The following is a 144,179-nucleotide window of genomic DNA, read 5'->3' as shown; positions in this document are numbered from 1 at the left end:
ACAATGTTGCCAAGGAGATTGGATAGTACCACATGGGCTGCACTGAAAAACTAAATTGTCCATTATTTAGAAACAGAAGTACATGTCCAGTTTTGAGTTCATCAGGGAGGAAATTTGTCCTTTATTCCAGTGAAAATTACAAATAGTCTGTAAAATGTCAATGGCATTAATGAATGACAGTACGCTTTACATAACATTTAATGCCAAACTTTTTTGCCGTCCTGTCACCAATATAATGAGAGCGACGTAATGGTATAACCACTTATCATGGCAAAGAATGTGGGTTCCATCCCAGGCTCTAACAATATCATTTTTTTGTCTGTTATTTTGTTTTAAATATAAATGACTGAACAATGTATTTCCAATGTATTCATATTACTCCAAAACATGCAACTAACTAAATTAATCCCTAGAGATGGAGTGACCACAGCTGCCCGGGCGGCCAATGGGATTTTTTTTTTTTTTTTATGGTGACAGGAATTCTTGGTGGCACCCCTGCTCCTCATGAGAGTCCACGCTTTAGCTGTGTGCATGCAGCATGCTAGCAGCTCCACCTCTCCCCCACATAGACAAAGCAACTGTATGACTGACAAGAGTCCCTCTGAAAACCATTGATCGTGTCTAAATGTCTATTGTCTATGAGTGAATTCTCTTTTGATCTGGTGACACCATACAACTTGGTTAAAAATAAGTATTTGGACCTTGGTTTTGGATGTTTAATCTTACTTAGATTTCAGTTTTTCAGTACATTTGATTCATTTGAATGATTCTTGTGCTGATCCAAATGGTGCTTCTGTGCTCTACTTAGTGCCATGTTATTTTGAATCATGCTCCTAACAATGCTTAGACTCTCTCCCATAGAGACTGATAGTGTTTAATTTACAACGGTGTGCCTAAGTAGGTGTTGTGGATGTATACTTTATGCAAGCACGTATAAATATTTAAACAGTAAAACTGTTGTGCATGATGATACAAATCAGCTAAATATTCATAACTTATAAATATTCTAACTCGCTTTTCACCAGCCTTAGAATGACTCTTGTGCATGTATGTACAGTACGTATTGTAAACGGGTATGTTGTTTCTGGTGATATTATGTTGTCTGACATCTGCAATCAAGAAGGCTGTCGACCCAAGAAGACATTACGACCTCACAATCAAGAGAAAATTATACATACTAGATTCTATTGAAGCATCAGCAGACATCTTTTGAGTATCTTCACAAAAAGACAATTTTTTCATGAAATAAAAGAAAGTGAATCCTATTGTGAAGCTTCACCCATCGAGTGCCGTGGTTGTAAATGAGATGGTTGCCTCCTGAGTGAGATAACTAAGCTTTTTAGTGTTGTGTTTGCTTCCATTTGAGAGCATTAGAATAATATATGTGGGTGTTCCATGCAGTTTAATGGCACAAGAAATTAAGATGTTCACCAATGTTCTTACATTTATTCACACACGTAAGAGAAGCTCTGCAGCTCTGCTGCCGTCTCGTTTCACATATTGTACTCATGTGTTCAATAAAAAAATCGATTGTTGGTGATTGGGTTTTAGATATGTGTAGGACCAAGGTGCAGACCTCTATTGATTTTCAATAGTCTTGTCCTAATGAATGTTTTCTCTTGGTTCTTGTTGATGATGCAACAATCTTTTGCACTTAAAAGGTATAAGCATATTAATTTGTGGGTAAAAGCACTGTGTTCTCATTGTGGCCATCATCTAAGATAAGAAGTGCTTACGTTTTCACAATCAGTAGCTGGGTAAAGGTAAGCACATCCGCTGTCTGATTCTTTGTCCAGCTCAGCTTTCAGGAACGTTAGACACATGAATTATTCAAAACTCCTCATTAACATTAAAGATTTGTTTGTAATCAACATGAGCATTCGTCCACATGGATTGTCTTGGAATTGGAGCCTATCCCAGCTGGCATCAGGTGTAGGTGAGCTGGACCCTCGACTTATAGTCATGTCTATTAACACTAGCAGTAGTTTAACTGCTCTTATTAATGCATGCTTTTAGCAAGTGCGAGGAAACCTGGGAGGTCATATGGTGTATAAGGCTCACACACAAAATTTAGATGAAAAAACAAATTTGATTATATATAAGCCGCACCGGTGTACAAGCCGCACATGTCCATGTCATAAAATGACATACTGTGACACGCACGAGTCCGTGAGGACCAAGCAGCTCTTTATTTGACAGGAGCCAATTATCCATCCATCTTCTATGCCACCTCACGAGGGTCGCGGGTATGCTGGAGCCTATCCCAGCTGACTTAGGGCGAGAGGCGGGGTACACCCTGGACTTGTTGCCAGCCAATTGCAGTACACATGCAGACAAACAACCATCTCACAATTTAGAGTTGACAATTAACCTAACATGCGGGGAGGAAACCGGAGTACCTGGAGAAAACCCACGCAAACAGAGGGAGAACATGCAAACTCCACACAGAGATGCCCAACGGAGATACAAACCCAGATCTTCCCGATCTCCTGACTGTGTGGCCAACATGCTAACCACTAGGCCACGACTAGCTATGGAAAAGCTCACGACGAGCTTGCCAAGCAATTGGAAATTGCAGGAAATTTCTCAATATAACAATATAACATTACTCAATATAACAGTGTGATCCACGGTGTCATCTTACAAACAACATTAAACTCATCACAAAACAATTTAACACTCAAAAGGTACCTAGGAAATATACATTACATGTACCAATACGAGTTTAAAATAACAAACTGCAGAAGAGCAGTTCATTTGAGGACAAGCAATATAGATGGATGGCGCTACAATGCCGCCTCTGTCCACCAGATGGAGCCAGAGGAGCCCAGAGGACAGAGCCCAGAGGGAGGCTGGTGTCATTGCAGCACCCCAGTGAATGAATTGCACAGATGCAATGCCTGATGGGAAAACTTTAAAATGTTTTTTTTTTTTCATTTAAAGTTGTATTGGTACATGTTTGTATATTTCTGAGGTATACTTTTGAAGTATTAAGTTGTGTGATGAATTTAAGATTCTCAGTAAGATGACACCGTAAGTCAGCAGACTGTTATGTTGTTATACTGTTATACATACTGACCTCCTGCGAGTTCCAGTGGGTGTCAGTGCACTGACATCTCGTGATTGGCTCCTGCCAAAAAAAAAGCTACTGTTTCCTCACTGACTCACAAGTGGAACAGTATTTAAACAATTAGTAATAGTTCTGAAGTAAAGGAGATGTAACGAGATTAGAAGTTAACCATAGATTAGCCGCACTGCTGTATAAACTGCTGTTAGTTTAAGAAAGTTTAAGAAAAAAAGTAGCGGTTTATACACCGGAATTTATGGTAATTCCCTTGACATGACGTTCAAATTTTAAGACTGAAAACTCCTTTTTTCTTTACTTTTAGCAATATATATCTCACATTTGACATTATTGCTTGTGGAAATGTTGCACAATGCACTCAACTTCGGACCAATCTTGATAAGATAACCAATGAAGGAAAACAGTTGTTTGATGTAGTCAAGGTCCAATCCAGTTGGTACATGTTCTTTGTTAGAGGTTTACAGGGTGCTTTTGTCAGTAGATTTTAAAACTGTGACTGTCAAGTGACTTGATTTGAAATGCATTTATGTTCAATTTAGTTTATTTACAGTGGTGTGAAAAAGTGTTTGCCCCCTTCCTGATTCCTTATTTTTTTGCATGGTTGTCACGCTTAAATGTTTCAGATTATCAAACAAATTTAAATAATAGTAAATGACAACACAACTGAACACAAAATGCAGTTTTTACATGAAACGTTTCACTATTAAGGGAGAAAAAAATCTACATGGTTAGCAACAACTGCAATCAAATGTTTGCGACAACTTACAATGAATCTCTTACAGCGCTGTGGAGGAATTTTGGCCCACTCATCTTTGCAGAATTGTTGTAATTCAGCCACATTGGAGGGTTTTCCAGCATGAACCGCCTTTTTAAGGTCATGCCACAGCATCTCAATAGGATTCAGGTCAGGACTTTGACTAGGCCACTCCAAAGTATTTGTTTTGTTTTTCTTCAGCCATTCTGAGGTGGACTTGCTGGTGTGTTTTGGATCAGTTGCAGTTCTTTGGATGTTGGTGTGTGGTCTTTTGTGACCTCTGGGATGAGTCCTCGCTGCGCTCATGGGGTAATTTTGGTTGGCCGACCACTCCTGTTTCGCCATTTGTGGATAATGGCTCTCACTGTGGTTCGCTGGAGTCCCAAAGCTTTATAACCTTTTCCAGACTGATAGATCGCAATTAATCTCAGTTAAGTTGTTTTAACAGGGGGGCACTTTTTCACACAGCACCAAGTTGGTTTGGATTTTTTTTCTCCGTTAATAATAAAGTATAGTAATAAGTTGATTTAAAAACTGCATTTTGTGTTCAGTTGTGTTGTTACTGACTAATATTTAAATTTGTTTGATGACCTGAAAGCGTGAACTTTGAGAGTGTTTAAACAAGAGAGAAATGTGACAAAATGTTAATGCCTGTTTAAGAAAAGTATATAATGTGTATTGTGAGGGGGATTACACCCTTAGTGTTCATACATAAGGTTGTCCACAAGTGGACTTGGCACCAGGACATCCTAGGCCGCAGGTCTATGATCGACTTAGTACTCGTATCTTAAGACCAGCGTTCGCATGTACTGGACAGGCGGGTGAAGAAAGGGGCTGAGCTGTCAACTGATCGCAACCGTTTTCAACTCTCACCTCCGGCACAATTTAGCCTGCATCCCTGGGAAGGACGAGGATATCGAGTCCAAATGGGCCGTATTCCATGCCTCCAATGCTGAGGCAGCCGATCGGACCTGCGGCCGCAAGGTGGTCGGTGCCAGTTGTGTAGGCAAGCCCCGAACCTGAAGGTGGACACTGGAGGTCAGGGCTGCCGTCAAGCTGAAGAAGGAGTCCTATCGAGCATGGATGTCTTGTGGGGCTCCTGAAGCAGCTGACGGGTACCGGTAGGCCAAGTGGCAAACACCCGAGACAAACACCCGTGTGTGGGAGGAGTTCGGTCAGGCTATGGAGCACGAGTTTCTCGCAACACCAGCACTACACCCTTGCAAGGGTACTGGAGGGTACTTGGGAGTTTGCCCAATTGGTCTACATGTGCTTTGTGGACTTGGAAAAGGCATTCAACCGTGTCCCTCGCGGTGTCCTGTGAGTGGTGGCTCCGGCAGTATGGGATTGGTGGCACGCTATTACGTGCCATTCGGTCCGTGTACAACCGGAGCAGGAGTCTGGTCAGCATTTCCAGCAGTAAGTCGAGCCTGTTTCCGGTGCAGGAAAGGCTGCCCTTTTTCACCGATTTTGCTCAAAATTTTCATTGACAGAATTTGTAGGTACAGCCAAGGTATTGAGGGAGTCCAGTTTGTCTCTGCTATTCGCAGACGACGTGGTCCTGATTTGCCTCATCAAGCTGTGACCTTCAGCGTTTATTGTTCAGCGCACACTTAGCACAAAGCTGAAAACCACTTAACAAAATAATTTCATAACCACTGTCAAAGTACCGTCCTATTTTGTTTGGAGAATTTGATGACACAGCATCAGGAGCAACTGGGGGTTCAGTATCTTGCCCAAGGATACTTTGACATGATCACAAGAGGACGGAGGAGTAAACCTTCCCAGCAGAAAGGTTGCGGGTAGAGTGGCTGTCGGACAACAACCACTCCACCACCTGAGCCACGCCGCCCCCTATATTGTGTATTGTACATTCATACAATACACAGTAGTTATAGTTATATATTGTTGTGCAAGTCTGGTTGCCACTTTCAACAATTTAAATATCCCTTTGCGTGGACGACACTGCCACTGGCAACAGTTTTAATGACTTCATTATATTAGAATCATCTCTATACCAAGTGAAACATTTAATCACCCTGCCACTTATAAACAAAAATACAGATTCATGTCCCCAAACCAAACAGCACAGGAATGCACACCATGCCTTAACACGCAATAGCCATTTAACAGACACGTTTTTAAATTAAGAGAGCCTTGAGCAACACAAATTCAACTAGGAATGCAAACCCTCTGACATTCCCCCAAATGTGCATGTTTATTAAAGTCATTTAACATTTCAATTCCAATGCTTCCCCGAGGTGCCAATCATGTAACAAGCTGCATGTAATAGTGTTAAATGGTGATGATGTAACTCCGTGTTCCCCACTGGGAGCATTTCCGCACATATTCAACATCCTCATGAGGCAGTAAGCGATGGGAGCTGCAGGCTTTGATTGCACTTATCAGTCAGCATGTGTTCCTAGTCCATCTCCATTTAGCATCCATCACCTTGCTGTTATTTTGTTGGGCAGTGAGTATAGGAGGTCTATTTGCACAGCAGCAGTGCAGATTTTGCATGAGGCACTTGATGGTCCAAGTGTTGTCAACATGGTGCAATAAGTCATTAACTGTGCAGCGTAATCTCAGTTATGTCTCTCTACAGATACAATGCAGATGGTCTGTATTCTCTCAAGAGCTGCTATTGAGCTGGAGCATCCAATCCCAGAAATTATCCCTTCAATTTTTTCAGGGCATATTTATTCCATTCTGGCAGCTGAGTTGAAATTCACACATAAAGGTGGTTGTGTAAAAAAAAAAATATGAAAGAGCTTCAGCATGGCAGACACATATTAGGAGCTCAGCAAGGAAAGGAAGAATACAGGTCAATGTGTCAAGGGATTTTGCCAAAGAATCACATATCTGTGCAATGTGATGCAATAAGCAGCGCTTCTGTCTGTGCTAAGGACAAGCTTTCAGTGCTGATATTCTCAGATGGGGGTGAGAGCCTGCATTAGCAAAGAAGCTGCCTCTAAAAAATAACTTGCACACATACATTTCAGAGCAATTTTGAATACACGGAAGGAGAAAATCTTAATTGGTTTGCATCTTCAATGAAGAACATTTAGTTTGCATTCAAGACGGTCTAAATAGATGCTTATTTTTTTCTTTACGTTGATGCCCGTTTTAACTGTAACTGATTGTTTGCAGGCAATCAAAATGGATGTCTTTTTGAAAAGCAGATATTGTATGACAGAATGTAATATTTAATAAGGTTCATGCCTTGCCTAGTTCAGTACTTCAGTACTTCAGGCTGACTCACTAAAGTCCTCAGGATACAGACTCCGGTTTGGATCCAGACCCAGTTTTGTTTCTGTGAGTACCAAGAGTCATTATGAAATTATTTTTGACGAATTATTTTTCAGCCTGCACAACTCTTAGGGCAGTTATGTTTTAAACTTCACAGTGGCAAGTATCAAAACGTATGCACCAAGTATGCAACAATCACCTGCATTTTAACTGATCTCACATGACACAACTCAGCAGGTCAAATAATGCATTTGGAGCAACTTTTCTTTAATATTTAAAGTACACTCCTATTCGAAATTTTAAGGCCATTGAAAAATGCCAAGGGAGAATTTTGCTGCAGGTGGTGAAGATCCACAGAGGTCATCCACTGTCTGGAACTGATGTCCATTTTTTGTAAACTTCCCTTGCCATCCATCCCTAAATGTTCTCAGTTGGATTTAGATTAGGGGAAAACACAGGATGGTCCAAAAGAGTGACGTTATACCCATGGAAGTAGTCCTTTGTCAGGCGAGCACTGTGAACTGCAGCATTGTCCTCTTGAAAAACCCAGTCATTACCACACAGACGAGGGCCTTCAGTCATGAGGGATCTGCTGTTTGATGCAAATGGATAATTTTTGGTGGAGACAAGGCCCTTTGAGATGTTTTTTGTTCTTAAAACCCTTATTTTGCACATGCCATCTCATGGTTATTGAACTGCACTCGGCACCAGTAACAACCTTCATTTTGGCCGGGAATCGTCCTGTGTCTTGACAGACAGATCATCCGGCTCAGGGCGGGTGACACTTTTTTGGGTCTACCACTTCACTTTTTTGTTTCATAACCCTCAGGACCTTTGAAAAAGTTTAAATGACCTATAAAAATGAAATGTCTTACTGCGTCCAACCTCTGCAGCAATGGCACGCTGTGAGAGACGCGTTCAAAGAGAGAAAGCTTTTTTGCCTTTGTCATCAAGAATTCATGACAGTGTGAATACCTCACTGAAAATCACACTGAATCTAAATTTTCCCATGATTTTGGCTTTTAAAGGCTGTGGTGTTAAATTTTGATCATCTGATGAACAGCCTATTTCACTTTAATGCTTGTTTGCAAGAAATTGCTTATTCAAAATATTTGCTGTCTCACTTCAGTTTCTTTTTTCATTTTGAAGCTCTACTTAGAACCTTCTCGAGATCCAACAGTGCAAATGGTAAATTCTAGCAATTTTTCAACTGGTCTTTAAATCATGATCAGGAGTGTATTTATTTTACTGTTCATTCCATTGCCAGACTCTTTAGAATGCCTTGCTCAAAGTACGTTATATTCACATGACTTTATTTAGCATTATTTTGAATAATGTTTTATTAGCCCTTACAATCAATAAATCGAGTGCTGAAATACTAGAGAATCATTTTATAGCATGCTGTGTGAGGTAACATGTCTGAATATTGAAGTGCCATTGTAAGCACTAGCGTTTCTAGCTTAAATGGCGCCTTGTGCAAGACCCCCTTTCTCTTTTCCATGATGTGTGGTCGACACATAATGATCGGCCCCAACTGTCGACACCCAGTAATGGCTAAAGTATCTCATATTGACTCACAATTTGCTCGTTTTTGTTATTTAACATTTTTGTTGTGAGATAGTTGATGAGGAAATCACGTGGGCTACCCAGCACATCTTGTGTTTTTTTGATCGCACTAGAAGTGAGATGGTGGTTCGAGTTGATGACCCTCTGTCCTTTTCAATGTTGAGTGTTTGCTAAGCTGCTATTAGAAAATAACACTGCTTTTAGCAAGTTGAAGTTTCCTGTGCGATTTAAGTTTGCCGCAATATGTTTGAAGCTATTGGCCTATGTTTGAGCCTCGCTTTGGTTTTATCAACTTCATGTGAGCAGCATTGAGGGTGCGGGTGTATGTAGAGGTCGCCAAATGAATCCTGTTAATCAAATATAAAAATGTTTTCCCCCGATGCTTCTCATGTGGCCCATATCAAAAAGTGATTGTAAGTGATGCTTGGGAAAGGGATTTGAATAATTAAATAATTCACACATTCTCATATTTAAAGGAAGTATCCAACACCAGCAGCACCGATTGTGGAGCAGCACCTCTGCAACCTGCATGAAAAAATGATACAAATGTGAAACAGATGCACTCAGAAGCAGCAGAATCGCTTAATAATTCTTAGATCTCTAATTGAAATTTAAAAAGTAGTTGTTTTTCTTATAATGATTACTGAATCAAGTGATAACACATTAGTGACTTTTCTTATTCTCTGGTGTGCAGGGCCATTGTGAGATGTCACTAGGGGGCATTGTTATACCACAGGAGGCAAGACCTGCACCAGTAAACCATATATTTATTTCAATGGCGCCTGCATTTTCTGCACCATTTTTCAATTTTCTGATATATTTTCTGTCGTTGAAAGACAATTGTCCAAATGTCAATGCAAAGAAGCACTAGGATTTGGCAGAAAAACATTAATACATTGCTGCTGCTACTGCAATGTAAGCGCTTAAATAAAAACAATTATTTTGCCGCATGTAACATAGGTGTACCTGCTCTGTAACTAAAATGTGATGCAGAATGGACACATCAGTCACAAGCTCAATATGGAAGGGGTGAAGTTTCCAGGTCAGTGGAGCACAGTGGCTCTAATGAGTGACAATGTGTGATTTCCAAGCACCATATCCCAAAGGAGGTAAAGGTTAAAAGTTTAAGTCAAAGTGTTCACGGCAGGTTCAAGGGGAATTTGGAATGTGTGCTTCTTATGTGCAGCCTTGAAATGAAGTGTGAACCTTGTCAGAACAACTTGACATCAAGTGTCTTTGTTAGGGCTGGTGAATGTTGAAGTGGGACAGGCGTGTGTGTGTGTGCGTGTGTGTGTGTGTGTAATCAATAAGAGGATTTAATGTTACACAAACATTTTACATCCCTGGATGAATTATAGATGAGCAAGTGAGACAACAAGCCTGGGTTAGACAGTAGATTGATAATGATATTACTGATAAATACATACAGCCCAAAGTATTGTATTCATAGCATATAACACATACAAGGATTTAGTCAGCAACAACAATGCATAGTTTTCTGCGGAATTAAGGCAAATGTTGAAAAATATCCTTTCAAGCTATGTTGTCAAATGTTATTTTAAAGCAGGGGCCACCAACGTTTTTCCGTGTGAGAGCTACTTTTACAAAATGAAAATGGCCAAGAGCTACTCATTTTTGTAACATTTATTTTCAGAGCTTATTTTAAACCCAAACAAAGCGAATATGCTTGTTTTACCAGAACATTAACAAAATGCTGGTGTCCACAACTCACATTTTATATTTCAGAATGCATTTCTTTCTACTGTTCTTTCATTATTAACTGAAAACCTGAATGAAAAGCAGGCTTGCGGGGACCTCATGTGGTCGTGGAGGGCTACCTGGTGCCCGCGGGCACCACGTTGGTGACCCCTGTTTTAAAGGGTCCTTGCAGTTATGCCTTTATCCAGATTTGCACCAAACTTTAATTGGTTATTTCTTGGCTTCTGCTCCACCCCTCCATAAGGTTTTATTGACAATATTGAAGGAACAAACATTCATTTAAAACACTTTTGTGGACGTAATCATGGTTGGATATTATTTAAAAAGGTTACAGGTGTCATTAAAAAACTGTCAAGGCTGTTATTTATTGCCATAGCCACACTCCATGAAATGATTTTTAAGGATAAAACAGGACTGCTGTCTTTGTGTTCATCCCTGAGAACCACTTATCACTCTCAACTTGCACTTCACATTCCTGCACGTGACTAAGTACTACGGTGGCAGCAGAATGCTTCATTTCAAGAGGCGCACATGCACGCGTGCACACACACACGCGTGAGCACAAACACATACACAGACACACACAGATTTTTTTGTTGTCTGTGTTGGTAAGCATTAGGAGCATATGTACACTACAGGATTTGTTATATTCTACAAATATCACCACATATGTTGATATTGATGTATTGCAGTTTTGATTCTCACTGCCAGAGAACTATAAATTAAATAATATGATTATTATTGTGGTTTTACTTTGTACTTTTGTAGAACTGACCAACATCATATGAGAGCTGCTTCAAATATTCTAATTCTATAGTTACCTTATTTACCTACACGAGAGGAGCAAAATGTTAATATTTACAAAAATTTTAATTTTAAAAAGTGTAACTCTTACAAAACTTTCACAAAAGACAAAGTTTGTTGAGAGAAAATGACAACAGAGGCAAAGTCAGCTCCCCTTTACATATCCAGAAAAGACAATTACATGCATGAAGACGCAGTGATCGTCATTTGCAGTCAATCAACACATAGTTATGCAGGAGAAGAATTCTATGGTTTGCACTATGAATGGAGATTGGCATGCATATGGAGATACTTCTGAACGTCTTGTATGGGCACATATTTCACATATTTCCCTAAAGCCTACAGTTGCATGCCTCTCATAGTAAAGAATAGTGGTCACACACCCGCACATGCAGTCTTCAAGCGTACGTGTCTTTTGACCTCTGTCACTTCCAAAATAGAGGAATGACCTTGTTGAGACTTGAGGCACAGTTGCAGTTGGACTCACTTTTAGCTGCCACTCAGTGAAGATGTTGGGCTCTTGCAAACAAAGACGGAAAAACACAGATGTGATGATTGGAAAACAGAATTGGACCGCAGATTCTTCAAAACGCTCATATTTTGGACACTCTTGAAGAAAGGAAGAGGAAATCTAAATTGGTAGGGGACTCTTGTCATCACTGCTGCTTCCTGAATGAGCGGCAACATTTGTTTGCATGCTTTTGTTTACATTTTAAAGTAGCGCGACCATAAAGTTGCGCCTATCTAATCATCAAACCACTCAATGCTGCGACATTTTCTTTTCTTTTTATGTTTTTTTGTGATGTCACCAGAAAAGTGATGGCAAAGATGATAAGGAAAGGGTCTTGCTGCTCCGTATGCAAAAAAGAAACCAGATGTAACCAGATACCATATATTACTTAAACACATACTGACGAAGCACAATAATAATAATAATGACAATAATGAATATTCATTGATTCTACACCGGTTGTCCTCAGTAGGGTCGCAGGGGTATGCTGGAGCCTAGCCAGCTGACTTTCAGTCCTGCTATTGAAAAAGTGCCATCAATATTGAGAGGCAGGTCTTTCTCAAACTGCTGCACTCCCTCATTACATTCACCCTTTCAGCTGAATGTACAGTAAACATAGAATCCTTTTAAGGCCTCAAGGCCTTAAAATGTAATAATTTTAACTTGCTCACACTTTTCCATTCCATTCCATTGTCTTCCACTTATCCGGGTCAGGGTCACAGGGAGAGCAGTCTCAGTAAGGCAGTTCAGACTTCCCGGTGCCCGGCCACCTCTTCCATTTCCACCGGGTGGACACCAAAGGGTTCCCAGGTCATGAGACAATATTGTAATCCTCCGGCATGTCCTAGGTCTGCCCCAGGGTCTTCTTCCGGCTGGGTATGCCCGGAACACCTGACGAGGGAAGCGTCCGGGAGGCATCCGGAGTAAATGCCCGAGCCACCTCAACTGGCTCTTCTCGATGTGAAGGAGCAGCAGTTCTACTCTGAGCTCCTCGGCGGAAACTCATTTCAGCCGCTTGTACCTGCGACCTTGTTCTTTCAGTCATGAGCCAAAGCTCATGACCATAGGTGAGGGTGGGAACATAGATTGACCGGTAAATTGAGAGCTCTGCCTTCCAGTTCAGCTCTCTCTTCACCACGACGGTCCGTTACAGTGACTGCATTACTGCAGACGCTGCGCCGATCCATCTGTCGACCTTGCGCTCCATCCTTCTCTCACTTGTGAACAAGATCCTGAGATACTTGAACTCCTCCACCTGGGGCAAGACCTCGCTCCCAACCCTGAGGGTGCAATCCACCCTTTTCCGACAGAGAACCATGGCCTCGAATTTGGAGGTGTTGAGTCTCATTCCAAAAGTTTCACACTCAGCTGCGAACCACTCCAATAAATGCTGAAGGTCACAGCCTGATGAGGCCATCAGGACAACATCGTCTACAAATTGCAAAGAGGAGATCTCCAAACTGGACACTCTCCACGCCTTGGCTATGCCTAGAAATTCTGTCCATGAAAGTTATGAACTGAATCGGTGACAAAGGTGACAACGTTTACCGGAAACAGGCTCGACTTACTGCTGGCAATGCAAACCAGGCTCCTGCTCCAGTTGTACAAGGACCAAATGGCACGTAGTAGTACGCCACCAATCCCGTACTCCTGGAGCACCCCCCACAGGGCACCGCAAGGGACACAGTCGAATGCCTTTTCCAAGTCTACAAAGCACGATTTCAGGACTTGCTGCCACGACTGGCACCGACCACTTTGCGGCCATAGCTCCGATCGACTGCCTCAGCAATGGAGGCACAGAATATGGCCCATTCGGACTCGATATCCTCATCCTCCCCAGGGATGCAGGCAAAGCTCTGTTGGGGGTGAGCGTTGAAGACTTGACAAACATGAAACTCTGGCAGCCGTTCCCAGCAAACCCTCACTACACATTTGGGTCTCACAGGTCTGTCCGGCATCCTCCCCCACCATCTAATCCAACTCATCACCAGGTGGTGATCAGTTGACAGCTCAGCCCCTCTCTTCACTCGTGTGTCCAGAACATGCGGCTGTAGCTCTGATGATACAACTACAAAGTCGATCAAAGTCGACCTGCGGCCTAGGGTGTCTTGGTGCCAAATGCACTTGTGGACATCCTTTTTTTCAAACATGGTGTTTGTTATGGACAAACTGTGGTTTGCACAGAAGTCCAATAATATCACACCGCACGGGTTTAGATCAGTGCATTTCTGTTGGTGCCAACATGGGCGTTTAAATCTCCCAGTAGAACTACGGAGTCACCAGCTGGGGTGCTCTCCTGCACCCCTCTGATAGACTCAAATGAGGCTGGGTACTCTGAACTGCCGTTTGGCATGTACCCACAAACAACAGTCAGGCCCCTTTCCCCATCCCGAAAACATAGGGAAATGACCCTCATTCACTGGGGATGACTCCAACACGAAGGCACAGATTAATAAGCCCACACCAACTCGCCGCCTCTCTCCTGCAGCAACTCCATAGTACAACAAGGTCCAATCCCTCTCGGGGTTTTGGTTCAGGAACCCAAACTGTGGGTCGAGGTGTATCGGACTCTGTCTAGTCAAAATGTCTCAACCTCTCACACAGGCTCAAGCTCCTTCTCGACCAGAAAATCAACGTTCCGTGTCCCAAGAACCAGATTTGGCCGCCAAAGACCAGGTCACCCAGGAACCCGCCCTCGACCGCCACCCAAATCACTGCACCCGACCCTTATGCTTGCCCCTGCAGGTGGTGGGTCTGCGGGAGGAACATCCCGTGTGGCTTTTTCGTACGGGTCTTCACACAAGATAATTATTTTGTCTAAACAAAATACTATATTTACGATAGCCACATATCTACTATATCTTGCCAGAAGCCAGAAGATAATTTTTTTTCAAATTGCGAGAGCCAGTTAGTATGTTAAAAAAAGTAATACTGTATGTATACCACCCTTTGGGGCATGAGGGGCTTCATATTTAGCAGCTCGTGGGATATTAAGAGGCAGAAGCAGCAAATTCATCACATATTTTTACCCCATGAATGCACCAATGTTCACAGCTGTGGCCCAAGTGTTAATTGTAATGGTGCGATGTTCACCAGGTTATACTATGTTGATTTGTGTGACCTGTCAGAATAACTTTATTTAAAAATGGTAATTTGTTCTATTTTCCAGTCCTTATTAATGCTCATTTTAGCTCTATAGCATATACTGTAAATATATTAGTTTAGCCAATCAGATAGAAAAATAGTAACTAGGAAAATAGGACGTGGAACTTTCTATCATTGTTGCCTTTGACCCAGCTTGACTGAAATGTGATAATTGGCGAATGTTGGGACGCTCACTCCATGTGGTCATGTTTGGGCCAGGTTGTTATGTTAGGAAATGTGTTACATGAGAATGGGGTCAGGCTACAAATCCAGCACGTACTATGAGTGGTTGTCTATTGCAGTGTGATTCTACACCGGTTGAATCAAGAAATATAGAAAGTTGCTACAGATGGTGTTTTTAGGACAACAAAAACAAAAGTAGTTTGACGTTTAACCTCAGCCACCTCAAGAATCTTTTATGAAATATCATCGATATTCAGCAGGCCTCTTTGAGCAAAAGAGCTCAAAAGGAACATGCACCAATTTCACCTTTGACCCTAGCTACATCAGCCGTCTTCTATGTAATAGCCATTGAAATCAATGTTTCTTGCCTAGAGACACTGAAAAGAAAATACAACTTGAAGATCAGTTGAAAATTGCATTGGGCAGATCGCCTCACCTGTCAAGGTCATTGTTCGATAAGAATCAACCTTTGATCTTGGCTACATGCATGCATGAATGGGTTTGGTGTAGAACAGGAGTTTCAGACCAAATCTTGGCACCGACTAACATTTTTCAGCATATTCCTAAAAGCAGCATATAAATATATACACCATGAAAAGGCACTTTGACCAGTGTTTTGCAGTAAGCAGACCTGCCAACATTTTTCATGCATGACACTCATTTTGACCCTTGAATACGCTTGTATGCTTCGCTGCTCTCCACGTACGCATTTTATTGCATTTCGCCAGTTTCAGTTTCGAGTTCAGTTTCTGCACGTAGCAGGATGCACACCTCAAAAAAATCCTCGAGCTGCGGTGACACAGACTTAAAGCATTTTTTAGAGACACGCTGAGAAACAGAACCCGGAATGCACCATGCAACACTGTTTGTGAGGGATAGTTGAAAGAAGGTATGTACTGTTTGTCTGTGAGCTACCTTTATTGTCTTTAGTTATGACATACTGTAGGTCTTTTGAAAAAGATAAAAACAGCCCATCCCTTAACCCGCATAAGGCGGGTTTATCCAGCATGTGTCGCCACATGTCAGGCATGTGGTCTCCACCTATACATAGGAAAAGCAGATAATTGCTTCTGTAATTGCATAATTGGAGGCTGCAGGAGTCTGACTATCTACTCTGTTTTTAAAAAACATGTGCAGTATGTATTATTCAGTATCACCTCACAACATTGTATGTATCATTTGTTTTCCGTGGATGAGAATGGATTTGAACTGTTGGACTGACAAAATAGAGCACATTTTGCTGAGCATCTGAGTAATTCATTGTTATCCATTAGGGTCATAAGAGCCTTACCAGGCAGGGGGTGAGATTCTTTGCCTCTTAATCAGCGATGTGCTGAAAAGCTCCATGCCATCCACTAACATTAAGTCAACAACATTAAGCTACCTCTGCATGAATGAATATAAAACACATAACCCTCAACTGTCTGGATCGCATCTAACGTCTGCCACTTTCAAGGTGGCTTGCACATGAGGACATGTTTGTCCTTTGAAGGGATTAGTCAACTGTGGTATCCATGCTTGTTGCTCAATGGAATATGTCTGTAGTGCTTCTTAAAAGTGTGTGACCAAGCTTCTGCTACAGTTTGGAAAATGTTGATATAGTTTGCGTTAAGAGAGTGGACTAATAATCACATTTTACATATCAATGCTGTTGCTGAAAGAATTCATGTGGGTTAGCTGTTTAAGATCTGTTTGAGCAGATAATCTGACAACTCTGCATACATGAATATTTTTAGTGCTTCTTCCTGGGAATGCAAGAGAGCAGCTGTCAGAAACACAGTATCGGAATTCACATTGTCGTGTGTTTAAATGATGTTTTAATGTTACCAGCCTAAATGCATCTCTTTGAACGAGATGCTTAGAGTAGAAAATCAAGGTGTATGATAATGGTATATGTACAGTACAGGCCAAGAGTTTCATTCAATATGTTTGCTTTATTTTCATGACTAGATTCTCACTGAAGGCCTCATAACTATGAATGAACACATGTGGAATTATGTACTGAACAAAAAAGTGTGGAATAACTCAAAATATATATTATATTTTAGATTCCTCAAAATAGCTCAATGTAGTTTTTTTTTGATAGCGCTGCAAACTCTTGGTGTTTGCTCAATGAGCTTCATGAGGTAGACACCTGAAATGGTTTTGCCTTCACAGATGTACCTGGTCAGGGTTACTTAGTGGAATTTCTTGCCTTATTCATGGGGTTAGAGCCATAGGGTTATGTTGTGTGTGTCCAAACGTTTGGCCTGTTCTGTGTTCTGTCCTCTTTTGGAGTTTTTTTTCAATGTTAATACAGGTTGTTCATTAAGAGGAAAAAGTTGAAAATAATTCAAGTTTGTAGAAAAATTGTCTTCAAATACTTCTTAGTCCCATCTATTTATTTTTTTAGGAACTTGAAAACAATTGTATTCTTACCTTTTATCTGTATATGAAGTACATGTAGCCTTTCCTTCTCCAGGAAAATTTATAATACTTTGTTGCAAAGGTCTGATCACCTCCTGGTGAGTTTGGGGATATAATCCTCCATCAATTTTTACTTAAGAAAATGTTTTAAAAATGACTGACAGACAATACATTAAGAATACAGTTGAATGGACACATATTCATATTCCTTTTATGTTATTATTTTTTTCTTGTATTTTTCATCATGACTAGCGTCACTGGCTGAGGCTCTGCCTCATCTGCCTCCCCTGACTGCACGGCACTGAACAAATCTTAAATCAACTGGTCTCACCATGTACCATATTTTATGATTTTATGATATTATAAGTTGCTCCGGAGTGTAAGTCGCATCAGTCAGACAATGTGTCACGAAGAGGAAAAAAACATGTACAGTCGTCCCTTGTTTATTGCGGTTAATTGGTTCCAGACCTGACCATGATAAGTACATTTCCATGAAGTAGGATTCAATGTTAATAAAGGGAATATTTTCATAGTTATATCATAGAAAGCCCATTTATGACCTTCTAAATGCAGTTTTTTTTTACCATTATTAGAGCCTTCTAGACATGAAATAACAACCCTATAGTCACCTTTACACTGGTATTACCTAATATTGTAGACATGATATAGGTTAATCAGATAGAATAACTCACACATTAGCATTGGGAAAGTTGCTTGTTATTGTAGTATCTCGAACGTAATATGGTCAGATCGCATGACATTAAAAAAAATATTGACGCCAGTCAATCGTCACTATGACATATAGGTATGCACTAGTACTACATTTGCGACTCTTATGAGCAGGATACGAGATCACTGCAGGGACACAAGAGACGGCCGCCGCTTTAAGCATAGTAAGTTACGGAGCTAACTAGTTAGCCTCCAATTTATTTATTCTAAACTTAATAAAGGGTTTTAAACAGAGTGGGGAAAAAGGACAAAGTAAGAACCAAAAACTTACCACTTCCACTTTGCATCCGTGGCTGAGTCCATGCAGTGTAAGTTAAGTAATGTAATATAAGCTCATTAATGTAACGTTACTGACGCCCAGTGACCAGTGTACAATATGACAAATGACTTGTCTCATTATTTTTTCACTAATAATAGTCAATGCTTAAGTCGCAGGACCAGCCAAACTGCAAAAAGTGGGACTTATTTTTTCGGAAAATACGATATGTCATATTTTAAAAAATTAATAGATACATTTACATGTTGTGGACCTTGTAGTCTGTGGAAGTGCGGAGGGAACCCCAGAGAAGCCCACATGTGCACAGTGCATTTATGACCACGTTGAGGAGAAACTGTGGAGGAACATGATAAATTAACCAGCTCAACATGACCCTGAACAGGATAAGCGATACAAAATTAATGATTGAATGAATAAAACTTGTCCTTCATGACCCACAAAGAACAACGAGCTGGCAGCTGAGAATCCCTGCTTTAGATGACTATTTGATAAAGAGGGCCAGGCGGCAGTGCCATCTTATTTTCTGCATTCTTGTCTGCTGTGATTGTGCATCAACTCTCTTCTTCTATACCATGAAAGGACCTAGAACAATCGGATGCTTGCTTCCAGTTGACTGGTTTAATGATGTTAAAAGATCACTATGAGAGAAAGTAAAAACGGTGCTGGTGTGTCTATTTGGTGGGGCAATTTATTGCACTCTTCCGAGGACAGCCAGTGCACAGTTGGAATGCTTGTGAAATAGTTGCAGGAGTCACTGACACAAGAATTCAATGCCGTTAACACAGTGGTTTTAAAATAGAGGGGTCGCTGTGACAAGATGATTGTGTCATCACTCTGTCTATCTTGTCTGCCTCTCTAAAAAATTCTTTATACTGTAGATCAAAATCAAACTGTCTCCCGCCAAGGGATTGAGATTCATCCTGTGGATTTCTTTAACAAACTCTCAGTAAGTCTATTTAGTAGCATTCCTGTTGCCATGGAATCTGGCTTCCAGCCTTTCGGCTCAACTGGTTCTTAACGGCCAAGGGCAAAGTTCACGACCGGTGTAGCCGACAACTGTTTGGTGAAGTCAGCGTGTCACACAGGGGGGCACAAATAACTTGAGCAACTGAGGTGACTCTTGACAAAGTTGTCATGTGCTTTTTGGGGAGGTCATATATGCCTCCCTCCAACATGCACTGCACTTTTTGGAGCTTTTTAAAAATGTATCATGCATTGTTTGATCCATGAGGTTAATTAATGATTACATATCATAAAATATGCATGCAACTGTTGTGTTGTACCATTAGGTGACTCATTCTCTTTGGGGTGGCATCTACATGAAAGTACCAATTTGGATCAAGCTCTGACCTGATGGAGTGGAGTTATTACAAGGTTTCCTGGTATATACTGCATATGCTATATTGATACATAAATAGCTTATTATTTACGCACATTTTGACCACAATTAGTTTGAAAACAATTTAAAATATCATTAAAATGTTTCACTGCGCTCACTTTATTTTGAAAAACATGCACAGGAATCGCCTCTTTGCCATGTTGGCACTTGCTCATGTCGTGGCACTCTATGCGGCACTAGCGTCTTATGTTGATCGTGCAAATAAAAAACTAGTCTGTAAAATGTGTAGACAATTGACGACAGCTTGTCAAATGCAAAGCCTATCTATATCAGCGTGTGTGATCGCTCATGTTTCAATCTCAATCAACTTTCTGGCATCTTTTACCCATTTGCACTGCCTCTCTGGTGGTAGCGAGCGAGATCACGGGCGAGGTAGAAGTAGCTATCCCATCCACGCTAACTTGTTTTTTTAAAGTGTCACTTAACAATCTTGCTCTCTTGTGATCATTATAATACTTATGGCTTGTCTTCAAAATACTAGTTGTGTGTCTGAGACGTTCAACAAACACGTAGTGTGTCCACTTTTAGACAATGATGATATCACACTCCAACAGGTAGCTTGTATGTTAGCAGTAGCTCACCAGCTAATGTTGAGTAGCTCACAAAAGAATATTTGCTTAACATCTTAGTAGTTTTATAAGTGTTCTATTCAAACATGACACCTGTATTTAATGACAAATGAGCACATTAAGTAGAGATGTACTTTGTAAATAAACTACAATTAAATGTTGGCAGTCACATAAAATAGCTCACCTAACCTTTTTCTTTTTGTCAAAGTAGATTTAATAATGCTGCAGTTGGATACACCTGTGCTATCATAACCCTGGACTCTCAAATTATACTCTTTATACACGCCACATTTCTATAACAAAATATCTACATTATTTTATTTTGTTAATTGTGTTACTTTGAACTAAAAAATATATTACTGAACAATTAATTTCCCATGTATTAGTTTTACTCTAAAGCAAGCATCAAAATTTTGTTTTGTGTCAAATAATACAAAATGTTGTGACGCGACGGAGCGCCGCGGCCATCTTGTTTACATGTGTTCCACAACGGAAGAAGATACGAGCATCTTCATCACATGCACACGAATGGAGAGGCGACAGTCCGCAGGGACACGGCGGGAGACAAATATAACACCAAGCAATTTGTGAGGTCTGATTTTTTTGAGGAGACATTTTTATGATGCAAATGTACTACTCTTTTGAACGCTTATTGTTTTGAGAAGCCAAACTCTTGACTAAAATGATCCAGCAACTAAGCAGAACTACATTCCTCGTCATAGAAATCTGACCAGAACTGGACTCGCGGGACCAAATGGGGGGGTAAGTCAATGTTGATATAGTCCACTGCTGATGGCGATGTCACACAACTTCATGTCAAAAAATCCGAACTATCCCTTTAAGATTAATCAAATCACAACGCATTCACTGCATAAGACTTCAAATAGCGGCGTCACAATACACTCAGTAATAAATAATGACGGCAGTTGTAGCTGCTACGACTAATAATTTATGTTGCTGTGTTGTTATTTAAAGACACATGTAAAATAGACTACAAGTTACACTAAATTTGCTTTAACACTAAAAGAACTACAGTTCCCATGATGATGAGAATGCCATTACAGGAAGCCGTGAATTAGAGTCTATTTTGGCTATTTCAGCTTCTGCTTGGACATTAGTACCATGGCAGCTGCTGACCTCAGATGAAAAAAAAACAAACAGCCGCACCCGAGTGACGCAGGGAACACCGGGGTAGGTTGGATTGCCTTCTGCAAAGCACTTAATGTGTGGTTCCAATCCTGCCTCACGCATTGCCACCTCCATATGACGTGTTTTATCATGCACAGTAGCAATTTTATACAATAGTCTGATGACTAAACAAACGGCAGATGGCAATGTGGAGATGTTGCTCGTGGGCATCCCTCATGACTGAAGGCCCTCTTCTACTGTATGTGGTAGACTGGGTTTTTCAACAGCACAATGCTGCATTTTACCTTGTCCACGCGACAAAGGTCACTCTTTTGGACCATCTTGTGTGGTCCCCTCATCTAAATCCGATTGAGAACATTTGGTGATGGATGGCAAGGGAAGTTTACAAAAATGGACATCAGTTCCAGACAGTGGATGCCCTCCATGAAGCCATCTTCACCACCTGGAGCAGCACTCCCACTAGCCTCCTGGAAACACTGGCATCAAGCATGCTCAAAGCAATTTTTGAGGTGATGAACAAGAATGGCACAATTACTGAGCCACTGAGTCTTTTTTTGAACATTTTAATTCTATTTTAGTGGGTTTCTGTTTTTTTGGGGCTATGATTTTAAAATTTTTATGAGCTGATGAACTGCCTATTTCAGTTTAATTGTTGTCTGCAATAAATTGCTTACTCAAACTATTTTTGTCTCACTCCCATTTCCTCTTTTTGCATTTCGAAGCTCTACTTTGAACTTCCTTAAGATCCAACAGTGCAAAATTCTTAAATTCTTGCAATTTTTCAACTGGTCTTAAAATGTTTATCAGGAGGGCATCTTGGGGCTTGACAGAATTAAACTGTCAGCCCTCCGGTCCAAAGTTAAGTGCTTACATACGGAGCAACGGTACAGTTTTCACATTCAATTCAAATGAGAGGCTACATTTGCAGCCTTGTAAGCGAGGAACAAAGCTTACTGGCACTTGGCTCATCACACATTCATCAAGACACTTCTTTTTGAACAGTAGCCTCACTGTTAGGGATCCTTTTTCAGTAAAAACCCTCACTTTGAGACAGAAACACAGAAATAAGCCCATCAACATGTTGACAGTGACAACACGTCCTTTTAGTCAGCCTATGAAGAAAACACCCACTCAGCATACTGTCACCTCCTGAAGATTTCTATGTGGATCACTACACAGTTTTGTTTTGCTCCTAGGAACCAGTGGAATAAGAAGAACTACAGGTGGTCTTATTGAACCTCAGGACATGTGACTGTAAAAGAACTCAGAATACCATTCAGGCCTAATCATAAAAAAGCTTTTCATTACTGATAAGAGAAAATAATTTGGCTGTGACGTTATGGTTGCCGTGTTCATACATGTTCCCCTTGCTAAAGCTTGGCTGATCGACCGCAAGTCCCCAACGGAGCGTGTGAAGCAAAAAAACATGTCTCGGCTTGTACAGTATGTTCATGCTTTGTTTTTCACTATCACTATTTTATGTGTATGTCTTTCATTTTGAATGATTTACATCTGATAAGTAAAATGTTGAGTAAATTAGTAAGACATGTAAATGTTTTTCGCTCACAAAACTACGGAAAATTCTCTGTTAGATAGCATAAGTTCACATTTCAAGAGTCTGGTTGATGGTTGCTATCAGTAAAGTGAAGTGTTAGTTTTAAATTCCATTGTATGAAGTTCATCACATGTAGGTTACATAAAGTCATGCTCCATCCAAAAGGATTTTGGACCCAAGAACTCAGAACAGGTCTTTTCAACTCATCTGGGCCTGTATTTGTGTCTAACGGGCAGCACACTGAATGCCTCTTCTTTCCCACTGCTGGAATTTGATTCATATGTTAATAAGACAGATTCCCATGGATTTCTCTCTCCTGTGCGAAAGATATTTTCCACAGATCTACCCCCATCTCTCCTGCTGTCTGTGTTGATGTCTCCTGTTCTGCAGCTTTCTTTGTTGTCAAGAACAATGCTGAGCGTAACTACAGACATATTTTCTGAGATAGTGTGCTGTGATACCTTTTACTGCAGGTGTGGATATAAATCTCAGGTCATTTAGGGGTTCTGGTGAACCATAAATCTCCATGCTTGTATGAGATATTTTCTTAAAATAAAGACAAGGTAAGCGAGTGTGAAAGAATATTGTTTTTTTTATTGACCAGTACTCGAGGTCTCACTATGTTTTAAAGACAGGGGAGGCTTAGACCTCAAGCAGTGTGCCAACTAGAGCACGGTTATAAACGAGTATCCGTTACAGATGATGCATTTTTGCCAAATAGGAGCATGAAACAAGTACATCTTGTCATTATCCGTAATCGTGATGAAAGAAAATCACAAATCTTGTTTCGTTACATACGCAGTGCATTTGACAAGACAGGGCTGTAAACGGCTCGTGCTACATCGGTCACTGACGGTGCTTTTTTTTTTTTTTCATCTGCTTACTTCTAATTTGGCTGGTGATATAAAGTAAGCTGGAAAACTTTGCTTGTAGTACTGGACATACACAGTACACATATAGCTGAATAATAAACAATAAATATTGCATCTTCTGATCAAGCCATGCCAATGTCACATAATGTACCAATTTAAGCCCCACCCATTTGTGGTTAAACCACCGCCACTTTCAGTCGATGCCCCGCCCACTCCGAATACAGATACGGATACAGATAGTGGTGTAATCTCTCATCCCTACTCTCATCCCCTTTACAGCACCCTGGAAAGTCTGAAGAGTAACCACAGCAACAGACCTCTGCAGCCTAGTTGGCTAAAGGAGCGCTACAGTCCTTTCTGCCAGAGGCTACATGTGATACCCTCACATGTTGCCTCCAGAATTTTGGAGTCTCTTTTATTGTTTTAATTGTTTGAAGATTTACAGTTTGTTTTTTTTTATATGGGTGCTTTTACATGTGTGTGTGTACGTTTTCTAAGCTAAGACAAGTTTATCTATTGCTCATTACATCCACTCTGCATAAAGACATTCAGTAAAATGTAAAACAAGAAGTAAACAAGAAGTTGTTAGCAGAATAGGCTACAAGGTACCTCTAATGCCAAACAACATGCTTATTAAGGTCGTCAGCCATTATTTTGTTGACAATAGTCTGGAATGACAAGAGGTCAGACCTTGGAATTTACAAGTGGGACATTTCATACTTCCCATCAGTCTGCAATGCAGAATATCAAACCTGAACTGTTGACCTTCTTGAAAGGTGAAGACCTTAAGGTGAGATGCAGTCACAACTTGAGCAAACACTTTTTGACTGTGACATGTGAATGTGTGTTAAGTGTTCAGGCTTAGCTATGTTTGTTACACTCAGAACAGTAATGGTGGAACACAGCTGTAGTGATGTCTGTGAAGATAACTCTTCTTCAGTAAAGTGTACTTTTACTGCACTGTTACTGTGTATAATTAATTAGCAAAATTTTCACATTCATACACATTTTCTTATACATATATACACTCATGATCAAAATCTTAAGACCAGTTGTAAAATTGCTAGAATTTGCATTTTGCACATTTGGATCTAAATGAGGTTTTAAGTAGAGCTACAATATGCAAAAACAAGAAGGGGGAGTGAGACAAAAACATTTGGAACTTGTAATTCAAACCAAAAAAACCCAAAACTGAAATACCTTGTTTATCACCTGATCAAAAGTTTAATACCACAGGCTATAAAAGCCAAAATCTGCTCCAAATTTTCATTTTCTGTCAGGCATTCACACTGTCATGCCCTCCTGATGGCTAAAGCTAAGAAGCTTTCTCCTTTTGGACGTGGTTAGTTTGTCAAGCTGCATAAGCAAGGTCTCTCGCAGCGTGCCATTGCTGCTGAGGTTGGGATGCAGTAAGACAGTCATTCTAAATGGAGGAAGCATCAAACATGGGACATTGAAAGGTGGAAAAAAGTTTTATTCTCTGATGAGAAAAATGTAACCTTGACGGTCCAGATGGCTTCCAATGTTACTGGCATGACAAGGAGATCCCACCTGAGATGTTTTCTACCCGGCACAGTGGAGGGCGTCCATCATGATCTGGGGTGCTTTTTCATTCAGTGGAACACTGGAGCTTCAGGTGATGCAGGGTCGTCAAACGGTGGCTGCTTACTTGCAGATGTTGCAGCGGGCATCCCTCATGACTGGGGGCCCTCGTCTGTGTGGTAACAGCTGGGTTTTTCAACAGGACAACGCTGCAGTTCACAATGCTCGCTTGACCAAGGACTTCTTCAGGGAAAATAACATCACTCTTTTGGACCGTCCTGCATGTTCCCCTCATTTAAATCCCATAGAGAACATTTGGGGATGGATGGCAAGGGAAGTTTATAAAAATGGCCATCGGTTCCAGACAGTTGATGCCCTTCATGAAGCCATCTTCACCACTTGGAGCAATGTTCCCACTAGCCTCCTGGAAACACTCGCATCAAACATGCCCAAACCAATTTTTGAAGTGATTAACAAGAACGGTGGAGCTACTCATTACTGAGTTCTACTGAGAACATTTTTTGTTCTGGTTTGAAGAGTTTTTTGTTATTTTTTGAGCGATGGTCTTAAACTTTTGATCAGCTGATAAACAAGAACAATGATAAACTCAATAAATTACTTTTTCAAAGTGCTTTTTGTCTCACTCCCCCTTCTTGCTGATGCATATTGTAGCTCTACTTAAAACCTCAATAAGATCCAGATGTGCAAAATGTAAATTCGAGCAATTTTTCAACTGGTCTTAAGATTTTGATCAGGAGTGTATCTGTGTATATATTAGGGCTGTCAAATGATTAAAAAAAATTAATCAGATTAAGTTCATTAATCATGATTAATCACTATTAGCAACTATGTGTGAAATTTGCCCATTCTCCTGAAGACCATTTCATGAAGAGAAAGATCAATGACAGGACAGGATTATATATATTTGTATGTATTAACAGCTCCAAATGAACTGAATATGTCAATCAAGCTAAAAGATACCAAACAAGTCTAAAAATCTATTTGTCGAACACTAGTCTCTTTAATAGTAGAACATTTGAATCACACTTTAAACCGTGTTATTATGAGCAATGAGGGGTTGTGTTCAAAGACATCACGTACTGTAATTTAAAGTAGATTACATTTTTTCTGTGTAATTTCCATCATACTTAAATGTAGCAAATTGTACATCTGAATGAACCCTTTAGGCGCCAGAGTATTTCAAGAAAATATTCCATTTTGATATTACTATTTCAAACAGTTGTAGCTTGAAAATGGTTAGAGATAAAGGCAAACTGTAAATTAGGAAAAATCATCAGTATGACCCAAAGTTTGTGATGGGAGTCAATTCACTCATCTAATTTGCATATCATGATGTCACCGGGATCAGAAATTGTCATATCCCTGTCGCCACGATACCCAAGAAGCTCATCAAAGTGTCAAATCCACTCGTGATACTCTTCCTAATCTCTCACGCAAACGTAGCCATCATCATCAAATCATAGTTTATTTGTATAGCACTTTACAACATCCCAATGGTGCCCAATGTGCTTCACAAGAGCAAAAAACAGGTTATGGCAAATAAGAACAGGGTAAGATCGAATAAGATCGAATAAAAGCAACTAAAACAAAATAAAAAATACGGGCACAGAATCACAACTAGAGCACATACTTGTATAATCATCATGTGTCATACGCCAGTCTGAATAAATGAGTTTTTAAAAGAGATTTAAAAACTGACAACTCTGTAGTAGATCGGAGTGTAGATGGAAGGGAGTTCCAAAGTGTGGGGGCAAACGCAGCAAAAGCTCGATCCCCCAATTTTTTGTATTTCATCCTTGGGACTTCTAATGTTGTGTGTTGAGAACAGTGCAGGGTCCTGGAGTGGTGACGGACAGTTAAAAACTCAACCAAGTATGCTGGAGCAAGGCCATTAAAGGCCTTGAACACAAATAAAAGGACTTTAAAATTTATTCTAGACTGTACCAGGAGCCAATGGAGAGAACGGAGAACAGGAGTGATATGGGTGTATTTTGGAGGATTAGTAAGGAGGCGAGCAGCTGCGTTTTGTACCAACTGGAGCCTGCGGAGGAGGGACTGATTTACTCCAGTGCAGAGGGCATTACAATAATCAAGCCTCGAGCTGATGAAAGCATGAATCGCTTTTTCAAGATCTGTCCTTGATAAAAAGGGCTTCACTTTTGCCAAGAGCTAACAGAACTAATTTGCTTATCAAACTTTAGACTGTTGTCAAAAAACACACCAAGGTTTTTAACGGCAGGAGCAAAAAGAGGGGTCGGGGAGTTAAAATTGGGTTCACTGTGTGGTGAATCGGGCGTAAAAACAATATACTCCGTTTTTCTTTAATTTAAATGAAGGAAATTCTGAGACAGCCATTGTTTGATGTCATGAAGGCAGCTATGGAGGGGATCTAGTGCGTTCTTGTCACTGAGCATTACTGGTAGGTAGAGCTGTACGTCATCGGCATAAAAATGAAAATGGATATAGTGTCTGAAGATGATTGGTCCTATATAAGGTAAATAAGGTAGGCCCAAGGATGGGACCCTGGGGCACACCAGAAGAGAGGGGAGCGGTTGTAGAGGAGAGGTTATTACTGAAAAAGTTCTGTTGGTGAGATATGACATGAACCATTTAAGCACAGAGCCACGTAAGCCAACACAGTGTTCGAGACGGGAGATGAGGACTGAGTGGTCCACAGTATCAAAAGCAGCTGTAAGGTCTAAAAGCACCAGCACAACAGAGTTTTTAGCGTCAAGGGCTGTGAGGGTGTCATTGTGTACTTTCAATAACGCAGATTCTGTGCTGTGACGGCTTCTAAAGCCAGATTGAAATTTGTTAGCAATATTATGACAGATATGACTAGAGTTGTGAGAAGACAAGTTTCTCCATGACCTTGGACAGGAATATATATATACAGGTATACTGTATATTAGGGTTGTCCGATATTGGCTTTTTTGCAGATAACCAATATTGTCCAACTAATAATAATAATCATAATAATAATACATTTTATTTGTATCGCACTTTACAGTTTGGCAATCTCAAGTAAAACATTTAGTTTTTAAACAAAGCAGGAGTATAGTTTTAAAATCCAAATTTAAAATTAGACGAATACACAATGTTTAAAAAAATGCTTTTTCAAAAAGATGGGATTTTAGGTCTCTTTAAAAAACCTCTACAGTCTGTTGCGGCCCTGAGGTGGTCAGGGAGGGCATTCCACACCCTTGGGGCCGCAGAGGAGAAGGCCCAGTCGCCCATGGTGCAAAGCTTTGTTCTGGGGACTTGAAGGGTGTTTTTGGCTGTAGACTGGAGAGTGCGTAAGTAAGTCTGGGGGGTGAGGAGTTCCTTGTGGTATTGGGGGGCATGTATGTGAATGCACTGATGGGTGAGGAGGGAACCTTGTATTCAATTGTGGGATAGGAAGCCAGTGAAGAAATTTCAAAACATGAGTCATGATCATATTTGCGGATCCCCATCAGGATCCTGGCAGCGCTGTTCTGGATGTATCGTAGTTTCTGTATGCTCTTGCCGGGGATCCTGATGAGAAGCGCATTGCAGTAATCCAGCCTGGAGGAAACAAAGGAGTGGACGAGCTTTCCTGCATCTGCCAGGGTAAGTAGTGGATGAAGTTTGGCAATGCTCCTGAGGTGGTGGAAGGAGGTCTTACAGAGATATTTGATGTGCGTGTCAAAGGTGACTCAAGGATAAATTTTAACACCCAAATTGGTGACGGATGTGGAAAGGGGAATGTTTTGGACAGAAAAAGTGATACAGGTGATGGTGGATGAGCAGAGCTGATGTGATGTACCAATTAGTATGGCTACTGTTTTGGAATTATTTAGCTGAAGAAAATTAAGCTTCATCCACGCCTCTATCTCCTCGAGACAGGCGGTCAGTGTGGATGTTGACGGGGAAGATGTGGGGGTTGTTCTGAAATATAATTGTGTCATCGGAATAGCAGTGGTAGGATATCCTATGCTTGCTGATGAGATTCCCAAGGGGCGGCAGATAGAGGGTGAGAGGGTGAAGATTGTGGGGCTCAGCACTGAGACCTGAGGGACACCACAGGTGACATTGTGGGTGTGTGACCTTGCAGTCCTGTGGGTGAGAAATGAGGTGATATGAGGTATGTACGGCACCAGAGGGTCCAGTGGTGTATTTCAGATGGTGACGGAGGACGTTATGGTCAGCTGTGTCAAAGGCAGCTGTTTGGTTCAGGAGGATGTGTAGGGATGGGGAACAGGTATCTGATGTCATCAGGAGGTAATTTGTGACCCTGACCAAAGCTGTTTCTGTGCTATGGCCAGGGCGGAAACCAGAATAATTTTTTTCAAAAAGGTTGTTATGTTTGAGGTGATCCCGAAGTTGTACTGCAACTATTTTTTCCAGAACCTTGGACAGAAATGGAAGATGGGAAATTGGCCTGTAGATGGAGAGAACATCTGGATCCAGGGTGGGTTTTTTCAGTAGTGGTCTGATGACAGCAGTTTTTAATGCAGATAGAATGTGGCCGGCCAGGAGGGAATGATATATGATATGGGTGATGAATGGAGAGATGGCAGAGATGTTGGCGTTCAGGAGGGCTGAGGGAAAAGGATCCAGAACACAGGTGATCGGCTTTATTTTGCTGATGACCTCCTTCTGTGTCACATCACAGAGTGGGAGAGTGAAGGGGGTTTGAGGAGGTGATTTATTGTTGAGAAAAGTTGTTTAGAGTTGCCAGCGCTGTTGTTAATAATGGAGGAATAAAAACTTGATCGTGCAGACTTCAGAGCTTCTGCATATGCCTTCTTATGTTCTCTATATGCCAGCTTGTGAACAGTAAGTCCAGAGGCCTTGAGCCGTCACTCAATGGCATGCCCAGCAGTCTTCATCTTTCACAGAGACTGACATAGATCTTAAGGGGGTGTGGAGGTCCAGAAGACTTCTTAGGGATTTGCTGTAAGAATCCACTAAGTCAGCACCAAAGAGGAGGTCAGTAAAGTTGGAGGGAAGAAGTTGAAGGTCCATCCGTTTTGATGTTTTTCCAGTTTCTGAAGTGGATCTGCAGCTTGTGCTTGGTGTGGGGTGAAGGGAAAGGTAGCTCCATTGACACAACCTTGTAGTCAGACACGCCAAGATCGTAAACCTGTAGGTTGGTGGTGGCAGTGGAATTAGAAATGACTAAATCGAGTGTGTGTCCCCTGGAGTGGGTGGGAAAATCAATATGTTGTTGCAGGTTGCAGGAGTCCAGTAGCTGACGGAAGTCGGCAGCAGAGTGGCAGCAGAGGGGGTGTCGACATGAATATTTAAATTGCCCAGGATTATGGTATTAACAGAGGTGGTACAGAGCGTTGTGAAGAGATCAGACATTTCCAGGATAAAAGCAGTATTGTATTTGGGAGGCCGGTACATGAGGAGAACAGTCATGGGAAAGGGGGGCTTACATTTAAATGCAAGACACTCGCAGAAGGTTGTTATGGGAAGTGAGATGGGGGATAGCTACAGGCCTGTCGGTGGATGACAGCTAGGCCACCACCGTGGTCAGTGCTGCAAGCTGCCTCTCGGTAACTATAACCAGGGGAAAGGCTTCATTAAGTCTGGTGCCACGTTTCTGTTGGGCACATAAAGTCCAGTGCTTTCTCCCTAATGTGTTATTCAATTACTGTGGTTTTATTTTTTAATGGATTGAATGTTAAAACGTTTGAATTTGATCAGTGACTGTGGGGAGGATCTGTGCACAGGTCCGAGAACCTTGAAATCCACTCTGTGCGAATTGTTATCCATTTCAGGATTTTTGTATGTGGGGATCTCGCTGTGTTTTCCATACTGGAGTGTGTAGATCTTGCTGTGTTTCCAGTGGCGATAGTGGCTGAAGTGACAGCCCTGTGACGACGCATCAGTCGTGTGATAGGTGACCAGAAAGACGGGATGTTTGCAGTGGAGCAGCTTGGGTGGTGATGGTAGATACATTTTCGAACAGAGCCTCTGTGAATGTAATGAGGATGGAGAAGAAGTCCAACTTCATTGACGATGGGGATGTTAAGTACAGGAGTAGTTGCAGGTTTTAGTCGGCGGAGTTGCGAAATAGAATAGCTAAAAGCCATGCTGACCGAGGAAGGATGCTACCTAGCTTCGGTAGCTGCTACCCAGATAGCTCTCGGTGGGGCTCCGTGTCAAGTTTGCGGAGGGGTGTTGAAAAGGAGAAACGCTGCAGCTGGAGGTCATTTTGTAACAGGTTTCTAGCTAACTCTTTAAAAAAAGTTGTGCTGTAAAAAAGAGTAGCAGTAGATGGCAGGCTAAGATGAAAGTCAAGCGGCTAGCAAGGAAGTAGAGATTCAAGCCTTCGGTACCTTCTATTATCATGGGAAACGTGAATTCACTAACCAGTAAGATCGACCAGCTGGCAAGAACGTCAAGACCTTCAGGAAGTGCAGCTTTTTTGTGCTTCACTGAGTAGCTAACAGCTACCATCCCAGATGCTAATGTGGGGAGCTAGCCGACTTCAGAGCAGTCAGAGCGAACAGGAACACAAGAGCCTGTGGAAGAAAGTGGGCTTGTACTGTATGTGAGCAAACTGTGGTGTCATCCTGGCCATTATTGTTTTTTTTTTTATTACTTTTTTTTAAAACATTGTTTGTTGGAGGATTACCTGCTAGTATATGACAATGAAAGGTATTGTATTGTGCAATTGCCAATGACTGGCTTGGCATGTACATTACAGCTTTTTCATTGAATGAACAAGGATCATTTTGACGATGTTGTCAGCTTTACATTAAAAAAAATGCAGTGGAAAAAAACTTTATTGTTGCCAAAACGTCATTTTTTTATTTCAGGTCTAATTCCATACAAGCACTTATTGATGCTTTCCCAAGCCAAGCCATTAAGCAAGTGGACTTTACAGCTTGGACTTTCTAGCACAAAAATAACTGCAGAGAGCCAATGCCAAAACGGTAAAAATGTCTGTAAGAGTTGCCAACAGGTGTGGTTCCCAGTTAGCTAAAGAAATCAATGTGCGTATTTTTGATTGGTTTGTGCTTAATGTCATTACACTCACATAGATTTTCAGTGGCTAGTTATTATTATATTAACATAAACAACAAATGGAAACAATGCAATTTAAACTCTTTTAATCATTAATTGTCCATCAACATCAATGGAATGGCCCTGCAGGCACTGGGATCCCTTTGTTGTGTCCTTCAAATGTCAGATCCCAACGAATAGTGAGGAATCCTCAAAACACTTTTTAATAGACTCATTCAGTTGGACTGGAACAATCACTTTCATTCACATGGCTCCAAAAATACAAATGAAGGCAAAGCCTTGACACATGCACAAGGCTACTGTTGTAATAGCCGCATGTTGGACAGGATATACCTCCCACAGAGAGATGCAAGGTACTACTCCTTGTGTGTAATTTAGACCTACCTGAGTGTCAAGCACCATTGGACTGGGGCCATAACATTAATTAACAGATTAGGAGCAAACAGGGTTCAAACAAGCTGAGCTCATCATCTTAATGAAACAACCCATAAAATGCCTTGGCAGGATTTAAATCTATCATAGTGCCTTTTTATCCACAAATCATTATTCTTATTTTAATAAATGGATCAGACTACTGTATACTTTCAGTGATAAATGAGACTCAAAAATTTGGTCTTTGGTCTTCTTTGTCCATTAAACATGATACGATTAGCATCCAGAATTGTATTACAGTTTTTTCAGCTACTGTGTAATCCTAAACTGCAGTGTTGATACAGTGGAATAATGCCAAACAGTCAAATGTGCCTCAAAAGCCAAACAAAACTTCAAGTTGAAATCATCGTCATTTGTGACATCATGCGAGTTTTGCTTTTATGTGGGATGATAATCGTAGAACCAGAAATGGACCACAGAGAAGCGTCTTCCTGTTCAGTGCAATAGCAATACAGCCACACAACATTACGGGCGCCACACACGGGAGGCAACATTGCCTCTACTCCATTAATTTTTTATGGAACCCGCGCGATAGCCACTGTCCAGCCAAGCGACACGTGAAATTCATGCGTATGAAAATTTGTCCTCGTGCATGTCATCGTGCACACGCTGGCTTGCGACACGATCCCAGAAAGTTGAAAAATTTTCAGCTTTTCATCGTTGTCGCCCAGACGAGGACCAATCCTCAGGAGTTTCATTGGTCGACCAATGAGCGGACAGGATGCTAATCAGTACGCTCTCGCAGGTAAACATGGGGGTGGGGAAATTAATACTTGCCGTCCCTGGAGCTGTTTGACATTTCTAAAAAAGAATATAGACATATTTTTAAAAAGCAGCGGCATGGGAACTCATTGGCGCCAGTGTACACATATTGGGTACGTTGATATTAATTTTACACGGACATTTATGTGAGTTTACCTTCAATACCAGCAAGCTCCGGTACTAGCAAGAATACTTGATTAACACTGGCCGCTTTTCCTCCTCTGAACTACTTTGATACCCCCAAATTCGATCCACATCTGACAGCTAATCAAAACCGTGGGAGACTCGTACAATTCGCTCTGGAGTTGAACGCATCGCTCACCAGTGTAGCTGGTCACAGCCTTTCGTTGCCTCCCTCGTGCGGGATTTGCTGCATGTTGGCGATGAGTTGCGCCAATGGCAGTTGTTATCACCCCCGTGTGTGGTGCTCATTACATGAACATAGTAAATAAAATAATTGTAAATAGACTACGCAACACATTCCATTCCTGCAATAGCTATAAAACCTGGCTCGTGACTAGGTATGCCTCTGCAAACAGCTTCTTATTCCCTCTCCATTTTGTTTGTAAGCTGTCTTCAAAGGTGAGTAATTTTACTTTCTTTTAGTTTCATCATACAGTGGTTGACATTAAATTATTACCATTGTTTTAAGTCTAGAACAGGGGTGTCTAAACTACGGCCCGCCATCCATTTTTAACAGTATCGAAGTCTAAAAATATAATTGACTATGGCCCGTGCACAATATGTGCTTCACTTTTTTGTACTTCTTAGTTTAAACACTAGGAGCTACTGTCTTGAACAAGACACAGTGTGACGGTCACCTGCTGCTGCGCCTCGTTCTCTCTCTCCCTCTCTCTCTTCCACAGCTGGGCGCACAGAAGGAGCCGAGACAACTGGACACACCGGCAGCTAATTATCCTTCCCCCTACTTAACCCTGAGTAGGGGCAGCTGTGAGACGCCGGTTCCTTCCTTACTGCTCGAACAGTGCACTCGCGGCTCGTCAACACAGACCTTTCAAGATTCGGCGTCTCCACAGCTGGTGCTCCAGTTGTCCCTCTGACTCGACCCTTTTTGCAAGCCTGTTGTGTTTTTTAAACTTTTTCCTGGAGCTCCGCAAGCTGTGGACTCCAGCGCTTTCTGGTTACTCCTGCAACTATCTCGATGCTGAAAGACAATTAAACGTTGTCGGCAACTCACCTTGTCTCCGCATTCTGTGATCCTCCGCACACGCAACCCTAACAGACAGTCTCCACAAGGAAAGCATTCACAGGTTTTCAGGTTTTCTGGGCAAACAGGAAGAGCAGCTCAGCACCATGGGTACATGCCTCCAAGAACTGTCAGCGCGCCAGGAGACGATGATGGAGAGCCTGGGCTCTCGAATCAACACGCTGCTTGCGGCACTTCCCCAGGGCCACGTTTCCACACCTGCCATCCCGCCGGCCCCACCAATCCAAGCGACTCTCACATCCGGCACGCCGCTATCCAGACCGGAGAGGTTCTCGGGGGACTCAGGCGACGTCCGCCCCTTCCTTTGAGTTGCACGCTGCCACCTTCCCCACAGAACGCGCCAAGGTGACGTTCGTCGTCTCACACCTCATGGGCCGAGCCAGCGCATGGGCTACGGCGGAGTGGAATCGCCACGCTCCCTCCAGTATGACCTACCCCGCCTTCGCAAAAGCACTACAGCAAGTGTTCCAGCGCAGCCCGCTCGGCAGAGAGAAATTACGACATTGGCAATAGGGAACTCCTGGCCGTCGTCCTGGCCCTTCAGGAGTGGAGGCACTGGCTGGAGGGGACGGAACTTCCATTTACTGTACTTACAGACCACAAAAACCTGACCTACCTACACTCGGCACAGAGACTCAACCCCTGTCAAACCAGGTGGGCCCTGCTATTCACCCGATTCAACTTCATTATCACCTTCCGTCCTGGGTCCCGGAATGTCAAGCCGGACGCCCTCTCTCACATCCACGTCCCTCCCACCGAGCCCACCCATCGAGAACCCATCGTCCCGGACGCACACATCATCGGGGCTCTCCAATGGGACATAGAGAAGCGGGTCAAGGAGTCCCTTCAGACAGTCACACCCCCCAACGGATGCCCTGTGGGACGCCTTTTCGTCATCCCCAAACTCCGCTCAGAGGCACTGCGCTGGTCTCATGAGTCCAAGCTGGCCTGTCACCCAGGCGTGAACCGCACAGTCTTCCTCCTCAGACAACGCTTTTGGTGGCCCACGCTCCTTAGGGACACCAAAAGGTTCGTGGCCGCCTGCACGGTCTGTGCCAGAAACAAGGCCTCCCACCAACCACCGGCGGGGCTCCTCCACCCTCTGCCTATTCCACCCCGGCCTTGGTCACACATTGCCCTAGATTTCATAAGCGGCTTGCCCCCCTCCCGGGGGAACTCCACCATCCTGACAATTGTAGACAGATTCTCCAAGATGGCTCACTTCGTGGCCCTACCAAAATTACCATCAGCCTTGAAGACAGCACAACTACTGGTCCGCCAAGCATTCCGCCTCCACGGCATACCCACAGAGGTGGTATCAGACAGGGGCCCCCAGTTCACGTCGGCGGTATGGAGGGCGTTTTGCAAGACCCTGGGCGGAACCCCTTGCTTATCCTCTGGGTACCACCCCCAGAGCAACGGACAGACGGAGCGAACAAACCAAGACCTGGAGGCAGCAATCCGGTGTGTATGCCACCAACAGCCCACCACATGGTCATCGGATCTGCCTTAGATTGAATACGCACACAATTCCCTCATTAGCTCCGCCACTGGATTATCCCCCTTTCACACTTCTTACGGCTTCCAGCCACCCGCATTCCCCTCCCAAGACCTGGAATCCAGAGTCCCATCAGTGACGGCACACCTACGCCGAGCACACCTGGCCTGGCGCAACACCAGGGCTGCCCTCACTAGGACCTCCGAGCGGAACCAGAGGGTGGCCAACCGCCACCGCACGCCCGCACCTCACTTCCAGGTGGGCCAGAAGGTGTGGCTGTCCTCCCGTGACCTCCCCTTGGCTGTTGATTAAAAAAAACTCTCCCCCAGATTTGTCGGCCCGTACCCCATAACAAGAATCATCAACCGTGTAGCGGTCAAATTGCGCCTCCCGGACTCACTTCATTGCAACCCGGTCTTCCACGTCTCCCGCATCAAGCCCGTCACCCTCAGCCCCCTCAGTCCCCCGGAAGTGCCTCCTCCTCCTCCTCCTCGGCTGGTCGACGGTCATCCGGCGTTTACGGTCAAGGCAATCTTGGACGTGAGAAGAAGGGGCAGGGGTTTCCAGTACCTGGTGGACTGGGAAGGGTACGGCCCCGAACAATGTTCTTGGGTCTCGAGGGCATTCATCCTCGACCCACGTCTCCTCACCGATTTTTATATCAGGTTTCCCGACAAACCAGGTAAGCGGCCAGGAGACGCACGTTAAGGGGGGGGATACTGTGACGGTCACCTGCTGCTGCACCTCGTTCTCTCTCTCCCTCTCTCTCTTCCACAGCTGGGCGCACAGCAGGAGCCGGGACAACTGGACACACCGGCAGCTAATTATCCTTCCCCCTACTTAACCCTGAGTAGGGGCAGCTGTGAGACGCCGGTTCCTTCCTTACTGCTCGAACAGCGCACTCGCGGCTCGTCAACACAGACCTTTCAAGATTCGGGGTCTCCACAGCTGGTGCTCCAGTTGTCCCTCTGACTCGACCCTTTTTGCAAGCCTGTTGTGTTTTTGAAACTTTTTCCTGCAGCTCCGCAAGCTGCGGACTCCAGCGCTTTCTGTTTACTCCTGCAACTATCTCGATGCTGAAAGACAATTAAACGTTGTCGGCAACTCACCTTGTCTCCGCATTCTGTGATCCTCCGCACACGCAACCCTAACACACAGTCTCCACAAGGAAAGCATTCACAGGTTTTCAGGTTAACCAGACATGGTGGAACCAAAGAGACGTAGGATTGCAAGCGAGAAATATGCGTGGATATGCTTCCCTGAGGCTGAATCTGTGGATGACATTACTCCTCTTCCACCAAGCAATGGCTCAAGCCGGGGGAAGGTGAGCCGAGTCCGAACAAAGGCTGGTACGTACTGCGATATTGTTAGCCTAAAAAGGTGGGCTTGTCTTGTAGCTAATTAGCCGAGCTTTTTCAAATGCAACTCATGCCTTGTTCGTATGTATATCCATTGTGTCCATCATGTATACGTCATGGAAAGGTGTGCTTTGCCGAGACTTGGGGAAAGGTACTCACAGATGTAAACAAAAGTTCTTCCTGTCATCCGAAAATGATTGACTTTTAAAATTTGTCAGTCAGGGGGCTCACGTCAATGTCCCAGCCCTCCTGGCTCCGCCCACACTCTCCTCAGAACAGACGTCGCAGCAAGTTCCCCACGAACCGCCATACCCCAAATTCTTGCCCTCTTCCTTCTTAATCTCCCTCCCATTTGTTTAAACAAATGTTGACTCCGGTTGCACAAAATCCTTGAAATTGCCACAGTCGCACAAATCATGGCGTATTTACTTCCATAAACACATGCCAGCATGTGTGGCGTTGTGTTTTATGCACATGTGCATCACTTCCCTACCCTGCAGTAGTTGTTGCTGTTGAAATACCGTAGTAGTCATTGATAGTAGTAGCAGTAACATTGGCAACGCACAACAGTGACAAGTTACATGCTTTGAGAAACAAAAGCAACACATGCACACTTTTTTTGTGTAAAATGCAAATCACTCAATAACTCATACGTTAATAAGCAGTCAGTGCATGGATGAACAGTTACAAACCGATGTACCGAAAAACAGTTTTTAGTAGACCACGTTTCATTATTCTTCATTTTGGCTTGAGGCCCCCCCCCAAAAAAACATCAAAAATGTGGAAAATAGAGCTAAAGGCAGTAACAGAGCAAAAGTTTGAATATTTACTCTGTTAAATAATAATAACACAAAGCTTTGTCTGAAATACTGTACATTTTGTTTAACCTTTTTCCGAAATATACAATAAATGTATAGAAATATCAAAGTGGCCCCCACATCCAAAGCTTGGACACCCCTTATTTAGAACAACTTAGAAGCCAACCAGGGTCACAGAGCAGATTATTGAAGGTTCCCCTGCGTTTTTGATCAATTGCATATTTTGTCACAAGGTCTTGTTGACACATATGTAGCGTTTGAAGAGTGGTGAGAGTGCTGTGTAGTGTGACTCATGACTTACTTTCCTGACATGTTACAACAGCTGCTTCGACACTCATCAATTTACTTCTCCTCTTGAGAATGAAGGTGAGTCATGTATTATTTTTTTCTAATGGCACCGATGATTAAGGAAGACTATTGGATAACTAAATTTAGTCATAGTATTTAGTTAGGTTCTAACATCCAGATGATTCCTTCCACTTTTATTTGAAAAAACAAATAACCACTTGTATATTTATTGTAGTGGACAATAAGGAAAACAATCTCAATACCTCATTAGGTCGCAGCCCCCTTTGTGTGTTTGGCTCAGGCTCTTCATGGGACAAAAGTGGATAGATTCCTTTTCATCCCTTGATGTACTTTTTCTGATGAAAAGACTGCTGGTGGAAGGTTTTGAAAAACCTTTTCCCATTGACAGGAAAATCCCTCCGCTCTGTTTGTGTACTTCAAACATGCACCCACCGTGTTGTTTGTGCTGTTTAAAATGCAGGCTGTGTGTTCACAGTGCTTCCGTTACAAGAATGGGCAGGTGAAGCGAGGTTTCGTTACTTTCTGTAATCTGAGCCCCTTGGAGATGAATGTTAATCCTTAGGATCGAGGAACAGCTGCTCTTTCTCAACAATACAAAGTGGCATTTAACACAACTCGTCACTGTGTGCCCATTAGAACATTTGCAGTCAGGTTCTTTCTTTACCTCGCTTGGACAACTACTGTTGTTGTGTTACTGCACACCAGACCTTTTGTTAAAATCATAGAAAACTTTCTTCAGCATGGCCTTTGGTCTAGTGCGTTTGCTCTGCTAGTATAGTTTGTTTGTGTCGGTGTGAACACAGTCATCTGAACTCTGGTATGCACAAACTTGAGATATGGGTCTCTGGGTCTCTGTCCGCTTGCATGTGAAGTCTGCTACAGTTTGGCGTGAATGCTACTCGGACCAAAAGAGACTGCACCAATCCGCCTGACGATCATGCATCTTTCCCTCACTTGTGAACATGACCCCGAGGTACTTAAACTTCTCCACTTGGGGCAGGATCTCATCCTCGACGCAGAAATGACACTTCACCCTTTTCCAAACGAGAACCATGGACTCTGACTTGGAGGTGTTGATTCTCATCACTGCCGCGTCACGCTCTGCAGTTGAAGATCATGGCCTGATGAAGCCAGCAGAACCATAACATCTGCAAAAAGCAGAGACCCAATCCTGCAGCCACCAAACCAGGTCCCCTCAACGCCCTGGCTGTGCCAAAAAATTATGTCCATAAAGTAATGAACAGAATCAGTGACAAGGGGCGGCCCTGGTGGAGTCCAACCCTCACTGGAAACAAGCCCGACTTATTGTCGGCAAAGCAGAGCAAGCGCTGACACCGGTCAAACAGGGAGCAAACTGCCTGAAGTAGGTGATCTGGTACCCCATACTCCCGGAATACCCCCTATAAGATTCATTGAGGAACACGCTCAATGCCTTCTCCAAGTTCACAAAACACATGTGGACCGGTTGGGCAAACTCCCATGCACCCTCAAGGACCTTACCACTATTCAGTGGAGCATCCTCTCCAGATCCCCTGAATACACCTTACCGGGAAGGCTGAGGAGTGTGATCCCAAGATAGCTGGAACACACCCTCCGGTCCCCTGTCTTAAAAAGGGGGACCACCACCCAATTTGCCAATCCAGAGGCACCACCCCCGATTTCCACACGATGCTGCTGAGGCATGTCAACCAAGACAGCCCCATAGCATCCAGAGCCTTAAGAAACTTGATAAAGAAGGTGATAAACACTATTAGGCAGAAGTGGCTCAGGAGGTGGAGCAGGTCATCCAGAAACCTGAGGGCTGGTGATTTGAGCCTCGCTCCCACCATCCAGTCACTGTCATTGTGTCCCTGGGCAAGACACTTCACCCAACTTGCCTCCAGTGCTGCCCACACTGGTGTATAAATTTAAATGTTTGGTGATGGTTAGAGAGGCCAATTGGCAGCCACATTTCTGTCACACTAACCCAGGACAGCTGTGGATACAGATGCAGTTTACCACCACCAGTGCGTGACTGAGGAGTGAATGAATAATGGGTACACTGTGAAGAGCTTTTGGGTGTGAGGTTCAAGTGCACCTATGGGTAAAGAGTTTGTGTGTTTGGTTTGGTTTTCTGGATTACGACATAGAACAAAGAACTCATTTGAATCCAAACATTCGTCATTACACAGTTTCTTCATGTGGAACCTGTCAAAACACATTCACACCTTCATTATCGAACTGAGGCATATCCTGTCCATAAGTAGAAACACATTCAATACAGGCACTAAGATGATAAGACCTCTGCCAACAAGATGAACAGTAGCTCTTAACATACAGGAGTAATTGTTGCTCATGCTGAAAATGTAAACACACTGGTGCATGAAGTTATTATGTTATGTGTAGTCATGGACAGCTCCTTTTTTAATGGTCCTTTTCAACATTCAAATGGTCCACCAATCCAACTAAATGCCACTTAAGGACTTCAAGATTATCTCATGCTCTAATTAGTAGCTTAGTTGATACTTTGGAGCACAGCACTGCTTACATGATTGACTGGCCGCGTCAGTGATGAGTAATGTGCAGCGCCGACATAAAGGTGCAACAAGGTCGTTGGTATTTGAAGGGAGGAAGCTGAGTGTGACTGCTTGTCTCCACACTGTCGCTTCTCTTTGGAGACACTGCTTAAAGCCAAGTCTGTGACGAGCCTCACTTGGGCAACGACCAGTCTCTTTTCTTTTTCAGCCGTGTACACGGGGAAATGCTGCTTTTGGGTGGTGTACAAAATGTTAGTGGAAAGTTGCATGAATGATGTCTACAAAAGGTTTGTGCAGGCGAGATAAAGCGTTAAAATCTGTGTTTTGGAATCCGGAATGAGAGGGTGTTATTGCGTGCCAACAGTTGCATGCCAGCCCAGCTCCTGTTTGTGGCAACTCTTCTAACGACTTCTTGAAAAGTAGGGGCCCCAATTAACTAGATGGTACTCCCTTACAAACTTTAAAGTATATAAAGCACATGAGCTGTGCTCCTATAATATTTGCATTTAAAGGTGAAATAAAACAATGTGTTATTCGGTAGTTGTGTTGTGGAAACACATATATATCCTCTCTTTAAACCTGTTGCGCTTATATTGTATCGTGCAAATGTGCTTTACATAATACTGGAAGTGCAGGTTTTAATGTGTCAGTCAGTGTGAGTTGTTTGTGTGAATTCCAGGCATGATTACAAACTTGTCGACGGTGCTCTGGGATAGAAAACAGAGACGATGCACATAGCATTACACTGACAAGGAATAATGAACAGACACATTCAGCTTACAGACAAGAGATCTTGACAAGTTTTCGCTCAAAGCTCAAAATTTGTCACACAACTCCTCTTTTTGTGTACCTTTGCGTAAGGTCTCTGCAGCAAAAGCACTTTTCACAACTCTCCTGTCAGTGAAAGAAATTTTGTTTTGCTCCAATATCCATACAATCCTCAGTGAACATTCAATTGCACGTTGCTGTGTTGAATGTGAATGAATGCGTTATCACTTTTAGAGATTTTCGGATGACTACAAAAATATAAAATAAAAAGATATATTGTGGCACACACAAGTCCATGAGGACCAGGCAGCTCTTTATTTGACAGGATCCAATCATGAGCTATGAGAAAACTCACTTGTCAACACATCGGATACCGCAGGAGGTCATTATTCAACATAACAGTCTGACTCACGGTTTCATCTTAGATAGAATGCTACAATCATCACACAACAACTTAACACTCAAAAGGTATACCTACAAACATACAAGACAAGTACCAATACGAGTTTAAAATGAAACAAACAACGATTTTAACTTCGTCCCCATAATGCATATCGTCCACATCTGCTGGCTGCAGCTTTACAGGTGGCCTTGTTTCCATTTGATGTTCGCACCGAAGTTCCTACCGCCTTTTACAGTTAGTTTTGTTATCTGAAGACTTGTTCTGTGTTTTTATACAGACCTGATCAAAATCTTAAGACCAGTTGAGGTTTTAAGTGTTGCTACAATATGCAAAAGCAAGAAGGGGGAGTGAGACAAAAAGCACTTTGAAAAAGTAAGTTATTGAAAACAACAATTAAACTAAAATAGGCTGTTTATCAGCTGATCAAAAGTTTAAGACCACAGGCTATAAAAGCCTAAATCCGCTCAAAATTTTCATTTTTTGTCAGGCATTCACACTGTCATGCCCTCCTGGTGGCTAAAGGTAAGAAGCTTTCTCTGTTTGAACGTGGATGGATTGTCGAGCTGCATAAGCAAGGGCACTCCCAGCGTGCCATTGCTGCAGAGGTTGGGCGCAGTAAGACAGAAAAAGATTGAAAGATTGAAAGATTCTGAGCATTATGGAACAAAAAAGTCAATGGTAGACGCCAAAAAAAATCACACCAGCACTGAGTCGGAGGATCCATCAAGACTGTCTTCGACCCAAATTAATTACTTCTTCAGGGAGAATAACATCACTCTTTTGGACCATCCTGCATGTTCCCCTCATTTAAATCCCGTAGAGAACATTTGGGGATGGATGGCAAGGGAAGTTTATAAAAATGGCCATCAGTTCCAGACAGTTGATGCCCTTTGTGAAGCCATCTTCACCACTTGGAGCAATGTTCCCACTAGCCTCCTGGAAACACTCGCATCAAGCATGCCCAAATGAAGTTTTGAGCTACTCATTACTGAGTCCTACCGAGAACATTTTTTGTTCTGGTTTGGAGAGTTTTTTGTTATTTTTTGAGCGATGGTCTTAAACTTTTGATCAGCTGATAAACAGCCTACTTAAGTTTAATTGTTGTTTTCAATAAATTACTTTTTCAAAGTGTTTTTTGTCTCACTACCCCTTCTTGCTTTTGCATATTGTAGCTCTACTTAAAACCTCATTAAGATCCAAATGTGCAAAATGCTAATTCTAGCAATTTTTCAACTGGTCTTAAGATTTTAATCAGGAGTGTATTTGCACTATTCAGTACTAGGAAGTTTTATTATAATACCTAGAAAATATTGAGTTCTAATGTTGGTTAAAATTTATTGTTAAGTAAGCCAGGGGCACAATGCATTTAGTTAACAACAACTAACTAACATAAAACCTACATACCTCTTCCTTTATTTCTATTTTATTTTCATGTTTTGTTTCTACTCTAACTTTGCTGCTGAATCACTCGATGCTAGGGGTCTTAGAGACAAAAAGAAAAGCAACATTCTTGTTCTTAATAAATGAAAAAGCACAGTGTTATCTTCTTCAGGACACTCACAGGAATAGCACACATGAAACGTTTTGGTCAAACCAGTAGTGCGACAAATATATTTTAGTTATGGCTCAAATGGGGTGCCCTGCTATTGGCTGGCAACCAGTACAGGGTGTACCCCGCCTCTTGCCCGAAGTCAGCTGGGATAGGCTCCAGCATACCAGCTCAACCTTAATTATGATAAGCAGCATAGAAAGTGGATGGATGGCTGGCTCAAATAGGTCAGTAGAAGTCGCCATACTCCTGAATAACTTTCTTGGGAAAGTAATAGCCATTATGTTCACTACGTTCATCAGTGGACCTCTCCCAAACATCGACAGGAGGATGAACAAATTCAGCTGGCTGCTTCAGCTGAGCACATGGCTGTCCAAAGTCTGTGAGTGCAGAGGACTGCACTTCATTGAGAATTTCAATCTCATCTGGCAACGAGAGGATCTGTTTAAAGGAAAAGGCCCACACCTGAACAGAGGTGGAGTGAGATGACTGATGGACAGCCTCCTCCACGCTTTAAGGCATTACAATGGGCCTGGACCATTGTCCTGTGCTGCCACCAAGAGATGACAAGAAGAGCGAGAGAAGAACTGCTGACCCAGCAAAGGATTCAGCCACAGCATCCACAGTTGCTCCTCCAGAATCCAGACCTCCGGTTTCAGATGCAGCAGCTCCTTCCTCACAATTACTACAGGCCTGGGACCCACCTGCTGCATCTACACACTCCACCATCACCCATGGGATTTCCTGACCTGTCTTGAAAGCTTGGTCAAATCAGGGATTAAAATGGTTCCCCTCACTCCTGACATTGCAAGATCAGGGATTCTATCGTCAAGAGAAACGGCCCCTCTCCCTCCTCGGCACATTCCATCAACCAAAGCTCCCACAGCTCAGCCTCCACCATCGACACCCGTCGCTGTTATTCCCAACAGCGTCAATGCTGTTGTGTAGGACACTAAGGGTCTACGCATTGCTAAACGTGCCCAGGGAGGGAGTGTTTTCACATAAAACAATAACTACTGTCAAACCACATCTATTAGTTAAAAGACAGTGAGACTGTCTGATCAAAGCAATCTAATGCCTTGCAAGAACACGGCGGCCAGTTCAACTCTAGCTAATCTTAAACATGCTGTATTCAATGCCAGTTCTTTAAGTAATAACACTTTTTTTTATAAATTATTTTATTAACTTTTACAATCTTGATTTTATGTTTTTAACTGAGACATCGCTGGACAAAAACACACTAATGCTGTCCTGATTGAGACTAGTCCTCCTCATTTCAACTTTGTATCTGAAACACAACAGAACCAGAGGGTGTTTGTGCCATATTCAGGAACAATTTACTCACCCAAAAATTGTCATATGGGCTTTTGTCTTCTTTTGAGTATGTGTTATTCAAAACGGTGTTAAAACACACTTCCATACTTTATATTACCATACTTTCCGGTTTGAAAACACTGCGTGTTCTAACATTGATGATCTGTTGAGCTCTTAACAACAACATCAAGTGTTGTTAATGTTTTTGAAGCCAATGCTCCTGTCAAGGTTAGAATGGTTAAACGTGAGCAAAAGGCGCCATGGAGAAAAGAAGAGTCTGTCATCGCACATAAAAGGGAGTACCAGAGAGTGGAATGGAAATGGCGCAAGTCAAAGCTCCAGATTCATTATGAGGTTTACAAAGAAAAACTATGTGTTTTCAACCATGCATTGCGTAAAACAAGGGGGAGTTATTTTTCTGAAATTTTCACTGCCCTTACAACAAATTTTTACATCAAAGTGCAATGAGCTTGCAACATTCTTTCATGACAAAGTTCAAGGTATAAAAAATGCAATCATTTCCACAACACAAATAACTATTCTGCAGCCAGCTAGACACCTCGAGCTGATATACTGTATTTCACACCTGTCATTGACAAAACAGTCAAGAGATCAGAGAGTATTCCTCTCTCTGGCTGTAGGGCGGTCGCTGTGTGTGACTGACCAATCACAGAGTGTCAAGAGTGAATACATAAGTAGTTAGCCAATGAGGATTTTCCTTCATCACGACTACGGATAATGACAAGCTGTACTCGTTTCATGCTCATACTCGGCTAAAATGCATTATCCGTAACAGATACTCATCTAAAACGATTATCTGGCTCATCCCTAATAAGCATTACAACATGAATGGATGGATGAGCATCGCCGTTTACAGTAAGTACTGTAACACACAACAGCAAATATAATTAGATGCCCTGCATGACTGTAACATTGAAAGTACACCTTTTTTCCTTGTTCATAAACCATGACAGATTCACATCTCCACAATTTCACACTGAAGGTGTCACTGAGCAGTATGGTTCCTCAGCACTAGTGGAGAGGGTTTCTCGTAAAGACTTTATAATTGGACATTGTGGCCGCAGAATGTTGCAATCTGTCATATTTCTAAAATGCAACCAAACACAACTAATTTCCCACTGATGTATTGAAACCTAGTTTTGCATCAACATTTTTGTTTGACATCCTGCACCTTTAAGAAACAGCTATATTTTTTTCCAACCACTCAGGTTTGATCCCTTGAAAATATACAGATACCCATGGAAAAAGTTCTTGCTTGCAAATTTTGTCAGCTTTTGTTCACAAGAGGAGTCTGTGAGCATAGGCAACTTCTCTCTCTTCAAAGTTGGCAGGTGTCTGGAATCTTCTTCCTCATGTCAGTGTTGACCTGTCTTAACACCTTCCTTTCATGGATGTGTTATGCATGTTCACACCTCTCAGGTTTTCCACAACATCGTGGCGGCCTGCCACCAAAAAATAAAAGCCGACACACCTTAAACATGAGGGTTTTTTAAAATTTGAAAACAATTTTAAGTAATACATTGCAAGAATGGATATGTATGCCATATAGATAAATATATAGTTTATGACCACAATTAGTTTGAAAATTATTTCAAATGTCACACAGCGCTTTATTTTGATAAGCATGCACCGGAATTGCCTGTCTGTCTTGCTGGCACTTGCGCATGTGTGACCAGATACACAACACGTCTTGTGTTGACTTTCACTTTCTTTCTTATTATCAGGAGAATGAACACTATCCCGTAAAATGTGTAGTCAATTGATGACAGCTTGTCACATGCTAAGCCTATCTATGTCAGAGTATGTGATCGCTCATGTTTCAATCTTATTCCACTTTTTGTTTACATGCCTGGCTGGCGGCATCTAGCTAGCTCGCTTTTCAGCTACAAGTGGCTATTATATTCAAGGGATACATCAATCATCCATCATCATCACAACTTACTTCTTTCAAGTGTCACTTAACAATCTTGCTCTCTTGTTATCATTTTAATACTTATGGCTTGTCCTCAACACACTAGTTGTGCGTAGAAGTTGTGCACCTGAAACACGTCGTGTGTACAGCTTTAGACAGTGACGCTATCACAGGGGTCTCCAACAGTAGATCACCAGAATATTTGCTTCATCTCATATTTGCTTCATAGTAGTTTGTAGTTGTTGTGGTCAAACATGACAAACGAGCCCACTGAGTCGAGATGTGCTTTGTAAATAAAGTGCCATTTAAATGTTAGCAGTCACATAAAACACTAATAAATCACTTTTTTTTTGTAAAAGTAGGATTAATAGTTTAAATAATTATTTTGAACTAAATATATTATTGAACAATTAATTGTGTGAATGCCTTAAAAGGCATTTTACACGTGTGCTCTCTTTTCTCCATGTTTCTAAAACTTCCACAAAATGTTCCCATTGAAAATGAATGGGCCATTTTTCAAACATCCATAGTTCCTTTTGCTTTTCAACAAATTCAAAACATTCCAATTATGAAAACGTTCCACGAACTAAGCACTTCAAAATTCACTATTTTATTTTTCCAATTTTCTGGATCCCAAATTTTTCTTTTTCTAAGAGAAGTTTCACGGCCCACATTTCTCAACCGATTCAAGCCATCCCAACATCAAACTGTTCAACACGTTGAGGACAGTAATTCTATCCTATTTTTCAAATAATCTTTTTTTTTTACAAAATTCTTGTTTTTTGTAACACCAGTTACCTTTATGAAGATGCTACTATTTCCACATTTCCCATCTGATTCACCTCATTCCAACATCAAACCATTCAACAAAGTCAGGATCAATCATGCTTAGCCCGGCATATTGCGCTATCATGCTAGGTGTTAGAATGCTAATGCTAGCATGTTAGCATTGCTAGCATGTTAACATTGGCATAGTAGCATTTTTCACTATTTCCATGGGTACATACATATATAAACACTTAGCACTATCATGCTAGGTGTTACCATGTTAATGTTAGCATGTTAGCATTACTAGCACGCTAACATTAGTGTAGTAGCATTTTTAGGCATTTTCATACGTACACACATAGCACTATCATGCTAGGTGTTAGCATGCTAACATTACTGTTAGCATTGCAAAAATGTTAATATTAGCATGTTAGCTAATGTTAGCTAACATGCATTCTTAGCATTCTTTAAGTCATTTAAACTCTTTGTTCATTTTACATTTCACCACTTTTTTATTTCATTTACAAATATTTTTCACTTAAAATGTTTACATTCATTTTACATTCTACTAACGTTCTTCCGTTTTTCCAATTCTTTCTACACTTCCACTAATTTCTACCTTTATTCAACAAATTTAGACATTCATGCTCCATCTGAACATTCATACATTTCAAAACCATTTCATTTCGACTTCAGCTCATCTTCTAAAATATTTGTACACTCATTCGACATTTCAACATTCATGAATTTCGACAGCATTTCAGTACAGCTTCAGCTCATCTTCCAAAATATTCCTACAGTCATTCTACATTTCAAAATTCAACCATTCTACAATATTTCAGCTCAGCTTCTGCATTTGCAATTCTGCATTTCAGGCATTCATTCTAGTTTCACATGTATTTGTATTACTCTAAAACAGGCATCAAATTAAATTTAGTTTTGTGTCAAATTGTACAAAATGTTGTACTTTTCTACTAGTCACATAGTACTATTGGACTAAATTGGTCAGGTAACAAATGAAGGCTGGACATTTTAGACTCTCATTTGAAGTGCTCTCAGCAGTTCTAAATTAACCGTTTTGCAATGTTCTGCGGCCGCACGGTGGCCTAGTGGTTAGCATGTTGCCACACAGTCAGGAGATTGGGAAGATCTGGGTTCAAAACTCTGTATGGAGTCTCTGTGTGGAGTTTGCATGTTCTCCCCGTGTGTGTGGGGGTTTTCTCCGAGTGCTCTGGTTTCCTCCCACATTCCAAAAACATGCATGTTAGGTCAGTTGGCGACTCTAAATTGTCCATAGGTATGAATGTGAGTGTGAATGGTTGTTTGTCTATATGTGCCCTGTGATTGGCTGGCGACCAGTCCAGGGTGTACCCCGCCTCTCGCCCGAAGTCAGCTGGGATAGGCTCCAGCTTACCCGCGACCCTAGTGAGGATAATCAGCATAGAAGACAAATGGAAGGCAATGTTCTGCATTCATGTCATGTTATTGACAAACGTTAGAAAAAAGAGTTAATAAATAAGTCATAAAAAAATGCGCAAAGAAATATTGAGCAGAAATGGACAAAAAAAAATATTTTGATTGGTAAATTTCGCTTCAAAGCCCTGGCAGATGGCTCTTGCCAAAAGACCAAGGTTATTTGTATCTATTGTCGCTGTGATTTGAATTGTCACGGACTACGTCGACCTGCCATTTATGCAGTAGTATCTTGGCATATAGACGTCCCAACTAACAAGTGTTTTTTTAGATGCAAGCCATCTCTCGGCTCATTTGTTTGCTTTAAACTGCAAGCTTTAATCTTGCCTTATAAAATAAAGAAACTAATTGTATAAAAAAGTAATCCTTACAGTATATTCAAATGTATAAAAGATCACATCATAGCCCAAAGCATGCTGTAAGGCAGGGGTCTCCAACCACCTAGACGAGGGAAACATTCAGTTGCAATGGTTTAAAAAAACACACACAAAAATTAAAAATGAAATAATTTGGAAATAACTACATACATTTTTTTGTAAAGAGATACAAATTTCAGAAATATGGGCCATTGTTTTATTTAAATCCAATATAGTTAGAAATCCCACAATGTTTGCATATTTAATGCGAGCGGCGACTTGTTCCATTGTGTTCCACGGGCCTGAACGCACTATTTAACTTTGCAACGCATCATCTCCCACAATACAAAGATAAGACTACTTTACTGTATTTTTCTGGTTTTTCCTTCACTTCATATTTGCTCCCAAATGCTGATACTATGTGGGAATGCATAAAGGTAAGATTTGATGACCTTGTTGAGTGTTAATATATTTGTTTGGTACACAACCTCACTGAAATGGGACACAAGCGGCATTCACATTAAACATGCAAAAACTGGGGGAAAATGTATATTATTTTTTTAACCAAATAATGACCGATATTTCAAAAATGTATGTCCATTTAAATACAATTTGATGTAGTTATCATAGCTGCATATCAAATTGTTTACCACAAAGAGATTTACAACCCTACCTATTATAGAGAAAAAAACATTTTTATCTGTGATTAATTATGCGTTAACTATGAACAAAATGCGATTAATCACGATTAAATATTTTCATTGTTTGACAGCCCTAATTTATATTCATCATTGCTCATTAAAGCCTTTATTCCACTGTGCTTTTAAACATACAAAGTGACTATTTTATATTAAATTGCATTACTCGTATTTTGGGGAATTACACTAAATCCTCTCTCGAATTGGAATTACCCAACCTGAACTTATTTTCCCTTTGTCTTAGGTGTGGTCCCTATGGTCTTTGATTATCACACTTAAGAGTAGTCCCCTTCCTCATTCCGCAGTGTCAGACTAAATGTCCGTAAGTGTTTTGGAAGGTATGTAACAACTATGTACTTCAAAACACAAGTAACAGACATGTAATTATCACAGCATTGCTGAACAGGAAGTACATCAGTTAGTCACAACACAAGATTGCAGTCGAGCATGAACACTATTCACAAATGATTTAGTCCTCGGACAGCCATGGTAACGGCAATGTTTGTTTGTTTTTACAGTGTGTAACTCTTCGTACTTTGCGATGAGTTCATTCTTGAATCTAATCGTGTTTCTCACTTACTTTATCAAATTTCTGGCACTTAATGTTTCACCTGACGAATGCCAGCGGGATCACAGGATCATCCTATTGCCAGGCAGAAGATACAGGTGAAAAAAAAACGCCAATGCTATGTCCAAGAGCACAAGGATAATGATTGTGTGCTCACACATATTGGTTTTTATTTACATCAACTTTATTTACATATATAAATAAATTTCTTTGGAAAAATAAGCCAGCACGAATAAGTCTCAAAACATTACAAAAATCTAAAGAATATGGGGGCTTGGAACTCCCAAACTTCTCCAACTACTTCCTTGCAAACAGGTTACAGTATATCTTAAAATGGATCAACCCTAACCCATTGGATTATTTATGGCTAGACATAGAACAATCACTTAGCCACGAAATCCCAATTTGTAACCTGCCCTTCATTAGCCAAATCCTCTGAAAAAATAATTGTTTTAAAAGTATAAATATAAGCAACACTCTGACAGCTTGGTGGGAATTTTTAAAAATAACAAAATTCTCGCTCACTCCTTGCCAGTACACTCCCGTCTGGAATAATCCTGACATCTTGCTTAAAAAGAAACCATTAAATTTCCCAACATGGCACGAAAAAGGAATAAGTTGTATGAAAAATATAATTATAGGAAACAACTTTATCTCATTTAACGACCTTGTTACACAGTATGGAATAAATCATAACAAATTTCTTGAATACATACAAATTAAATCCATAATTAAAGCAAGTTTCAGGACCATATCATGGGAAAGCAATACCACTATTGACCAATTTTTAAAAATATCTGCCCCTAAAACATTATCTAAATTATATATTCTACTTTCAAAAAATGACAACACAATTGGAGTACCAATCTCCAAATGGAGCTCAGATTTATCTACAAGCTGTGACCCTGAATTTTGGAAGCAAATATGTCTTAATGCTTCCCGGTTAATCAATAATCCCAACCTACAGCTGATTCAGTTTAAAATCCTTCATAGAGTACACTACACAGGACATAGAATGTTTAGAATGGGCTTAACTGACTCTAACATCTGTACACACTGCTCAGACCATAGAATAGATGACTACTTACACTCCATGTGGACCTGTGCTCCCATTAAAAATTTTTGGCACGGAGTGTGTGAGTACCTATCTTTGGCACTTGGGTTCTCCATTCCTACCTCTCCTTTACTATGCCTGCTGGGCGATCTCTCCACAATTGATGTAGAAACAAATCAAACACAGCTTCTCATCACTGCATTAAGCATCGCCAAGAAAACCATTCTCATCAATTGGAAATCAAGGAAGAAACTGAACATAGCTCTTTACAAAAATCTTTTGTTAGATCATATAGCTATGGAGAGAATGTCTGCTGAATCTAAAGAACAAATGTCAGAATTTCAGTCTATATGGGCACCAATAATTAATTCCCTGACCTGACTCTCAGGGGGGTGAGGGCATCTGTCTCTGCCCCTGGGGGTCTCGTTCATCTGGCGTGGGGTGTGGTCCTGGTCGCTGGGTGGGCCTGGTACCTCGAGGGCGGGCGGTGGCGGGCTTGGTGTCCCGGGTCTTCTTTGCTGGGCTGCCTGCCTGGGGGGGCTGGTGGGTGGGGGTGGGGAGGGGTCCGGGTCGGGTGATGGGGCGGGGGCGGGGTCGGGGGGGGTCGCCCAGGGGGCGGCGTTGGTTGGCCTCCGGGGTGGTGGGTGGATGGGGTGCTGCATCCTGCGGGTGCCGGGCGCCTACTGCTGCTGGGGGGGCCCGTGTGCGGCTGGTGGCGCTGGCTCTCCCTCGCCTCCTTTGCCTCTGGGGGTGGGGCGGGGACTGCCCTGGGCCCTCCTGCTCGGCTGCCGCGTGGGGCCGTCCGGTGTGGGGTGTGGGGGCCGGCCTCTCCCCCTGGTGGGGGCGCGGGTGCCTGAGCCCAGCTGCCCCCGCGGAGCCATCTCCCCTGGGTGGGAGGGTGGTTTGGGTTGCCCCTTTTCATTTATTTATTTTTATTATTTTTTTTTTAATTATTTTATTTTATTTTATTTTATTTCACCGATTTATGTGTGTGGTGTATGTGTGATAGGTGGGAGCTGCCTGTTATCCTCCGGCACCTGTGGCTGTCCCCCGGGTGACGGGGGGCACGGAGGTGGGGGTCGCGGATGTGCGGTTTGGGCTCGGGGTGGGGGGTGCGTGGTGCTGGGGTGGGGGGGATCCCTTGCTTTCTCCCCTCAGGGACGGGGCCGCTGTGGCTCGGTGGGTGGGGCGTGTGGGGGCCGTGGGCGGGTTGCGCTTGGGTGCGGGCGGCGTGGTGTCCATCTGCGTGGTGCTTCCCGGGATCGGCGGGGGGATGCTTGCTCCGGGGTGGGGCGGTCGGGGGGTGGCTTTGGCCGGGGGCTTGAGGGTCGGGCTGGCGGGGGGCTGGCGGGCGGTCCCTGCTGCCTGCTGGTGTCAGGCTGGTCCTTGCTTCCGGGCCGGCGGTTGTCTCCCTCCCTCCGGGGTTTCCCCCTTGGCGTGTTGGTGGATGGGCGGGGGGTGGGGCGGTGGCCGGTCTGCGGCGTGGCGGGGGGCGGGGCGGGCGGGGGCATCTGCTTGGGCGCCGGGCGGGGGGCCGCTCCTCTCGCGGGCCCGGTCGTGCGGTGCTTGCTTCTCTGTCCCTCCCTGGCGCCTCTGGCCTGCGTGCTTCGTGGGTGCGGCCGTGCTCCGCTCTATGTGGGGTCCGGTGCTCTTGTGGTCGTCGTGGTGTTGCTCCCTTGCCGGCCGTGGTGGTATGCGGGGGGCGCGTGGGCGGTCCTGGTGGCGGTCGGATCTGCCTTGGGGGCGTGTGGCTTGTCCGTGGTGTTTGGCGGTTTGGGGGCGGCGCTGTGAACGCTACCTCCGGTGGGGCTCCGGTGTTGGGGGGCGCTGGGGGTATCGCCTCTGGGGGGTTGGGTGGGCCGGACTGGGCATCCTGGCGGGCCGGGTAGGGCCTGTGGTGTGTCCTGCGGCCTGTGGCACGCCCGAGCCTGGGCTGTGGTGGGCGGCCGGTCGGTCATGTGTCCTTGGTCCCCCCCCTGCTCGGTTTGGGCGGCGTTGGGGTGTGGGGCCCCCGTCCTTCCTGTGCCACTGCACCACCTCACATATATATAGGACATTGGGGGGTGGCCTACGGTCGGGCGTGATTGGGGAGGGGAGCTGCCTTGCGGGGCTCCTTTGCTCCTGCTGTGCCACTGACCTGTTGCCCCCCAATTTTAATCGCAGAGTAGACACTTAGGGTTTGGGGGGGCTGGCCAGGTGAGGGGCCCTCCGAGCGGCAGCTGTCCCCCGATTTTAATTGCATCATTAGCTATCATCCACATACACTCCATATACATGCACACAGATACACCATCCTCTTTTATTTTATTTTATTTATTTATTTATTTATTTTTTTTTAATTGCATCATAGACACTATCACACCTTATCACATACACGGGTGGGGCGGGCTGGATTGGGGTGCCTTGTGCACCTCGGCGTCTGCCCGCCAGGGTCGGCGGTGTGGCCGGGGGCCTGGCCGTCGCGGTGGCTCGCCCGGGGCGGCCTGGCCTGTGGGGTGCCCTTGTCTGGTTCGCCTGCCCTTCCCTGGGGTGGCCCTCTGGGGCCTGTTGATGCCGGGGCTTGCGCCGGGGGGGGCGGCTTGCGGTGCCCCCCCTGGACTGACACGTGCCGCGGGCGCCTCTGCGCTCTTGGGGCGGGTTCGGCGGTCTCCGGGGGGCGGTGCTGGTGCTTCGGGTGGCCCGTGTGCTGTCGCGGCGGCCGGTGGTTGCTGCGCTGTGGCGGCTGCTGGGGCGCCGGGCCAGCTGGTGGGTTGGGGCTTGGTCATGCTTGCGGGTACTGTGGGCCTGGGTGGCGGGGTGGGGGTGGGGGGGCGGGTGCCCTGGGGCCGGGCTCGCTGGGGGGGGTCGTGCTCTGCCGGGCGCTTGGGCGTCTGTCGCCGTTGCGCTTTGTGCGCTGCCGGGCCGCTGTCTGTGTCCTCGCCTCCCCCGGTCTGTCTGTGGGCTTGTCGGGGGTGGGGCTCCGGTGCGCGGGTGGTGCGCTGTCGGCTCTGGTGGCATGTGGCTGGTCTGGCTTCTGGTGGCTTGTGGGGGCCGTCGGCTGGACGGCTGCTGGTCTCGCCTTCTCGGCTCTGGTGCTTGGCCTCCCTGCGGCTTGGGGTGTGGTGCTCCCGGTCTCTCTTCGGGGTTTGCTGGCCCGCGGGTGTCGGTTGGCGCTGTGTGGTGGTTCTGCCTGGCTGCTCGCCCGTTTTCCCGCCTGCCTGCTCAGTTTCCCGCTCTCCTCCTCGCTGACTCCCCTGTCTGCCTCGCTGGCGGCGTCCGACCGCTGGGGGGGTGTGGCCGGGTGTCTTCCTGCTCCCCGGCGGTCTGCGCTCTCCGCCCCTGGGTTCTGGATCGTATGTCTGGGACCCCGGGGTCCCCGGCTCCGCTGCTCCTTGGGTTACCAACGGGGGATAGGGTGGGGCTTCCGGGTGTCGGGCAGTCGACCACTGTGTGTGTGTGTGTGTGTGTGTGTGTGTGCGCGCGCTTGAGTAAGTAAGAGTGTGTATGAGCGTGCGCGTAGGGGTGTGTTTGTGCGTAGGAGTGTTTATGTGCGTGTGTGTGGGTGCGTAGGAGTGTGTATGTGCGTGCGTGTGTGTACTTTTATTTATTTATTTTTTTTAGTTATTTTTTTTGGGGGGGGGGGGGGCATACAGGGGTTTGCTCCGTGGGGTCAGGTGCTGGGCGATACATCTCTGCCGCCCGTGCCTCCGCCGGGTGGGTGGAGGGTGTGCCTCCTGCATCCCTTGGCGGGGCGGCCCTGTGTCGGGGGTCGGGCGGGGGTTGGCCCGGGGCGGGCCGGGCTCCGCTCCCTGGGGGTGGGGGTGGCGGTGGGCGGGAATTGGCGCTTCCGGCGCGGGCGGGCTTCTTTCCGGCTGTGGAGGCGTCTCTGGGCCTGCCGGTTTGTGGCCCCCGGTACCCGTCTGCCTTTGTGGGGTGTGATCTCTCGCTGGTCTCGGGGGTTGGCAGTCCTCCGGCCCGCTGGCGCCCTGTCCTTGGCTGGGATTACCTCTCTTCGGCCCCTTACTGGTCTTCCCGGGGGGGGGGCTCTCTGGGCTGGCTCTTGGGGCACTGATCTTTGTGCTGCCTGCCCCTATGGGCCTGGTGGCCTTCTGGCGGCCGGGGCCCGGCCTTGCTATTTGGGGCGGGGCTCTCTGGGAGGTGGAAGGCGGCCCCTTTCCTTTCATGCACTCTCAGTGACAATCACACGCCCACACATTCCTGCACCTTTATATATATATGAAGTCTTCCTCACATACAGAGATACCTGTACATATGCACACTCACAGTACATACGTACTTCCCCACATTACTCACTGAGTTAACCAGGGTGTTATTATGTTGTTGGTTTTATTACAGCGACGGTGATATCAGCAGTATGACTATATATATATATGTGTGTATGTGCGGTATATATGTGTATATATGTATATATATATATATATGTATGTATGTATGTGTATGTATGTATATATATGTGTATATGTTGTTTTTTTTTTTTTTACAATGATGTGCATTACAGTAACTTTGATTCTATTCACTATCATGGATAATCATTTCATTACTACAGTTATGTGTGACTGTTTCAATGCGGTATTATCATGGTGATCACTATCATAATTCATCATTTCATGACTGCTATTGTGTGCGACTGTTTCAATGCAGTATTGTCATTGTGATCACTGTCATAGTTCATCATTTCATGACTGCTATTATGTCTGATTGTCATTGACAGCTTTGTCATTGGGGTTGTTGATATTGATTTGTCCTTTATCCTTGTTCGTCTTTATAGTTGTCACGGACATTTATTTGCTGATGTCGTTCTGTATGTTTCTGTTGTTCTGTCACAATTGTTGTTGTTGCTGCTGTTGTCCTTGTCTCTTGTCTGTCTTTTTTTTGTTTTTGTCCCCTCTCGCCCCCCCCCCCCCTGTTTCCTTTTCTCTTCTTCTCTGTCCCCTCCTGCTCCGGTCCGGTCGCTCCAAATTTGCTTTATAACAAGCATCAAGGTCGAATAAATTTTGTATGACAGGGGAAGTGTATATCACACTTCTCTCTGGCAGAGTAAATCTGTTGAGCACTTGACGGCATTTAGGTATACAATTCTATCTGCTTTAAAGGCTGGACAGGACAGGGGTAAAAAAAAAAAATAAATAAAAAAAAAAATAAATAAATAAATAAAAAACTTTATTTACATCAACTGATACAATCACACGCATGTGCTAGACAGCGCTTTACGGCACAACACGTCACACAGTCGTGTCTCCGCAACCCCACTGCCTACGACCTGTATGCTTCACTCGAATTTTTCTTTGGCCCCGTCTATAACGTCTATATGCGTCTATAACGTCTATAACGCATTAAGGTTCTGTATTTGTATTTGTATTTGTACTTTATTTATCCCACAGCGGGGAAATTCACTTGTTACAGCAGCAAGCAAGATACGCAAGTAAAGAATACATAGTGAAAACAACATGGTTCAGGTGGTGCAGGTGTTGTAGAGCCTGACAGCGGTTCCACTTTATATTGAATGCAAAGCAGAATTCACTATGTTTTCTAGCAATAATACACTTACTGGTTGCAATATAGCTACATTGCATTAAATAAGCTGTATAAATAAGTCTGTCTTTTAAAAACTAATAACAGTCAGCGGCACTCTCTCATGTAGCTAAATTAGGTAAGGACAATATTAGAAACCAGTCTCATTATGATGCAGTTTCCATAGCTTTTGCAGGTGTACCTAATGAAAGGTCAATATAGTGTGTAGCGTATGTTAAATGTAAATACGGCTTCCCAACTGACACAGACTAAGTCAACATCCCTTACACACTTTGCTTTCAAGGATATTGAGTTACGACAAATGGAGTAATGGAGAGACCCCTCTGCCACCTAACAAACACACATCTTATTCCCGTCTGATCATCCTAATTATAAGAACATAGTAGCCCATACAGGTATATGCTCCTTCTATTAATATATTATATCTAGTCGTTTTTCTTTCACTTTCTGTGTACCGGGTGCAATGTGTCTATAGTGTAGGTTTGGGTAGGCTGCAGCTTTTGCGTCACAGCTGCAGACTGATCTTTTGTGCACGTGTGTACACGTCTACTGGGTATGACAGGTTGTGAGTGGTCATGCAGGTCTGATGGGCTTCACTCAAAGTTGTTTTCTTTGTGTTTACAGCAGCTAAGCACACTTCAGTCAGCAACAGATCTTAATGAAGTGATGATAACAGTCTGTTTTTGAACACCGTGTGCAATGGAATGTTATGTTTGGCTTTATCCAATATCAGGCTTCTGTGCTTAAAAACTATAGCATGTTTGCAAGAGTTTGATATTTTACTTCCCGACTAAAGTGAATCTAATGTCTTCTTGTGGATTAGCAAATTAAGTTGGATAACTACATATTGTATCTGCTTTACAAAGCAAATAGGGCTAGTTACAATATCAGGAAACCAACACAGTACTACCTACTTTCATTTAAAATGTAAACATCCCCTCAGTTAGTCAGCAGAACTACACAAAAAATACACACCCAGTTCTCCTCAAAACTTTGTTGAAAAGTTGAAAGACAACATTTTATTTTATCCCAATAAAGTTGGATAAAATGATGTTCACTTTTCCGCCGTTTCAGTCTGCTCACATTGGGTCCAAATGAGGCAGTCACCCATCAGGTCCAACAGACATTTAAAATGCAATACTCACACCTACAGACCTGGAGTAGAACAGTATGTCATGTTCAAACAAATCAGACATCCATGCATCCATTTTCTATCCTCAGTAAGGTCGCGGGGGCATGCTGGAGCCTATCCCAGCTGACTTTAGACGAGAGGCGGGGTACACCCTGGAATGGTTGCCATGTTTTTGGAATGTGGGAGGAAACAGGAGTGCCAGGAGAAAACCCACGCACGCACCGGGAGAACTTGCAAACTCCACTCAGAGATGCGGAGATTCGAACCTCCTAACTGTGTGGCCAACATGCTAACCACTTGGCCACTGTGCGACACAAATCAGACACATTTTTAAAAAATATATTTTTCAGCCATGGTCAGCACTATTGAGTGTTGATTGTACAGTTCATCAATGACCATACAGAATATAAGGCGGTATTTCTTCCTGTCACACATACTGTACACACAAGGGCCGCAGCTACAGAATATTTTAGTAATCGAGTATTCTACTGAAAATTCCACTGGTTAATCAAGTAATCAGATAAAACATAGTTTGTGCCTGTTTAAAGAGTAATTATAAGTACACAAAGAGGCGGCATGGCTCAGGTGGTAGAGTAGTCGTCTCCCAACCTGAACCTCCACCTCCAAGGTTTTGAGTAACTTGGAAGAAAAAGACCATTTACCACTAGAAAATAACACATTTCACTTACTAATGAACACCCAATTGGTTTCATTTTTTAGATAACTACCATTTTTATTTCTTAAATTAATATTTTACATAGGAACAAACTGTATTTATCTACCATGCTCAGTGGGCGCATGTCTTGGACTATCATATTTAAAATGCTATTTGTTGGCTCAGCTACTTGCTCGGGATCACATTATGGTGCTTTGTAGACACAGTACAGTATAATAATTTGTTAATTGTCATTACTAAGACTAAATTACATAATACATTATGTTGATGGCTGTGCAATTATGGACCCTAAACTTTGACTGGCTGACTACAAATATGACAAATATTTTTGATAAGAGTTTGAGTTTGTGTAGTATTCAAATGAAGACACTTATTGTGTTGGAACACATTAGGTCATCTTCTTAACTCACAGCACTGTCTTTTTGCAGATGAAAATGAAATTAAAAGCACATACACTTTCCACATTTATGCTTGTTTTCCTTCTCTTTCGTCGCCTTGTTGTTTTCTCTCGCCGCTTTAAACTTCTCGCTCCTTCAACAGTCGTTTCTTCTTCTGCTTGGATGGCGTAAGCACGTTACGATTCATCAAAGCAAAAAAAAAAAAGTCTCAAATGACTTGAGAAATCGTTTCACCCCGAGCACACAGACCAGAGACCTGAAGAGTAACCCGCTCAAAATAAGAGGCTCAAAGGCTGGGCAAGTAGTGGTTCCAGTTGTATTGTGGTGGCAATTTTAAGAACAATGAAGCAATTATCACTCATCAAGCAGCTGAACTAAATTATGCCCTTTTTAATATTAAATCTATCATGTATTATTTCACTGATATTGGCAAGAAGATGAATTTACTGTAGTAGTTAATTTTGTTGTTTCTTTCTTTAAAAAAGGTTATTTTCCGAAAAAGGGGTCTTAAAAAAAGAGGGATTGTCTTATATTCAGGGTTGTCTTATATTAGGGTAATGTGATAATTTTGGTGCTTATATGCTAAAGAGTTAACAAAGACGGACTCTAGAAAGTACTAAAAGACAACAACATCATTTCTATTTGAGACGTGCTCCCATTCCTCCTGTTACTGTACAAGTAGCCTGGAGCAGGTCAAGGCAAAGAGAGTTCCCTCCCACAAAAGCTCTGATCAAAAGAAGATGACTCCCTTCTCCTTCAATGGAGCTCAGACACATTGCATTGAAATCCTGAGCCTGGTGTAAATGGGCGTGCATGGTTTGTAGAAGGCGTGATGGAAAGATCTAGGCAAAAGTAGGGAGAGACATGCTTGTACTTCCTCTTTCATGCTCGCTGAGAAGCCCCCGCAGTGCATGCTTTGTCCCAGTCATTGTCACAGGCTTACAGAGCCTCTTTTCCCAAGTGAGAGGCTTTGGTGACATATGTCACTTCAGCGACTCTCCGGTCACCCCCTTTAGGGCGTCTGAGTGGAAAGGCAGTTGGGGAGGCGTGTTCAAAGTGGGCAGGCTAGCATGAGGTGGAGCAGGAAGGGCATGTCAGATGTATTAGTTCAGAGCTAGGAGTTGGAATGCTCCCCTTGATGGTCCTGTCCCAAGATTTTTCTATGGAATTTTAGCTGTCCCCCATACACGTGATGATGTAGAATGACTTGAGACTTAGTAAGTACTTCTTATCAGATCTTTACTCAAAAATTCTGTTTGCATATAACATGTTATATGATAACGTTATGCTGAAATTAAAGGCAACTTTCTTGGCAAGTAGCTAGTACTTAAGTTTTTAAATCACTGCACATGTTTTGTGTTAGCAAGAATTAACTGTGTCTTACGAGGTGCAATCCTGTTGATTTAAGGCCGCAATCTGCCAGGTGTTCAGGTGCTGTATCTCTTTTAAAATAAATGTTTTCTGTTTACATGACACCTTAAGCTTTGTACTTTAACATTCTGTGTCAGCTTTGTTTGAGGTATCATTAAAGTGGCATTATGAAGCTCGCTATGCACCTAACAAGTAGTTAGCCCAGCCCACAAAGTGCTATTACTGGGTTTGCGCACGTAAACGTCATTCACCACCATCTGTTTGTTGTTGTGTAGACGGGATCAACATGCATTTGAGTGTAAGGGCTTAACATCTCATGATAATGCTCACAATTGTGAACTTTCTACAGGAACCTCCTCAGCAATGAGGGCTTGTCTTTATTATTATGCCTGCAATACACAGATCCAAAAGCTGTGTGTGGGCATGCGCCTAAGCCTGCAGTTTACAATAGTACAAAACTAAGAATGGAAGCAGCTTACAGCATTATTGCAGCAAGAAAATGTGTGTTTACTACACAAAAATCTAACCATCTTTTTTTTTTTGTTTACCATTTAAACCAGAGGAAGATAATCGCAAAAAATCCTTATTGCATATAATGCTCCCTTAATTTCTTTAATTGATTTTAAATTCAAGCAGCTTAATCCTGAATCTAGTCGACACCAATTACCACATTATCCTGCCTGACTAAGATGAGGTAGCACATGCTGTCTTGTGGCCTTACAAGTAGCACTCAGTCATTGTTAAGCAGCATACTCGATGACTGCTCGACATCCCAGTTTTTATTCTCCTGATAGCTGGATTAGCTGTAGGGTGAAGCCATTTGGCACTGCCAAGGCTGCCGCCACAGAGTCTGTTCTGTGAGAACTAAGCCGTGAAACACTGATGGGCTTAAGCCAATTTATAGTCTGCCATCTTGGATCTTGTCATCGCAGCAGACAGCAGCTCAGCCTTTGTGCCTGTTGGGTTTACAACAAGCATCTCATGTCACCAGACATGCTTGCCAGTGGAAAAAAGAATAGGGTCATCTGCAGACAAGTGTTCTGTTGTGTAAAATCACAAGAATGGGGAAAGACTGATGTTTCACTGGGGTTGATCGTGTTTTCATTAAGGCCATGTCTACAGGACTATAGGTATTTTAAAATTTGTACAATGGACCCCAGAAATTGTGTTTGGTGTTCAACAACCTAATATTTGGTACAATAGTCAACCGAAAATTTCATTGAAAATATGGTCCAAAAGTTGACAAGGGATCCAAAACCCTGGCTTTTCGTATATATGTACCCTTTTATAAGTATATCAGTGATGGCCAAAGAGGCAACCGGAAATGACTGATTAGAAGATTATAGACAAGGAACTTAGCACTGAAATGTATGTTTTAATGTTAACACAGTAATGTGTCCCGAGATATTGTTTATGACCACTAAACAAAATCAAATCTATCATCTCTCCCATTTGCTCCATTTTTGAGAAAAGAGTCCATGAAACGGTCATTTTTGAAGTTCCATTTTTTATAATATCATAAACAAAAACCCTTCTTCCTCATTGATATGATTGCGCCTCTGAACCCTCCTTCGCTAGAAGAGCTCACCCTGTGGATACGTCGACGACTTCAAGGAGGAGAGCTTTGTAAAACATCAGGCTTCGCTACAGCTCTTAAAATAAAGCCTGGAGCTCTGCCAATGACCCGTCAGTCAGCGAATAGGCTAACTTAGCATGATGTTACTGTTAAAATGTGACTGTAATGTTAGTATTGTGGCTCACGTTTGTGTCCTCCTGACCCAATCCTGAATGTTACGCAAGTTTATACCTGTCAACCCTCTCATTTTCTCTGGGATTTTTGCCGTACTTTAACTGTCATTTAAAAAAAATCCTCTCTGCTACTGCCGGAGAAGCACTGCTTCCGGCACTCAGGTCATTTTTTTTAATGAATAACGTTTGATTATGTAATTAAAATTAAAGGCCTGTTGCTGATATGCGTTTTTTTTTGTTGTTTTTACCTTTTCTGAATTCGAGTAACGCTTTGATAAACTCCTCTTAGCAAAATCCACATTTAATTCCTAAAAAAAAACACCCTCTGTTGCTGTATCTCCCTGAGGCGCAGCTTATTTGAAAACAGACTGTCAAAAGAGAATAGATCTTTAATGGGATTTATCGCTAAAAAGCCTTGAAGTATCTGTGACTGATTAATGTTTATGCTAGCCAACTCTTATCGATTTAGCTTACCCTGGCAGTCTGCCATTTAGCTTAAAGAGCTATTTTTAGAGTCCAATTTAAACACAGCTACCTTGTTCATTTGCAGAGTCACAACTCATCATCTGGGAGGTTCACTCAATGCTGCATTTGATTATAGCAGATGCTTACAAGGCCACTATCTTTCTTCTTTTACATTTTACACAAGTTTTTTTTGTTGACAATGCTTTTATATGCCACCCTGCAGGTCCACGGTACCTTAGAAAGTCTAAGGCTTGCCAGTTGGTCTTCCTCAACACATATTCCTATACAACTCCTCTGTCTTCATTGACCAGTGGAGGGTGATGAGGCTGGCAGTGAGCCTCCAGGTTGTCCTGCTGCTGGTCCTAAGCTTCAGGGCCATAAGCCTCAATTTCCCTCTTGAAGGTAGGCCCGTCATTAGAGTGGTCCCAATTAACTTTCCTTAACAGACTAGGAAAAGTCTTTACATAGTGTTTTTTTTTTATGACAGTGGAACAGCTTCCTACTATAATATCTCACACATCTGGGCCTGTTATTGCCCTTCCTTACGACAACACTGTTACTATCGAATGTGAAGCAAAGGGCAACCCTCCTCCAGAGTAAGCGATATTCCTTTTTATGCTAATATCACAAAACTGTCACCAGCTGTACTATTTTTATATCACCAAACCTACTTTTTGCTCCGCTTTAACAGATACAGATGGACGAAAGATGACCTCGACTTTATTCCCCCCAAGCCTGCAACAATCAAAAGTGACCAGCTTGACAAAGATGGTACTTTTGTGCTACAAAACAAAAGCCTTGGTCGGTTTCAGGGTAAATATCGATGCTACGCTTTCAATAAGCTGGGAACCGCCATGACAGAGGCAATTGAACTGATAGTACCTAGTAAGTCATCTTCAATTATTATGCGTAACTGCAGACAAATGCATTTCACAACAAAAATGGATTCCACTCCAGCATTTTCTTGGTTTGTTTGTTTTTACTTTGGTTAGGTATGCCAAAATTTCCAAAGGAGACAATTGAACCTACGATTGTCGAGGAGGGAGAACCTTTTGTCCTCAAGTGTAACCCTCCAGAAGGAGTTCCCCCAAGAAAGATCCACTGGATGTCCATTGGTAAGCTAAGAAACATACCTGTCTTTATATGCTGCATGCAAGTGCTGGTTGAAAATGGTTATGTTTCTTGGTTTTCACTCCACTTTTTTCCCCCTTGGTGAGACTGCCAAAAACAATGAAAACCAAGACTGTTTCATGTGTTGATGATGTCTTGGAAAAACAAAGAATTGAGATTGAGGAGGTTTATAGACTGATTTCAAGGTGTTTATCAACACTTTTGACAACAAAGGTACATCTCAATAAATTAATGTATTAAAAGTTTATTTATTTTAGTATTTCAATTCAAGTCACTACACACATAGTAAACGATTTAAAGAATGTATCACATATTTTATCTTTTTTGTCTATTGTTTTTTTACTTCTGAAAACAATCAACAGATTGTTGCTTACAGCTTATAAAAAAAACCCAATTAAGTATTTCATACAATTGCCCAAAGTTAAGCATTTTATTGGTCTCTCAGTTTGAACTGAACTCCTGAAATCCAATAACTTTTGCACAATATTCTAAAGAGCTGCCTTTGTACTGTATATTGTAGCAACATGCAAACTCTGAGAGAGGCAAAGTAAAAGTCTCAAATCGGGCCAGTTTTTCTCCCCCTGGCCAAAACAAAGTGACATGTCGAGTCAAAGTTGACCTCTGCTTTTGTCCCCAAAGAGTCTTGAGACATTCTCAAACAGATTAGAACTAAAACATTTTGTATTTGACCCAAATGCAGAAGAAAAAAGTGCATCATTCTCCCAAGTGCTATGGAATATAATTCAGTACTCAACGTGTTTTATGAGTTTGCTTTGTGTATTGACTTAACCAGTGACTTAAGGCTATGGCTTAAATGAGACCGTAAATGAAGCTTCAGTGACCCGAGACACAAATGATGGGTCTATGCAAACCAGCACACTCACTGGTTCCATTCAACTACACTTGCCATTGACGTCAAGTCAGTGTATTTGAGACCACTTTTCTATCATAAATAAATACAGCTGTGATATTAGAACCTTTATGAGCAGTATTTACTGGAATATAACCAAGTCAATTCAGACACCAGATACTTCATTAGGTGCTCTTAAGGCTAGACTGTGCTGTACAGTATAGAAACCTTTAAGTGACTTAATGCTTAGTTGTGTTTGGCAGTAACAATTTTGAAAGGTGTTTTTTTTTAAAGCCACGCACCCACCTCAACATCCTAAGAGAGCTGGCACACACCCTTAACTGCGATACATTTCTTTATTTGGCCTCCTTGCGCTTCTTGTTCCTCCTTTTTCACCTACTCCATCTTATCTTTCCATGATACCTTTTCTAAAGTAAATCATTCATTTTTCTACTTCTCATGTAAGAGGATTTCAAGTTCTTGTTACTGGCAAATGGTGGGGAAAACCAAGGTGTCTGTCCTCTGCGGGTCTGGTAGCCATGCAGGTCATAATGTCAAACAAGTCTAGTTGCAGTGGATTGAAGTCTCTGCGGACACCATGACCTGTATGACTGGAGACCTGCACAGACTTAATGTTGGTGTTAAAGTAAGCTCGACACAAGGGGTTTACGGTTATAAAAGTTCAAATGCAGGTGGCCCTGTCCCTCACTCATACGTATTTCTCTGGATTCTCTAATGCGTGTCATATTGTTGCTTTAAAATGGAAACATTTAAAAAACGTGTCTCAAAGTGAAACTTGTTGAAAATGTAAACACTGAAAACAGCTTGCGATAATGGTGTAAATGTAAGACGCAACTACATCACAACAAAAAAACAACAATTACAGACTACAGCGTTGTTGGAGCAAAGTGTTTCTTAAAATAACGAGTTTGATAGTGTTTCTTCATCAAAATGTACATTAACTGCACCACTACTAGTCTGTGACCACAAGAGACGTATTATCTACATATGATAAATTTTAAATATGCTGTCTGTCATGGTTGTTTACTACAATGGGGGGGTTAGCGTTCAAACATACTATTTCCCTCCCTCTTTCTGCTCAGCCAAGACTCCTAATTATTGGTAGCTTCTCTGAGGCTGTGTGTACAGACGGGCATGTGCCTGTTTATGAGCCACCAATGAGTGACAGCCATGAATGCCACTCCCCCTTTTTGGGCGAACAACAAATCTCATTCAGTTTAACTCCTATTTGTGAGGAATAGAGACATTTTTTGTACAATCTGTTCTCTGAAACTACTATTGGTAACATATGCTAGCCAGTGGTGGTGTTCTCATACTTTCCGGGTGAAAAAAGTGTCATTTGGAGTCAAGGAGTGATAAACACTACACACTAACTTATAAAAGGCTATTGAATTGTATTGAGTAAAAATAAAACAGGTTGTTCAAGCTGTTGGTTTGCATGTATGTAGCATTTTCTTGGTCAGGCATGCATATTGCAGCATTTTCAGTTGTTTTTGCAGGTCAGCTTTTACATCAACATGATCAAACATGTTCTTTTTTCCTTGGTTGTTATGTAAACTTAACTATAATCGGTTGTGGCTTGGGGGAAGTACAGTCCTGATTATATTGTACAGTATTTAAAATGTTGTAATTTTATGCTCAATCTACCCTAAACCATTCATTTGGATGACATTTTGGCTTGTGCCAGCATGATATAGTGACTTTTGCAAAAATTGACCTGTGCAATGGTAAAAAGAAGTGTGGTGGTCAAAAAAATATAGCATATATATAGCATATATTTAGCATAGTTGTGTCATTATTTTCATATGACTGACAGAAATGTTCTCTTTTTGCAGGGCTTCAGCACATTGAGCAGGATGAGAGGGTTTCCATGGGCACTGATGGCAGCCTGTACTTCTCTCATGCCTTACAGAAAGACAGCCGTCAGGACTATTGCTGTTTTGCCGACTTTCTTCGAATACGTACAATTGTCCAGAAAACCGCTGTGGCAGTTGAGGTCAAACCATGTAGGTTCATTAGCGTTCAATCAAATTACAACGAGAATACTTTATTAAAAGGCTACTAGTTTGATAATAAGGCACTTGCATGTTTTTGCAGTTATTTTAATTGCCTATTTAAAATATTTCTCTCTCTGCATACCAAAACGCAGGGCTTGTCCAGTCTAGTTTGTGCTGTACAGAGTGTGAGGTGTACTTTGTGTCTGTAGTTTACTACATTGAACAATATGTGCTTGTGATAGCTGCTACAAGGATATTTTTTTCATAATGTTTTATTTTCATTCCAGGGACACCAGAGTATGAATCTACTGACAGCAGCACTGTCAGTGAGTGATTTCTCTTCTTATACCACACACTGCAAATTCTGAATGGTTTATTTTCGAGGTGCTTTTGAGAAAAAGACACAATATGGCTGTGCTTTGCAAATAGCTTTTGCTGATATTACATTGATGTAAGTGATGCATAAAAGTGATGGTGACTGTTGTGGTGGTAGCCCTCCCTGCGAGAACCCCCAGCCTACTGCTGCCCTCTGGTGTTCAGACAGAGAGGGTGCTGGTGAAGGGAGCAGAGCTTCAGCTTGAGTGTATACCAGGAGGCTAGTAAGTACCTGTATCACTATACCGTTATATATATATATATATATATATATATATATTCATATATGCCTGCAGCTAATAACATCATATTGTGGCGTTCTGTAGTCCCACCCCAAAGATAGAATGGATGAAGATGGGAGACAAGATGTCTACTCGAGCGAAATTGGACAACTTTGGAAAGCTGTTGACCATATCTGCAATAGAGGAGCGTGATGAGGGCAAATACATGTGTTTGGCAAAGAGCTCAGCTGGACAGGCTGTCCACTACTTTGATGTAATAGTAGAAGGTTGGTCAACATCACCTGCTCATTATGCATGAGGAACACCATGGGCACAAACCAAACACAGCCTTTCCCCCCCTTTCTCAACATGTCCTAGAGCCTCCACAGTGGCAGACAGAGCCACCTGAGAGCCATCTGAATGTGATTGGCTCTGATGTGCACATCAAGTGCTCGGTCAGTGGAAAGCCACAACCAGACATAATGTGGAGGAAAAATGGACACATTTTTGAAGGTGGGTGACAAAAATTCAAAGTCATGCTTTCATGCATCTGTTAGCACTTTGTTGCCAAGACAGCACAAGTTTCAAGATGACAAGAAGCTTGTCTGCTAAACTTCACCCTATTTCTGCCATTAAACACTTCTTCTTTCTGACTATATATAAATCCAATATACGAACATAAATCTCTCGGAGATGAATAAAGTATATCTACGTAAATCTTATGACATACCTCTCATTTAAAGGGACTGTATGCAAATCACTCCAAATTACTTTTTTTGAAACCAAATAATATAAGAACACCACCACTGGTTAGCATATGTTAGCAATAGTGGTTTAAAAGAATAGATTTTACAATCATATTTTATAATTTATATAATTTATAATAATCTAAAATAACAATAATAATTTATATAATTTATATAATCTATATTTTTCATTATTATGAATGAATCTGCATAAAAACTTTGGCCTGGATAAAATAACTGCCGTTTATGGCAGTCATTCACGACTGTTGGTGTTTATGTTCATGTCCGTGGCGCATACAGTAACTGTAACAGTTTACAATCATGTTGTTGTTATGATAGTGTAACGGATGCCAGACTGTGAGGCTGTGCAAGTGTACGTTGGTAAACACTCCCTCTGCTTTGAGAGCTGCGCTGAACACGCGGTCGACAGTCTGGGCTTTTGGCCGTGTGGTCAGCGCTCTCCTGTGTTCGATCCCCGGTGCGTGCGGTGCGAAACAGGGCGGGTTACAATAGGCTATACTGCACATTCAGTGATAACTAATGATAGTAGCTAAACCTACCCAAATTGCTATCATTAGCTAACAACAGACATTACTGGTGTGCGTGCATGTGTTATGTTGACAGGAAGAGGTAGTACATTGTAATGTTGGCACCCTCTATGCAGCTAGAGGACCCGCTGCATGCAGTCCCTTTTAATTGATAAATAATAAGGGATTGTGCTAGACCCCTTAGAATAATACTTTATTCGAAAATTTTTAAAATGAAATACCAGTACACATTTTATTTTAATTAAATAAATAAGTAAATGTAAATTCAATAAAGAAACAAATAAAATAAAATAAATTAGATGTATTATATCAAAATGTAATGTAGTGTATATTGATACATTTAAAAAATAATTATCTAAATTCTGCAAACTACTAAGACCTTTTGGATGTTTCTATGCTTCCAACTTTGTGGAAACAGTTTAGGTGAAAGGCTCTTTTCCAGCATGACTGTACTGCCTCAGTGCACAATGCAAGGTCCATAAAGACATGCTTAGAAGGGTTTGGTCTGGAAGAACTTGGCCTCAACCCCATCAAACATTTTTGGGAATATGCAATGACCAGGTGCCCCAATACTAAAGTTCATTCAGTGTATATCAGAATATTCAAAATGTCTTAATTTTAGGTCATGTGTATTTTTTATGAAACATGTGTTGGTTGAATGTTAGTTGGAAGTATTTAATATTTCGTTCTCTGTTTATCAGATGACCCCCTTAACAACAAACGGGTGCTTGATGACACATTGATGCTTCACAACGCCGTGCCAGAGGACAGTGGCGTCTACCAGTGTGAAGCCTCCAACAGACATGGTGGCGTCCTTGCCAACATTAATGTCATGGTCATGAGTAAGTAGTACAGTCACAGCAAGCAAAAATATAGTTAGTATGGCCCTCAGAATATAAAAAATGAAATGGCCTGTGATAATTTCCCCCACAGCTGTGTTACATTGTGCAGGTGTACCTAATGCACTGTTTGGCAAATTAATGCTACATTTCTGCAACAAGACAGCATGAACTCACCAACTCCTGTCAGATTTTGAATTGACTGTATACATACATCACATTCTCTTTGATTCTATAGCTGCCCTTCATTTTTTTATAAGTCTTTTACTGTTCCCTGCACTTCAAGTTGTGTTTTAATGGTGAAGTTCTGTATGATGTTTTGAGCTGTCGATGTATTAGCATGAATGGGACCTTTGAGTATATCACTCTTGCACTAGTTTGTAAAGTGGGGCTTTGCTATTTGTATAATTAAAGAGTGTTTCAGTATAGCTAGTTTTGAAGTGACAGTCAAGGTTGTAGACCTCCATACATAAAGACTGATTTTTGTTGGGCTGAATGCTGACTGTGATGGTGAAGTAAGAGTGGTGGTAGCTTTATTCATTAAATAAAATCCTATTTTCGATTGGAAGAAATAAAGCTGCCCAACAAGCCCATTAAAGGTAATCGCGTTACCGTAGAAACACCAGTAATCGGTTGGTTTATGTACAGTTTTTACCAAGCAAGCATGCCATACAGTAATTTTAAGATTCATGTGACTTTATGTTAAGATATCCATGTTCCATTAACTTCTAGATATGGCTCCTCTGATCCTGACCAAGGACTACGAGGAGTATGCTGTGATACGCAGCGAGAATGTGTCCATGTACTGTCGATTTTTCGGCTCGCCACCTCCTACCGTCACTTGGTAGGTGATATCGAAGAACAGCAAGCCTGTTCATGAGGAATCTCACAGCTTTTAAGCACTAGAAACTGACATATCATGTGCTGGGATATTATTATTTGGTATTAGTCATAGATTTATCACATCGGTAAGTGTGAATGAGTACACATAGTGTATGACTGCAATGTTCGAATCAAGTATTCATAACAAACTGCTTCATCTGTTTGCACCACATATGCTAATGCTTTTGTCGAATTCTGTCTGCTTTTGTTATTTTGTTAAAAAGGACCTTACATTATCCCAATACTTTCTGGCCTTTCTCTCAGGTGATCCGCTTTCATCTCCTCAGACTCCTGCATGAGTCTCAGAGGCCCCAAAACGTACTGTAGCCTTGATGATGGCATTTACAATTTTAAAAGTGCTTTTCGTATGATCGAATGAGAACATGTTATTTTCATGTGTCTGTAGCTTTAATGCTAATGAGATGCGTTTGCCCATGCCTGTCTCCAACAGAGATTTGCTGAAGAAAAACAAAATGATACAACAGATAGTTGGCAGAGCTTCAGGCTTTACTTTAAAATGTGTACGGAAATGTGTGCTTCACAATCTCTGTTCTTGATCATCCCATGGGCATATCTCATGATGTTGTACTTTCAGTTGTGTTTTATGATGTTTACTTACAGCCGTAAAGAAGCGAAAAATATTGCTTTAATTTTTTTCACACAATGGATTTGGCTATGCACATATGTGAATACATTGTCCCACTCACCCTCTCAGGGCCAAAGATGCGACTCCAGAAACCATCGAGGGAGAACGATTTGTTACACTCTACGACGGCTCATTACAAATATCCAACACGGAAATGGAAGACAGTGGCGAATATGTCTGTGTTGCAGATAACAGCGAGGGCAAGTCGTCTATAACTGCTGTGCTGGCTGTGAAAGGTATCACAATAAAATAAGTAAATTGCTTAAGCATTAGTAGACAAGATTGTTCTTAAAAGGACCATGCAATTACAAATGTGCCTATTGCCAGGTGTTTTTTTAATGTTTGAGCTAAATTGGTAAATTAGCTTGAGCAATGACATGTACTATGGATGGCAGACTGGTTAATGACTTTGTTCTAGACTGGAGAACTAATGATGGGATGGAATTCAAATAATTACAATGTTCTGTTGAGTGTTTCACCACAGGTTTCTATGTTTGCATGTTCTTATGTGGTTGTGTCACTGATCTCTTGTTAGACCCCACACAAATTGTGAAGGGGCCTCAGGACATGCAGGTCATTAGCGGGACCACAGCCCAGTTGACATGTCAGGCAGAATACGATAAAAGTCTGCAGGACACCTTTGAGGTGGTTTGGCTCAAGGATGGGGTGAAAATCCCACTTTCCTTGGAGGAACCTTCTAGGTGTGTGGAAGCTTTTAAGTTTTTTTCAATGCTGTGTTTAACACTATTGAGGCCTCTTAGCTTTCTTCTGTAAATCCAGACAACAAGGCAAGACATTATTTTGGTCTGATAATAAATAGTCCCTTTATTATTTCGATTGTCTAGCTTAAGGCTGTTAATGGGGCAGTTTTTGTGAATGATGGTAGAGAGTTCTGTCAGTCATGTAAGAAAAGTAATAACTGAGAAATATGTATTGTACATCTAGCCCATAACTGTTGTCTTGGGCCTTGTTGATTCAGGTATTGTGTGTGGTTTACATAGAAGTGATGGCCTAATCAAATGGCTCTGACGTTTAGGTACTTTGTGGGTGATGACATGCTGCAGATTATGAACGTGAACCTGGGTGATGAAGGAATATACACGTGCATGGCCAGAACTCGTCTGGATGTGGACAACGTCACTGCACTCCTCACAGTGCTTGGTAAGGTGCTCATGTTTGTGCATGTTTGTGAAGGATGCAGAAGGATGCAGATGTTCAGTGTTTCCCATAGGTCTACAATCTATCTGTGGTGTTGGACTGCGGGGCAGGCAAAGCCGATTTCAGTGGGTCGTGAATCTTTGATAAATAAAATAAATAAATGAATAATGTAATCACCCTATGTTTGTGAATGCACCTCAAGTTCTTGTCTGTGCTATTTGCTTGCTACGCTGCCACAAGGTGTGTGCCATGTTTATGGCTGACTTTGTCAAGCTTGAGCAGGAGGGAAAGAACATCGATTGGGGACTTAATTTGCCTTTCAACCAACCCACAGCTACAGAAAACATAGCAAAAAAAGAGAGACAGCGTCTCACCACTGCAGCTCACTGTCACGATCTGGCTGTGGAGCTGTCGAGTGCTTGACTCCCAGTATACAGAGACAGGCAGCGGTGGGAAAAATAAAAGTCTTTTAATTAAGCAGCAAAAAGCGACAGAGGTGAAAAAGGCTCTGCGACAAAACAAATACTTGAAGTCAAAGGTAGTCTAGACAGGGCGGAGGAATGTCTACGTGACAGCACGGGCGAAGCGCAAAGGAACAATGAACTAGTTGGGAACATGAGACGACGCTGCTATGAAAAAATGCGCCGCAAAGCAAAGGTATCAAGTGTGGACTGAATGTCATGTCTAGCTTAACCGTGCATGTAGTACTAGCCTGCTTTTATTTTGATGGCCGGATTTACCGGATACAGGAAGTTTTAGGAGTTTTGCCGAAGAGACAGGAAGATCGTTGTTTTAAATTACTTTTTTTTGGACAAAAGTAAACATACACAACAACTATGGCATCAATTTCAAGTAAATTTCCAGGATGAACTGGTGCCACAACAGGCTGTTGCAAAACAGAAAGGAAATTCAAGTACCAGTATGCATAAACACAGACGGTGATGTGGCAGTGAAATCAACACGGTCCCCACCTTTGTGTTTTGCTATGAGTTATTTTTTTTAATTCAATAGTGTTTCTCACCTTCTTTATTGAAGTGATTGCACTTGCAACGTTCTTTGGCTCCACTGTGGGTTATTCTGCAGCTGTGATCAAAACAAAAGCGGAGACTTGGGGTGAGCATGTAAGCTACACCCTACTGTATGTTCTTATATTTTTGGGGGGGTGAAAAACTATTTGGAGCAGGAAGGATAGCACTTTTTTGTCGAAAAGATGAATCGTATGTGTGAAAGTGTTTTTTCTAGTATGCAGCATACATCAAGGGATGATGCCACACTATTTTTCTTCATATAAATACGCCACAGTGTGGCACGTGTGTGGCAGTGATTGTTATGTTGGAAAGCTCATGTAACATGTTATTGTTTGCATATTGCAGATGTTCCTGATGCTCCTCAAAATGTAGTTATAACTGAGCTTAAGGAGCCCAGAAATATTAGTCTGTTTTGGGTACCTGGCAGTGATCACAACAGCTCTGTAATAGGTGAGTGAAAACTTAAGACTGTATGTGGATTATGTGTTCTCTGCTTTGTATGTTTGGTTTGGTTTTTAAAAAGTTAGAAATTAGAAAATGCTGCCCTAGTTATTTGTTATTCTGTTGCAGGTACACGCTACTGGTAAAAAAACCAAAACAGCCTTCTTCTGTTTGCCAACTACTTCAGTTATTTAAATCTGTGCACCGGCATGTGAAAATCACAATTTATTGTTGATCATTTGCATGTATATATGCTTATTCATGTTTCACTAAGATAATGTAGAACCTGCAAAGTGAACAAAATCTATTCTGTATATATATATATATATATATATATATATATATATATATATAGTATTTTGAATAGTAAGTTTTATTTTGAATGGTAAGTTTAGCTTCAAAGCCCTGGCAGATGGCTCTCGCAACAAGACCGAAGTTATTTGTATCCACTGTCGCTGTGGGTTCAGTTGTCATGGAGTACGTACGTCGACTGCCAGAGAGAAGTGAGAAGGTGGAGCACTCCCGGTATTTTTTTATTATCATTTATACAGTGGTACCTTGTCATATGAGTGTCCCAACTAATGAGTGTTTTTTAGATGGCTGATTTTTTGCTTCGAACTGCGAGCTAAAATTTGGGTTATGAGCTGCTAGTTACCAGTAGGCGAGGACACCTATTTGGAGGCTTGTGTCAATGTGACCATGGCTGAGGACGAGCATGGATGTAATTAACATTAGCAGCGCTAGTATTAGCAGCGCACTAGCTATAGTCACCGGGAAAGATTTTCAGCAAAAAATACGTACAGCTACATTATAACAATCTAATTTATTTTATTATATATTGTGTAAAACTAAGACAGGAACAACATCAAATTAAAAGCACTAAATGAATACGGACCCACCATCTACCAGTACGAGCCAGGAGTTTGTTTTGCGCCGCACAAATATGCACATTACAGTTCCCATATTTCCAAAATCAATATTGCTTTACATACAATTTGATGTAGTTATTTACAAATGTTTTAATTTTTTTTGGTGTTTTTTTTTCCCATTGCGCCTGAACGTTTCCCACGTCAAGTTTGGGGATCTGTGCCTTACAGCATGCTTGCTTCTTTATTATATAATGTAAAATTAATGTTACATCACGAAATGTAACCGTTGAATCGTATCGTTTGTACACTGTATCGAATTGAATAAAACCATTCTGTTTGTAAAATATTATAAATATTATAAATATTTTTGTCTCGCATCTTAACCCGTGTATCTAGATATCGAATCGTTGACCACAAAAATAATTACATCCCTACTCATTATAGATAAAAACCTCTTCTTTTTTTCTTCTTCTTTTTCTTTTCTTTTTCTCTTTTTCTTCGTTTTCTTCATTTTCTTTTTCTTTCTTTTTCTTTTTCAAACCTCTTCTATCTTCAATTAAATATGAGTTGACTATGGACAAAATGCGATTAATCACAATAAAATATTTTAAAATATTAAATATAAAAAATATAAAATATTTTCAGCCCTAATTAATATATTACTAAAACAAAATTTTAATCAAATAAAGTAAAAGTAATCATGTTCTTTTAATATGACAAGAGGGAACAGGAAGGTGTTTTGCATACCGACAATGGGTTTTATTGGTCATTTTTGTAAAAAATAATTAAAAAAAGGCTGCATTCATTAATTTGTTTTTACAGTATTATACTGAGCAGCCACACCTGTTTCTGTGTCAAAAAATAATAATTTCTAGTTTTTTGGTTATTGTTACACTGTTACACTTTTCTCTTTACCACCCTTGGTTCCCGTTCTGTGGAGGCATCAAAATAAACATAAAAAAGCCAAAGGCAAGTTCATTCTTAAATGCTCACAGGGCTGAAGTCTCACAAGATTTGCTGACATCACACATGATAATGTTTGAACTTTCTTTGACATATTGGTAGCATATTTTGGCAGAAAGATTTGGCTGAACTCCAAACAGTACCCCTTTTGTGGCGTTCAAATTTAGGAGGCTCTACTGTACATCATGAATAGGATGTCTATGTCTGTGTGCTTTCATAAGTTTAAAGGAGTGTGTGATGATGATGATTAAATGTGCACGACTTTGATCTCCTGCGTGAGTACAGAATTTGTCGTGGAGTATGAGGAGAGCCAGTGGGAGCCAGGAAAGTGGAAAGAGCTCCACAAAGTACCCGGTAACCAGGCAACAGCCGAGTTGGCACTACACGGACATCTTAACTACCAGTTCAGAGTGTACGCCGTCAATGCTGTTGGACCTGGGCCCCCTAGTGAGCCCACTGAGCGCTACAAAACCCCTCCAGCTGGTGAGCCTCACTCGCTCGCTTTAATTCATGCTTCCTGCTGTGGTTGAGTATTGAGGAAGTTTTCACAGTTCTTTTCAAAAGTGCCGAGCAGGCCAGTGTGGAACATAATTTTGCAGCAGGAAGCTTGTAGATATTTTTGAACCTCCTAAAACGTTGAAAGCCTTTGATTAACATTAACAAGCATTTTGTTGCAGCAAAAAGTTGTGCATTATTTAGTGTCCAACAAACATCAAGCATTTTTACAAATCTCCCCAAAGCACCTGATAGGAACCCAGAAAACATCAAAATCCAAGGTCATCTTCCTCATCAAATGGACATTGGTTGGGAGGTAAGACATATATGTATACATATGTATTATGAAAATAAATCTCTAAAGAGAGGAAATCAGAGCTACATTTTTCTTTTTGTAGCCGCTGTTGCCTGTGGAACAAAACGGCCCAGGCCTAGAGTATAAGGTGAGCTACAGGAAACTCGATGTGGACGACACCTGGACGGAACATATGGTCAAAAGACACTCCTTTGTTGTGAGGAACACATCAACGTTCATCCCGTATGAGATCAAAATTCAGAGCAGGAACAGCCATGGCTGGGGACCAGACCCTAAAATTGTGACGGGTTACTCTGGAGAAGATGGTGGGTGACAGGCAATCATTTTTTAAATTATTTTTTTAGTGTTATTCATCACTGCCTCATCAGCAGTCACACTGATACTATTGCTCCTTAATATAGATTGTTTTTTCTTATTCAGTGAATGCTGAGAGATGAGCACTACAGTACTTGGCGTCACAAGAAACTTCTTTTTTCTTTGGAGTAATACGCCTAGTAATGATGTGGCAGTGAAGTTAAACCAGTAACCCTAGAAAATGGATTGCTCTGATGTTACTCCCTATGCTGCTTTCATCTCATTGGAGCAAGGTTGCAGGATGTTTGGGGATTGCTATGATATGCTGTTATGTATTAACCAGAGATGGGCATAAAAAGACACTTGATTAAGAAAAGGGGTGTCACGAGACACCCGACTCATGAGACGAGATGATACACAAGATTGGGTCCACGAGGACGAGACGAGAGGAGATTTTAACATTCTTTTTAAGAAACGTACAATGATAAAATATGACTGAAAGAAGCAAGAAACACTTCCTGACTTTCATTTTTAATGCACCCCCCTACTTGCTAAATATAGCAGCCATGTCACTAAGTTGTCAACACGAATCTCTTCTACGTACGAGGTCTGTTATGAAGCAAAACTGGTGATTGCTGGAGCTTGTAAAGTTGACGATCGGCCAAGTGTAAAGGAGCATAAATAGAACCGCTCGGTGATTAAAGGTTCAGACAAGCCGCACATCTATGTGGGTTGATCTGATAAATCTTAAGTAACTCGGATGTAGAATTACTACAGCTTCTGAACTTCTACAGACATTAAACACGGCAACAGCTGTTCAGCTTCAATGGAAACTCGAAGCTGACGCTGTGAACACCGAGGTACTGTAGGTTGGGATTGCAAGGTGTGTGTAAAGCACTTAATGTGTGTGTCCAATAATGCCTTGCACACTGCCACTTCCATATTATACTTTTTATCATTCATAGTAGCGATGCCGTAGTCACAGCCTGCTTCTGGCTGCCCTGTTCTCGAGTTACAGATTTTCTCCAAACGAGAAATCTTGTCAGGTTTTAATCATTTTAGGGATCTCGCGCCACCCCTAATTAAGAATGCAGTCGATTGTGTGGAAATGATCCTTGAGTCATCATGTCTTCAGGCAATTAATGTAAAATAGAGTGCACTACCTGGCTGCAACCAGCAGAGGTACTGTTGATTCAGTCTCAACTAGTTCCAAAGAAGAAGACCATGACGTCAACTATGGGAAATTGAGCTACATCTACACTATGGAAACTCCTCTACATCTGGTCAAAACAGCACTGACGTGGAAACAGAAGTTCATAGCATTCAGAATAATTACATTGATTGTTAATTTTCCCCAGAATTTAAATATAGTCAAATGCCCATCCCTGGTATTAACCGGCAGTATGGTCCTCAGTTAATTTCTTTCATTGCATCACTCAGCATTCACATACAATTTCTAAGGGAACTTCAACTTCTACTGTATCTATGTCAAATGTCTATACTCAACTCTCTTCTCTCTTAGCCTGAAACGATCACGCAAAATATTTCTATAATATGTTGTGTTATCGTTGCCCCACCCTTTCTTCAGTTGTCTTTCGACACTGTCTTCAGGAAAATGTGTCAGGTTAAGTTCTTTCCTTTTCTTTCTTTCTGCCTGTGCTGATGTGCAGTAGTGGTGTCTCCCCACCCTCCAATGCAGCAGGTGGCAAATAACCTTTAGTAGAGCAGAGAGATTTGAAATGTATGCTTCTGCCTCAGAATCTGTGCGACCTTTAATAGATCACGATGCGTAGGCTGACTGAGGCGCGATGCGGCTGCTTCTAGTGTCTGCTTTGCTTCCATCCTCTCCTGCTATCACGTAGAGCAGAGAATACGTAGAGCTCTGTTTCAGCTCATGTTTGATGTTTTTTTTCCCTTTACTAAATGAAGTTGGGAAATGAAGTTTCTACATATATGTGTGCCTGCTCATGTTATACAGCATTTAGTACCATCATTAGTGTATTTATTAGCAGCTAACTGCTATTTTTTCCACACAAGTTATAAAGTTCCTCATGGCTCCACTAGCTTCACTGTAGCGTTAAGACTCTGCAGAGTCTCTGTTGACTCCTTGACCAACCCCTCTTGCATTTGTCCTTTAGTTCCCACCGCAGCGCCACGGGATATTGCAGTGGAGCTGATGAACACAACTGTTTTGAAAGTAAGCTGGACCCCTGTTCCACCCGTCACAGTGAGAGGTCACCTCAGGGGGTACCATGTAAGTTTTCATCAAACACTTTGCAGCAACTATTCTATTTGTGTACAGGACTTGATGAAAATGAAGGAAGAAGCTCTCGCATTTTTTAACGTCATGTTTTATAACGGGGTAGGGTACCTATGGCTGGGAAGCCAAATGTGGCTTATTTGATGACTGCATGTGGCTTTCGGACATATCTTAACACAATATAATGTAATTTTCTCCATTTTAAACTTTCTAATGCATTTTAAACCATCCATCAATATTCTAACAGACTGCGGGTGGTCAGATATTTTCCAGGTCAGACACCAAATCGCCGTTATTACTGGATAATGCATCTTCTTTTGACAAAGAAGATAGCCAAAAGAAAGAAAAATACAGCGTATGGTGCAGTACTAAAAGTCACATTAATGGTAAGAAGTAGGAATGTTCCTATCCGATCTTCAGGATCGGGATCGGCTGCCCATCCGCTGTATTTTGAAGATCAGATAATATCGGCTTCCGCAACAAGAGCTGGCCGACCAGCTTGCCGCATAACGTTCATAACTCTGAGCCACCTTCCAACATGATAGGTGCAGTAATGCGCCTCAAAGCTATTTTATGATGTAAGAACCGTTTTACAATTCCCACTGACGACGTGCAGGTTCTGAGTGAAAAAAGACCAGAGGCACGTTTATTCCTGCACCCAGCTCGTATTAACGTCAATTGCCAATCTCAACACACACAACAGCATTTCAAAATAAGAGCACTCTCTGTCACATATGTCTAATTGTGTAAACAAAATAAGGCTGTCATAAAAATATCTTACATATATGTGCTGAGGCTGAGGCTGACATCCCATTAGAAAAGTTAGTCAAGCTAAATCCATTTCTCAATTACTGGACAAAATGGGCCAATGATGTATTGCATCAATAAATGTAAGGATTTTTGCATTTCATTAATGGACATTTGATTCAATAACCCAATAACCCTGTATGCTGGTAAAATAAGTGGAAAAGGTAAAAAACAGCATTCTAAAAAATTTAAACGGAAAAAAATTAATTTGGGAAAAAATAAAACGGATTTCATAGGAGAGTTAGAGAGTTAGTTTAAAAAAAAGTTATATATTCTAAATCGCACCACAAATTTATATAAAACCATGTCAAATGATTAATCCTACCCTAAAAGTATTTTGCACGCCCATTTTTTCCAATTTTATCTTTTATTGGATGGACTTTTTTGGGATCTTTTATTGGATTAGGGACCTGACTCACAGAGGTTTGTTACAAAAGCCAAACAATATTGTTGGTCATGCTGTGTAACAAAAAAGTAAATGTCGCAATACTTTGGTTGCATTGTTTTTTATATTTATGTTTGTAACAAAATCTTATTATAAAAAAAAAAAAAAATCGGTTTGGATAGGCAAGACTATAAAAAATTTGTATCGATAGCCAAAAAATGTGGATTGAGACATCCCGAGCCAGAGGTATTTTATTTATTATTGGTTAGCTTCAGTATAATTTTATTAAAAAGAAAACATTCAGAAACGTATTAATTAGTAAAATTGTTGGTATTGCTTAAAATGCACGCATTTAGTTGTATTAATTGTTAAATATTATATGGCTTTTCACGGAAATATATTTTGAAATATGTGGCTTTCATGGCTCTCTTAGCCAAAATGGTTCCCGGCCCCTGTTTCATAACAAGCCTGATTGGCCTGCGGTTATTTGGCAGCACCTGCCATACTTTACAGCAACAGATTCATTTTCATTTGCCAGCAAAACAAGCCTTGGTCATTAGAAGGCACAAACGTCATGTCTACCTCGCATTGCGTATTTCAGTTACTAAGTGCTGGACTAAGTTAAAAAGACAACTTTCACCTCTAAGTAGAAACGTATGGTTTTAATTGAATTGATTTGTATACTGTATGATATATAATTAGTAATAGTAGTTTTTTTTTAGGATTTTAGTGTCTTCTGTGTGGAAATAACAATAACAGCTGCACTTCACTTCATGATGCCTTTCTTTCAGAAATTATTCTTGAAAACACTCTTTGTTCCTTCACTAAGTGTAACTGTTCAGCTGAATGTTAAGTAATGCTCACAGCATGAGTATATTTGACATCTTTTAAATCCGCTATAGGCACAACTCACGAATGTGCTTCAACGTGTTTGCCTTAAATTCAAAGTAAAATTGAATAAAAAGTGAAGCTCTCTATTGAGTCAGCAATATGTGCATATGCAAAACCCATGTACTTCAAAAATAGCCAATATTGCTGCAACATATACTGCAATAAAAGCAAAGCAAGTCCAATACATATTTTGCCACAAAAGTATTAATTTTCCACCATTTCAGTGAGAATTTGGCATATTGGCAAAAAAATATATATATTTTTTCACAGAGCGTACAGACAGAGGTCACAGAGAAGAGGAAACAGATAAAAAAAAAAGCAAAAATATAAACATATGGTCGGCGGGGACAATAGACAGTGGAACCGGGTTGGAGAACCAAGGCACAAACATGGAAAAAGGTGCAATAACTAGAGAAGCACTCGGAGATCACAGACCTCCGTCAAGCGCCATAGTTCCCCCCCATATTGTGATTCACACTAAAATAATAATCCACAATTTTTTGGATCAGTCTTTGATATTTTGTAGAACCTGTTGGAAACTTGTCCTGTATTTTTTGTCAAGTGCGAGTTATATGCACAAATGCGAAAATGGTGCTATCTTGCAAGGTTAAAGAATACTTTAAAAATTCCTGGTTTCAGACGGTGATCTGAATCACCCCCAAAATGTAACCAATTCTTTCATACTCCATTTCCGACAATTACCCAAATTTCATCCACATCCATTCAGAACTTTTCAAGTTATTTTCAACACAAACAAACAAACAGATAAACGCTGGCAAAAACATTACCTGCTAGACTTATCTCAATTTTAGAGGGGACAGACAGAAGTATTACATAAAAAACACAATAGTATAACAGTAACAAAAACAACAACTTTGCCTAGTGACTGGTATGAGGGGACCAACAGAGGAGATTGACCAAAACTGTCATGACAACAGACTTCCATGCTATCCTGTGTATGGGCACAGGTTTGGTAGAATGTTATTTTCTGAAAAATTGCCGAAAAGATGTATTTTATTGTATGACAGCTTTGTGTGTTAATTAAGCAGGGACCAAGCCTCCCTTATAAGATTTTTTACAATTCCTTGTGCTTACAGGTTCACTGGCTGAGGAAGCGGAGTTTCCTGAATCCTGACAAGATCCTGGATGAGCGGCAGTTGCTGTCCTTCCCTGGGAAGAGGACTCACGCCATCGTGCCCAGCCTTGAACCTTTCTCAGAATATACGCTCACTGTCAACGTCTTCAACAAGAAAGGAAATGGGCCTAGCAGTGACCCAGTCACCTTCAACACTCCGGAAGGAGGTGAGACGTTCACACTCTACATGTAGACACAGCACCTGACATTCAGGTGCTTCTCAAACACTCACAGGCTATGCACCTGTGAGAGTACATCCAAAACTAAACAAAGAGCCAACAGCTAACGGATGGGGATTCAAACTGGGATTTGCTTTTTGAGAAAATGTCATTATATTTAATAAGGAAAGACAAGTTTTTGCTTTAAAGGAAGACAGTATGAGAGATAGTTGTTAAATACTGTAAGGAAGTAGCAACACGGGATTTTAGAACCCTGTGAGGGGACAAAGCTCATTTGGTTTACACAGTAAATATGGTAATAAATGTGATACAGAGCATGCATCATATTAAAGAAGGTAATTGGCTTTTTCACAGTTCCTGAGCAAGTACCCATTCTGACCACCTCCAATGCCCAGAAAAACTCTGTCCGCCTGGTATGGGGACCACCACTGGTGGCAAATGGCATCCTCACTGGCTACCTACTGCAGTACCACCTTAGTATGTACACACACGCACACACACACACATCTACAACATGCTATGATCCAGCCTATACTTACTGCAAACCATTAAATTAACATTATGTGCAGCAAATTTATTTGTGATGCATTATGTGCATTACTAGATGTGCTTAACTGATGGAACATTTATAGGATTGGAGGGTTGGATGTTTATTTTATTTACCATGTGTATAAATGGTCCGCGGCCCTAATGAGGATTAAGCGGCATACAAAATGAATGAATGAATGTATAAATGGGGAAGTGAGGACTAACAGAATCGCTAAGATTATTTTGCCTGCATGGCCATTTGTTGCCAGCCGGCTCAATTGAGTGCATGTAGAAATTGGAAGTAAGCAGTGGTGGGCGGTGCATTTGGTACCTGGGCCTTCGGTGGGGACATAATCAGCTATATATACATTGGTGTGAAAAAGTGTTTGCCCCCTTCCTGATTTTATATTTTTCTGCATGTTTGTCACACTCTGTTCCAGATCATCAAACAGTCAATGACAACACAGCTGAACACAAAATGCAGTTTTTAAATGAAACGTTTTAATATCAAGGAAGAAAGAAAATCCTGTGTGAAAACGTGATTGCCGCCTAAACCTAATAACTGGTTGGGCCACCCTTACCAGCAACAACTGCAATGAAGCATTTGCAATAACTTGCAATGAGTCTCTTACAGCGCTGTGGAGGAATTTTGGCCCTCTCATCTTTGCAGAATTGTTGTAATTCAGCCACATTGGAGTGTTTCTTCAGCAATTCAGAGGGGGACTTGGTGGTGTGTTTTGGATCATTGTACTGCTGCAGAATCCAAGTTCGTTTCAACTTGAGGGCACGAGCAGATGGCCAGACATTCTGCTTCAGGATTTTTGTGGTAGACAGCAGAGTTCATGGTTCCATTTATCACAGCATGCAACAAAACAGCCACCGACCATCACACTACCACCTGTGTGGTATGATGTTCTTTTTCTGAAATGCGGCATTACTTCTGCACCAGATGTAATGGGACACACACCTTCCAAAAAGTTAAACTTTTGTCTCGTCAGACCACAGAGTATTTTCCCAAAGGTCTTGGGGATCATCAAGATGTTTTCTGGCAAAATTGAGACAAGCCTTAATGTTCTTTTTGTTCAGCAGTGGTTTTTGCTTGTATTTTGCTCCTCGTCTTCCTCCTCCTTTAACCGAAGATTAATTTACAGTATTCCGTAATGGCGCCTTACAGCCGCAACTTCTACCTTCCTTCAGCATATCCAGAAGTACAACTTTTTGTGCGATGGTTGTATTCCTCTGCCTTTTGGGTGTACAACAATTTGTCAACATTGTGGGTTTTGTCAGGGAGAAAACCAGCAAACATACAAAGTTCAGAGTCACTGCAAGCTGTTTGCTAGCGATCATACAACAGGAAACACAGCAGTGCTGCACGAAGGAGACTGATTGACAGTGGTTTATAGCCAATCAGAACGCAGAACACAATGGTTCTCTCTTAGCCAATAAGGACACAGAACACAATGCGGAGGTTCTCCCTCAGCCAATCAGGTTGTGTGTTGTAGCTCTATATTTAGCTGGCTATTGTAGCTCTTCTGTGGGTTCCTAATAAGCTCGTACAGGAACATAAACATACAGTATACTGAGACGATGTGGAGTGATGATATCTTTACGCCAGATGCACACGTCTTCAACTCTCACATGAGTATACAACACCCTCTGCTGGTAGCAGTAGTAAATACAAATAACAGACACACGCAACAGAGCACCGATAGATCGCTCTAATACACCACTAGGATGCAGAACACAATGCGTGTTCATACACTGCTTAAAAAAAAGCAAAATTGCACTTTAAAAAATCCGCGAAACATCGAGTCCGCACAAGGTGAACCACAATGTAGCGAGGGAACACTCTATATACATATATATATACATATATGTGTGTATATGTGGTCGTACTTTGCCATTCACCATGTCAAAAACAAGGATCTCTAATACTGTACATAATGCTAGTAACTTTGAGTATTAGTAACTTTAACCGGTGATTGCTGGTGTGTGTAATTTTGGCGCTCAGCCAAATGTAACAAATGTAACGGCTTGGTGATAAAGGGTTTAGACAACTCCAAATGTCTACACTACAACATCATCTGGAACAGTTTATAATCAATGTCAAAACATCAGACTTTTATATCCAATACAGTATGTCCACTCACCGGAGATGCCAATTTCTTCTCCTCAGTCAGCCATTGTGGGTGCCCTGTGGTGCAAATCTGAAATCAAATTGGTCAAAGAATTAGCCCCATTGCTAATGGTGTTTAAGTGACATTATCCAGCACTCCTAGTTCCGAAGGCCTGGGCAGATTAGACGGACATGGCAACAAATAGAAGCTAAAATCTGATTGGACAATACACTATTGGAAGCAGTGCAGCCAATAGACAGACCACTAAATGTAGGTAATAGACTATTGGGAATAAATGAGTACAATTGAATGGAACAGATACTAGAATTTAAGTTGTAAATATATGTCAATGCTTTTTTTTGTGTTTCGGCCAGCAGAGAAGGCTTTGCTGGCCCTGACTGCACTCCACTGGAAGTTAGACTGACATAAACTAAGAAAACGACTTCAAAAACAACATAATTAAGATTACGTCTGTGTAGGCTCTCAGTCGTACAGGAGTTGTCCAACGAGGGAAAGGCTTCTTGAGACGTCATCTGTACTTCTGTGAAGAAGGTGTCGGACATTTTGCTCCTCATCCGAAGAGCTTCGTCAGCGAACTCACAAGTGCTGGTAGCCTAGGCCTTAAATACAGTAAGAGTGGGCGGAATTGGTGTGCCAACGCCCTCCTCCTATTGGTTGGTCCCTTACACAAAGACTAGGAGGAGTTGTGGTCTAATAATTAAGATTACACAAATTATTTATTATTATTTTATTTAGAATTAGTTTGTGTTATTTATAAGAAAATTACAAAAGACATAAAGCCTCCCACACATCCTCATGTGTCCTCTTCCTCATGTGTATGTGTCAATGTTAAACACTAGATGGCAGTGTTTAGTTCTGAAGTAAGCCCAACAAACGCACAGCAGTGATAGACTTCTTGGGGGGGGTTCTTAACAACTTACATCCTCTAAGACTGCAGACTTTTTTCCCCAACCATTCATGTCTGGGCTGCTTCAGCCTCCTTTTCCACACTTACTTCTGATGAGCCCCCCTCCACCATTTTCAAGTTTTCCCATTAAAGATGGTCTCTACATATACAATGTCACAGGGTAAGGGGCTTTACTCTGTTTTTACACTCTTGTTGGCTGCAGTTGAAGACCTACTACTTTAATACAATCTACCCCCCTCCTCCTCCTTTTTTGCCGTTTTCCAAATCAAAGTCTGCCTTCGGCACGGATGTGTTCTGTTGTGATATGTTCGAGGTAGATCCCATTGAAGCTCGAGGACATCTCAAATGCAGTTGCCAATAAAACATTACATGCAAACCCACTCTGCACGTCTAAATTTCTCAATGACTAACCTGATGGTGTTCATCATCACATGAAAACCTTCAAAAGCGGCACCATTCTTGTTTGGCTCAGCATCAGCCCTCACCTCATTTCAACATTGGCATTGATACAGGCGGCTGCAGGAGGAATGTGTAGATTTCCACATTCACCACACACACACACACACACACACACACATGCACACATTGCACTTTGATCTATAATGCATGTTGGGTGATATGTTCAGCTGCTCCTGATTGCCCCTATATTCCCACTTCCTTGCACCGCCTCCACTTTTTATGCTAATCTTTGCTTCTTTCTTCTGCATTTCTAGCTTTGCCTGCTTTGTTTATCCACTTTCATAATTCTTCCTCCTCCTCATCTCCCTTTTTTGCTGCCTCCCCCTGTTCATCAACTGCCACATAACTCTTCCTTTCTTCTTAGAGTTCTCTATCGCCCCCCTCATCTCCCTCTCAACTATCTTGTTAATGTATTCCTGCTCAGCTCACCTGTCATGACATGTATCTGCGACATTTGCTTTCCGCGTGAGCTAGCATGACATCTCCTCATCCTCACCCTTCCCCCGACCACTGACCCCCCGTGCCATTAACATACATCAGTGCTGGCGGCTTCTCACACGTCCGTCCGCCCATCCCGACCCACTTGAACTGATGTGACATCTCTTTTGTAGTTAATGAAACCACGATGGAGGTGCTCAATACCCGGGAGATGAACATCACCGGGCCCGACACCACCCACTGGCAGCTGGAGGGCTTAGAAGAGGGTAGCCGCTACCTTTTCCACCTCAGTGCCTGCACTCAAGCAGGGTGTGGACCTCCACTAGCACAGGAGAGCAGCACTGGCACTCCAGCACGTGAGTCTATAGCACTGTATTTGTGTGTTTGTGTCAGTTTCCAAAATCAGCAATGTGTACTCTGACTTGAAGAATGATTAAGCCGGCTTCCAACACAAAAAACACAACATCTTGTCATTAAAATACAACATAAGTCAACATAAACAACAAGCCTAACTGAAATAAGACAAACCATAACATGCAGTCCATACATGCATTCATTTTCGACACCACTTGTCCTCATTAGAGGCATGGGTGAGCTGGCCAGCTGAGGTGGGGTACAGTCACTGTGGACTGGTCACCAGTCAATCACAGGGCACATATACTGTGGACAAACAACCATTCCCACCAGGGGTGGACTGGGAGAAACATTTGGCCCCCTGACTTTTTGGCCCAGACTGGCCCATTACAATCTGCGGGCATTATACTGTGCCGACTCACCGCATTGATGTATATTCAAACACACAAGCCCCTAATAACACCACTACAAACAATATCCCTCTGCATTCTGGAATGTTGAATAAATAAATGAGAGTGAAATAATTTATCGGGAGGCTCACTGGGATGCTGGGGTCTCTGGTGAGATCTTGTCCACATGACAAGTAGAGGAATAGTGTGGAATACTTCTGAACACGATTACACGATTACACACAAGTTGACTTTTTTTTCCCTTCACTCTCAGGATTTTTGAGGAAGTTTAAAATGATTGTTTTACAGCGTCCAACCTCAGCAGCAATGGCGCTCTGCCAGAGATCTTACTAATGCATCTCAACAATCCGACCATGTTCAAAGAGAGAAAGCTTTTTTACCTTTGCCATCAAGAGATCATGGCTTTGTTCACACTGCAGGTTATGATGCCCAATTTGGATTTTTTCTTAAAATCTGATTTTTTATGCAGTCGTTCATATTACCAAAAGATGCAACTTGTCAATGTGAACGCAAAGAGGCCGGGAAGTGACGCGCATGCGCAAAAGCACAACGTCGCACCCATTTCCGTATGTTTACGGAAGTAAAGATTGCTGCAGTGTGTGTGCGCTCCTCTGCACATTTGTGGCAATGTCAAGGATTAGGTGCAACGGGACTCAATATTTTCTTCACCAAATGATCTTGTGTAGCACATTAAGAAGAACAAGGGCAAGAATTTTGCCTAAAAAATTATTTTCAGATGACAAGAAGAGCTTTTGCCGACATCGGTGGGTACCTTTAAAGTCTCACTAAGCACGGCAATGCATGCCTTTTAATGTTCAACGTTTCCGCTACATGTAATTGATCGTGACGGCCCGTCACTACAAAATAAAAGTCGCCACACCTTGAAAATTAACTTGAAAACAATGTTAAGTAACTGCATATGCTATATAGATACATATATAGCTTATTATTTACGCACATATTGGCCACAGTTAGTTTGGAAACAATTTAAAATCTAAAAATGTTTCACTGTGCTTTATTTTGAATGCACCGGAATCGCTTGTCTGCCGTGTCGGCACTTCAAGATTCAAGATTCAAGAGAGTTTTATTGTCATGTGCATGGTAAAACAGCAGTTATACTATGCAATGAAAATCTTATTCTGTTCATTCTCCCAGGAAAAGAAAGAAAACACAAGAAAGAATAAGAACATAAGAAACAAACATATATACCAATAAATTAAGCAACAACAACAGAAGAGACATTAATACAGATATAAATAAATAAAGTGCTATGAGTGTGTGCGTGTGTTGCGTGCGGCGTGTGCGAGTGCTTCGTTGAGAAGCCTGATGGCCTGTGGGTAAAAGCTGTTTGCCAGCCTTGTGGTCCTGGACTTCAAACTCCTGTAGCGTCTGCCTGACGGTAGGAGTGTGAATAATGAGTGTTGTGGATGTGTGCTGTCCTTGATGAGGTTGTGTGTTCTGCGTAGGACTCTAGTTTTATAAATGTCTTGCAGTGAGGGGAGGGCTGCCCCAACAATGTTCTGTGAGGTCTTGATCACCCGCTGGAGTGCCTTCCTATCACGTGTTGTACAGTTACCGTACCAAACAGTGATGGAGGCGGTAAGGACACTTTCGATAGTGCATCTGTAGAAGCAACTCAGGATTGTGGTGGACATACCAAATTTCCTCAGTCTTCTCAGGAAGTACAGTCTCCTTTGGGACTTCTTCAGAATTTGTTGGGTGTTGTGAGACCAGGTGAGGTCCTCGCTGATGTGTGTGCCAAGGAACTTGAAGGTTTTCACCCTCTCCACCTCAGTCTCATCAATAAACAGGGGTCTATGCGGCTCCTTTTCCCTTGTTCTTGGGTCGATGATCATCTCTTTAGTCTTATCTGTATTGAGAAGGAGATTGTTATCACGACACCAAGCTATGAGGTCCGCCACCTCTCTTCTGTATGATGTTTCAACACCACCAGTGATCAGTCCGATGACTGTAGTGTCATCCGCAAATTTAATGATGCTGGTGTTGTTCTGGGAGGCCACGCAATCGTAGGTGAAGAGCGTGTAGAGGAGTGGACTCAGCACACACCCCTGTGGGGTCCCAGTGCTCACAATTCTTGAGCTGGATGTGCGGTTGTGGACTCTGACTGACTGGGGCCTGCCTGTGAGAAAGTTAAACACCCAGTTACAGAGGGAGGGAGACAGGCCAAGTGTGAGGAGCTTATTTGTGAGTTTGTGGGGGCTGACTGTATTAAAAGCAGAGCTATAGTCTATAAATAGCATTCTGACGTATGTGTCCTGGCCCTGTAGGTGAGAAAGGGCTGTGTGGATGGCAGTGTTGACTGCATCATCCGTGGACCGGTTCTGGCGATATGCAAACTGTAGAGGGTCCACAGTTGCCGCCGGGATGCTCTTTTTGATGTGGGTCATGACTAATCTTTCAAAGCACTTCATAACAGTAGGAGTGAGTGCTATAGGGCGATAGTCATTCAAGCAGGTCACGTTGCTCTTCTTGGGTACGGGCACTATGGTGGTGGACTTAAAGCAGGTCGGTACAGAAGTTTGTGCAAGCGACAGGTTAAATATGTCAGCAAGCACATCAGCTAGCTCTGATGAGCAAACCCGAAGTGCACGTCCTGAGATGTTGTCTGGCCCTGCTGCTTTTCGTGGGTTTGTTTTGTTTAGAACCCTGCGCACATCAGCTGATGTCACCATGAGAGGTGAGTCCTGTGTGCTCCCCAGGTTCAGCCACCCTCTCTGCTCATCAGGAGTTTGGGTGTCAAAGCGGGCATAGAACTCGTTCAGCTCATCTGGAAGTGTGGTTTGGCTGGACGTGGCTACACTACTCTGCTGTCGATAGTCTGTGATGTGCTGGAGCCCCGCCCACATGCGCCGAGGGTCTGAGGTGGAATAGTAGCCCTCCAGCTTCTGTCTGTACTGTCTTTTGGCCTCCCGTATGGACCTCCTCAGGTCATATCTGGCCTTTTTGTAGTCATCAGCGGTGCCCATGACAAATGCAGTCGAACGAGCACGTAGCTTAGCCCTTACATCACAGTTCATCCACTGTTTTTGGTTAGGGTATTTTCTGTAATACTTGGTGGTGGTAACAGTCTCTATACATGTGCTAATGTAGCCAGTAACAGCAGAAGCATATTCATCCAAATCAACAGTACAATCTTCCCTCCCCGCTGCAGTTTTAAACACATCCCAGTTTGTGCAGCCAAAGCAGTCCTGAAGTACTTGATCAGTTTCTTCATTCCATACTTTAACTGCTGTACGTACAGGGGGAGCTTGTTTAAGAAGTTGTCTGTATGTTGGATAAAGGAATATAGAGATGTGGTCAGCCTTTCCAAAGTGGGGTCTTGGAACAGCCTTCAAAGCACCTTTCATGTTGCAGTAGACTTGGTCCAGGATGTTAGTTTCCCTCGTGGGAAAGCTCACATGCTGGTAATATTTGGGGAGGACAGTTCTGAGGTTACAGTGGTTGAAATCGCCAGCACTTGCTCATGTTGCAGCACTTTGCATCTTGTGTTGACGTTCGTTGTGTTCCTCATTATGGTGCAAATAAAAAATAGTCCGTAAAATGTGTAGTCAATTGACGACAGCTTGTCACATGCAAAGCCTGTCTATGCCAGTGTGTGATCGCTCACGTTTCGATCTCATTCCATTTCTGGCGTCTTTTACACATTTGCACTGCCTCTCCGGCGGTAGCTAGTTAGATCACAGGTGAACTAGAAGTGGCTCATTCATGTCACATTCATGCTAACTTACGTTTTAAAGTGCCACTTAATAATCTTGCTCTCGTGTGATCATTATAATACTTGGCTTGTCTTCAAAACACTAGATGTGTGTCTAAGTTGTTCAACAAACACATAGTGTGTCCGGCTTTAGACAGTGATGATATCACACTCCAACAGGTAGCTCGTATGTTAGCAGTAGCTCACCAGCTGATGTTGAGTAGTTCATCAAATAATAATTGCTTAACCTCTTAGTAGTTTTATAAGTGTTCTATTCAAACATGACGCCCGTATTTAATGACAAATGAGCACACTGAGTGGAGATGTACTTTGTAAATAAACACAATTAAATGTTGTCACATAAAATAGCTCACCTAACCTTTCTTTTTGTCAAAGTAGATTTAATAATGCTGCAAGTTGGATACACCTGTGCTATCATAACCCTGGACTCTCAAATTATACTCTTTATACACGCCACATTTCTATAACAAAATATTTACATTATTTTATTTTGTTAATTGTGTTATTTAGTTTTTTTAACTAAAAATATATATTATTGAACAATTCATTTCCCATGTATTAGTTTTACTCTAAAACAGGCATCAAATAAAATGTAGGTTTGTGTCAAATAGTACAAAATGTACTAATAGTCACGTAGTACTGTGGGACTAAATAGGTCAGGAAACAAAACCCACGCACGGGGAGAACACGCAAACGCCACACAGAGATGCCTAATGGAACCCAGGTCTTCCTGATCTCATGACTGCAATAAATTGCTTACTCAATTTTTTTATTTTGTCTCACTCCACTTTCTTCTCGTTTTGCATTTTGAAGCTCTACTTGGAACCTCCTTAAGATCTAACAATACAAAATGCAATGTCTTGTAATTTTTCAATTGGTCTTAAAATTTTGATCAGGAGTGTATTTTCCCAAGTGACAATGCTTTAGAAATATAATTTGTCTCTACAGTAGTCAATTTAAAGCAGTGTAGCATTACCGTCCTTTAAAAATAACTCAACACACAACCGTTATTGTCTAAACAGCAGGCAGCACAAGTGCAGATTCAAATAATGAATGTTGCCATTTTTAAAAAGCTATCACAGCCTGTGCATGTCTAACATCACTCAGGTGGTCACTTTATGTGTGAGTTCAGTCAAGAGGGTAACATAAACAACGAGTCTGTTCAATACAGCTATATTAGGCAGGTGTAGTGAAGCATCTGGTACGTGAATTTTGACTGATTTAATGGAGAATCATTAAGAGCCTTCCAATGGTAAACTCCTCTGGTGGGAGGTGGGATACATGTTACGAATACATTATTATTACATCTTGAGTGTTTATCAGCATGTTGTGTACAGAGTTTTGAGACGTGCTATTTTAATGAATAACATTTTTCATCAATAGTGTTTTGAAGTGTGACTTTTCTGCAGAGTGAAAAACAAAATCAGGTAACTCCTTAATAATATTCACTACTATGTTTCTGATCATATGCAGTAGATTATAAAACAAATCTAAATACAAACTGCTGTTAGAAAAAAATGTTTAAGTAAAAGTTTGACATGTATTGGTATTCTGTGGAAATCTGACAATAATGTATTTTATTACATGAAATCAGTCTAGGCAGTTTATTCCAACTTTAGTCCAGCTTTTCTTAGGTAATTGAATAATAATCGCTGCATTAGCTTTGGCAATTTGTGTTCCAAATGGTGTGCAATTAGAGACTCATTTAAAGTCCAATGATTTATTTACTCTACTTGGAAAGTCACATTTGAAGGGGGAAAAGGTGCAATACAAAGTCAGTATTAAAAAGAGAAACACAATTGGGGAAATGCTTTTGATGTTTTTGGTTTTATTGTTGTGTCAATTTGAGCACTTCTAATTCTTTGTGCCTGAAGTAGTAAACAACAGTTTTCTCTAAGACAGAAACTTTCCCACTAAGTATTTGTTTGTTTTTACATTTTTACATTTCCAGCATAGTTTCTGCATATTTATCAAGTCAGATCTTTACAAATATAATAATCTGTGGTTAATCATGATTGAGCACAAATTAATAAGTTAAAAAAGGTTTAAAAATGTTATATTTAATTATCCTGTTGTCATCAACATACCAGTGAAACAACATTGTGTTTTTGACAAGGAACAGACAGGGGGATAAGTTGCAAATCAACAAAAATTTGTATGATGACAACAAAAAACAATATAACAGAATCGCTACATTTTGAATGAAATCAAACATACTGTAACGAGAGCTCTTGCAATGCAGAAATAGTGAGTAGGAGTAATAACAGTAGCTAAGTTAACTTTACCAGACATACTGTATTCATCCAACCATCCATTTTGTATACCGATTGTTCTCACTAGTGTCACGGGATTTGCTGAACCCTATCTCAGCTGTCTTTGGGCTAGAGGCAGGGTACACTCTGGACTGGTCGCCAACCAATCACAGAGCACATGTAGATAAAAAAAACATTCACACTCACATTCATACCTTTAGAGTCTCCAATTAACCTGTCAGGAATATTTGCAGAATGTGGGAGAAAGTCGAACTAACAAGAGAGAACCCATGCACACACGGGGAGTACAGTCAAACCTGTCTTAGCGGCCACCTGCCTATAGCAGCCACTGAAAAATCTCCCGCAGCAAATTTACATGTTATAGACCCTGTGTATAGCAGTCACCTGTCTAACGCGGCCAGCGGCCACCCATTTTGTCTCCCTTGGTCAACATCTGACCGCATATAGCGGCCAAATGACCGACTCAAGTAGAAGCTTCATGCACGAAAAAGTTTCGTTTTTCAATCAATGAAGCCGTCGTGTGTAGACCTTAATTACTGAGTCCTAGCTCAGTCACAATCATTCACAAGATCCACACAAACTGTCAGTTGTTCCACATAAAAAAGCCGTCTTCTTTTGAGCTTGCTATTTCCTGTTCAAACATGTAACTTTAAGAGCATTTGCACCAAAACATTACCGCAAAGTAGGCTGGGAACAGGACGTGCTCCCAGCGACGCTACAATACAATACTGCTTGCACGCAAAAACCATGCTAGCATATGTTTTTAAAAAGCCAGCGGGAGCAAAACTGAGTTGGGTTGTACTTAATTGAAGTATTTTAGAATATACTCACGTTATTTTTGATCAATCCTCATCCACAAATCCATCAAAGTCCTCATCTTCTGTATTCGACACAAAAAAAGCCGTCTTCTTTTCCGTTCGCTACTAGTCCGTTAACTTGACAGTGTTATTCAGCTCCGAAGCAAAGAAGGAAACTTCTCCTGTTGCTTCTGCCAACTTTATTTATTGAACGCGGCCACCAGAGAGCATCTCAGAACACACACACACGTCTCGTCTCTCCTTCCTGCTTGCCCACAAGCCAAAGGTTAAACAAGCCCCACTACATAGCTGTCCAGCCAATGCCTGTAACAAGTGACACCGTTTATTTCCTGGTGTGAGACAATGTGCACTGGTCAATACTGTAATGCCGCTTGTTGTGGGGAAGGAGAGACTCACGTCGCCGATGCACTTTAATCACTTTATTAACAGCGGAGAACACTGCAGGACTTTACATCCACGCCAACATAAACACACTTCCCAACTCTCTCGAAACTCACAGCTAGCACTGAGTCTAGCTCTCCTGCTCGGGACGCCCACCGTCACTTCCCGTCACTTCCTGATGAACTAAAGCTGTAATGACACTCTGCCGTATAAAAAGTAAAATATTAAAAACAAGCATAAGACATTACTAGCACAGCTTTGTTCTGTGGGTCGTGGATAATAACAAGCCTAGTAGTGCTGTGCTGTACAACTTTTATCCGCAGTCACACAGTGCCCTCTACTGGTCAACATTCATTTTTTTCCCTTTTTCTTCTTTTTTTTTTCCTCTACTGGTTAACATTCAAACTGGACACCAACCTGTCTATAGAGGCCACCTGTCTATAGCGGCCACATTTGCAGTCTCCCTCTAGTGGCCGCTATAGACAAGTTTGACTGTATATGCAAACTCCACACAGAGCTGTTCCAATGGAGATACGCATCCATGACATATTCATATTGAAAATAATTACTTTTTAAATCTTTATTTATTTTTTGACAAAGTTAGAGCTTTGTTTTAGCGGTGTACCTGAAAGGTAAGCCATTTGTGGATGTTGATTACAACACACACACGAATACGTAAGTATCAAGGTATCGTAACTGATTTACAGACTCACGGGTCGTAGCTCTTCTCGCACACTGACACTCCGATTAATCCTGTGAACCCGAATCCTGTATTTTTACCCAAGCATGATCACCCACTCAAAGCCACAGAACTGAATGTTGTGTTCACCTCAGCTGTCTAAGAATACTTCAAATATTGGTTGACAACATACACAGAACTCTTAGAAGACCTGATGATTTGTTGTACCATGTCATTTAACCCATCCTGCTCTGACCAGAGCGTGTTATTCAACCCAATTCCGTTCAGGCTGCACTGTAATTTTCAGCACAGTGAGCACACAAGCAACACAGCGGTCATTCCGAGTTCAGAAAAACAGGTCCTAAAAAATGTGAATGTAAAGGGAGGTATCTGTCCTCTGTTTCATAAAAGGTTATTCATACCATTGTGGTTTTAGGTTTTCTTTAGGGGATTCAGAAATTCGCCTCGCCATAAGATTCATTGTTTGTAAATCGAGCTGAATCTTGGCAAGGGGATCAAAAATGTTCTGTTTGGGGAGCTGTCTCCCCAAGGCATGTTGGTCACAGTGTAATTTATGGCTGCCCAATGCACCGAGCAGGAGCACCATGAATTTGGAGACATTAATGTGCAGTGATGGAGTGACAGTGTGGTGAAGAAAGGGGAGCACAATGGAGCAAATGACTGTAGACGTTGCAATGTTTCTTTTAAAACTTTGCCTTAAGGGTACACTCATTGTAGTGTTAGTGATCTAGCAAAAACAAACAAATTTTTCCTTGTTGTGAAAATGTTGGTGTCAAAACAACCAACAGATGAAAAGACCAGTAGCTGGACATTAGTTTGTAGAGAAACTCGTAGCATGTACGCTTATCCTCTTTGGTTTGACCAATAACGTTTTTGAATATACATTTGCATGTGCTTCAGATTTTAATTATGTAAGTAAAGTGACCCCACTGGTCACAGTAGTGGTTATTTTTCATAAGCGCCATGTCTCCCTTGAATTTGTTACATCACAAAATGCAAAAAAAAGAAAAAATGTAAAATTAAAAGCCTTAATAAGTGTGAATGCAAAGTAGGTGCGATATTTCTGTAAGAAAAAGGACCAACTGACCAAAAAATGCAGCACACAGTCAAAAACAAGTCTATTTTCCTCCATCAGGTCTCTGGAGATAAGAGGGCAGCAGAGATAAAGTCGGTTGCAAACTAGACAAACAGCATGAAGAGCACATATTGCAGCTTGCATCCCAAGTCACAGGGAAAAATAGCCACAAGTAGCCTGTAGGGATTCAAATATTTGCACTCTTGTGCCACATTTGAGCACCTTGCTTGTTATCACAAACATGCTGGCTGAAAGCTTTGAACATAATGCTGATAATATGGTTTATTTAGAAGAATAGCAATCAAGCTTGACTTCAGCTAGATTGCAATCAGAAATCAGCCATCAGCGGCGGCAGAACTTATTTTAGGGCAACAAGGGGGCGCAAAGGGAACACACACACACACACACACACACCAAAAGTATTGGAGAGGCAATTCATTTAGATCTCGTAAATAAAATCACAATAACGGATAGAATTGCAGATGGTCTCCTAACTAATGCATTAAACGCATTCACTCTGGTATTGTGTTGCAGTAGAGTATGAGAATCTGCAATTGTGTCCTCTTTACTGCACAATACTTCCATCATTACAACATGCCAATTTTAATTGACACACTTCACAAGTGGGAGCACATAAATGTTTAAACCTTATTCCAAAGTCACACAAAAAGCAGAACGCATTGACAGGACTTGATTTATTAAAGGGATAGTTCAGATTTTTTGACATGAAGTTGTATGACATCCCCATCAGCAGTGTGCATCAACAGTGACTTACCCCCCACTTTCCGCGAAAGAGCCGAAAGAGCCCGCTCTCTTTTGGTAGCTCAGCAAAAAGAACTGGTTCCCTTAAAAAAGCTGAAATTCCCATCACTATAACATACACCATAACCCATCACGTGAGCCATTATCTGAGCCACTTACTAGAGTACTGCAGAGCATCTAAAATTTTGTTGCATACTAAAAATGATGACAATAAAGCCACCTCTGGCACCTTGAAAACTAATGTTTACCGCTATCAATTTACATTTCAACAGTACAAATAATTCAACTGGGAGCCAGAGGGAGATACACCGGGAGCCATGGAGCATTAAAAATCTGTATCTTATTGTTGCTTTACAGCAGATTGTGCAATTTATTCTTCATGAAAACAGCCCACTAGCATTATACTCATTGAATCGTCCATCTGTGTTCAGTGGAATGTAAAACTTTAGCAAACATAAGTACATTGCATGTGTCAGAATGTCTGTGTGTGTGTGTGTGTGTGTGTGTGTGTGTGTGTGTGTGGGTGTGGGTGTGTGTGTGTGTGTTCAAAGCCTAAACCTGGCTTTTGACTGAAAACATCTGTAATAATCTGCTGTTTTCCTCACTTTTCATTTCACATTGTTGCTGATTGCAGCTGTGGCCACTGTTGAGAGCAGTACGTATGACCGCCGGTAGCTTCAGCAGCCCACTGATGTTGTAGTAGTGACAGATGTGCTCTAGACTTCAGTATTGGATGGTTTGTGTGCTTTAGACTAACTGGTGTCAGAGTTGTTGACATATAGACCTGACAGTTACGGCTGCTTATTAATGAATAGAGTCTGCTTCTGCCATCAGTTTTCCCAGTAGCACAAGAAATTTTGTATTTATTAGAGCGGTTTATTATACAGTGGAACCTCTAAGGTAAAATGCAATGCAGGCTCCTTTCCTGTTCCAGGCACTGCTCAGAATAGAAAAAAAAAACATTCTACAGGAAATGCTAGAAATGGAAATAAATGTCAACATTCCTAATTACCTAACAAGTAGGGGTGCCACGACATATGATTTTGCAAGATTACAATGTGACAATATGTCATGTTTTCAAGATGAGCTGTCTCGAAGGAACAGGGCAGCCAGAAGTCTATCAGACTGTGAGCTATGGTATCGCTACTGTGAATGGTAATACACATAATATGGAAGTGGCTGTGTGTGAGGCATGAAATGCTTTACACACACTATAAACCTTGCAATCCAACCTGCACTTGGCATTGCCAGTGTCGCTTGCTCGCGACATGTGACTTTTTTTTAATGTTAATGTCCATGTTAATGTCCAAGCTGAAGCTGTAGTAGTTCTGCATTTGATCAAAGTTACTTAATATTTGTCAGATCAAATCATGATTGCTGGATATGACATCTATCAAAACATGTGGTACAATTTTGGAAATGCACTACTTCTTGGTACTGCACTCTAAGCATCATGGGAACTGTAGTTCTTTTAGCATAAACATAAATCTAATCTACTGCAATCTGCAATCTACTGTATTTTACATGTCTTTACATAACTTCACATCAACATAAATTATTAGTAGCTACAACTGCCGTCATTATTTTAACTTTTATAATATTTGCTTTTTGTTTCAGTTTGTGGAATAAAGTTGAAAAGCATCAAAGCATTCAAAAGCAAGTCACTGGTCTATTCGATCAATTCAGTGCCCTGAGAAGACAACGACCTGGATGAATTACAATATTCACAGGCAATACAGGACTCTAACTTAGATAACAAGTGACAAAGCGTATCGTGAAGGCTGGAGTATTTGCTTGAAATATACTTTAAGTGTGCTTACATGACAGGATTGCTCTTCTGTTTTATGACACTGCTGCAAAAACATCCTCACGTTAGGCCTGCTTTAGAGGTTCTACAGTAGTGGTTGTGGGTTTTTTTTAACTGTAGTAGTTTATGCCTGCTTGTTTATTGTAGGTCTAACTAGAACAGAAGCAGAAATCTTAACATCTGAGGATTCTTCTGTCATTCCAGGCCACATCTGCTCTGTCTCCTTCCCTCACTCTATCCCAGGCAGTACAACTCATCCTCCTTCTTTGGGTATATGGTTCACACTTGCACATATTCACAACCTGTCTTCATGTACCTGAACTTTCAACTAACAATAAGCCTGCAGACATGGAGTTGCTTTAATCTGCTCTGGTGTTTGCTTAGCTTGTGTCGGTCGCCAGCTGTGCTGAAGAGAGGACGAGATGTCACTCCCGCCCACCAGCGCTACATCTCCCCTTTATGAGCCCAAATCCAGCTCTGCTCAATTAAGTCTGGGGGATCGTGGTTGCCTTTTTTAACTGTCATCTCCGGGTTTTTGCTGTTTTTTTTTTGTTTTTTTTTGCAATAAGCACTTTTCTGTGAGGGGGATCCAATTTGCCTCTGCTAATCTTCTTTTCCTGCTTTCTTTTCTGTGCTCGACTGTGTTTTTTTCTTTCTCTCCTCCTCATTTCTTCCTTTCCTTTATCAGTTCCAGGCCTGTTGAACATAAGCTCTTACGTGAGTGACACCTATGCCAAAATCAGCTGGACTGCCAAGGAGGAGCAGCAGGACTCACAGCTTTACGTGGCTTATATGAATAACCGTAAGCTTCTTTCTCCGGCTCCACACTGAAAGGAGTTTTAGGTGACATCATCTTTAGTTGCAACAGGAACGGTTTAATACAAGCATCTAAATATAGTGTTGTCCAACTTTTCTTAATTACCCTTGCCTCAGAAGGAAACCAAATTAAAGTTAAAGTGTAACATAAAGTGGGCTCTCTAGTAAAGACAGTTATCAACCTGTGTTCTTCTTTTCTCTTGATGAAGCTGGTCTTTCTTTTGGAATAAGTGTTGCAAAACAAACTAAATTAGCTCTTCAGGGCTTGCTTAAGAGGTGTAGAGCAATAAGAAGACGGTGGTTGGAATATCAAAGCTTATTTTTTTTCTGAAGATGTTTGGTTGAATTCCAAATTGTGAAAGACTTTGAAGGTTCCATTGGAGCGGCTGCACCTTACAGTCGTCCCTCACTACATCGCGGTTCGAGTATGCTCCCTCGCTCTATCACTCCGTCTAAATTAATTAATTCATAAATGATTGCTGTTTGATGGTTGACGATGGCCTGTTATTAGTAAACAAAAATATTGAAACGTGAAAGACAAGTCATATGTAGTACTCTGGGCACAACTAGGCTTCAGATTATATATTGATGAGACATTAAATCAGCCATCAAACCTATTCATACGTTTAGAATAAATAAATTGGAGGCTCACTAGTTAGCTCGGTAGATTTCTACATTATTGTTAAAGCAGCAGCCATCTCTTGTATAACTTCAGGGATCCCGTAGCCTGCGCACAAGCGGTGCACAATGTGATGTAAACAAAGCTAGCAGTATTGTCGGAGTGTACTTTTATGTATGACAGATTAATATTAGACTGGCTGTCCTGTGTATCAATCAAGTGACAAACATAGTGGGGATGGATGATAGGATAGGCTGGTGTTGATCTTTTTTTAATGCCATGCGATCGACCCACATTACGTTTGAGATACTAAAACAAGGAACTTTCCCAATACTAACGGTGAGTTATGTCTTATTACTTATCATGTCTACTATTTTAAGTAATAGGAGTATAACGGTAACTATAGGGGTGTTATTTAATTTCTACAGGGCTCTAGTAATGTTAACAACACATTTTAAAAGGTTTTAAACAGGTTTTCTATTGTCTTAACTGCAAAAATATTCCATTTCTTAATATTGAATCCTACTTTGTGGAAATTTGCCTATCATGGCCGGGTCTGGAACCAATTAACCACGATAAACGAGGGACGACTGTATACTGTACTGACCCAAATATAAGATGACCCTGAATATAAAATGACCCTTCTTTTTTAAGACCAGCTTTTGAAAAATATTTGTTTAGTCTTTGTTTTTAATCATATTTTCAAAATCAGTGAAATGACAAGTGGTAGACTGCAATAAAACAGTTGTTTGATGACTGTTTCATTGAGCACCATTATCTTGTCTCACTGGTGTCTGTAAGTAACAGGAAGAAAAGCACTGACCCACTTGGGGAGACATTATTTGGCGGCATCTGTTGGTTTGTCTTTACAGTAGTCCCTCGCCACTTTGCGCTTTGCATGTTGCGGCTTCACTCAATCTTTTTTTAAAAAATAAGTCATTAATAAATCATACTGTTTCGTGGTTGAATATGGCCTATTATTAGTCAAAAATATGCATGTTTAAGCAAATGTAACATATTTTTTGCCTAAAACATTTTAAAGCATAAAATTTGTAAAATAACTAAAATACAACAATAAGGCATGCATAAGACAGAAATTGTACTATGTAGTATTCTAAACTGACCACTAGGTGTCAGTAATATTACTGTAATGTTCGGTGAGACACACCAGGCTTGATCTCCTGAACAACAGGTTTTTATTGCTTTTATTATTTGCTCTCACAACAGGCACAATAATAAAAATAATAATAATAATAATTGTTATAAAAATAACAGTGGCTACTGTTGCGGGCGTAACACAGCCACAGTAAAGCTAAAACTCAACTCTGAACCCCTCAGGTCACTCATCTCCCCTAGCAACACACTCAAGTACGAGTTTTATTAATGTGTTTTACTATATCGGGTAATAAGAGTACAAAAGTGACTGTTATTTTAGTAGGCTCTACTAATGTTAAAAAACATATTTAGAAGGTAATAAACAGGTTTTCTATGATTCCTTTGCGGAAATGCACTTATCGCGGTCTGATCTGGAACCAATTAACCTCAATAAATGAGGGATTACTGTATAGATTTCTAGACACCTTATGTAAGACAACTGGTCTTTTTTCAAGTTTCTAGGGTAAATGCAGGCTTATGTTCAGGTCAGTACAGTATTTCTTGCCAGGATAACTGTTTTAAGACTCGCTGCTTGTACACTTGCTTCGCTTGTGTGTAGGTGACGGTAACTGGCGCATTTCCAAGGCAGTAAACACGTCTCAAAGCTTCCACATAATTGATGGGCTCAAACCTGGGACGGTGTACACAGTGCGCCTCATGGCCAAGACGTTGCTCGATAACGCTAGCATTTTCGAAGACGTTATCCAGACACAAGTCACAGGTGAGAGGCGACAAAGTTCTTGTTGTGTTTAGTTCCTGTTCTAGTCTGCCATAGCAGCACTTAGAGAGTATCTGTGATGAGTGTATCTGTGTGTCTTGCATCTCTAATATCCACTCAGTGTACCCGTTGATAGAGATTTGTGTAACCTTCTGTTTCCAATTAAAACTTTTATATGCTGGCGCTTAAATTACATCTTTTGCTGTTGTCTGCAGGTGTTGCAGGTCAACAGAGAAGTGTTTCCACCAAGGGCTGGTTCATCGGGACCATGTGTGCTGTGGCGCTCCTTACTCTCATCGTCCTCACCATTTGCTTTATGCGGAGAAATAAAGGTGGCAAGTATGCAGGTACGCCACCGCCTGGGCGACAAGACATGCTCGCCATGGACAAAGGTCAGTTAGCCTTTCATCGGGGTTTGGTTTAGGCACTCCTGCGTCCTTTTGGAAGTCAACCAAAATTTGTCTACCTTGACATTGTTAGCATTTTTAATTGACACATTTTGGTTGATTGACTGAAAGAGCAGGCCTCAACCCTGAAACCCCAAATTCTTGGCATCATGCATGCATGTTTGCTGCTTGTGCATCAACCCTCCTTCAGACTTGACACCAGTGAGTAAACTGTCCACCACAAGCTTAATGCTAAGGGCTTTCTCATGAGAATTTAGAAGGTTTTGTACAAAAAGTGGACTCTCTCAACTAGTAATTTTTAGGGCTGTCAAATGATTAACATTTTTAATCTGATTAATCACGGTTTTCAAATAAATTAATCATAATTAATCACCATGTCACACTATGTTACCTTATATTACCTTATCATATTACCTTATAATTTTCCTATGTATTTTAAACCAGCAAAGAGTACATTTGAAATACAGGAAGTGAACAAATGTATTGCAATTGATGTGACATGGATGGGGGGTAGGATTAAATAAGCTTTGCTTGTTCATACTCCTTTTTGGACATGTACAACTGTGAATTGTACTATGTGATGTATTCCAATGTAACTTTTTATGCATGTTCAAAATAAATTAAGCCATTACCATTATCATGTCTAAAATATGCCCATTTTAACTGTATTTTATTAAAAGAAAGATAAATGACAGGGCAGGATTGTATGTATTTGTATGTATTAACAACATCAAATTAACGGACAATTTTAAATCAAGTTAAGAGATGGCACACATGTCTGAAAATCTATTTACCTAACACTGGTTTCTTTAATAGCAGAATATTTGAAACAGACTTTAACTGTGCTATTATGAGCAATGAAAAGTTGCATTCAAATATACCACGTCATTCACATGTTTTGAGTGACTTTTCTGGGATTGCAGAGCATACGTAAATGCAGCAAATTCTACTTCCGCATTAAGTTACAACATGAGTGATAAGAATATCCACTTATTGATTTTCTTTGCATTCCTATTTATTTAGACCACCCACACGCACATAGTAAATACATTGAATGCTTCTCGCAGTCTGTCTGGTGACGATGAAAAAATGTTGATGCAATGACGAATGGACTAGAGAGTAGTAGTAGTGTGAAGTAGTGAACCATTGTTATCTTTACTGTAAATGCTCTCATTACCTAAACCACAGAGGACAGAAGGAGGACAGAGGACAGAGGACCACAGATGTTAATTGCCAGCAGTTATATTGCACTACACAGCAGCAACAGACCCAATGTTGGAATAGCTGAAAGGATTAAACTGCTGAGCCAGCATTAAAACTGCTGATGATTTCATTGTAAACAACAGTACAGTATGTCAAGTGAAACATGCCCGAGTTTCACGCCAACTGCTCAGTAGCTCAGCATTTTAAAGCACATGCAGAGGTAGATTAAGTTGCTCGATGCTGACCACTTCTGATCCTTCAAGTGTTGCTACTGCCAGCTTGTGGAATTAATAAAAACGAGTGTTAATTGTCCCATTTGCAGTATCTTCCTATACTTTTTTTAATGTCACATTCCACAAACTGCATATTTATCCAGAAAAAAAAACATCCATAGCCAAAGCACTTAGTTATTATTCCTTAATTAGCAAGCCGTAAATGTGTTATTTTTCTTCTTTTTACAGTGCATTAGTTAGTATGAAGTCTACTAAATTCCCATGAGAAAAAAAACATGCTACTGCATGTGAAACTGTGTGCATGCCAGTGTGAATCACTTACTTGTGAATACCTGTATATGATAAAAACCTTGTCAAGACAGATGAGAAGGAATCAGGTGGTTTTGTTGCAAACCTCTGCGCACGCTCCCACCGGGCCTTCGCGCTTCCTTGTTACAAAGACAAATTCACCCACCTCAAATCTACTTTCTTCCCCACAAGCTGTCTTCTCCCTTGCAGCCCACTTCAACCTGCGTAGGTTTTGACAAGTATTGAACATTTCACAAGCTCTTTTGGACCTCTCCTCCGCTTTGGCCCATCCAGCTCTTTTATATGAAAACTTTTTTATTTTGCTGAATTTCAATTGGTGTTTTTCAAGGTGTGACTACACTCCAAGAAAAAAATAGAATAGAAGCTCTCCGTGTGCTAACTTGATAGAATGTTTACAGTATGCCATATTTTATTTTGCCAAAAAGCTTTTTACTTCCATCTTTTGCATTCTAACCCTGGCATGCACTCAAAAGCTTTCATGTGAATTTTTGAATATTTTAGCATGACTGTTAAATGATGCTTTACTCCGTTTGTAAGCATTACCCAGCAGCTATTTATTAAATCTTACAAAACATTTTACTGTCATTTTGAGCTGTCCTTCCCAGCAGATGATTGTGACTCCTGACAGTCCAAATAATACAATATTCTAATTGCGGAAATGCCCCATTTTTGCAGTGAAAGAGAAGGAAGACGTCCACCATAATGAGGAGTCCCAAGCAATAAACGATGACACCTTCTGTGAATACAGGTGAGAATTTCTCTTGCTGTGCTAATTTGCTCTAAAAGGCATGACACCATTATGTATTTCATATGTGCTGCAATGTGAAATTAAGCACAAAATGTTTCATACCCTGGCCAAATTTGAAGGTAAAGTGTTTTTTTTTTCATGTGTTCAATGTGTATCTTTTAGCTAGAAATGACACCACAAAGTGTATTTTGCCATACCCATTGATCAAATAATAATTCACTCCAAATTTGTCCAGAGTATGAATAATTTGGAGCTTACTGGTCGCAAATGATAATGAAAAACACATTGATTTTTTTTTCTTCCTCGTCCAAAAAGCAAACCATCTGTTCATGAGCTTTACCAGGATGAGCCTAGACGACATTTTTCAACTTTCCATCATGAAATGGGCTAGGTAATGTCACAGTGTAGATCAGAGTAGTTGGAGTAGGACCCAATTGACACATCCTGCACCTTTTTTAGTGTTGTACAGGTCCTTTCAATTGGTCTTAGTATAACATTGTGTTTAGTTTGTGCATTGCTCGTGGCACAAGTAGGTTATAATAGTATTTTTGAATGTGCATGTGTGTGTTGTTCTGACTCCATGATGCTGTGTTCTACTGCATACTGTATATTCAGAGCCACTTCATCTGCACAAGCTAATGAGAGCCAATACGAGAGGTGCATTGTATTGATTTAACAATGAATCTATGATTTACAGTAGTGGTTTGGTATAGTTTGTCCACTCTCATGTTGCTAAACCAGTTAGCTAAAATATTGGAAATACCTAACAACTCTTGCTTTGGATCTTATTAGACTAGTGCAAGTGCACCGAATGGTATGGCCATTTAATACACCTCCACTCTTTTTCTATGACTGTGACACCATTAATCTCCTATTAAATTTTGAAATTTTGCAATGTTGCAAACTTACACAACAGTTCTGGTCATGATTTTATTTTATTTTTTTAAAGGTACTATTATAAAGCTGTCCACTACTTCAGCACCAAGGACAGCACCATGCCAATACATAGTCTAGTTAGAGACTGTGGTGTACTAGTTAGAGAACTAATTTTTCTAAGAAGTGGCCCAGGGTCAGGGTCCTAACCTGTACAGTTCACAGCCAGAAAAAGATCAATGAGTCATGCAGACATGAATAACACATCCAACTGCACAACCCATCTGCTACTGCACTCTCCCTGTCGCTAGAGAACAGAGAAGGGGGGCTGCGATGGAGGATGAACATGGGAGAGATGCATTGGGTCATTTGGAAAAAGGGGTGGAAGTATTCAGTTCAATGTGGTATCAAAGTTTTTATTTGTATTGCAACAGCGTTGCAACAAAGCCAGGAAAGAAAATGTCAGCAACCAATATAATCATACTCTCACTTGGGTATAAGCAATTAACCTCAGCAAATATTTTTTTTTACCCTTTTCAATATATATATATATATTTTTTTCATTATATTTAATTATAACTTTTAAGATAACCTTTTTTTCCTGACCGCAATGGTTACCTGTAATTTATTTATTTATTATTCATTGTCTCTATATACTGTATATATATATATATATACTGTATACATATATATATTTGGGGCAGATGGCGATGTAGATATTGGTGGCTGAAAAAAAGCAGATAGCCGATATATCGGCTTATAACCGATATGTTGGCCAATTGGCCAATACATGAAATAAGAGCATTGATATACCAACCTTTTTGAGCCCAAGATCCCTGGTCTTGGCCGTGAACCTGCGTAAGATCTACCCCCAAACAATATATATGTATGTATATATATATATAAATATATATATACGTGTGCCTACAAAAAATATATACAATATATTTACATTTTTATATTTTAAAATTTTATATTTATTTATTTTGTAGAAAGTTTTACATTTATTTTTTAGACAGTAAAGTAAAAAGTGCTAGATATTTAAAGCTTTGTCTTTAAATACAAAGGTTTGTGTTATTATTCAACATTTCATCTTTTCCTTATTGTGCATTTTGCTCTATTTTTACAATTTTTGCAGTTTTTTACATGTTATTTTGTTTCTGGACAGATGCAATGACAAATGAGCCACGGACCGCGGATGGCTGCCGAGCCACACTTTGGTCACCCCTACTTTGTGGGTCGGACTTGTGGCGTGGGCTCTATGAGCAAACTTACAACTCGGCTTGTTGGCTCAGTGTCGTGGACGAGCGGTGTTGAGGAGAAAGAGACTGGACAATGCGTTACAATAGTCAGCCCTAATGAGCTGCAGCTTAAAGATTTTTTGGGGTGGTTCCCGTCTATGGAGTTATACTTGTGCCTTAATTTTGAGGTAGCAAAGGCAGATTTTCAGTCATATTAACGTGCAACAACTACTGTTGTGTGCTCAAGCACATAGCTGAGCTCTGTCACTCCCTCTCTCCCTCTCGCTCGACCCTTCTGCACGTGTCTCACTCGGGGTGTTGCGGCGAGGGGAGCCGGTGTACAAGTATCTCCGGCCGGGTTTTGGGGACTGGGCTTTTGGCTGGAGCTTGCAGCTTGCTGCCTGGAGGGTGGCGAGGCGTACGGACGTGTTCAGTGTTCAAAATGCGTGCCCCTCTCAGGAGGCAAGGGCACTAATGTAATAATACTTTTTTTTCCCCCCAAACATTCTCGTGATCGACCGACAAAGTCCAAGGATTGACCAGTAGCTCGTGACTCCTGCTGTACATGAACATAAATTATTATAATACCCAAAATACGGTTCAACATAAAAAAGCAGAAGACTACCAAATGAAAATAAGGAAGTTTAATTAATAAGACCATCAACATAAAAACATGTCTCTTTGTGATTTACTTTTAGGTGTTTGTAGTGTTCTTTGCTTTGCTGGTGCTGAAGCCCTGGGCAACTTGCACACTGCACATGTTGCATCTAACGTGACGCCTCCACACCTTACTCTTCCTCTCTTCCTGACAAAAGAATATACTGTATATATATATTTAGTGCATTTTGTTAATTAGCCTAGAATTTGATACTATAATTGAGCATTTTAAATTAAAAACAAATGGCTGCATTGGGCTGAAAGTGATGTGAGGTGTTTTTCAACTAATACATTATGTGTTTATCAAAGGCTTATTCACAAACACATCTAACCAATATCAATTAGTCATATTTGCTAGCTATTGAAAAGTTCTATCTGCAGCCACTGAGTATTTGCAAACAGCTGACAAACAAATGCCGAAGCAAACATTAAAAAGTGAAAAAAAAAAGTTGACTAAAAACAAAATAAGAAATAATCAGAACATGCATCACATTACTACACTAGTAATTAAAGTCTACATGATTGAAAAACGAAACTTTTTCATGCATGAAGCTTCTACTTGAGTCGGTAATTTGGCCGCTATATGCGGTCAGATATTGACCAAGGGAGACAAAATGGGTGGCTGCTGGCCGTGTTGGACAGGTGACTGCTATACACAGGGTCTATAACATGTAAATTTGCTGCGGGGTATTTTTCAGTGGCTTCTATAGGCAGGTGGCTGTTCTATACAGGTGGCCGCTAAGACAGGTTTGACTGTGTATATATATATATATATATATATATATATATATATATATATGTCACTTATAGATGGGGTGTTTGTTGTTTTTTATTTGTGGTACTCTTATAATTATTTTTTGTCCTGTTTGATATACTGTAAGTGTTTCTGTTCTGTAGAGAGTTAATACAGTATTTTACTGTACAATTTAAAGTAAAGTTCACACATTTTATTGCAAATACTGTCACTCATTGCAAATGTATACATTCAGTGATGTCATACAGGAACTAACATCAATAACAACACATGAATGTAGCATATAAACCAAAACAGACTGTTTTCTCAAAGAATTGTTTCTGAATTGTTGTTGTTTGTGCTGCTACACTGTCAGGAAGAATAATTGACTGAAGTATTTTTTTAGGTTGAGAGCAGTTGCAGTTTTGTGACAATGGTGTTTTTTGACACAGACACAGACACACACACACACACACACACACACACACACACACACACACACACACACGCACACACACACACACACACACACAATACAAAAAAACTAAAATAGCCTTTTATTTGTCTTTTTTTCTCCTTCTGAACATAATGACTCACAATTATGCAGCCATTGCCAACTGCATTCCTGTGACTCTCTCCAAGACAATAATTTAACAGGAAGAAATGACTTGTCTTGGGTGTCTTCAAACTGTTCATGCGCTGTAGCTTCAAGATGTGATAAGAAGGTTTCTGTGGCCCTGAAGCAATTTGTGGGCATGATAGTGATGCTGGCCAACAGCACTGACTCACTCACTGCTCTGCACACACCGAGATAGATGAAACACACTTTGGGGAGCTTTAGATATCGTTTTCTTCTGTGAGCTTTTATCCTTGGTGGAAGTCATTGTATGATACCAAGCATTGCTGAGGTCTGACTGCAGTCCCAGCAGAGCAACAGGATCACATCAGTTTTGGGTCTGGTCCACCATGACCATCTCTGTTGCATCTGTATGGGTTTCTAACAGTTCTGTAGTCCAGATTTACCATGGGTGTTTGGGTGTGTGCGCGTGTGTGTGTGCTCTACTGATTTGTAACAATATGTGAGGTTTCTAGTTTAAGTTGGCCAGTGACTGTAAAGGTATGAAGATATTATGTGCAATATTGCCAGTTTTTTGTTGTGTGTATCGAATAAATTAGAGCATTTGTGGTTTTGACATTTGCTCAAGAAGTTTATATTTACAACCACTATTTTATTTACTAATCCAATTTCAACAAATATCTGTGAAGTCATTTGTGTGTTCCAATACACAGACGGAACACACAAAAACCTTAAAACGCAATTTTCTTTAATTCCTCGGAAATTTGAAAACTCATTTTAAATAACAACTTAATTTTTTAACTTAATATTTGGGGTGTATGAGGCAGAGGAAAAGCTCTCTGAGCTCTCTGTGACCACATGGCCATCTACAGACAACTACTGCAAAACACAGCAGCAAAAGAAACCATTGTTGTAACGTTGCTCATTGTTGTAAAACTGCTTAGCTAGTATTAAGAACAACAATACAGCAAGTGTAACACACGGCCACTAGCTAAGTAGCGTAACCAACATTTTACAGCACATGCAGAGGTAGATAAAGCTGTTGAATGCTGACCACTCATGACACTTCAAATGCAGCTACTGCCATCTTGTTGAGTTAATAAAAACTACTCTAGGTTGCCTACAGCTGTTAATGCCAGTGTTTTTGAGCAGGTGCTAATTAGGAACGCTGACAGGTTTTTGCTTTTGTAGACCATGTACGGGGCAACTATAGGTGACTTTGCAGTTAATTGAATAGTTCATTAAAACATTTGCAATGTTTTTTTCTTAATTCTTCTCAAGCTGCTGTGCTTTATCAAATTGTGAGAAGCATTCGCTGGGTTTCCACCATGTGATCTAGAGGCAGTTTGCATCACTTCCAGTGAGCAGATGGGGCATATATGCATATATGCAGCATTTTTTCAGATTTTACATCTTCTCTAGGTACAATGCACTTGTTTGCCCCCATCTCTTTGAAGCGGGACCAACAGCAACCAGATGTGACGTCGTGAAACCCAGCAATAGTGTTGCATTTGGGTGTCAGTTTTAAAGAATATGACACGACAAAGTGTCTCTAGATAAAACACTGCTCGTTCAAAATAGTGACAGCTAACTCCTTTTATAATGTTGAGTGTTTGAATATAAATATTTATTCAGCACCAGTGTACAGCTGGAGGGAGTATTGAGACTTGAGTAGAGAAGTTAGATTGCTCCTATCTGTTTAGAATGCCTCTCATGCTTGGTTTCATGAAGCTGTTCTGACTGCCATCCCCCCCAGAGTGCCCTTAGCTTGACTATGATGTTGTTTTCCTGGCTTTAAAGTTAGATCCGGGCCTCTCTTATGATGCCCTTTGAGTCTCTGAAGGCAATAAGCCACCCACTGGAATGCCACGTGTCCTGGGAGCTGACAAGCAGTAATTATGCTTCAGACGATTTCTCCAGGAGACATCTCTCTACTACCTTGCCTCGCTGTCCACTGAAAGAACAGCAGGTGTCGTGGCTTGGGGTCCGCTGCAAGCCATCAGGGTCGGTTCTATTTCTTTTCTTCCCCTAAGCTAGTTTCCTGTTTCTTGAATCTGAGCTTTCCGGAGATGCCCACAGATGTCAGAGTGCTGTTAGTTGAAGCAGCTTTAGGGTGTTTTGACATTTAGTCAGTGGGACCTCTAAGGTCAAACACATTCCTTTCTGGGACGCTGGTTTTACCATCACAGTCATCATAAAACATTTAAAAACTACACAGTCAATGTTTTAAATAACATCCAAAGGCTCAAGAACTGTCAGTCAAGTGTAAAAAGAAGTTAACCACTGTTAATAGTGAAACGTAAATAAAAACCGTCTGCTGTTAATGATGCATATGGTAGCACAGGAGTCTTACTGCTTTAAAAATGTGGCTCCGCTTACAGTAGTGTAAATAAATAATTCTTTGATGCCGGTTAGCTTTTGTGTGATGTCATGCACAACGATGGGTCAAAGTATGACAATTTCGTCTGACCTTTATGGTCAGTGATACCTCGGTGTTCGTTGTTACGGTAATTTGTTCCAAAATGTCGGACGAACGCTGAAAAGTACGAAAACCAAAAAGTTTTCCCCAAAGGAAATAATTTAATTCCAATGATTCCAATGACACTCAAAAATATTAAGAAAAATACATTTTATACACAATAATTATAGTTTTACATTCAGAAAACATTGTGAAATAATTAATAAAATAATAAATAAATAAATGTTAAAGACAAATGAAATGGATAAATTAATATTTAACATCACTTTTACTTTTATTAAAGACGTGCCGCACGTACCGCAACCTATTCGAAAATGATGCTGGCAGTCCGTATAATAACTAATGTAAGTTAGTAATAACTAATGCCTAAAGCAACGTCTTCTAGTCAGCAAATTCCTTCTCCCACACAGTTTGTGCTTTCTTTTTTTCTAGTTTATGCCTTCTTCCTGCTCTTTCAGCATTCCCTTTCTATTTTCACATATACTGTAATTTCCAGACTAAGGAGCACACCGGTATTTTAGCCGACCCCCACAAAAATGTTTTTTTCCAAACAGCACTGAACAGTGCGTGTAATAAGGCTGGTTAAACTGTAGCCTACCGGAAAAATCATTCATTGCCGTCCTTCTCCTCTTCTTGGGAACTAAAACCCTGAAAGTCGTCCTCTTCAGCAGCCCCACAATTCCCTCAGGACACACGCCGCTCTCTCTCTCTCCGTCTCTATCCTTTCGTTGTCGCTTCCAGTGTCACCCCTGCCCCGAGGCAAATCAGCCCCCGAACCCATGCTGTCTTCCCCAGAACGCAGCAGTCTAGGCCCCCGAAACCCGCCCGTGACCTTGGACCTCCCAACACCGCTCCACACTGGCAAGATCCACCAGAAGACCCGAGCAAAAGCCGCTAGATCGATCGCCTTCAACCTGAAAGCTGCCCATCACATGCACCTCTCCATGCAGGTGCAAGTCAATACTGAAATATCAATACCTCCGATACGAGATCTCTAGGCTCTAAAATCGATTTTCAAATCAAAATATCAATACTTTAATACTTCAGTCATTTGAGGTAATATATATCATTAGCAGGAATAAAGTGGAAAGTAACTAAATGATTGAGACCTTGCAGTTATTTAAAATAAATGGCCCTGATGTCTTATATTCTTTATTTTATGAGCTACACTCTAATTTTAAATACACTACTTTTTAAATTTACCTGAGATGTTATATGTATTTGTATTGGTATCGCTGATAACAGCCTGAATTTTACTCAGTATCAAATCGGTGAAATCAGCGCTATTGCACATCACTAATGATGAGGGCAAGCACACAAAGTACAAAATGATTCCAAAGCACACAAGATATCGCAAGACCAGAACACGACCACAAATTAGCTGCATCACTGTATAATCAACGGGGTTCAAAGAGTGGGGAAAAAAGCAACAGCTTACACACCTGAAATCACGGTAGTTCTTATTAAACAAAGTGTGGACAAACATTGACCACAAAGTCGTGAACCACCAGAACAGAAACTTTCTGAAAGTCAACCCAAGTTTCTGGTCCGATCCAAACAATTCATACAATAGAGTGGAAATAACAGGCAAAGTGAAAAAAAGATAAGTTGACTGGGCTGTGGAAGGAAAAACTATGTAATGTAAATAACAATAGCAGTAGTAATAGTCACACAATAAGAATTTTAATATGTCCACACTGGACTGGTGGAAGAGACCCCATCAGCTGGTCCAGAGTGAGAAAGCTCAAATATGCAACTCATGACAGGCAATGGCAACTACACTACATGCAAGTCCAAAGAGCTAGAACACAGGACAGCATGCATCTGGAGTGCCTTGTTTTTATACTACACATATTAAGCCAACCGCTTTGGAACCACTAATTGCTCTAACTTTTTAACAGCTAAAAAAAGACCCAAGTTTTTTATTTGAACATGCATGAAGGTTACAATGGAATGCATCTCATGAATCATCCTTTCACAGTTCCACATGTCCAAAAGGAGTAGGTAGAAGCAAAGCTTATTTAATCCTACCCCACGTCCATTCCACATCTTGTACAGTACATAATATTCACTTCCTGCATTCCATGTAATATTTTTGATATAATAATCAGTGTAATAATAAATGATTAAAAAAAATAAAAAAAACAAGCATGACAGAACAATCAGTGTAATGATCAAGACTCTTCTGCCTTGTATTTAGCAAACATCAACTGCTTGTATTGTTTTTTTAATTTGCTCATCTCGGAACATTTTTTGAGTTCCTTACCCAATCATTCCATAATTTCATTCCGCATACGGAAATGCTGTGGGTTTTCAGCGTTGTTCTCGTATATACCTGTAAGTGTTTTAAGTTTAATTTTCCTCTAAGATCACATTTCTCCCCTTTTATGGAGAAATACTGTATGACCGTGAAGGAAGCAAAAACAAAATATTGATCAAACATCATTTCTAGCAATAGCCGTCGCCGCAGAGTGTTATTTAGCACCATTATTTCTGTTATTAACCCTGTCACTGCTGTTTTTAATGATATTTCAATGTAGCACACTTCAATAATTTTTTTATGGACAAGGTCGCAACAGTCAGACAATCCATCCCGAAGGTCTCAACTGCTAGTCTGCCTGACTCCCCTGTAAAACACACTTTTGAGAACTTTGAGCCAGTCTCCACTTCTCTTCTTAAAAAAATCAGTCCAACAGTTAAGCCCCACCAACTGCCCTCTAGACGTTATCCCTGCAAGGATAATGAAGGAGCTTATAGATACCATTGGTCCCAGCCTTGTTCTTTTCATGAACAGCTGCTTCAGGCTGGGTATTGTCCCCACTGCCCTTAAGCAAGCTGTAGTTAGACCACCTCTTAAAAAAACGAACCTACACCCATCAAGACTGGAGTAAATCAGTCCCTCCTCCGCAGGCTCCAGTTGGTACAAAACGCGGCTGCTCACCTCCTTACTAATCTTCCAAAATACACCCAAATCAATCCAGTTCTCGGTTCTCTCCATTGGCTCCTGGTACAGTCTAGAATCAATTTTAAAGTCCTTTTATTTGTGTTCAAGGCCTTTAATGGCCTTGCTCCAGCATACTTGGTTGAGCTTTTAACTGTCCGTCACCACTCCAGGACCCTGCGCTGTTCTCAACACACAACATTAGAAGTCCCAAGGATGAAATACAAAAAATTGGGGGATCGAGCTTTTGCTGCGTTTGCCCCGACACTTTGGAACTCCCTTCCATCTACACTCCGATCTACTACAGAGTTGTCAGTTTTTAAATGTCTTTTAAAAACTCATTTATTCAGACTGGCGTATGACACATGATGATTATATGTGCTTTAGTTGTGATTCTGTGCCCGTATTTTTTATTTTGTTTTAGTTGCATTGGGCACCATTGGGATGTTGTAAGGTGCTATACAAATAAACTATGATTTGATTTGACGTTTTTGGGTAACAAGTTATTGTTAACTTTATGCATTATTTTAGCAGTTTGAAAATGTACTAAATCAGCAAATTTTAATATCTGTGTTTTTAAAAGTAAAGGGTTTGTATGTTCTCCATACGCGACCTTATGAATTATCCTCACCGATCTTTTTTGCAGTACAGTGAGTGAGATTGCTTTTATAATTATTGCCCCATATCTCCACACAATAAGTTACTGTAGATATAATACTGTAATACCGAAGAACAGTAAAAACACTTGGGTCCAACCTGTTTACTGGGTGCCCAAATCCTCCTCCTTGCACCTGATGTTTCTGTGCTGCCCTGGAACTAAGTCAGTACGGGTCAATGGCAAGACAAAAGTAATTACTGTGGGCCCAGTGATGTGCCTCCACTACATCACTCTCTAGCTTCATGTGGGCGGCCGCAGGTCGCACGAGCAGCTGAGGCTCGGACCAAACGTCCCAAAGGAGCTGCGGCTCAAAAGCACCAAGCCTTTATTTCCGTTTCTTTTCTCTTTTTTTTTTAATCGCCGCATTCAAAGTCACTGTGGGCGGGCAGAGGCGTCCGTGGCACCGCTTTTCGATAACAACCACTTATCTTCACCGGGCTACAGTCATCAGCCAAAGGAGGTTTGATAAGAGTTGAAATGTGGTCTGCATGTGGCCTGCATGGTAAAGCAGCCTCATGAAATAGAATAGAAGAGGAGAGGATAGATAAGATTGCTTATTAAAAAGTCCACATGAAGGAGACCTTGTTTGAAATCGTCAACTGCGTCTTTGTGCTCCAAATGTGTTGGACAAAAGGTGCTCCAATCACTTATAGCAGGGGTGTTCAGATTGTCGTGTATTATAGCAGCTACTTAACCTTGTTTATCATTTAAAGACAAATTTGAACAGCAGTTTAAAAACCCATTGTAAAAGACTTTATGGTCTGATAAATAAACTGGTAATAAACTAATTTTATGGATCCTATGTCTCCCTGCTCACTGTAGAAAAAAACATGGTTCCATAGCATAGCAGGGTTAAAATATACTGTGTATATTGTAAATGCTTTAATTATAATGTCTCTTGTGTTGCTGCAGTGATCCCGTAGACTGCCAAATGTGGTGTAAACAAAGAATAATAGGAGTGTAAAGGTGACTACAGGGGTGTTATTTCATGTCTACGATGTTCTAATGTTTACAAATTTTTTTAGAAAATCATAAACAGGTTTTCTAGGCTGTAACTACGAATGTTTTACATTGTTCCCTCGCGGTTCACCTTTCGCGGATTCACTGTTTCGCAGACTTTTCTAAAGTGCAATTTTGCATGTTTTTTTTAACAGCCTATACGCACATTGTGTTCGGCGTCCTTGCAGTGCATTGGAGCGATCTATCGCTGCTCTGTTATTTTATTTGTAAACTGCTACCAGTAGAGGGTGTTGTATACTCATGTGAGAGTTGAAGACGTGTGCAGCTCCACCTCGCCTGTGTGTTTATGCGCCTGTACGAGCATATGAGGAACCCACAGTAGACAATAACCGGCTAAATATACAGCCACAACAGTCCTTATTGGCTGTGGGAGAAACCTCCCATTGTGTTCTGCGTCCTGATTTTTGTCAATCAATCTCCTTCGTGCCGTTTCCTGTTGCGGTCAATGGCCACTAACAAACTAGCTAACTGTGTGAGCTTCCTGCTAACCGCCGATACAAAATAGAAGAAGATGAAAAAGCTAACCGGCTTTAGGCCGCCATTGCGGAATAAATGAATCTTCGGTTCAAGGAGTTGTAGCTGGATGAGGAAAATACAAACGGCAGGACCAGCCGCCAGGACGAGGCAGAGGAGTGACATACGTGTGAGTCACTTAATAATTTCTTGTGTCCAACCTCGTAGATTGATCATTGTATAGCATCAGTGTATTGTAAGGGGTTTTATATAATAAGAGTAAAAAAATTAAGCTACTTCGCAGACTTCACTTATTGCAGGCTATTTTGGGAACCTATCCCCCACGATAAACGATAAAACACTGTAAATATATATATGTGTATATATATATATATATATATATGAACAAATTTAACTTGAATAATGATTTGTGCATGACAGAGTGGAAAAGCTCTTTCACCACACTGGCAGCTATTTATTCAGTATATTGCACAGCATAGCAGCAACACAACCAATGTTGTAAGAGTTGAGTTTTACACCAACAGCTAACATTTTAAAGCGCGTGCAGTGGTACATAAAGATACACCTGGAGGTTGCCTACAGCCGCAAATGTTAATGCTATTGTTTTTTGACCTGGTGTTATTATTTGCTTTTGTAGACCACACACCCAACAACTGTTGACTATTAATTTAATAGTATCGTATACGGGGGCATTTTCTTCATTTTTCTCAAGCTTCTGTGCTTCTCCTGAAGTCCTCTGGTTCTCCTTAGTGGAAGGTGTGCCTCCAACAGCTGATAAAAAACATTCACCTGTGCAACCAGCTGCTTTGTGTTGTGAATACGAAAGCCCAAGTGAGAGAGGCGACTGATTTAAGGGAATTAAAAAACAGGACAGCGAGGGAGAGATAGCTTCTGTTTTGAGGTGACCTCATGTCTTGTAGTGAGACACCAGAGAAGTTGGCCAGTTGCCTGTTCTTAAATTGGCATCTAATCTCCTCGGCCATGGTGTGCGCCCCGTGGGAATACCGGGAATGACAGGCTGTTTGTCTGGGATTGTATATGCCCCACTTCACTCCCCACCGCCTCCCTTATTCTTCTTCTCCCTTTCTCAATCTCAGCCTTCACCTCCAAACTCTCCTCTCCCTCTCACACACACATATACACACCACCCACCCACTTTCTTTTTTTGTGTGTTTGGAATGAACTCCTGCAATTTCCATCATGGCTCTAAAGAGATTTGAAATTGCCTTTGGTCCTGAAGCCTTGGCAATTAGCAATTAGTGAAGTGATTGTATACCAAGCCCTTGCCTTCTCCCTTGTGGCCCCTCCCTAGCCATGCAGCCACTGCATCCGCACCCTGTTTCCATTCCGTAGTGGCACATTGAAACCATAAGAACTTACCTTAATAGTCTATAATACTCTGCTGTTTCTGCTGTGTGTGTGGGGAGTGCGTATGCGTGTGTTGTGTTTGACTGTAGAGTAAAGACTGGCTTGGCTTGTTGTGTTGGTGTACAATGTCTTTGTTTTATGCATTGCACTGCTGACCCCGGCCTGTTGTTTATGGCAGTGACAGTGATGAAAAGCCACTGAGGGGCAGCTTGTGTTCCCTGAATGGCGATGATGCGGTCAGCAGAGACAGCCTGGTCGACTACGCTGATGGCGGAGGAGAATTCAGCGAAGACGGCTCCTTTATCGGGGAATATTCAGGACACAAACACGAGGGATCTGTCACCGAGCCCAATGGATTTGGCCCTGTCACTGCATAATGCCAAGCTTCACTTCAAATTCATACACAAAACACTGTTATATTTGCCTTGCACTACACCATATATATCTACAGTGGTGTGAAAAAGTGTCTGCCCCCTTCCTGATTTCTTTTTTTTTTGCACTTTTTTTTGTCACACTTAAATGTTTCAGATCATCAAACTAATTTAAATATTAGTCAATGACAACACAACTGAACACAAAATGCGTTTTTAAATGAAACTTTTTGTTATTAAGGGAGAAAACTCATTCAAACCTGGATGGTCCTGTGTGAAAAAGTGATTGCCCTCTAAACCTAATAACTGGTTGGGCTACCCTTAGCAATAATAATAATTGCAATCAAGCGTTTGCGATAACTTGCCGTGAGTCTCTTACAGCGCTGTGGAGGAAATTTGGCCCACTCATCTTTGCAGAATTGTTGTAATTCAGCCACATTGGAGGGTTTTCCAACATGAACCACCCTTTTTAAGGTCATGCCACAGCATCTACATAGGATTCAGGTAAGGACTTTGACTAGGCCACTCCCAAAGTCTTCATTTTGTTTTTCTTCGGCCATTCAGAGGTGAACTTGCTGGTGTGTTTTGGATCATTGTCCCACGTTCGTTTCAGCTTGAGGTCATGAAGAGATGGCCGGACATTCTCCTTCAGGACTTTTGGGTAGACAACAGAATTCATCGTTCCATTTATCACAACAAGTCCTCCAGGTCCTGAAGCAGCGAAACAGCCACCGACCATCACACTACCACCTGTGTGGTATGATGTTCTTTTTCTGAAATGCGGCATTACTTCTGCACCAGATGTAATGGGACACACACCTTCCAAAAAGTTCAACTTTTGTCTCGTCAGACCACAGAGTATTTTCCCAAAGGTCTTGGGGATCATCAAGATGTTTTCTGGCAAAATTGAGACAAGCCCTCATGTTCTTTTTGATTAGCAGTGGTTTTGGTCTTGGAACTCTGCCATGTAGGCCGTTTTGGCCCAGTGTCTTTCTTATGGTGGAGTCATAAACACTGACCTTAACTGAGGCAAGTGAAGCCTACAGTTCTTTGGATGTTGTTGTGGGGTCTTTTGTGACCTCTTGGATGAGTCGTCGCTGGGCTCTTGGGGTCATTTTGTTTGGCCGGGCACTCCTGAGAAGGTTCACCACTGCTCCATGTTTTCACCATTTGTGGATAATGGCTCTCACTGTGAGTCACTGGAGACCCAAAGCTTTAGAAATGGCTTTATAACCTTTTTCAGACTGATAATCTCAGTTAAATTATGTTTTAACAGGGGGGACAATCACTTGTTCACACAGGGTAATTTAGGTTTGGATTTTTTTCCACTTAAAAATAAAATAAAAATAACATTTTGCAGAGCATTTTGTTTTCAGTTGTGTTGTATTTAATAACTAATATTTTAATTTGTGTGATGATCTGAAACAATTAAGTGGGACCAACATGCAAAAAAAAAAAAAAAGAAATCAGGACGGGGGAAAACTCTTTTTCACACCACAGTATATGGCTTACATAGCCACATGAAAAGGATGTTTGGAGCACCAGACTATAAAGAAAAACAAATACTCCATTCATATGTGTACATGCTGCAAGACAGTGAACTGAATTATTGATAGTTTGAGGATTTCAACGTTTTTTTCTTGTCACCTTTTGTTTTCCTGTTTATACAAACGTACTGTATTTTCTTTACACAGTGAACTGAAGCAACACATTTAAACTATGGCAGGATGTCCTGTTGTATTTATTAATGTCCTCATATGTCTTACAGTACATGGAACAAAAACTTTATTATTTTCACTTCCACAACTTTGTGTCTATATTGTATTGTTTGCAATCCATATTGACATTACTGATGTTGTCATTTCATTTTAAAATGTATGTTTTAATGCCAGTACGTTTATGCTTAATACACTCCTGATCAAAATCTTAAGACCAGTTGAAAATTGCTAGAATTTGCATTTTGCACATTTGGATCTTAATGAGGTTTTAAGTAGAGCTACAATATGCAAAAGCAAGAATGGGGAGTGACACAAAAAGCATTTTGAAAAAGTAATTTATTGAAAACAACAATTAAACTGAAGTAGGCTGTTTATCAGCTGATCAAAAGTTTAAGACCGTCACTCAAAAAATAACAAAAAACTCTCCAAACCAGAACAAAAAATGTTCTCAGTAGGACTCAGTAATGAGTAGCTCCACCGTTCTTGTTAATCACTTCAAAAATTGGTTTGGACATGCTTGATGCGAGTGTTTCCAGGAGGCTAGTGGGAACATTGCTCCAAGTGGTGAAGATGGCTTCATGAAGGGCATCCACTGTCTGGAACTGATGGCCATTTTTATAAACTTCCCTTGCCATCCATCCCCAAATGTTCTCTATGGGATTTAAATGAGGGGAACATGCAGGATGGTCCAAAAGAGTGATGTTATTCTCCCTGAAGAAGTCCTTGGTCAAGCGAGCATTGTGAACTGCAGCGTTGTCCTGTTGAAAAAGAAACAACACAAAACTCTGAAAGACATTTTCAACACAAGCACACAACACTTTCTGAAAAGTTGTCATTTATTTTAAAGTAGGTCTACATATGTAACAGTCGTCATTCCTGCAGTCCAGCTCTGCACACGATGGGCTCGAACAAGCAACCACATCTGATTGATGGGCACCACACACGCGGGCCGATGCCACCTCTAGTCCATTAATTTTCAATGAAACCTGCACGAAAAGGAGATTACTGAGTCTCTGTCCAGCCATGCGACATCCGCTGTGTGTTAACTTTTATGTTTGTGCATGTCATCATGGACACGCTGGCTTTGCGACACGATCCCAGAAAGTTGAAAAGTGTTCAACTTTTCATTGCGGCCGACCGGACGAGGACCAGTCAGCGGGAGTTTCATTGACCGACCAATGAGAAGACAAGATGCTATTCAGTGCACTCTCCTAGGTAAACATGGAGGAAAACATTTGTTTATCTTTTTTAGCTATTTGACATGTTTAAAAAAGAAATTTGAGATATAAAGAAAAAAGAAGCGGCATGGGAACTTGTTGGCACCATAGTAAACATGTCAGGTAAGTTTACATTAATTTACACAAACATTTATGTAAGTTTACCTTCAATACTAACAAGATCCGGTACTAGCAAGAGTTTCTCCACTGAACGACCTTGATATACCACGATTCCCTCTATATCTGACAGTCAAATCAAAACTGTGGGAGACTCATAATTCGCTCTGGATGTGAACGCGTCGCTCACCACAGCTGTTTGTCGCCATAGCCAGTGAGCTAAAAAAAATAAGGCTTTCAAATCACAGATGATACCATCATAACCCTACAACTTGGCATCCGTTACACATGCACACTGCACTTCTATTTGTTGTATTCTGCTGGTAAAATTCTGATTAAAACTTTTGAAAGTTTTAACATTTTTTAATCTGATGTTTTGTGGCTCCAGACTATTTTACTTCAGTGGGGGAGGGGGTAAAATGGCTGTTTTGATAGCAAAGGTTGCCGACCCCTGGTTTAGGGGAAAATCACTTTATCACACAGGGCCATGTTTTGGATTTTTTTCTCCCTTAATATTAAAAGGTTTCATTTAAAAACTGAATTGTGTGTTCAGTTGTGCTGTCATTGACTAATATTTAAATTTGTGTGATGATCTGAAACATTTAAGTGTGACAAACATGAAAAAAAAATAAGAAACCAGGAAGGGGCAAATACTTTTTCACACCACTCTATAATATATAAGATACTTGTCTAATAAAAATAATGATTTAAAAATAAATAAAATAAATTTTAAAAAAGTAAATAGATTTTTTTTTCATGCTCTAGGCCATGTGACAATGTGTTTATGTTCCTTTTTGATGCCTTAGTTCCGGGTTGTATGCTCTTATTTTGTATTTACTTCCGTTTTTGCTCCATCCCGTGTTTTTGCCTGCTTTGTCTTTCTGTTTACTCTCACCTGCTGCTAATTCAGTTTCTCTTCTATTGAGTTCAACTGCACGCATTGTTCCTTGTCGGAGCATTGTAAATTTCTATGCTGTTAAAGCTCATTGTTGGATCCCTGCCGCTGCATAGCCGTTGTCATTAAAAATACACATTTTACCTGCAATCAGGCCTCATCTCTCGCACCCTGGGATCACCGCCACAACACCACAATGCCAAAACATAACAGAATACTCCAACGATATGTCGACCTTGTGAAGATGACCACCACAAAGTCCTTTTTCCTGGGAGTTGCTGCATGGGTGGAAGAGCAACTTTCAGGAAGGAGTCCGACGGCTATGGAGACGCTCTGGGTCACATCTCACCTTACGCCTTGGGGTTCCCTTCTGCCCAGGCTCTCGACGCCCCCGGAGCGTTCTTCCTTGCCACGCCAAGCCAAGGTTCAACTCCCTTCTCACGCTGTTTCTAAGTGCCGATGGCCAATGGCTCAGGCCACGAGGGTCCCCACTCAACGTCAGAACGACGAGCTGCTATTGTCCTCCTCCTCCGTTTCTTCCCACGCAACACCAAGAGGAGATCAGTTCAAACCTGCAGCTTGGCACACCAACCTTCTGACTCGCCCCGTGCCCGCCCCACGACGTCACAAGCCTCTGACACCCCCAGAACTCACGCTATGTCAGCCCCATATGCTTCCGGAATCCGCACCATGTCTGCACTCCACTGGCACCCACTCCACGCTGTCAGAAGCCCCACATCGTCCTGGAGCCTACACCTCGGTTCCTCAAGATTCAGACACCCTGGATTCTATACCGGTCTGACTCGAGTTTCACTCCCTTCCAGTGGTCGCCCCACGGCGTTCCAAGCTGGCACCGCTCTCAAGCCACCAGTTGTTCTGGCCGTGGGGTCAGAACAGGAGGAATAAGTGACCCTTTTCCAAGCCCCCCACCACTCTTCCCTAGTTCCGGCGGGGGCGGTGAACGCCTTCGGCGGGGGGGGGACTAGTACCAGCAGTTGTGCAACTGACGATGCACATTTCATCCTGCCTGGGTCTTCCTCACGGCAGAGGGGAGTTCCTGTCCCGGCACAACCCATGCGGTGTTTTTCGCCTGCACAATCAGGTGTCACTTCTCGCATCCTGGGGTCGCCGCCACAACAGTGCAATACCAAAAGGTGACAATTTGCTTACATGTTTAAATGCCCACTTGTTGCTAAGCATCGTTAATAGGGCTCAATAATTAACTGCCCTGAAGTTAAAAAAAAAAACAAACAAAAAACTAAAGGGGAGACTTTGATGGTTACTGTAGAGGTGAAACTGTACATATCTGTTCCACAGGGTAGGTGTAAATGAAGTCTAAAAAATGGACCAGGGTTTAGATGACAAGGGCAGAATGTCCTCAACCTAATAATGCACCATTTAAACACAAATAAAAAAAAAGAAAAAGGTACACACAAATGCGTCAAAATTTGGTCATGGGTTTGAGCCTTTCCGAGAGTTTACTTTTATTCATCCTCCCAAATCTGTCCAGCTCATGTTGAGAACATTAGGTCCTCCATGCCCTTTTTGGGTAGACAGCTGTGCAGCCTGTCTATAATCTGGTGATTTAAAAATAGCCATTGTTGCCGTAATCACACCAGACGTGGCATAGAGAGGCTGAATAGCACTCTGTGATGGCTCATGGCAAGATAAAGGTCATATAAAGAGATAATCCCTGTATTGTCAGGGATTAAGCCCTCATCCCTTTTAAAATTGCTCTCTGTGAGATGCTAAAACCCACAAAACAACACAAACCACCAGTCAAATCTTCCATAAGAGTCACAAGAGACTAAAATGATGTAAGGACATGCTGGTGACCTTTTCATGAATTCTTGGGCCTGTAATACAAAGCGGTATTTCTCTTTATCCTAGATACATGTGAGGATTAAGTCCAGATATGCCGTACTACGAAGCTAGTTCACTTCTTAGCAGGATTCATCACCACGGTAATTTATACGCTGAAACTAAACTGCTCCCGAGCAGTAGTGATGTGCGGATCAATACTGAAATATTGATACTTTTGATACCAGTACTTCAGTACTTCAATCATACATTGTCATTGGCGAGACTGAGTTATCTTTGCTCGCTTCCTGGGTCGTAGGTTTACAATAACACACGGAGAAACTGTGTGCTTACCGTGTGCATAAAAAGAACAGACAATAATAAAATGTTCAAGTATTTTATTATATTTCACATATCCATTATCTGTTCTGTTGTTTCCTGTAAATAAAAGTGAAATTCTGCTGTAGGGTCTTTTCTTCTCTGTTTTATTTTCACTTAGTTAACTACATCACTGTCCCTGTAATTTAAGTGTTTTAATGTAATGATACAGTATAACCCTACCACTGCCACAGACACTTAAAGCACTATACACAGTGCTTTGAATATTATGTTCATGTTTCATTTTTATGAAATATGACACCATTTTTTCCGTTTTTTTTAACATTAATACAGATTGCTCATGAAGAGGATAACCAAAAAAGAGGAAAATAATTCACTTTGATTAAAAAATGCGTTAAAAATGTTTTCTGATACTTCTTAGACCCAGTTATTTATTGTTTTTATAAACTGAAAAAATTTGTGTTATTATCTTTTATTTATAAATGAAGCACATGCAGTCTTTCTTTTTCTAGGCAAAGTTCTGATACTTTGTTGTAAAAGTCTGATCACCTTGTGGTGAGTTTGGATATATAGTCCTCCATCTTGACAGTCAAATTAATTCATTCATTCAACAAGCTCCGGCTAGCTCCCACGAGTCGTTGATCAACAACAGCAGCAGCTTCTGAACACCTTCCATGGTTTGTGGTCTCTGTTTCGTTAACACTGCAACTCATTTCGCAACATTAGCTCACTTGATTATGTTGCTATTCTTCAGGATGGTACTTATTGTTGATGAGGGCTTCCAGTACATCCTGCCGAGAGCAGCAACATGGACGCCATCTTTGACGTTTGCGATGAGTTCTTTCTTGAATTCAATAGTGGTATTCACTCTTCTTTGGAAAGCTGCGGTCCCTCGCAACCTCCTTTGGACTCATAGCGGCTTATTTAGAGTTTGTCGGACTCACTGAAAAATGCATGGACAGGAGTCATCAACCTGAGAGTCACTTCATTTTTTAACTAAGTATCGCAAGACTTCATCTTGGGGTGTGATCCATGATGGCTGCGTAAACAAACCAAGAACAAATACAGCAGTTTGTTACACCATATTGCACACTAACCAAGCAGGCAAATGTAAGCCAAGGCAAAATTTTTCAAAAATTTTGGATGTTAACCAAAAAACACGCTAACAGTGGCAGACGTTAACCAAGGTACCACTATATTTTATTATTTGAATAAAGAATAATGATGTCAAATTTACACTAAAGACATGACACAGGCTGTAGAATCTCAAGGCGTATAATAAATGTTCCTGCAACATTATATTGTTGGCGACATGCTGACAAACAGAAACTGGGGCAGGCGCCATGATCCCGTTCAGTGTGCACTCAGATGGTAGGTGGGGCTTGTGCACTAAGCTGAGAAGCAACACTCACAGTGGCCTCACTTTAGGTTTCTGCCCTGTATTTGATCAGGATGTCTGCAAATTCAGGGATATTTACTTAAGAAAATGTTAAAAAAGATTGGAATAAATACATTTATAATACAGTGAATGGACAAATCTTAATATTTATTTTATTTATTATGTGTTTTTTGTATTTTTCATCATGACAGTTATGACAGGTGAGGCTTTGCCTCCCCTCACTTGCCTCACTACACCATTAAAATAAAGTAGTGTACTAAAGTCCTACTGTGGTACCTCGGTTAGCGTATGCCCCGGTTAACATTGTTTTTGGTTAATGTTGGAAATTTACACCAACATTTTACACCAACATGGTTTTGCGTACATATTCCGCTTAACGTACAATATGGTGCGCATATCTTGTCATGTTATTAATACACTGCGGGGGTGTGTGACAAAATATTGATAGAGTGAGCTATCACAATGTTTAACTCGATACGCTCTTGATATGTAGATTTTTAACATTTTTATTATAAAAACATAGCCACTATAAACGTCTTCCACCGTTCCTCTTTGCAAGATCTAAGGAACGTCTCATGAAAATACGACACAGGCAGCACGACAAAGTCACCTCATTCATCGCCACATTCGCGGAGAAAAAAACTGTGCCCCATAAGAGAAATGTTGATTTTTCTATTCAAATGCTAAATGTTGGCCTATTCAAACAAAAGACATCTGATGTTTAGTTTACTTTGTTTATCGTCAACATTTTCTACTCAACATCATCCAGGTCATTCTCTGTCTCCTTCCAGTGATTATGGCACTACTACCATCCTACACTAAATATTGATTTTTGTTATGTTTCTACTTAATAGATTTGATCTACCAGCAGTATCACGAGAGACATGAGATGTTGTGTTTCCTGAATGAGTGCAAAACAGTGTCATTGTTTGTCAGACACCTAAAATAAAAATCCTGTTTACAGTTATGTTGCACAAAAGCAATGTGTTTGCACCATTACTGGTTGTCCTCTGATCAAAATATGCTGCAAAATATCCACACATTTTCTATACTTGTATTGTACATTTGTATCGTGAGGTAACCTGAGATTCTCAGCCCTAATACACTGTGTGAGTCCAACTGTGTTGGTATTTATTTTTTAAATCACAAAACGTCCTTGTTCGCATCCTATTAGCTTGCTAATGCATGGAAACAGGAACCGGAAGTCAGCTCCGTCACACATCTATGATGTCTTCAGCGGTTGACTCTGTCGTTCTTCCACAAGTCTTTTTGCTTTTCTTATTGGTTACGGCTGGAAAATAATGCACAATGGAGCCACAGAAAGACGGGAAATAATAATTTATCTCTTTCATTCATCATTTATATGTATTTATATGTATGTCAAAGTTTTTTTTCTCCATGCAAAACAATAATTGTAAAAACTAAGTGCACATTGTTCATGTTTGTCATTGGGCATCTGCTGCTAACCCCAACTCTTTTACACAAAGGCATTCATGACAAGACTAGGAAATCCTGACAGGACTCATCAAGTAGGTATCAAGCTTCGTAACACCGCTTATCCCACATCTTCAATGTTTGGCTCGGTTAAGCCGGAAAACAAACACGAGATCCTGGACAAGTTAAACTTTATTTGTAGTACAGGTTGTGAAACAACACACATGTCAGGATGTTTACGGTACATCGCTTGGTTGGCTACAAGGTTTCAAACACACCAATTTAAACATCCCAGTCTAAAGTGGAACACCCCTCTTTTTCAGTCAATTTGATCAGTGTTCATATTTAGGCTAAGTGCCTTCGGATACTGCCTGGTAGGGAGGAAATCAATGAAATGATCGCTTGGAGTTGGGACTAGCGCCTAGGGGCAGGAAGCACTCAGCAGCTTTAAACATTCAACCTCACACAGGCAGCAGACGAAAGTGTGTCAAATGCAAGTTTACAATTGGAGTGTCCGGTGAAGAAGAAGATGGTGAGTCGTTCATGAACGTCTCATCAATAATGTACATGGGCTGGGTTCACAGCAAGGGTAAGTGTGACAGGTATTTGCTGAGGTGCTCTTGAGATAGACTCTCATATGCAGCTTGGGAGGGAACGCTGCTAAACCAGCACTGCCAGGAGTTAAAGCAATGTCACCACTCTCACTGTTTTTCTTTTTTATTGAAATGGACAAACAATCCAGTGAGAGCCCCACACGCACACAAAAGGCCTGAAGGACACACTTTGACCAGTAAAAAGGGTTAGGGGTTAAGGGTGGCAGCAGGAAAAGATAGCTGAGCACTTAATGTTATTTAGCGTTGCTCTTTTCTGCACAGGCTATGTTGGAGATAAAGAAAAAGAGGTCACGCTATCAAACCTGTGACCTTGACACAAGCAAATGGGAATGGCAGTGTTTTATTTTACACATTCTCTCCATGGTCTTGCTTGGCACCAGCTTTTTAAAAGAACGTGGGCTTTTGTTTAGAACCAAAGGAATAATAATAATAATAATAATAATAAACTCATGATGTTCAGGAAAGTGTTCATCTCACTTTCAGAGCCCTTTCTATTCATACAAGCTTGAAGGTTTTATTGATTTTTTTTTAAAACTAAATACACACCAGAGCAAAAATGAGCCAAGCAGCCCACATACAAATCTTTGTGGCTTACCTGTCAGTCAGTCAGTCATTACATTTTATTTCACATTATTTCCTAATAAAAATACAATTATTCAAACTCTGAACAAATCTGTCCCTCTACTCTGTCTCTATTTCAACCTGTTTGAGCCAGAGGTCGCCCCACAATGAGTCTCCGTTCTGTTGCGTTGTCTTCCTTAAGCCCTTGCATGCGTGTGAAGTATGTGTAAACTCTGCGGGGCTGCGTGCCAGTGAGCAAAGAAAATTTTGAATTGTTCAAACTAGTCATGAACGCAACATGAACGCACCACAACCGATGTCTAAAGAATGCGGGCGGTGCGTATCAAAGCGTGTCTCAGTCTGTCTCACATGAATGGGTTAACTTTTCCACCACCTCTTGGGGCAAGTCGAGGGCAATTCTCAGTTAATTTCTGTAGTCTCTTGGATCTTCCATGTGAATTTCTGTTAATAAGTGATCATCGCCCAAAGCAAAGTCTTCTCGTCACCAATTCCTTCTCCCACACTGTCCCTGCTTCTTTTTGTAGTTTATACCTCCTTCTTGGTCTTTGTGCATTGTCTTTCTGCAGCTGCGAGTCTTACCTTTCTTTTCTGCAATGAGAGCTTCTTCTCTGAACTGCATCTTGTATGTCCCTTGGAAATAGAGGCATTCATGAAGCTGGGGTGATGCCTGCTGTTGTGTGGCGTCATGCGGGATACAGCGTGGCACGGCAACACCAAATAATGCCACAGCTGCTTCACGTTTGCGGGAAGTGGTGGTGACAATGCATACCCATGCGGAAAGAATGCCCGTTGTGAGTACTACATGACAATAAAACTCTCTTGAATCTTGAATCTAGTGTCATACACTAGACATAAACAGTACTTGTGCATTTTGTGCCAATGAGCGCCATTTTCGGTCACAAATTGCATGCCTAGTGCGTAATTTATACTTAAAGCGTAAACTAGTCTTCGCGCTTTTCAGGCGTGCCATAAATAAATATATAAATGACACGCATTGCCACAGCAATGCACAGCAAACACCCCTTTAGAGGAAGTTTTTTCCTTGCCTTTGTTGTCAAACTGCTAGCCTGTGGTGTTCATTTGTTTTTTTTACTTTTGTCAGGAACGTGGTCCTAGACCCGATACGCGTGTAAACTGCCTTGACATAACTTTTGTTGTGATTAATACAGTAAATCAATTAACTGTGCGAGGTATACAAAAGCAAATAAATGTTTATCATCAGTGGCTCCAGGCAACCTCTTGATGTAGTTTTTATTAAAGGGATTGTTGCAACCATTATGCAGCTGCCTAAAGGCCACTAATTTCAAATGTGCATCAAACATTATATAATGCCCTCTTTCTGCTCCAAGTACATAAGCCACGCCGCATGCAACACACAGGCACGCACATTAGTTACGTTTGTTGTCAGCTGATGATAACAATTTGGCAAAGTTTAGCTACTAACGTTATAACAACATAATGACTGTAAATTGTAAGTTGCTTCTCTGAGACTGTGCATGCGCTACAGACAAGTATGTGAAGACCAGACAGTGAGTGACAGCCATGAATGCCAGTTATTTTATTCGTACAGAATTGACGTGCCAGACAATTTTTATGCAGTTTAATTCATAATTGAGAAAAATATTGACTTTTTTTTGTTTAATGTGTTCTTTAAAACCACCATTTGTGCTGTTGTATTTTTTTATGGGCAGTTGTAAACAGTCCATTTAACTCCAAAAGATGGCAGTAGCTGCATTTTCAGTATCGTGAGTGGTCGGCATCCAGCAGCTTTGCCTTTATTTATATACAAGTACTTACAGTACTGCTGTTTACAATGCACTCATCAGTGGTAGCAATCCTGTTTGCTCCTTATCACCATTACACCCTTGGTTCTGTTGCTCTTGTGGTGTGCAATATACTTGGAAATAAACGCCCATGTGGTCAAATAGTGCTATGTTTTCCTTTCCGTTTTTTCATGCACTGTAAATCATTATTAACGTTTAAAAAATGTATATGTAATGAGTTTTCAGAAATAACTCCATCTCTCCAATTATTGCCTGCTCATAATTATGCCACGTCCTTTTTAGGGTTATATAATAATAATATAATAATGTAGTTATATAAGACTATGTTCACACTGCAGGTCAATTCCCATTTTTTTGCTCAAATGTAACCTGTATCTGATTCTTTTCATGTCAGTGTGAACAGTAAAATATTGATTTTTTTCAAATGTGCCTACAATGCGAGATATAAATCTGATATATATGCGATCTACTGCAGTCTGAACGGTCAGGTCGCATACATCTGACCTATACGCCATCGAAAGGCGGTGTTTACCGAACAAGACTTTGATAAAGGTACTCACTGATGTAGGCAAAAGTTCTTCTTGTCACTCGGAAATTATTCTTAAAAAGTGTCAGTGAAGCGACTCAGAGCAATGTCCCACCACTCCTGCCACCCACATGACCCTCGGAACAGACGTCGCAGCAAGTTCTCCACAAACTGCCATTGCCAAAATTCTTGCCTTCTTTATTTACTGTATCTACTTAGTGAGAACGTGTGAATGTGAGTGTGAATGGTTGTCTGTCTCTACAGTATACAGTATGTCTACTGCGATTGACTAGCTGCCTAGTCTGCCTAGGATAGGCTCCAGCTTACCCGTGACCCTGAAGAGGACAAGAGGTATTAAAGATGGTTGGATTGCACTGTATGGTCATTATTCCACTGCCTAAATAACAAATCTCATAACGACCCAAGACTTTAGCTCAGCTCACAAATCTCAGGCTTCAACTCGAACTGGTGAGAGGCTCGAACTCACCAAAACAAACAAATATTAAAGATTGGCAGCTGTTGTAAGGCAAGCTAATAGGCTAATCGCCACACGGTGTTGCTTAGCAACAACAACAATACCAAAAACAAAATCTGTTGGAGGTTTGAGCAGCTTGAGCAGATCCTGGAAAAAGGACATGGAATGTTACATCAAATCCATAAAAGAGGTTTATAACCTAAGGGATGAAGTTCAAGACTTGAGGGATGAAGTTCAAAGCCCGAAAGAGGAGACAAAGGTATTATAGGATAGTAATGCTGCCTTGCATACAGCTCTTCAACAAGATAATGAGGAAAAATACAAATTGATTGAGCATCTGAAGATCACCATTGATGACATGGACCAGAATACACAAATGATTGATGTGATTGTGAAGGGGCTTTGGATCAAATCAAGGTCTTATGCCAGAGCAATCGGGAATAAGGATGAACCAGATGACGAGGATGTCGCTTCTACGGAGCAACAAGTTGGTACTTTTCTACACTCAAAAGAGGTGGACGTAGACATCCAAACCATTGATACTTGCATCCCACTGTATGGCAGGAACAACACCACACCCGTCATCATCGTCAAAACAGGAAATTCAAAACCGCACTGCTGAAACAGGGAAAGAAGCTGAAATGTACAAACACGTATATGAATGAGTATCTGACAAAACGCAATGCTGAAATCGCCAAGAAAGCACGTGATCTGCGGAAGCAAGGAAAGATCCAAGGTACTTTGAGTCCCAACTGCAAAAATATCATCAAGTTAAATGGAGCACCAGAGGCTAGAGTTCTTCTTGTCAAGGACATCAAGGATCTGGAAAAATGCTAAGGATCATATGAACACGACAACATGGAAAAAGACAACATCACCACCAGGCCTCAAGGAACTCATCAACAACAAGCACTGGATTTAGGAATCCGTTCATCTACATTTAATGATATTCTAAACAAAATACTACAGATTTCAGGACAGGAAGATCTACAATTGGATACTTTTTGCCTTACAGATCACAAACAAATGGAATTGGAAAAAGATATAGATGTGGACACTTTTTTTTCTCATATCAGGAATGACTGCTGTTACCATACAGAGGAACAATACAACAAGAACCTTAATGTCGGCAATAAGTTGTCATTTAGCCACATAAACAGCAGAAGTAAGTATTCAAATTATAACATCAGATAATATTGGAATCAGTTCAAGGAACCTTTTAAAGTAATTGCAATCTTGGTAACTTGGATTAATGCTGACAAGGGCATGGGCTTTGAGCTGGAAGGTTATGAAATGAACTGCATTAATAGGAATAACAAAAGTGGGGGGTGGGGGGTGGCTTTGTGGGCAGGCTCTTGGGGGCTGCCCGCCCCTGTGGGCCCAGTGGCTTTCTGGTGGTGGGGGCACGGCCTGGCTGTGTAGGGCGGAGCTTGCTGGGTGGTGGAAGGCAGTCCCTCTCCTTTCATGCATTCTGAGTGACGATTACACATTCACACATTCGCGCACATTTATATACATGAAGACATACACACATACATAGATACCTGTACTCACGTACATATGCACACTCACCGTACATACGTACTTCCCCACATTACTTTCTAAGTTAATGAGGGTGTTATGATGTTGGTTTTATTACAGTGATGGCGATGTCGGCAATATGATTATAGTTATTACAATTGTGTGCATTACAGTTATTGTCATTCTGTTCACTATCATAGTTAATAATTTCATTACTACTATTACTACTGTGTATGACTGTTTCAATGCAGTATTATCATTGTGGTTGTTGATATTATTTTGTCTCTCCGTCATGATCTTTATGGCCATCACAGACGTTTGATGATGTGGTCCTGTTTGTTTCTGTTGTTTTGTTATTGTTGTTGCAATTGTTGTTGTTGCTGTTGTCCTTGTCTCTCTCTTTTTTGCCCCCTCTTGTCCCTGCACTCCCCCCTCCGTTTTCTTTTCTTTTCTTCTCTATCCCCTCCCGCTCCGGTCCGGCCACTCCAAATTTGCATAACAAAAAAACATCGAAGTCACAGGGGAAGTGTATCTTACACTTTTCCCTACCAGAGCAAATCTGTTGAGCACATTAGGGCATTTAGATCAACAACACTATCTGCCCCAATGGCTGGACAGGACAAGAAAAAAAAGGTGGAGGGGGAGGGGCTGTGTACGTGGACAAACATCTGAATTACAAAACGGTAAAGAACATGTCATTTGCTATGGACAACATTTTATAATGCATAACAACTGAAATCTGTAAAGAAAAAGACAAACATATATTAATAAAGTTGTTTATATCGAACTCCAAAGTCAAGTGTTGAAATGTTTGAGAATTGGATTAAAACAACCTTACAGACATCAGTCAAAAAATGATCTCCTATGTGGAGGCCTTAATATTGATCTTCCACACAAGAAGAAAATAATAGATGCCTCTATAGATACCGTCACGCTCTGCTTGTCGCTCTGCTGCCGCCTGTCTGCTCTTTGTCTGCGGTTCACTCCGGCCGGTGAAGGTGGAGACTCCCGAGCACTAGAGTCCCTTGATAGAGAGGGTTACAACATGACAAGTCGAAAAAATACGGTCACGTGACTCGTGGAGCCATCTTGGGGCCAAATTCGCGTTTGCGTTCGCCTTTATACAACAGAATACAACAGTATTCTTGGCTGTATTGTTGTTTATTCATCAAAAATGACGGGTTGTTGTGCATTTGGATGCACAAATAGACACGACAAGGGTTTCAAGTTGTACAGATTCCCTTCAGATATCAACAGATGGACAATTTGGGAGAATAAAATCAATCGTTTGGGCTGGAAGCCAAACTCGTCTTCAAAACTGTGCAAGGTAGGTCAGTTGAGAGTGTTCGGTCCCATGTGTTGTATTTGGTGTTGTGAATTTTGGGTGAATTTGAAAGGTGGAGTCAGGGCCGAGCCAGAACAATAGATGCTAACGAGCCAGTATCAGAGTTGTTCATACCCAACTACAGGGAGCTACACTTCCCTTTGTTTGGAGGTGCTAATGGCAGGAGAGGATTAGACCACAACTCCTCCCAGGCTTAGTGTAAGGAACCAATAGGAGGAGGGCATTGGCACACCAATTCCGTCCACTCTTACTGTATTTAAGGCCTAGGCTACCAGCACTTGTTAGTTCGCTGACGAAGCTCTTCGGATGAGGAGCGAAACGTCCGACACCTTCTTCACAGAAGTACAGATGACGTCTCAAGAAGCCTTTCCCTTGTTGGACAACTCCTGTATGATTGAGCGCCTACACAGACGCATGCAAGGACAACGCTAAAAACCCACAGCATTTCAGTATGTGGAATTAAATTATTGTATCATTGTATCATTTTCCCATGTATTAACTAGTAAAGACTACATTGGAATACAAAACATGAATAAATGTATTGCAGTTGATGTGAAATGTACGAGGGGTAGGATTAAATAAGCTTTGCTTCTTCCTACTCCTTTTGGACATGTGAAACTGCGAATTGAAATATATGATGTATTCCATTGTAATTTATATGCATGTTCAAATAAAATTAAACCATTACCATTACCATTACGGTATTCAGTATCTCACTCATCATGCAAAATAATAACAACCCGCACTCAACCGACTTGATGTTCCATGGGTCCTCCTCTACTGTTCTTATCATTCTTCTGATACCCAAACAAAGCATGTGACTCACCTTCTGCTAAAATTGAATTTGTCTCACTGGAATGCAAATGGAATGGCACAACTCTGCATACACAGAATCCTTTTAGAGGGCTATTATTTCCCTGCGAGACTGCTTTAGATGCAAGCCTGGACATTTTAAAACACCAGCCAGCCATTCAGACCGCGTGTGTGTGTGCGTGTGTGTGTGTGCAGAACAGGAGGAGGCGGGAACACTCAGCCATGTCAGAAACTAATGAGACATGCATTGGTAATATAATTAAGTCAGCCTGCCAATGTCAGAGAACAGCTTTAGTGCAGAGATGGCACAGGACAAAGTGGATGTCGGGACGTTCACTTGGGCGACGGCAGCTTTTGGTCATGCTAGCCCCCACTGATAAGTAACTTAGAGCAACAAAAAAAAAGCATGAAAGATGACGTCTTTTAACAAAACTGTCTGGGCTCTTTCAGGTCAAAGTTTCCGACGTGTGATTTGATGAGATTACTGCTGCAGGATTAGATAAGAAACGTCTAAGTGATGTGTGGGCGGTGAATACATTCCTCACCTCTTCCTTGGCCCACAGTTGTCAAAGCAAAAACGCGGCTGAGACCAAAAAAATCCATACTAAAAATCTTCATCTTCTCAACATTTCGGTGAAAAATGGCATCCTAAAATTGATGACAAATCACTTCTATTTCTTTGTGTTTACTGACCACCCGCTGATTTCTTTATAAAATGTTATTTTTAGTGTGTCAAATATTTTCTAACAACGAATCAGCAAATGCCAAAGCACAATGCAATGGCTATTAGCATTTTAATTCCTCTACGCCAACACAAGGTCTTAACAAGCTCTATTGATTACGTTTTCTGTAGCCATGGTAGCAATTTTCAGTTGATCCACTTGAAACTTTCCAAAGTTATCGCTCAATATCATGTGACACGACATGGCAAAGAATAAGTTAAAATTAATTTTCAGCACTCTACTGGTCACAATTTTCAGTAGATATTTATGGTTGTTTCTAGGGATGCTCCGATCAGGGTTTTATGCTGCCGATTCCGATACCAATTATCCATGAGTGAGATCGTCCCATACCAATACTGATACCAATCACATGGATTAACTGTACATTTTTTTTATTTATTTATGAATGCTATTAGCCAGGGCTGGAGTTAGACAATTCCAAGGGTCCCTGGCAAATAGGTAATTATTAAAAAAAACTTTGGAGATTGTTTTTTTTTTTTGCCTTTATTTGTGTGAAACGATTTTTGTACTATTTAACACAAAGTAATGGAGTACCGGTAATATGAATACATGGGAAATAAATCGTTCAATAATTTAATTTTTTAGTTGACGATAACAGAATAAAATAATAGAAATAAATATCTTTATTAAATCGGTCCTGCTTTACCATCCGCTTCACCAATTGTATTTGTGAAAAAAATGTTGGCAGTCTGTGCCTATGCGTAGATTACCGCCTGCTCAACAGTAAAACACGGAAAGATGCCTTCCCTTTGCCTCGAATCGAGGAGACACCAGATGTGCTGTCCAAAGCTGTCTGGTTTTCAAAGCTCAGTTTCAAAGCTCAGCCTTTTGTGCTTCTTTCGGCCTTTTCAAGTTCAACCACAAGCCTGATGGCCAGTGTAATGCTCTGAGCACATTTCAGCGGCTGATGTTTGGCGATCAGCAAGGTCAGTCCCTCTTGCTCTTGCACGCCAATTTGGCATTAATGTGCTGCCAAGCGAGTCCGTCTAGGGGACGTTTGATTGTACGGACGGTCGCTGTGTGTGACTGGCCAATCACAGAGCGTGAAGAGTGAACACGTAAGTAGTTAGTAGTTACAAGAATCTTCCTTTTCGGACATGTTGAATTGTGTAACTGTAAACATGAGGTTTCTTAATGTATCATGTTAAGCATGTTTGAAATAAACAAAATTATGAAGATGAATAATGATTTCGAAAATTACGATAGTAATTACAATTATTATACCATGTGTGTGTACAAACACACAGTGACTTCTGCAATTGAGTAAATAAAATACAACCAGCCAGTATGTGAGGAAATTTGGTATATGATATGATTTGGTATATGATATATAGTATATGATTCTCCAAACTGACAGCGATCTTTACAAAGATCTTCTATTTTATGTATATTTTGATATTGTTAGGCGTAGGTGAAATTCCATGGTTGTAATTGTTACATTATTGAGGCATTGTGATGGTAATCTGAATTTGGATAATGTTTGTGCTTTTCTTGGTTGATGATTTAAACCTGAATATTGGAGAAAAAGGACATTAAAACATGACAGGAATATCATGACTTTATTGAGTGGCTCTGATATGAATTGTATTTGCATCCTGTAAAATGATTTCCAGTGGAAGTTGTTATTGATGTGCTGTTTGCAAATGTTCCACACAATTTTGGCAACACAGATAATGTTGACGAAGTACAGGAACTTTGGAAATAGTTACCTTTTGTGTCCTCCACATCACATGCGTTAATTAGCGTGGGAAGCGCCTTGGACGCCTTCTGTTTTGCTTATAACACACACCGGCTGCACAGCAAGAAGCTATGCAATAGTTATAGGGCCAAATTACTCCACGTGAATAAAATATTTTAATTAATTACTTACTGATATCTAAAAATCATCTCGTTGTCAGCTTTTGTTACTACAGCTCTATTTTTGGGGGTCCCTGTCAGTCGGGGGCCCTTGGATTTGTCCTAAGTTTCCCCCCCATTCGGCACCCCTGTGATTGTTATAACTAACATACACTGTATTTCAGTGAGTGCATGGTTTTATTTTCCACTATTTTTCATGAACTTAACATTGTACAGTTATTGTTTTACATTTTTTTATATGTGGCATTGACTGGACACTGCAAAACATACGCAAACTATGAATGCACCTGACCTTCTAAATTTGAACCCTTGGCTGTTTTTTCATCAGCATGTTTGGAGAACATGTCACATACTGTACAACACGAGATAGCAAAGACTACTAGCTAATGTCAAATATCATATTAGGACATGTACATTTGACCCTCCACAACTTCCTCATTATCAGGGTTATTAAAGTGTAAGAAAGGGATGAGCAACCCAGTTTGAAGAACCTCAGACATAAAAAAAAATACAGCAATGTCAATTTTTATCTCTCTAAAACAACTACTTTCAGCACGTTTGTCCCTGCATTGTGCTTTCATGGAACACAGCACTTGAATTATTCATTACGCCTTTATTAAAACGCCAAGATTTGCATAACACACAGGGCCGGTGCAAAATGCATTAGGGCTTTTGAGCCTCGTGTAAATGTCAACTGATTTAGCATGGCAGCGGACCGTCAAACAACCAAGGAACATGGGCAATTTTAAACATCTTTATTTTTTTTACCCGTCCTGTCAAGCCAATGGGGCAAATAGTATTGTTGATCTAGATGCCTTTACATGCAAAACACATTTGCACAAGTGTAAGACACTCTTCTCCTGTTACACAGTTTGTATTTGATACGCATTATGATCCTGTTTTCTACTGATCTGTTTTTTCAAATCAATAAACTTTGAGGAACTATTGTTTTACATCATGTTTCCATGGAAGGTTTAGTGTGTTACTCTTGTGCTAACTAACAATGCTTTTGAAGAACACAGTGGTGAGTCTCACACAGAGTATAAGACTCCACCCACTAGCTCTGTGTTACGTGAAAGAAACGTCACTATTACATCATGTCCTGGTCAGAAAATATAACAAAATGTGACATTTTCTTTAAAAATGTTTTTTCATACACTGAAACAAAACAAGTGATACTTTAATTTAATATGCAAATTTGTTAGAAAATAACAACGTTAATTTTTGCTTGCTATGGTAGCCTTTTCAGGAGAATGACCCATACAGTATATACATGCAAATACAGTGGTGTGAAAAAGTATTTGCCCCCTCCCTGATTTCTTATTTTTTTGCGTGTTTATCTCACTTGTTTCACATTTAAATATTAGTCAATGACAACAGAACTGAACAGAAAATGCAATTTTTAAATGAAAGTTTTTATTATTAAGGGCAAAAAAAATCCAAACCTACATGGCCCTGTGTGAAAAAGTGAGTACCCCCTAATCCTAATAACTGGCTGGGCCATCCTTTACAGCAACAACTGCAATCAAGCGTTTGCGATAACTTGCAATTAGTCTCTTACAGGAATTTTGGCCCACTCATCTTTGCCGAATTGTTGTAATTCAGTCATATTGGAGGGTTTACCAGCATGAACCGCCTTTTTAAGGTTATGCCACAACATCTCAGTAGGATTCAGGTCAGGACTTTGACTAGGCCACTTCAAAGTCTTCATTTTGTTTTTCTTCAGTCATTCAGAAGTGGACTTGCTGGTGTGTTTTGGATCATTGTCTTGCTGCAGAACCCAAGTTTGTTTCAGCTTGAGGTCACGAACAGATGGCCGGACATTCTCCTTCAGGATTTTTTGGTAGACAGGATAATTCATGGTTCCATTAATAACAGCAAGTCTTCCAGATCCTGAAGCAGCAAAACAGCCACAGACCATCACTCCACCACCAACATATTTTACTGTTGGTATGATGTTCTTTTTCTGAAATGCGGCATTACTTTTACGCCAGATGTAATGGGACACACACCTTCCAAAAAGTTCAACTTTTGTCTCACCAGATCACTATTTTCCCAAAGCTCTTGGGGATTATCAAGATGTTTTTTGGCAAAATTGAGACAAGCCTTCAAGTTCTTTTTGTTCAATAATGGTTTTCATCTTGGAACTCTGCCATGCAGGCCGTTTTTGTCTTTCTTATGGTGGAGCCATGAGCAATGACCTTAACTGAGGCAAGTGAGGCCTGCAGTTCTTTGGATGTTGTTGTGGGGTTTTGTGACCTCTTAGATGAGTCGTTGCTGCGCTCTTGGGGTAATTTTGTTTGGCCTGCCACTCCTGGGAAGGTTCACCAATGTTCCATGTTTTCGCCATTTGTTCTCACTGTGGTTTGCTGGAGTCCGCAAGCTTTAGAAATGGCTTTATAACCTTTTCCAGTCTGATCTCAATTACTTTCTTTCTCATTTGTCCCTGAATTTCTTTAGATCTCGGTATGATGTCTAGTTTTTGAGAATCTTTTGATCTACATCACTTTGTCTGGCAGGTCCTATTTAAGATTTTGATCAGGAGTGTATTAAAGAGACCAAATATGAAATACAGGAAGTGAATAAATGTATTGCCATTGATGAAATGGACAGGGGGTAGGATTAAATAAGGTTTGCTTCTTCTTACTCTTTTTGGACATGTGGAACTGTTTAATTGTACTATGTGATGTATTCCATTACAACTTGAATGCATGTTGAAATTAAATTAAACCATTACCATTACCAACTTGAAGTGTGAATGTGCCCCAATTGTCATTCTACTTTCCTCTTCTATGCAAATCACTCATCACATTTTAGCTCATCATCTCATATATGTATAATCATTAGAATAATTAACAAATTACTGCAACACACGGATTAGAATTAAACACATGATCCATAACAGTAAGTCAGGAACATGACTTCTGTCCTCTCTGTTCCAAAAGCGCTTCTTGCCGAACAATCAATCCTCTGAATCACAGGAGACATCAGATAGCGTCTGCCTTCTAAATCTGCCACCATTTTATTTGAGAAGAATGAAACTGTTTTTTTTCTTCCTAAGTAAAACTATTGATTCTTGACAATTAGCAGCAATTTACAGAAGAATTAGGAGAAAGATGCTCAGCTATGACCATGCTGTTGGAGCTGTTGCATCATGCTGTAACATGAACACTTTGAGGTAGTTCAAGTGTGCCTTGAGGGATTGGCACTTGGTTGCAACAAAGAGTGTGATAAAGGAGAGTTAGACAGATAGATTTAAATACACCTCACGGTGATACTTGGACACGTCATCAGTGATAAACCGGGGTCATAGGGTGTTTCGGGTCTTTAATCATCAGACACCCTCGCTCAGGCGACCCAACCGGGGTTAAACAGACCCCGGCTTGTGTACAAGTAGCGCACCACGGACCCCCCCTACAGATCCACAGCCACCGGGAGGCCTTTTCTGCGGCCTCAAGGTTGTTCTTGGTGGCTTTCTTTGACTGCAGTCCTCTAACTCCGAGTTTCAACACTCGCTGTAGTGAGTGGCCTGCGAAACTTCTGCAACCGATTTCGACTGGTTCACAGCAGGCTTTCCAGCCTTTGCTCTGGCACTCCGTAATGAGCTCAGAGTATTTGGCCCTCTTACGCTTATTAGCTTCGTCGGTCTTCCCAGGGGACTGTCAGCTCCAATAGCACCACTTGCTTTGTTGACTCCGATGTCAGCAACATGTCTGGCCGGAGCGAGGTGGTAGCAATGTCTGCCGGGAACTTTAGTTGCCTTCCCAGGTCTACTTGTAGCTGCCAGTCACGAGCGGTGGTGAGAAGCCCTCCTGCGGTGTTGAACTGGTGACTTACCCTCTGCCCTGCTCTGATGAATGTGATTGCTTTTAAAACTTGGTAGTGGCGCCAGCGATACCCCCCCTCCCCTAGAGCCTTTGGGCAACAGCTCAGGATGTGCTCCATGGTTCCCCTCCTCTGGAACAGCTTGCACTCTGGGCAGATTGGCTTGGCTTGGGAGGATGTTATACACTGACTGTATGAGGAACTTTGTCCACAGAGGTTCAGCTCTCCAGATCTCTGCCCAGGATAGTTTGCGCGGTTCCACATGCTCCCACCTTGTCCATGCCCACTGCCTGGACATGCCGACCATCATGCAGCGGCGTTGTTCCTCCACCTCTGCCCGGATCTCGTTTTGGAAAAGTCGGCGTTTCTCATTGCCGCAAACCTGGTCGTAGCGTGGCTTGGGAAAGCTGCCAAGGCCTGCCCTCCCCATTGCCAATGTCTTGTGTCTCAGCCGCACCTCTGCTCTTAATGCCTGCCACTTCCTTCCAGTTTTAACCACAATCCCTGCCAATGACACCTTGATGTCTGCGGAGTTCCTGTACATCAACACCTCTCTGGATCGGAGCTGACGACACTGCTTATAGACCTTGTAAGGTACACCACTGGGACCGGGGACCGAACAAGATCTTGCAGTTCTGACAGCTTCCCTTTGAATTCCTGTTGAATTGGAACACTGGTTCTGGAGATGTCACCAGGACCTTGCAAGGGCCAAGCTCTTGGTTTCTTGTGGTGTCACAGAAGGGGTCGTTGAGATGGTTGTCAATCGCTCCTACGGGGCAAGCAAGGTAGCCACTTTGCTTCTGTCCCAGTAGCTTCTTCGTGAAGGCAAAGGGGTTTCCAAAAAAGGAACTTCGTTTCCGAGCCCTTTCCTTTCCCTTCCTTTGGTGCCATTCAGCCCTCCTCAACGTGATGAGCTTTTTCCTTATGATTTTGGTGAGTTTCGACAGAGCAGGTCTCTTCTCTTCCGTGGCTGCCTTGAACTGACGTCTGAAGGATTTCAGCTCTTGCCTCAGCTACCTTATCTTGACTTCCTGCCGATTGAGCCTTGCTGGGTTTCTTGCTCTTTGCTTCTGTTCTACTCCAAAACGTTCAGCTCCTATGTTCATTATAAAGGAGCACATAGTTTGGAGTTTCTGGTCAGCGTCACCCTTTGATATGGCTTCCGGTGCTTCATATACGTCCTCATCCAGCTTGTTCCACTCCTTGCTGTTGGCTGCAGGTCACTTCACCCGACGATGTTCTGATTTCCTTCTTGGTGGGTGGAATTGTGTTGCTCAGAGGTTCCGGGTACTCTGGGGGGACTCCGGACCTGGCTCCTCCTCCGTCTGACCAGGTTCTGCAGCGAGCTCAACCGAAGTTGTTACGCCGGCTGTCGTTCCTGAGCGTCGCACCACTTGTCCCTTCCCAAGGCAGGCCATCTTAGTCTGGTGGATCTTCAGACCTTTCGGGTTCTTGCAGACCTTGCCGCATACACAGACTACGCTCGTAGTCCGTTGATAATTTGCTTGGGTCGTTACCGATATTTCCGTCCGATTGGAATGCTCATCCTCCCCCCCTCTTGGGCATCCCTGGGGGTATTTTCCTGTAGGGTTCTTCGTAGCAATATTTGGTTGCCCCCTCACGGGAGCTGTAGGCCAGGGGGCTGGCC

At 41.4% G+C, this 144,179-nt stretch overlaps 1 protein-coding gene across 15 annotated transcripts; it reads left to right on the top strand.

Annotated features, from left to right (window-relative positions):
- The first annotated feature begins 61,074 nt into the window (after positions 1 to 61,074).
- LOC129181261 (neural cell adhesion molecule L1-like protein) lies at positions 61,075 to 123,572 on the top strand. 15 transcript variants are annotated; one of them, XM_054776262.1, is made up of 32 exons: positions 61,075 to 61,296; positions 63,888 to 64,066; positions 64,152 to 64,260; positions 64,356 to 64,549; positions 64,657 to 64,779; positions 67,502 to 67,672; positions 67,951 to 67,989; positions 68,157 to 68,262; positions 68,365 to 68,546; positions 68,638 to 68,772; positions 70,255 to 70,395; positions 71,125 to 71,236; positions 71,990 to 72,156; positions 72,456 to 72,621; positions 72,957 to 73,081; positions 74,452 to 74,556; positions 76,665 to 76,862; positions 77,120 to 77,190; positions 77,273 to 77,495; positions 79,073 to 79,108; positions 79,623 to 79,738; positions 82,925 to 83,129; positions 83,496 to 83,618; positions 87,785 to 87,967; positions 98,755 to 98,775; positions 100,132 to 100,197; positions 100,616 to 100,729; positions 103,077 to 103,238; positions 103,451 to 103,627; positions 106,063 to 106,135; positions 106,451 to 106,526; positions 119,335 to 119,482. In XM_054776262.1, exons 2-31 carry the CDS (start codon positions 63,985 to 63,987, stop codon positions 106,524 to 106,526), a joined length of 3,801 nt encoding a protein of 1,266 aa, XP_054632237.1. In that variant the 5' UTR covers positions 61,075 to 61,296; positions 63,888 to 63,984; the 3' UTR covers positions 119,335 to 119,482. The 15 variants fall into 15 exon arrangements, with proteins under 15 accessions (XP_054632237.1, XP_054632195.1, XP_054632211.1 ...); XM_054776284.1 differs by having other exon boundaries at positions 61,076 to 61,296; positions 103,451 to 103,582; XM_054776220.1 differs by lacking the exon at positions 106,451 to 106,526 and having other exon boundaries at positions 119,335 to 123,572.
- The last annotated feature ends 20,607 nt before the right edge of the window (positions 123,573 to 144,179 follow it).

Source organism: Dunckerocampus dactyliophorus, chromosome 1 (genome assembly GCF_027744805.1).
Source record: "Dunckerocampus dactyliophorus isolate RoL2022-P2 chromosome 1, RoL_Ddac_1.1, whole genome shotgun sequence".
Classification (NCBI taxonomy): domain Eukaryota; kingdom Metazoa; phylum Chordata; class Actinopteri; order Syngnathiformes; family Syngnathidae; genus Dunckerocampus; species Dunckerocampus dactyliophorus.
This window is presented reverse-complemented; position numbering and strand designations above follow the sequence as displayed.

Excerpts from the sequence above, each read along its gene's own strand:
- LOC129181261 (XM_054776220.1), top strand. The coding sequence starts at position 63,985 with ATGAGGCTGGCAGTGAGCCTCCAGGTTGTCCTGCTGCTGGTCCTAAGC. Across the intron at positions 67,990-68,156 it reads TACTGACAGCAGCACTGTCA|CCCTCCCTGCGAGAACCCCC; the intron begins GTGAGTGATTTC and ends TTGTGGTGGTAG. Across the intron at positions 68,773-70,254 it reads AAATGGACACATTTTTGAAG|ATGACCCCCTTAACAACAAA; the intron begins GTGGGTGACAAA and ends TCTGTTTATCAG.